The sequence below is a fragment of the Balaenoptera borealis genome, assembly GCF_965194805.1.
Source record: "Balaenoptera borealis genome assembly, chromosome: 3".
Lineage (NCBI taxonomy): Eukaryota > Metazoa > Chordata > Mammalia > Artiodactyla > Balaenopteridae > Balaenoptera > Balaenoptera borealis.
Genome location: NC_138866.1, coordinates 126673673 through 126817851, shown reverse-complemented (window position 1 = coordinate 126817851; position 144179 = coordinate 126673673). Strand labels below are relative to the sequence as shown.

The window sequence follows — 144179 nt, the reverse complement described above, 5'->3', positions numbered from 1 at the left end:
TGTAGTGAAACCCAGACGGCTGCGGCTGGGAAAGAGTAATTCCCCACAACATCTGACATTTTCTCCATCTGTCTTGCCAACCAGAACCTCACTTCTTTACAAATACCCACACACATATTTCACTGTAATTAACTTCATTTAATTAAAGTCATGGAGGGCAAAAAGACCTTTATAAACTGAATGTAAAGTATAGTGCCCCCTCATATAAGGTATTCTGAGAGGAAAATAAATGACTTTCGTAGTATCATTATGAAAAAAGGAAGACATGTTTTAAATGAACTTCTTATGCAGTTAAGTATTTCCTCTGCTTGAAAAGTCATCTATGGCCCCCTCCACTTGAGTTTTACCTGACCAGCTCATGAGCATCACTTCCAGTGGGAATGCTGTCTGGCCTTGAAAGCACAGCCGTGTTCTCCTAGTATTACCTCCAATAGTATCCTAAACTATTCACTCATGCTGTTTATAAATAAGTTTGTATTTCTCTTCCTGGGATGTCAGATACTTAAAGGCAAAAAACTGTATCTGTCATTTTCACCATTTCCTTGATGTCTAATTTAAGGAGTGGCATATGTACGTGCTTGAAAAGTATTTGTTATATGAGTTAAGAAATTCAAAATATTATAAAAGACCTACTCTACCACATAGCAAAAACAAAAGGAAGCATGGCAAATAAAGACCAACCACTCTAAAGTAGAGGAAACATGGACAAGTTGAAATTAATGAAATTTAAAAATACAGAAAAATAGAATAAACAATTTTTTTCGTTAGTTTTGTGAATACACCAAGAAAATGGGCAAATATGTATCAAGTTTTTATTTATTTTATTTTTATTGAGATATAATTGACTTATACCATTGTATTGGTTTTAGCTGTGCAATGTAATGATTTGATATATGGATTACCACAGTAAGTTTAGTGAAGATTCATCACCTCACATTGTTACAATATTTTTTTCTCATGATGAGAACTTTTAAGATCTACTCTCTTTGCAACTTTCAAATATGCAATACAATTCTGTTAACTATAGTCATCATATACACATTACATCTCCAGGACTTATTCATCTTAACTGGAAATTTGTACCTTTTGAAGACCTTTACCCATTTCACCCACCACCCAACCCCTGCCTCCAGCAACCACCAATCAGTTCTCTGTATCTATGAGTTCTGTTTTTTGTTTGTTTGTTTTAGATTCCACTTACAAGTGAGATAATATAGTATCTACCTTTCTATGTCTGATTTATTTCACTTAGCATAATGCCCTCAAATTTTATTTGTGTTGTCGCAAATGGCAGAATTTCCTTTTTTATGGCTAAATAATATTCCATTTTATGTGGAATATCACACACATTTTTTTTAATCCATTCATCTGCCATGGACATTTAAGTTGCTTCCGTGTCTTGGCTGTTGTAAAATTATGCTGCAATGAACGTGGTGTTGTAGATAGCTTTTTGAGATAGCAATTTATTTTCTTTCAGATAAATGCCCAGAAGTGAAATTGCTGGATCACATGGCATTTCCATTTTGAATTTTTGGAGGAACTTCCATGCTGTTTTCATAGTGACTGCATCAATTTGCATTTCCACCAACAGTTGTAGGAGGGTTCCTTTTTCTCCACGTCCCCCCCAATGTTTAATATTTCTTATCTTTTTGATGATAGACGTTCTATTCTTACAGGTGTAAAGTTTTGCTTGTTTGTTTCTAAGGAGAAAGGGCAAATAAATAATTTATTACTAGGTAAATGAGCCACGGACACAAACAGGTTAGTGCTCCAAACGTGACACAAATAACAAGTGAAAAAATGAAAGAAAAAAAAATCCAACCACACATTGTTAAATCAAGATACTTTTTGTATGCTAATCGATCAAAGATGTAATAAAAGCCAACATCCTTTACTAGCAAGGGTGATTAGAAATTGGCATCTGATGCCCTGATAGAACTGTATGAATAGCTACTGTCGACCCGTCAACAACTAGGGGTAGGTATGTTAGGTCATTAGGGGTGCTGACCCAGCCACAGTCCACTGGAGAATAAATTTACTGTCACACTCCATATCCCCGGTTCCCCATTCATGCAGTCAACCAACCACAGATCCTGTGGTAAACATTTATTGATTAAAAAATCTGCCTGTAAGTGGACCCACTCAGTTCAAAACTGTATGTTCGAGTCGACTGTACATGCTTTCCTATTTTATGCACTAATTTGTAGTGTGTATTGAGCACCTAATATGTTGCATTTGCAGTGTTAGGAGTCAGGGATGCAATAGCGAACAGACTAGACATTGTCCTGTGCTCACAGAGCTTTCAGTGCATTGAAAGAAGGAGATGAATAATAAGAATTACACTTCAGCGCAGTGAGTGCCACTCCAGGAGAAGTATGGAGGCTAAAGAGGCTCAAACCAGTGCATCCAACTTGGACTTTCCAAGAGGAGTGACATATAAATATACGTCTATAGGATGAGAAAGAATTAGCAACGTGAAAGTGGTTTGGGAAAGGTAGATTTGTGTGGAGGAACAGTTGTGTGAACAAATACACAAGCATGTGAGACTATAAAGTTTCTGAAAATCTACTAAAAAGAATATGGGAAATAAATTTCAGAATGGGCTAGAGGCTAGAACGTCAGATAAAGAGAAGAAAAATATCGTGCTGAAGATGCATTCAATGCCCTGAAGATGTGAGTAATTTTAATCCTATGACAGCCCAACAGCCTTAGAAGTAACTGTGCTGAAAGAAGCCCTTCTTTTGAATATGTATCTTCCTTTTAGTTTTCTTCTGATTGCTAATCAGGGCTCTAAAACATCCCTCTTTATCACTTAATTTACCCCATTATTCTTTGTTTCACCTACCAAGGGGTTTGGAGCCCTTAAATATATTATGCATTTTTCAATGTCTAAAGGGTTTCATGTGTCCCCTTATTCGCAACCTATATATATTTATAATATTATTTATTAATATATATAATATCATATATACTACCATAATAGTATATATAATATTACATATATATATATATAATATTTTTTGTTGAACTTCAACTATAAGGCTACCTTGTGCTGGGTTCTGTGTACATATTAGTGAATTAGACATAAAGGGCCCCTGGCCTCAAGGAGTTTACTGAGACTCACAGTGCAGATACAGCACAATAAAAAGGTAAACAAACAAATGAACCATTAAATACAAATCACACATTTGGATAAGATAATGAGATAAATGACTTGGTTAGAATGATAAAGAATGGTGGAGGAGATCAGCTGAGATAAGATGCTCAGGAAAGAGTTTTCTGAAACAGTGACATTTCAGCAGATACTGGAAGGATTAGGAGACATCTAGCAAAGAGCAGAGAGAGCAAGCATATGTGAAGGCCCAGAGTTAATTAAGTGGATTTTCTGGTTTCCTTTACTACAAGACACAGCATTACAGATGAGCTGGGCAACAAGCAACACCCAACACTCTTCTGGTTTATCTCTGTAACAGAGGCAGCACAAGCTGAGTATGTGATATCTCAGCCTGTCAGAGATGTTCCAGTTAAGACATAGAAGAAATACCTAAGCTTTTCCTTCCCACATCATTTTACTCCTTCTAAGAACATAGAAGGAATATCAGGAGCTATTGCGCATCCTGTGATGTCAAGAATGAAAAGAGGCAAATCACAGAGATGTTGAGCATGACATCTACAAACCACTGAACAATTATCAATAGCCACCTACTTATCTCTGTATTTCTTTTTTTCCCAGATTTACTGAGATATAATTGACCAGCATTGTGTAAATTTAAGGTGTACAATGTGTTGATTTGATACATTTATAGATTGCAAAATGATCACCACCAAAATGTTAGCTAACCACTCCAGCATATCACATAATTATATTCTTTGTGGTGAGAACATGCTATGCATTAGACCCCCAGAAATTATTCATCTTATAATTGGAAGTCTGTACACTTTGACCAACATCTTCCCATCACCCTTACTTCTACCCCAGCCCCTGGTAACCACCACACTATTCTGTCTCTATGAGTTTGGCTCTTCATTAGATTCTACTTATAAGTCATATCAAACAATATTGGTCTTTCTGTGCCTGACTTATTTCACTTAGCCTAATGCCATCAGGTTTCATCCATGCTGTTGCAAATGACACGCTTCCCTTCCTTATCATGACTGAATAATATTCCATTGTGTATATATGTATGTTTTATTTATTTATTTATCTATTAATGGATAAAGAAGGTATGGTATATTTAATTTTTTAAAGTCGGCTTATTTTTAAGGCAGTGCTGTCATTTGATTAAGAAATCATGCTAATAATGGTAATGCATTCTAGAGGATAAAAAAGGGCAGATAATTAGGAGAGTGTGGGGCAACAGGCCAGAATTTACAGGCAAATTGTATTAAAGAGTAAATAGAAATCACTAAACAGTTTGGGACTTATTTGAAATTATGTTTTTAAAATACTACTCTATTATACAACCAAGATAACTCTACCCCGCAAGAATCTCATTCAGATTTGATGGAGAAATCAAAAGTTTTACAGACAAGCAAAAGCTAAGAGAACTCAGCACCACCAAGCCAGCTCTACAACAAATGCTAAAGGAACTTCTCTAAGTGGGAAACACAAGAGAAGAAAAAGACCTACAAAAACAAACCCAAAACAATTAAGAAAATGGTAATAGTAATATACATATAGATAATTACCTTAAACATGAAAGGATTAAATGCTCCAACCAAAAGACACAGGCTCGCTGAATGGATACAAAAGCAAGACCCATATATATGCTGTCTATGAGAGAACCACTTCAGACCTAGGGACACGTACAGACTGAAAGTGAGGGGATGGAAAAAGATATTCCATGCACATGGAAATCAAAAGAAAGTTGGAGTAGCAATACTCATATCAGATAAAATAGACCTTAAAATAAAGAATGTTACAAGAGACAAGGAAGGACACTACATAATGATCAAGGGATCAATCCAAGAAGAAGATATAACAATTATAAATATATATGCACCCACCATAGGAGCACCTCAATACATAAGGCAACTGCTAACAGCTATAAAAGAGGAAATCGACAGTAACACAATAATAGTGGGGAACTTTAACACCTCACTTACACCAATGGGCAGATCATCCAAACAGAACATTAATAAGGAAACAGAAGCTTTAAATGACACAATAGACCAGATAGATTGAATTGATATTTATAAGACATTCCATCCAAAACAGCAGATTACACTTTCTTCTCAAGTGCTCATGGGACAGTATCCAGGATAGATCACAACTTGGGTCACAAATCAAACCTCAGTAAATTTAAGGAAATTGGAATAATATCAAGCATCTTTTCTGACCACAATGCTATGAGATTAGACATCAATTACAGAGAAAAAAATGTAAAAAACACAAACACATGGAGGCTAAACACTACATTACAATATAACCAAGAGATCACTGAAGAAATCAAAGAGGAAATGAAAAATTACCTAGAGACAAATGACAATGAAAACAGGACAATCCAAAACCTATGATATGCAGCAAAAGCAGTTCAAAGAGGGAAGTTTATAGCAATACAATCCTACCTCAAGAAACAAGAAAAATCTCAAATAAGCAATCTAAGCTTACACCTAAAGGAACTAGAGAAAGAAGAACAAACAAAACCCAAAGTTAGCAGAAGGAAAGAAATCATAAAGATCAGAGCAGAAATAAATGAAATAGAAACAAAGAAAACAATAGCAAAGATCAACAAAACTAAAAGCTGGTTCTTTGAGAAGACACAACAAAATTGATAAACCATTAGCCAGACTCATCAAGAAAAAGAGGGAGAGGACTCAAATCAATAAAATTAGAAATGAAAAAGGAGGAGTTACAACAGACACGGCAGAAATACAAAGCATCCTAAGAGACTACTACAAGCAACTCTATGCAAATAAAATGGAAAACCTGGAAGAAATGGACAAATTCTTAGAAAGGTATAACCTTCCAAGACTGAACCAGGAAGAAATAGAAAATACGAACAAACCAATCAAAAGTAATGAAATTGAAACTGTGATTAACAATCCTCCAACAAACAAAAGTCCAGGACCAGAAAGCTTCACAGGTGAATTCTATCAAACATTTAGAGAAGAGCTAACACCCATCCTTCTCAAACTCTTTCAAAATATTGCAGAGGAAGCAACACTCCCAAACTCATTCTATGAGACCACCATCACCTTGATACCAAAACCAGACAAAGATACTACAAAAAAAGAAAATTACAGACCAATATCACTTATGAACAGAGTTGAAAAAATCCTTAACAAAATACTAGCAAACAGAATCCAACAACACATTAAAAGGATCATACACCATGATCAAGTGGGATTTATCCCAAGGATGCAAGGATTTTTTAATATACACAAATCAACCAAGGTGATACACCATATTAGCAAATTGAAGAATAAAAACCATATGATATTCTCAATAGAGGCAGAAAAAGCTTTTGACAAAATTCAACACCCATTATGATAAAAACTCTGCAGAAAGTGAGCATAGAGGGAACCTACCACAACATAATAAAGGCCATATATGACAAACCACAGCAAACACCATTCTCAATGGTGAAAAACTGAAAACATTTCCTCTAAGATCAGGAACAAGACAAGGATGTCCACTCTCGCCACTATTGTTCAACATAGATTTGGAAGTCCTAGCCACGGCAATCAGGGGAGAAAAAGAAATAAAAGGAATACAAATTGGAAAGGAAGAAGTAAAGCTGTCACTCTTTGCAGATGACATAATACTATACATAGAGAATCCTAAAGATGCCACCAGAAAATGACTAGAGTTAATCAATGAATCTGGTAAACTTGCAGGATACAATATTAATGCACAGAAATCTCTTGTATTCCTATACATCTGAAAGAGAAATTAAGAAAACACTACCATTTACCATTGCGACAAAAAGAATAAAATATTTAGGAATAAACCTATCTAGGGAGACAAAAGACCTGTATGTGGAAAACTATAAGACACTGATGAAAGAAATTAAACATGATACAAACAGATGGAGAGATATGCCATGTTCTTGGGTTGGAAGAATCAATCTTGTGAAAATGCCTCTACTACCCAAAGCAATCTACAGATTCAATGGAATCCCTATCAAATTACCAATGGCAGTTTTTACAGAGCTAGAACAAAAAATCTTAAAATTTGTATGGAGACACAAAAGACTGCGAATAGCCAAAGCAGTCTTGAGGGAGAAAAACGGAGCTGGAGGAATCAGACTCCCTGACTTCAGACTATACTACAAAGCTACAGTAATCAAGATAATATGGTACTGGCACAAAAACAGAAATATAGATCAATGGAACAGGATAGAAAGCCCAGAGATAAACCCATGCACATATGGTCACCTTATCTTTGATAAAGGAGGCAAGAATATAAAGTGGAGAAAAGACAGCCTCTTCAATAAGTGGTGCTGGGAAAACTGGACGGGTACATGTAAAAGTATGAAATTAGAACACTCCCTAACACCATACACAAAAATAAACCCAAAATGGATTTGAGACCTAAATATAAGACCAGACACTATCAAACTCTTAGAGGAAAACATAGGCAGAACACTCTATGACATAAATCACAGCAAGATCCTTTTTGACCCACCTGCTAGAGAAATGGAAATAGAAACAAAAATAAACAAATTGTCCCTAATGGAACTTAAAACCTTTTGCACAGCAAAGGATACCATAAAAAAGATGAAAAGACAATCCTCAGAATGGGAGAAAATATTTGCCAATGATTCAACAGACAAAGGGTTAATCTCCAATATATATAAACAACTCATGCAGCTCAATATTAAGAAAACAAACAACCCAATCCCAAAATGGGCAGAAGACCTAAATAGACATTTCTCTAAAGAAGACATACAATGGCCAAGAGGCACATGAAAAGCTACTCAACCTCACTAATTATTAGAGAAATGCAAATCAAAACTACAATGAGTTATCACCTCACACCAGTTAGAATGGGCATCATCAGAAAATCTACAAACAACAAATGCTGGAGAGGGTGTGGAGAAAAGGGAACCCTCTTGCACTGTTGGTGGGAATGTAAATTGATACAGCCACTCTGGAAAACAGTATGGAGGTTCCTTAAAAAACTAAAACTAGAATTACCATATGACCCAGCAATCCCACTACTGGACATATACCCAGAGAAAACCTTAATTCAAAAAGACACATGCACCCTGATCTTCATTGCAGCACTATTTACAATAGCCAGGTCATGGAAGCAACCTAAATGCCCATCAACAGATGAATGGATAAAGAAGAAGTGTTACATATATACAATGGAATATTACTCGGCCATAAAAAGGAACGAAATTGTGTCATTTGTAGAGACGTGGATGAATCTAGATACTGTCATACAGGGTGAAGTAAGCCAGAAAGAGAAAAACAAATATCGTATATTTACACATATATGTGGAACCTAGAAAAATGGTACAGGTGAACCAGTTTGCAGGACAGAAATAGAGAAACAGATGTAGAGAACAGACGTATGGACATCAATGGGGGAAAGTGGCGGGGGTGGTGGTGGTGGTGGTGGGATGAATTAGGAGATTGAGATTGACATATATACACTAATATGTATAAAATGGATAACTAATACGAACCTGCTGTATAAAAAATAAATAAAATAAAATTCAAAAAAAAGAAAAAAAACACTTTACTTAGAAAATTTGAATCAAATTTATAATAAATAGTATTTGTATTCCTCCCCAAAACAATAAATCAAATACTACTCTATTATATTCAGAATGACTTGAGAGGAGTTAGTGTCAAAAATGGGACTCCATTAGGAAATGAGGATTATGTAGAAGAAGGTGGAGTGTGCTTCGTTTTTGGACATGGGGTTGCAGATATCTTTTCAAGAGTAAATGGGAGTGTGATTTAATGCGTTAAGGAAGAGGGGGGAAAGAACTGGTTTGGGGCAAAAGTCATAAAGAGTTTACATAGTCGGACTCTAGGAAATATCTTAAGAAAAATATACAGTAGACAATTAATAAAGATGCCTCACTTAAGAGAATGAATCATGGCCCTTCATTGGAGCAATGTATTTATCCAGAGAGAAAGTGTAAAGGGTAAAGAGAAGTGTGTGTCCATGATTGTATTCTGGGAAACCAAAACATTTCCATGTCTAATATTGAAGGAAGATCTGGTGAAGTGACTCCAAAGAATAATTAACTGAGAGACAGAAAAATAAACCAAAAGAATATTGGATTATATAAATTAAAATAAAAGAATTCTGAGCTGGAGGAATTGGCCAGTGGTGTCAAATGCTGCTGAGATACCATAAGCGTTTGAATGTGTGTGTGGGGAGGGGGATGTTACATTAGTAAGACCAATGATGATTAGAGATAAGATAATGAGGATTAAGTTCAGAGACATATAATGTGGTATGCATTAGATCAGGTGAGAGACAATGGTGACCTTAAGTAGGGAATGAGTAATGAAGATTAATGGGAAAAAAATGATCAATATTTGGAGATAAAGTTGACAGGAGCTGGTGATTGATTAGATGCTAGGAATAAGGACAGGGAAGAGTCAACGAGCATGGCCAAGTTTCTGTTTGAGTAATACCTACTCTTGGTTTTGGGAGCAAAGAAAAAGCAGGTTTATGTGGAAAGATGCTGAGTTCAGCTTTAGACATGTTGAGTTTGATGTGAATGTGAGATATCTAAGCAGAGACGTCCATTTGACTGGGGAGAAATTCCTAAGAGAAAAAATGAAGATGTAGATTAAGATTCCATGAACCCATGAATGGGAGTGAATGATATTGCTTAGGGAGAATGCATGGGCTTGGAAAGGTAACTTGTGCTATGCCCGAGCAGTTAAGGCAAGGCATCCACAGTTCAGGTCACTCAGACATGAGCAGCAGCTATCCTCATGCTTCTTTACTATTCTACTTCCTAAAGGCAAAGGAGTTTGGGAACCTTGGAAAATGAGGGGAAAGAGATGCAGGATGGAGCATTGCAGAGAACAAATATTGAATGGACAAGCAGAGACAGAACTCTAAAAGAATATAAACAAACAGTGGACAGAGATTAGGAATAAAGCAAAACCTAAAATCTATGGTTTTATAGATGCCAAGGGAAGGAGAGGATGAAAGTAGTGTTAAATTTAGTTGAGCTGTGAAGTACTAAAATAATGTGCACTGAAGTTACTAATAAATAGATCATTTTCCTCTAATTAAGAGTAATTTCAATGGAATAAGTTTTAACAGAAGACAAACTTCAGTGACCTAAGAATTGAGCATGTCAGTGGAGGGGGTGTGGAGAATAGGGGACTCTCATACACTGTTGGTGGGAATGTAAGTTGGCACAACCACTGTGGAAAACAGTATGGAAGTTCCTCAGAAAACTAAAAATAGAATTACCATATGATCCAGCAATCCCACTCCTGGGCATATATCCAGACAAAACTATAATTCAAAAGGATACATGCACCCCCCATGTTCATAGCAGCACTATTTACAATACCCAAGACATGGAAACAACCTAAATGGATAAAGAAGATGTGAGATAGATATATATATATAATTATATGTATATATATAATTATATATAAAAAATAAATTAAATAAAGCCATTTGCAGCAACATGGATGCAACTAGAGGTTATCATACTAAGTGAAGTAAGCAGAAAGAGAAAGACAAATTTCATATGATATCACATATTCGGAATGTAAAATATGACACAAAGGAACCTATCTATGAAACAGAAACAGAATCATGGACATATAGAAACAGACTTGTGGTTGCCAAGGGGGAGGGTTTGGGGGAGGGATGGAGTGAGAGGTGAGGGTTAGCAGATGTAAGCTTTTATATATAGAATGGATGAACAACAAGGTCCTACTGTGTAACACAGAGAACTATATTCAATATCCTATGATAAACCATAATGAAAAAGAATATTTTTAAAAAGAATGTGTATATATATATATGTATGTATATATATATACATACATATATATAACTGAATCACTTTGCTGTATAGCAGAAATTAACACATTGTAAATCAACTATACTTCAATTTTTAAAAATTGATTAAAAAAAAAAGAATTGAGCATGTCAGGGTCAACAACTTGAACATATTCCACTGCCATTGGAAAGAAACCAGTGTTGAGGGTGTGGTGAGATCGAGCCTTAAACAAAGTCAGTTATACATTCTCTATAGGGACAGACAGAAGGGTAAAATGACTGATTAGATGTATGCACGTTTGTGTATGTGACAGGAAGTTGGTGGTTCTCTATTTTCTCAAAGCAGTGGCAAGGGAAGTAAAAATTTAAGACAGAAAGGAAGTGAAAAGAGAGAAAGATAGTCCCGGAAGTGTCCTAGAGGATGGAGAAGACTGAGGTTTTCCAGGAGCGGCTGTCCTGGCTGACTCCGGCAGATATTAGCAAATTTAATGTATCAATATGAAAGAAGAATAATATTCTACTACCAAATTTATTTATTCTAGGAATGCAAAGTTGCTTCAATATTAAAAAATCAATCATCTTAATACACCATATTCATAGTCTTTAGAATAAAAATCACATTTTCATATCAGTTCATGCAGAAAAAGTATTTGACAAAATTCAACTCCCATTCATGATAAAAATTCTTAGCAAACTAGGTATAGAAGAGAAATCATCAACCTGATTAGGACCATAAACAAACAAACAAACAAAAAACCAGGCTACAGTTAACATTACATAACGTTTAATGGTGGAATACTGAATGCTTCCCTTGAAGATTGGGAAGAGTAAGCTCTCTTACCACTCCTTTTCACATTGGGAGTTAACTTCCTGACCAGTTCAATAGGACGAGGAAAGGAAACACATGTTTACATAATGACAATGAAGAAATAAAGCTGCCTCTATTTGCAGGTTACATGATTGACTACCTAGAGAAAAAAAAATACCAAACATAAAAACAAAAAACTTCCAGAACTAATAAGTGAGTTTAGTAAAGTCACAAGATGAAAGGTCAACACACACAACCAATTAGATTTCTGAATATTAGTAATTAACAATTAGAAACTGAAATGTAAAATCCAGTGCATTTATATCAAAGGTAGGTATAAACCTAACAAAACATGTATAGGTTATGTATGTTGAAAAGTATAAAATGATAAAAAAATCAAAGACCTAAATATCAATAAATGGGGAGAAGCATCATGTTTATAAGATCAGAAGACATTACATAGTAATTAGATACAATTCATCTATAGGTTAAACACAATTCCTATCAAAATCCCAGCAGTTTGCCCAGGATTGTCCTGTTTTGAGCACTGATAGTTCCACTTCCTAAGAAGTCCCTACGTGGAATGTAATATATCCCAGGTTTGGGATATGAGTGAAAAAAAATTGGAGAAAAAACTGTAGAGTCATTTGGCAGCCACAAAATAGAGGCTGGATGCATTTTAGTGTCAACTAGATACAGCATGTATTATCTGCTTTTCATCATTCCTGTCACTAATCATTTTCTTTTGTTTTTTTACCTGATCAGTTATATTGGCAACTATGATTTACAGTCCACAGTAATGGACCATCTATTATTGCAACACTTGAAGTGTTGTGATCTAAATATGCTTCTTAGGCATCCTGGAATCATGAGTGTTAGTTCATATTTTACTTTGCCTGTGGATTAATTGTTCTGCTTTATATCCATTTAGTGCTAGTACAGTTTTTATCTTTACGAATATTGTGACCATGTTTTCCAGGAATTCAGATAGCAAAAATGAGAACAATTGCAATACCCGAGCTAGCATGTCCCAGCCTTCACTGAAAAGAAGGTTAAATGACTGTGTTATTTTAATGACATATGAAAGGCACATAGCAAGGGGTTAGAAAAGTAAATGAACAAAACAGCGGATTGCACAATATACAGAAAATAATTTGGGGTTGGATATAGTAGAGAAGGTGATATGATCTACATTAATTTTCTGGGGCTGCTGTAAAAAAGTACTATAGACTGAGTGGCTTAAATATCAGAAATCTATTTTCTTACAGTTCTGGAGGTTAGACATCTGAGATCGAGATGTCAGCAGAGTTGGTTCCTTCTGAGGACTGGGAAAGAAGAATCTGTTCCAGGCTTGTTGATGGCTGTCTTTTCCCTGTGTCTTCACATTGCCTTCCCTTTGTATGGAGACTGAATCTCACAAGTTGGGGCAAACAAACAAATACCCTTAAAAAGATCAAAAACTTCTCTCTTTTTTGTCTCCTAAAAAGACTCCAATGCTCAGCTGAAAAATGCAGCCACTGAATTGGTGTGGGCATACCACACAAACATACTTCATCATTTCATTTCCTTTCCACCATGTCTGTTGTCCTCTGAAACTAACTAAAGTTTGTGAGCTGCAACTAAAATATCTTTTGGACAAAAAAAAGGGGATATTCTGATTAGGAATGTAACAGCCACTTACCTCGTAGAGCTGATTATATCAGGTCTAACCACCATCAAGCTTTCTATAACATATTAAGTTATGTGTCAAATCAAAGCAACAACAACAGAAAAAGCACCCCCAGCCCTTAAGCATTTCGTTTTGAAAAATGGAGCTTGAAATTATCCTTTTGGTTTCTATGAAAATTTTAACTGAATCACAGAAAACATAAAACAGAAGATTATTGATATCTCATCCAAATCCAAACTAGACTTTGCTCATATATCAGCATATTTGGCAGATGGTACAAATGTAAATTTGGCAAATTTCATTCAGTCTATGAACTCCTTGCCAAATAAAATGAAATGAAAAAATCTTACTTGCTAAATGTCCCACACATCTTTTACGTAGCAGTGTTAAAATGGGGCTTCATATGCTTACCTGTGGTTTTGAGGCTTTCATAAAGTTTTTGGTCACTTTTCAGTTTTCTGAAAACGTGGAGAAACAATAATGATAGTGGTAGCTTTATAGAAACGGAAGGAGACAGCCTCCATGGACACATGCCTACAAGATGGCTGTCATTGTTTACACTCATAAAAAGGACTATCAAAATGTTGGCTTGCATTTAAATTATATTTTCAATGTGTGTGGGAAGAAGAATGCCCTGTCTAATTTGGAAATACATTGAGGATGAGAATGAAGATAAGAGAAAAATAAAACAGAAATGTATATGCTTTTTATTCTGCAAACTGTTTCTAGGCCACAAAAAATTCTAGTAAAAGACAAACTGACTCTACCTGAGTTGCCTGATGCTATGTATGGTTGCAACAAAAACTAACAGAGCAAAAAAAGAAAACAAAACAAAAAAACAATTTTGGGGGGCAGCATGGGGAAAAGACTGTTTCAGAACTAAAAAAGAATTATCAGAAAAGGACAACCAAGCTAAACGGGACTTTCACAATTTTTTACAATTTTTTTAACATTGTAACTTATTTGGAATAAAAATTTTATTTCACATGTTAAAATTACCTCTGTGCTTTGAAGCCAACTTCCCTGAGAAAAAGTATTAACTTATGACAACATCCAATGCACTTCAGAGTGTTTATAAATCATGGATATTTCAGATGTTATAAACCTATATGATGAATTTATAGAAGCAAAAATATGGGCGACCATTCAGCCAGTCTGTGTCTTTCGGTTGTAACATTTACAAGACCCATACATATGCTGCCTACAAGAGACCCATGTCAGACTTAGGGACACATGCTGACTGAACATGAGGGAATGGAAAAAGATATTCAATGCAAATGGAAATCAAAAGAAAGCTGGAGTAGCAATACTCATATCAGATAAAATAGACTTTAAAATAAAGACTGTTACAAGAGACAAGGAAGGACACTACATAAAGATCAAGGGATCAATCCAAGAAGAAGATATAACAATTATAAATATTTATGCACCCAACATAGGAACACCTCAATACATAGGCAAATGCTAACAGCTATAAAAGGGGAAATCAACAGTAACACAATAATGCTGGGTACTTTAACACCTCACTTCCACCAGTAGACAGATCATCCAGACAGAAAATAAGTAAGGAAACACAGGCTTTAAATGACACGATAGACCAGGTAGACTTAATTGATTTTTATAGGACATTCCACCTGAAAGTGGCAGAATACACTTTCTTCTCAAGTGCACATGGGACATTCTCCAGGATAGATCATATCTTGGGTCACAGATCAAGCCTTGGTAAATTTTAAAAAATTGAAATCATATCAAACATCTTTTCCAAACACAATGCTATGATATTAGAAATCAATTACAGGAAAAAAACTGTGAAAAACACAAACACATGGAGGGTAGATAATTCACTACTAAATAACCAAGAGATCACTGAGAAAATCGAAAAATATATAGAAACAAATGACAATGAAAACATGATGACCCAAAACCTATGGGATGCAGAAAAGCAGTTCTAAGAGGGAAGTTTATAGCAATTCAATCTCACTTCAAGAAACAAGAAAAGTCTCAAATAAAAAATCTAAACTTACAATTAAAACAACTAGGGAAAGAAGAACAAGAAAACATAAAGTTAGTAGAAGAAAATAAATCATAAAGATCAGAGCATAAATAAATAAAATAGAAACTAAGACAACAATAGCAAAGATCAATAAAACTAAAAGTTGGATCTTTGACAAACTTTTGGCCAGACTCATCAAGAAAAAAAGGGAGAGGACTCAAACCAATAAAATTAAAATATAAAAGGAGAAATTACAACTGACACCACAGAAATACAAAAGAGCATAAGAGACTACTACAAGCAACTGTATGCCAATAAAATGGACAAGCTGGAAGAAATGGACAAATTCTTTAAAAGGTACAAATTTGCAAAACTGAACAAGGAAGAAATAGAAAATATAAGCACACCAATCACAGGTAATAAAATTGAAACTGTAGTTAAAAATCTTCCAAGAAACAAAGTCCAGGACTAGAAGGCTTCCCAGGTGAATTCTATCAAACATTTAGAGAAAAGCTAACACCTATTCTTTTCAAACTCTTCCAAAAAATTGCAGACGAAGGAATACTCCCAAACTCGTTCTACAAAGCCATAATCACCCTGATTCCAAAACCAGACAAAGACATCACAAAAAAAGGAAATTACAGACCAATAACACTGATGAACATAGATGCAAAAATCCTCAACAAAATACTAGCAAACAGAATCCAACAACACATTAAAAGGGTCATATACCATGATCAAGTGGGATTTACCCCAGGGATGCAAGGATTCTTCAATATATGCAATCAATCCATGTGATACACCATATTAACAAATTGAAGAATAAAAACCATATGATATTCTCAATAGAGGCAGAAAAAGCTTTTGACAAAATTCAACACCCATTTATGATAAAAACTCTCCAGAAAGTTGGCATTGAGGGAACCTATCTCAACATAATAAAGGCCATGTATGACAAAGCCACAGCAAACATCATTCTCACTGGTCAAAAACGGAAAGCATTTCCTCTAAGATCAGGAAGAAGACAAGGATATCCACTCTTGCTATTATTATTCAACATAGTTTTGGAAGTCCTAGCCACGGCGATCAGAGAAGAGAAACAAATAAAAGGAATACAAATTGTAAAAAAAGAAGTAAAACTGTCACTGTTTGCCGATGACATAATACTATACATAGAGAATCCTAAAGATGTCACCAGAAAACGATTAGAGCTAATCAGTGAATCTGGTAAAATTGCAGGATACAAAATTAATGCACAGAAATCATTTGCATTCTTATACACTAACAATGAAAGATCAGAAAGAGAAATTAAGGAAACAATCCTATTCACCATTGCAACAAAAGAATAAAATGCCTAGGAATAAACCTACCTAATGAGGTAAAAGACCTGTACTCAGAAAACTATAAGACACTGATGAAAAAAATCAAAAATGACACAAACAGATGGAGAGATATACCATGCTCTTGGATTGGAAGAATCAATATTGTGGAAATGACTACACTACCCAAAGAAATTTACAGATTCAATGCAATCCCTGTCAAACTACAAATGACATTCTAATTCTTCACAGAATTAGAACAAAAAAATTTTACAATTTGTATGGAAACACAAAAGACCCCAAATAATGAAAGAAATCTTGAGAAAGAAAAATGGAGCTGGAGGAATCAGGCTCCCCAAATTCTGACTATACTACAAAGCTACAGTAATCAAGACAGTATGGTACTAGAACAAAAACAGAAATGTAGATCAATGGAACAGGATAGAAAGCCCAGAGATAAATCCATGCACATATGGTCACCTAATGTATGACAAAGGAGACAAGAATATAAAATGGAGAAGAGACAGTCTCTTCAATAACTGGTGCTGGGAAAACTTTACAGCTACATGTAAAAGAATGAAATAAGAACACTTCTTAACACCATACACAAAAATAAACTCAAAATGGATTAAAGACCTAAATGTAAGGCCAGACACTATCAAACTCTTAGAGGAAAACGTAGACAGAACACTCTTTGACATAAATCACAGCAAGATCTTTTTGACCCTCATCCTTGAGTAATGAAAATAAAAACAAAAATAAACAAACAGGACCTAATTAGACGTAAAAGCTTTTGCACAGCAAAAGAAACCATAAACAAGACGAAAAGACAACCCTCAGAATGGGAGAAAATATTTGCAAATGAAGCAACTGACAAAGGATTAATCTCCAAAATATACAAATAGCTCATGCAGCTCAATATTTTAAAAAAACCAATAAGAACCGAATCAAAATATGGGGGGAAGACCTAAAGAAAACTTTCTCCAAAGAAGACATACAGATGGTCAAAAAGCACATGAAAAGATGCTCAACATCAGTAATGATTAGAGAAATGAAAATCAAAACTACAATGAGGTATCACTCCACACTGGTCAGAATGGCCATCATTAAAATATCTACAGAGAGTAAATGCTGGAGAGGGTGTGGAGAAAAGGGAACCCTCTTGAACTGTTGGTGGGAATGTAAATTGATACAGCCACTATGGAGAACAGTATGGAGGTTCCTTAAAAAACTAAAAATAGAACTACCATATGACACAGCAATCCCACTACTGGGCATATATCCAGAGAAAACCATATTTCCAAAAGATACATGTACCCCATGTTCATTGCAGCACTATTTACAGTAGGCAGGACATGGAAGCAAGCTAAATGTCCATCAACAGAGGGATGGATAAAGAAGATGTGGTACATATATACGGTGGAATATTACTCTGCCATATAAAGGAATGAAATTGGGTCATTTGTAGAGACATGGATGGACCAGAGACTGTCATACAGAGTGAAGTAAGTCAGAAAGAGAAAAAACAAACTATCGTATATTAATGCATATATGTGGAATCTAGAAACATGTTATAGATGATCCTATTTGCAAAGCAGAAGTAGAGACACAGACGTAGAGAACAAACTTATGGACACCAAGGGGGGGAAAGAGAGTGTGGGTTGAACTGGGAGATTGGGATTGACATATATACACTATTGATACTATGTATTAAACAAATAACTAATGAGAACCTACTGTATAGCTCAGGGAACTCTACTCAATGCTCTGTGGTGAACTAAATGGGAAGGAAAGCCAAAAAAAGAGGGGATATATCTATATATATCTATATATATCTATATATATCTAGATATATATATAGATATATATATAGATATAGATATAGATATAGATATATATAGATATAAAGCTGATTCACTTTACTGTGCAGTAGAAACTAACACAACATTGTAAAGCAACTATATTCCAATAAAAAATAATTGTAAAAAATGTTGAAGATGAAAGGTACTCTGGTGTGAGATCACCCAGAGACATCACAGCAGAGCACTGGCTTGGCCAGGAAGGCCCAGCTTCCCTCCAGCTGGTGGCCTCTTAAGGGTTCCTGATCTTTGCTGAGCTTCAGTTTCCTCATCTGTGGACTGGGGTTGACCATCCCTGCTGCCCCCCTTAAAGGGTACCTTTAGAGGTCAAGGCAGTGCTGATGAGTATCCACATTTTCCTTTTTAAAGGGTCCACCCAGGAATGTAATTTGGTGTAGCCACTATAGAAAACAATATGGAGTTTCCTCAAAACACTAAAAATAGAGTTACCATACAATTCAACAATCTCACTCCTGGACATATATCCGGACAAAGCTACAGTTCAAAAAGATACATGCAACCCTATGTTCAGAGCAGCACTATTCACAATAGCCAAGACATGGAAACAATGTAAAAGTCCATCAACAGATAAATGGATAAAGAAGATGTGGTGTATATATATATATACACACACACACACATATATATATATATATATGTATACGTATATATACAATGGAACACTACACACCATAAAAAAAGAATGAAATAATGCCACTTGTAGCAACATGGACGAACCTAGAGATTATCAGACTAAGTGAAGTAAGTCAGAAAGAGAAAGACAAACACCATAGCATATTGCTTATATGTGGAATCTAAAATATGACACAAATGAACTTATCTGTGAGGCAGAAACAGACTCACAGATGTAGAGAACACACTTGTGGTTGTCAGCGGGGAAGAGGAGTAGGAGGAATGGATTGGGAGTTCGGGATTGGAAGATGCAAGCTATTTTGTATAGGATGGATAAACAATGGGCTCCTACTGTATAGCATAGGGAACTATATTCAATAACCTGTTATAAACCATAATGGAGAAGAGTATGAAAAAGAATGTATGTGTATGCATGGCTGAGTAGATTTGCTCTGCAGCAGAGATTAACACAGCATTGTAAATCAACTATAATTCAATAAAATACTTTTAAAAACCCCATCAAACTACAATGAGGTATCACACTGGTCAGAATTGACATCATCAAAAAATCTACAAACAATAAATGCTGGAGAGGGTATGCAGAAAAGGGAACCCTCTTACACTGTTGGTGGGAATGTAAATTGATACAGCCACTATGGAGAACAGTATGGAGGTTCCATAAAAATCTAAAAATAGAATTACCATATGACCCAGCAATCCCACTACTGGGGATATACCCTGAGAAAACCAAAGCTCAAAAAGACACATGTACCCCAATGTTCACTGCAGCACTATTCACAATAGCCAGGACATGGAAGCAACCTAAGTGTCCATCAGCAGATGAATGGATAAAGAAGATGCGGTACATACATACAGTGGAATATTAGCCATAAAAAGGAACAAAATTGGTCATTTGTAGTGATGTGGGTGGACCTAGAGTCTGTCATAAAGACTGTCATAAAGACTGAAGTAAGTTAGGAAGGGAAAAACAAATATAATATATTAACACATACGTGTGGAATCTAGAAAAATGGTACAGATGAACCTATTTGCAGGGCAGGAATAGAGACGCAGATGTAGAGAACGGAAGAGTAGACATGGTAGGGGGGGGAAGGGGAGAGTGGGAGGAAATGGGAGATTAGGATTGACATATACACACTACCATGTGTAAAATAGATAGCTAGTAGGAACCTGCCGTATAGCACAGGGAGCTCAGCTCGGTGCTCTGTGATGACCTAGATAGGTGGGATAGGGGGTGGGTGTTGGAGGGAGGTCCAAGAGGGAGGAGATATATGTATACATAAAGCTGATTCACTTCGTTGTACAGCAGAAACTAACACAACATTGTAAAGCAATTATATTCCAATAAAAATAAATAAATAAATAAGATTTTTAAAATGGGTGACACACAGCTAGTCTATCAAAATAAGCCTGTAGATTCAAAGTACATTGTGTTTCAAACATTTGTTTTGAAAGTGGACATTTTGGAAAGCTGGAAATTAATTCCTATAAATCTAAAAATCTACTGTTGCTGATAAGTAAAATCCTAAGTACCCTAGGCTAAGAAGTGTTTGCTGAGAAAATATTTAGTTTCATGTCATCACATTGGACTTACGCAAGGAATCAGTGTAGGTGGAGTGGCTGAGGGCAGAGCTGCAAGTCAAAGGAAACCATATGTTTGTGCTCCTCTTATCACTGCATGAAAAACACGACTTATCACAAAAGCTACAGGCTTTGTAGAGAAATGTTATTGGAAAAGGAAACAGAAGGCGAAAAAATAACCCATGTAGCATGGGACAGAAAGAGTTATGTCATTGTTATTTTAAAATTAAATGTATTAATATCCTATACCCTTTTGAATTTATACTCTCCTAAACTTCTTACATGTATGCATCTTAAGAAAAACTAAACTATAGCCTGCAATATTCAAATATGCAATCAAGAGTTAAAATAAATTGCTGTATCAGAGGGCAGAAACATAAAATCTTGTTATATTTTTTCACAGGTATTACTTATTAGTTCAACAATTAGTTACTACTAACTTCCACTATTAAGTAGTCATATTTTTTATTTTGTTTAAAAAATGTCAGTTAGGTAATATAAAAGTAAATATTACAATTCCAAAATAATACAAAATAATATACAATTTTAATATATATATAAACCCTGATGTTTATGTTATATTAAAGTAATACTGCTTGTGTATAATTATTTATTACATATTATGTTATTATAATTTATTTTGTCTAGTATGATAATTCCCAGGTTGACTCTCTAAAAGTCTGGTCACCTAAGATATAGACAAACTGATTCTAAAACTCATATTGAGAGTGCCTGGGTAGCTCAAGTGGTAGAGCATCAGTTTTAATCTGAGGGCCCACGGTTCAAGTCCCTGTCCAGGTGCCAAAAGAAAAAAATAAAATAAAATAAAATTTATATTGAGAAGTAAAGGGACTAGAATAGCTAAAGCAATTTTGTGAAAGGTGAATAAAATTGGAGGAATTGCTCTACCCAATTTCAAGACTTAGTGTACAATTCTGCCATCAGTGTGGTATTTGACAGAGGGATAGACACATGGATCACTGGAACAGAATAGAGAACTCAGAAATAGACTCACTACCAGTACAGCCAACTGATTTCCCACAAGGTGCAAAAGCAATTCAGTGGAAGAAGGGTTTGTTGCCTTTTCAACAAATAACGCTGGAGCACTTAGGCACCACATGAAAAAACAAACAACAAAACCCCATGAGCCTTAACATAAACCTCACACCTTATACAAAGATTAACTCAAAAAACGAATTAAAGATCTAAATGTAAAACGTAAATCTCTAAAACTTTTAGAAGAAAACATAGGCAGGAAATCTTCATGACCCTTGTTATAGAGGAGGACACTGAAAGCATGATCCACAAAAGAAAGGACTGATAAACTAGAGCTCATAAAGATAAAAAAACTACTTTTCTTTGAAAGACTCTGTTAAAAGAATGAAAACAAAAAGCCACAGACTAGGGAAAATTATTTGTGAACCACATAACCAAAAAAAGATTCGTATCCAGGAAATATAGAGAACTCTCTAAACTCAACATTATGAAAACAATCTGATTAGAAAATCGTCAGAGATAGAAACAGACACTTAACCAAAAGGGATATCTGGATGGCAAATTAGCACATAAGGAGATGGTCAATACCATTAGCCATTAGGGAAATGTAAATTAAAGCCACAATGAGATACCACTGCACACAAATTAGAATGACTGAAGGAAAATATACTGTCAGTATCCAAGGGAAGCTCTGCAAAACCCCGACTTCTCACATGGCTGGTGGAAATGTAAATTTATACAGCCATTCTGCAAAATGTTTTGGCAGTTTCTTATGAAATTAAACACACACTCACCATAAGACCTAATTTTCCCACTCCTGGGTAATTACTCTACAGAAATGACAGCATAGATGCATAAAAAAAATGGTACACTAATGCTTATACTAGCTTGATTTTGCAATAGTGCACAACTGGAAACAATCCACATGTCCTTCAACAGTGAATACATAAATCATGGTATATGCATACAAATAAATACTACTCAACAATAAAAAGGAACTGAATATTGTTATACACACCAACTTGGATGGACCCTAAGGGTGTTATACTAAGTGAAAAAGCCAATCTCAAAAGGTTACATACTGTTTGACTCCAATTTTATAACATTTTAAAAATGACAAAATTATAGTGATGAATAACAGATAAGTGATGACCAGGGTTAGTGGAAAGGTGTGATTATAAAGGGCTAACATGAGAGAATATATTTGTGGTGATAAAAGAGTTCTGCATCCTGATTATGTTGATGGTTACACAAATCCATATCTGTAATAAAATTTCACAGAACTATACATACACACTCTCAAAAAATGAGTGTATTCCTGAACTGATGAAACCCAAATAAGGTTTGTAGTTTATTTAATAGTATTGTACCAATGTTAATTTCTTAGTTTTGATCATTCTACCTTGGTTGTATAAGTTGATATCATTGGGGGAAGATGGATGAAAGGGAACTAGAATTTTCCATATTATTTTTGCAACTTCTATATGAGCCTAAAATTATTTAAAAATGAAGAGTTAAAATAAATGAATGCTAATAGTATTACAGAGACAGAACAGTTTTTAGAACTGCTTAAGAAAAGTGTGGCAACCATCCTTTTGACTACCCAGTGTGCCTCATAATGTGAGAAAACGAAAATCCAACATTTTTACAAAAATCAGATTAGAAGGATAAAAGGATAAAGTATGACATTTCTATAAAGGCTGTACAATTATGAAAGTTCACATGATACGATAACATAGTAATGATGATGTTAACATAATGACTAATATTTACAAAGCACTTAATATACAATTCTTAGAACAAGCTGAGAGTATGTATTTCTTTACCACCATTTTACAGATGAGGAAACTGAGACGCATAGATATTAATTCATATATCCTTGACTACAGAGCTAGTTAATGACCACGATGGGACTTTCACCCAAGGTGGTCTGGTCCTAGAATCTGTAGAGAATATAGAAAAATGTGTAATATATTCTGAAATTCTGAAAAAAATAAAGAACATAATCACAATAGATGAAAATACCTACTCTCAACATTTTGATATATTCTCTTTTTGATATGCCTCCTTTAACTTATTCATTTTTTGATTCATCAATAATTAAAATATTAGCTGAACATGTAAGATGTGTCAATCCTTGTTCTGGGAACATGGGCTACAGAAAAGAAACTAATAACATCCCTGTCTACATGGACCACCTAGTCTAATGGAGGGACAGACAATACAAATGACAAAAGTATAAGAAAATTTCAGGTGATAAGTCCTAAAGTAGAATAAAGTAGTAAGACAGCGGGGAGTTGTCAGGGAAATGAGGGAGTGAGCCACGGGAACTTCTTGGAGAAGTAGTAGAACATTCTGGGCAGAGGGCATGGCACTTGCAAAGGCCTGGGAGCTGGGACTGGATCCAAGGTCTCCAGGGAGGCCCATGTGGATGGAACTGGACAAGGGAGATGGAATGTGGGAGAGATCTGCCAGGATCCTGTCCCACTGTCCAGATTGCACGGCTCATTCAGAAAATCTCTTTACACAGCCACCACTTTACATTTTCATTTCCTTTTATTGCTTGTTTGTTTTGTTTTGTTTTTAATATGAAGATTATTTATTATAAATTCTTCTCAAAAACAGCAGTTTTTAATACCATGAGTTTACCATTATATAATTGGTTTTTAAATATTTTTCCATCCACATAAGCAGAAATTAGGTAGTATTTCCTAATCCAAACAGAAGACGATGTAGAATTGAAATGCTCTGTCCACTCCTTTCCCAACTTTCAATGGGAAGTTCCCTGAGACGTGTGTGGAAGATGTGTCCTCATGGGCACCTCCGCTGGGGCTTCCTCTGAGCCTGGCCTTGAGGGGTTCAGTGGAGCTAGGGTCATTCCTGAGGTCCCATTCTCAGAAGTCCCAGCAGATCAGATAGAACTTCAGCCCTCCCACCAGTTCAAGAAGAAATAGAGGCCTCTCAAGATGCTTCGTAAAGGGTGGGGCTGAACTCTTCTGCCACCTTGTGACTGATTCCATTTCTCCCTTCCCATTAGATGGATGTTTCTCTAGAAACTCCAGGAGTAGAACTTCAATTTTCAGTAGAAGCTCTTGACAGGATCAAAGGACATGGGGACCAGAATCCACAAAGGATTTTTCAACACAGAGCTAAGCCTAAATCAAAGATTATACTTGGTAATGAAATGGACAGTGGACTGTGAAAGAAAAGGCCTTGGAAATCATGTATTTTATGGGTGCCTGAGAAGTAGGAAAAGCAGAGAACCAAGGTTAGATGTGGGAAAGAAGAACGAAGGGATTGAATGTCAGGTACCTCCTGTGAAATTCTCTTCCTTGGAACTCAATTTAATTCTCTATCTTTTCTGTATGACAGATACTCAAGCTCCAATGAATCCAATATCTCCTTTCTCTACATGCTCACCTGATACGGAATCTCCTGCTGTCAGGAGATGTACCTGCCTGTCCATAGGCAACTCCCCCTCCCTTTCCCAATAAGGAGACCCTACCACCTAGCTTCACTCTCCTCAAGCCCACTCTGTCCTCCTAGTGGTGAGGAAATCTAGGCTGTCATTCAAGAGCTCCTTCAATACTTGGCCCTTGTCCTGTTCAAGATGGATGCTTAGATCCAGCCTCTCTCTTTTTTTTTTTTTTTAGTAATTATAAATATGACTTTCCTACCACCACATCCCATCTCCTATGAGATAACAATTCTCCTTCAGCTTACCGTGGTGTATTTTCAAGCTCTCCCTCTCTGCTTCACAGACGCATGCCCCGAATATCCTTAGTACATCCCTGTGTTGGCAGTAATGGCAGTGTTATCACAAACTTCCCATTCTGTGCTGTGTTAAGTGTGTCACAACTTAGGGCACAAATATTAATTCCAGGGCTCATTGCAAAGCATGGTAAAGTTATTCAAAGTGCCATTTTAGACTGAAACAAACATGGAACTTTAATGACTTTTTGTCAAGTCATTGGCACCTTTATTCTTTGATCCTGTCATAATATGAAGATGAATGTACACTTTGGGTGAAATTTTTAATATAAATCATGAAATTTCAAATAAATTTCAGGTTCAAGCAGTGCCGTAATAATAGTGTCTTCAATTCCATCACAAAATGATGAATCTTAAATGCTTTATAGATATTCTTTGGCTAAAAATTTTGAAAAGGACTTCCACTTCTGGGTTGGAAACAAAAAGTTCCACCCTAGTCATGAGAGCAACGTGGATAAATTACAAAACACATCAGCACACTGAAGACACAGAGACACCTGAATGAATTAAATTCCAGAAATGGCAAGGGGTCCTTTGGTGCTTTCATCTCTGCAGGTAATGCAGAAGTAGGAACAACTCCCCAAGGATGGCTGAGAAGAGAAACCAAACTATTAACAAATTATTATTGACTACATATGTCTGATGTGACAAATTCAAATTCTGAGGAGTCTAAAAGCACTCTACATCCACTTGCCAAATCTCCTTCAAGGCTCTGGCTGGCTGCAGGTGAGTATCACACTAATGGCTGAGAGCAGGACAGGGGAGATGAGACAGACTTGTGAACCCTTCCCTTAGTGCAAGATAATGACCAGGAGGAGGACACTGAAATGGAACAGGAGAACTAAGACCCTCCAAGGTGCACAGATCTTTCATGAGTGCAAGGCAGTAGCCTGCAGGAGGCTGTGAGAGGAGAAAGAGAACTGACAGCTCTTACTCCCAAAGTGCACACAAAATCTTCATTGAGTACACTACAGTGGCCTAATAAAGACTGAGGCAGGGAAATAAGGATTAGAAGGACCTCCTGTGGCTTGAAGATGTAGGATCAGAGCTAGAGTGTAAAGAAAACTCCCTAATGAACCAAAAAGTTGTAAGAGAGTCAGAAGAAGAGGGAGACTTGGGTGCGGCCATGGGGAGAGGGAGACGGCAGGGGTGGTGGTCAGAAAGTGAAAGAGAGATTTATTTCCTATATCCTTAAAACAAGCAACTGGGTGTAATACATAGATATTTGAAGTCTCACTGGTCTCAGATTTGAATCTCTGCTAAAAGGAATGTCTTAATCTAACCCTCCAAATATATGAAGTCATTATCGGGGAACTGAATCTAAGTATAGTTGCAAAAAAAATACCCATATTCAATTCAACTGCATATTTAAATATTTAAATCCCACATACTAGTGGTCTGACAGAGGAATGATTATGCTTTCTCTTTTCTTACACAAAGTTGTTTCACATACGATAAAAAATTAAGAAACATGAGAAGAAACAGAAAACTGTGACCCATGGACAAGAAAGGAAACAAACACAAGAGAAGAGACTCAGATAATCTAAATGTTTGAATTGGTAAAGATAGACTTTAAATAACTATGAAAAAACATGTTAAAGTATATAATAAAAAAGGTAGATAGCATACATGAACAAACAAGAAATTAACAAATGAGAGATTTCAGCAAGAAGATAAACTATTTTAAAAAGTGGAAATGTTATAAGAGAAAAATACAATATCAGAACAAGTAATTCATTCAATGGGCTTAATATCAGACTGAATACAGCAGCAGAAGAAAGGGTCAGTGGACATGAAGGTAGACTAATGACAAGTATCCAAACTGAAATAGAGAGAGAGAAAGAGCATTCAAGAACCACAGACCAATGTAAAAATAAATTTAACCTATGTGTAATTGGAATCCCAGAATGACAGGAGAGAGAATAAGACAGAATTATTTAAAAACATAATGGCATTGACATATATATAATACCAAATGTAAAATAGATAGCTAGTGGGAAGCAGCTGCATAGCACAGGGAGATCAGCTCGGTGCTTTGTGACCACCTAGAGGGGTGGGATAGGGAAGGTGGGAGGGAGGCTCAAGAAGGAGGGGATATGGGGATATTTGTATACATATAGATGATTAACTTTGTCATACAGCAGAAACTAACACAACATTGTAAAGCATATTATACTCTAATAAAGATGTAAAAAATAAATAAATAAATAAGGTGAGGAGTAGAAGGAAGCAAAAAAAAAAAAAAAGACATAATGGCTGAGAATTTTCTAAAAATGGTGAAATGTATTAACCTACATATACAGTAAGCTCAGTGAAACCCGAATCAGGATAAACAAAAGAAATCCACACTTATGCCTATTATCATGAAACTGCGGAAAACTAAAGATAAAGAGAAAATCTTAAAAGTACTTAGCTGGCAAGAATATTACTTGCAGGAAAACAATGATAAGAATGCCTTATTGCCAAAAAACAGAGGAATAACATCTTTAAAGTGCTGAAAGGAAAAAGAGAACTGTCTCTCTATAATTCTCTATCCAGCAAAAAAATTTTTCAAGAATGAAGTTGAGAGAGAAGAATATACAATGAAGAAAGGATAGTCTTTTCAATAAATGGTGTCAGGAAAACTGGACAGCTCATGCAAAACAATTAAACAATTAAACTATTTTACACCATACACAAAAATCAACTCAAAAATATTAAAGACTTGAATGTAAGACCTGAAACCATAAAAATACTAGAAGTAAACAGAGAAATAAAGCCCCTTGACATTGATCTTGGCAAGTTTTTTTTTTGGCAGGTGGGTGGATTTGACACCAAAAGCAAAGGCAGCAAAAGCAAAAATAAACAAGTGGAACTACATGAAACTAAAAAGCTTCCGCACAGCTAAGAAAACCATCAACAAAATAAAAAGGATACCTGTGGAATGGGAGAAAATATTTGCAAATTGTATATCTAATAAAGGATTAGCACCCAAAATATATAGAGAATGCATACAACTCAATAGCAAAACAAAAAATCCAATTAAAAATTGGTCAGAGGAACTAAATGGACATTTTTCCAAAGAAGACATACAAATGGCCAACAGGTACATGAAAAGGTGCTCAACATCACTAATCATCAAGGAAATGCAAATCAAAACCACAATGAGATATCACCTCACACCTGTTAGAATGACCATCATTAAAAATACAAGACATAAGAAGTGTTGGCAAAAATGTGGAGGAAAAAAGAACCCTTTATGAACTATTAGTAAGAATGTAAATTGATTCAGCCACTATGGAAAACAGTATGAAGTTTCCTTAAAAAATTAAAAATAGAATTACCATATGATCCAGAAATTCCATTTCTGGGTAAATATTCAAAGAAGAAAAAATCACTATCTGGAAAATATATATGTGCCTCCATGTTCATTGCAGCGTTGTTTACAGTAGACAAGACATGAAACAAACAAAGTATTCATGGACAGATGAATGTATAGAGAAAGCGAGGTGTGTGTGTACGTGTGTGTGTGTGTGTGTGTGTGTGTGTGAATAATGGAATATTATTAAGCCAGGGGAAAAAAAGAAGAAAATCCTGCCATTTGTTGCAACATGGATGGACCTTGAGGGCACTATACTAAATGAGATAGGTTGGACAGAGAAAGACAAATATTGTATGATCTCTCTTATATGTGGACTCTAAAAGAAACCAAGCTCATAGATACAGAAAACAGACTGGTGTTGCCAGAGGTTGGGTAAGAGGTGGACAAAAATAAATAAATAGCCTATACTATATATCTGTGTATATAATTTTAAATATATGAATATTTGTGTGTATTATATTATTATATATTATATTAAATTGTTATATATTAAACTATTATAAACATTATTGTACATATAATGTATATTACAATAGTTTGCAAAGTCCTTTTATGTTGTACATTATGTGTGTATATATATATATATATATATATGCATATATATATATATACACACATAATGTACAACATAAAAGGACTTTGCAAACTATTGTAATATACATTATATGTACAATAATGTTTATAATAGTTTAATATATAACATTTAATATAATATATAATAATATAATACACACAAATATTCATATATTTAAAATTATATACACAGATATATAGTATAGGCAGTCCTCAATTTGCACAGTACTGCCTTGACTGAAACTTGTGTGTATCAGAACAATGTTCCCAGTTTGCACAGAACTTCAGTTACCAGACACCTGTGCAAAGTGAGTACACTTTTCCAGTGTGCACAGGATTCAGTTAATATGGTTTTATGCATAGTAAGAACTGTAATATATATAAAATGTATAATATATGTATTTTTTGACCACCTTCATCCATTTTGCCCATCCCTCACCCCGAACTCTGGCAACCACCAACCTGTTTTCTGTATATATCATATATTATTTTAAAAAGACAATTGGCCATTAAAAGCAATATAAATAGTCACGTGTTGTAGGGTTTGTAGCATATATAGAGGTAAAGTAAATGGCAACAATAACACAGACGGTATGAGGAGTCTAAATGGAATTACATTGTTGAAAAGCTCCTATATTATTCATGAAGTAGGTAGGATATTTGAAGTAAATGGTGATAAATTAAAGATGCATATTGTAATCTGTAGAGCAGCCATAAGAAAAAGAAGGAGGTATAAATTAAAAACCATACAGAAAATAAAATTTAATACTAAAATATTTGATTAATCCTAACTGGGAAACAAAAAAATAGGTGACATACATAGAAAACAAATACCAATACAGTCAACTTATATCCTACTCTATCATTAATTACATTAAATGTTAATTGACTATTTCATGAAAAAGGAAGAAATTAGCAGAAATGATTAATAAATCACCACTTAAGTGTGATTGTTAATTTTATGTGTGAACTTGACTGGGGCACATGGTGGCCAGACTTGGTCAAACATTATTCTGGGTGTTTCTGTGAAGCTGTTTTAGATAAGATTAGCATTTAAATCAGTAGACTGAGTAAAGCATATTATCCTCCATAATGTGGATGGGCCTCACCTAGTCAGTTGAATGACTGAATAGAGCAAAAAGGCTGATCCTCCCCCCAAGTAAAAGTGAATTATTTCTGCCTAATGGCCTTTGAACTGGGACATTGGTTTTTTGCCTCCCTTTGGACTTGAACTGAAACAACAGCTCTGACTGGGTTTCAAGCCTGCTGGCCTTCAGATTGGAATTACACCATTAGCTCTGCTGGTTCTCAGCCCTTCAAACTCATACTGGAATTAAACCATTTGCTCTTCTGGGTCTCCAGCCTGACAACTGACCCTGCAGATCTTGGGACTTGCCAGCCTCCATAATCACATGAGACAATTCTTTATAATAAATCTATAAATTAAATTAAATATAGGAACTTCCCTGGTGGTCCAGTGGTTAAGACTGTTTCTCTGGAGAACCCTGACTAATATACTTAGTATAACTTATTTATCAAAACATACCTTAAATATGATGACCTGGGTTAAAAGTTTAAAAGATGCATATAAATAGGGTTTCCAATTTACTAAGCGTAAAAGCTAATGTGACTCTGTTAATATCAGACAGAGTAGACTTCAAGAGAAGGGGTATTTATAGATCTAAGGGGGACATTTCATAAGGATAAAAGTGCCAGATTATCAAAAATACATAATCACACACAGAATGTGTGTTCCAATAAAAGTTCTTATAATATATTAGATTAAATTCCTTAACTCAGGGGAGAAATAGACAAATCCACACCAAATTTAGAGATTCTAACTTTCTAACACTTTCTTGATTAATTGATAGAGCAGATTTTAAAAAGCCAGTAAAAATACAGAAGATGTGAACAACATAATCTAATTGATCTAAGTGACAATTACATATAGCAAAGAATGGCAGAACACACTTTCTTATCAAGTGTACATAGAATATTTTTCAAAATATACCCTATGTTGGAAACTACATGTGAGTCTTAATACATTTAAAATAACAAATAATATTGGCCGTATTCTTTGATCACAGATAACAGTGGAATTAAATTAATAATTAATATTATGAAAATATGTATAAGATATCCAAATGTTTGGAAATTAAACATCATATTTCCAAATAACCCATAAATCGAACAAAAAATTCAAAGAAAAGTATAAAATATTTTGAAATGAATGATAAAAATTATAATAAAAACATTGTTTCTACAGTAAGGCTGAAAGATAAATTTGTAGATTTAATTACCTATACTACAAAAGAGTAAATATTTAAAATAAATTACCTGAACTTGCATGTTAACAATATAGAAAAAGAATAAATCGAAATTAAAGTAGAAGAATGAACAGAATAGAAATAAGACCTGAAATAAATGAAAGAGAAAACAGACCAACAATGGAGACGATTACACAAGTCAATTGTTTATTTTTTGAAAAGAGTATAAAAATGGGTAACCCCTAGAAATACTACTAAAAGAAGAAAGAAAACAAAAGAGAGAGAGAGAACAAATTGCTATGTCAGGAATAAAAGAGAGACAATACTGCATATTATACAGACATGAAAAGGTTAATAAAGGGATGTTTTGTTAATCTCCAATTAATAAACAGAAATCATTAACTTAAAACTGTTTAACAATTAGCAGATTGTTAACTATTAATAAAGGTAGATTGATAACTCTAAGTTGACAACTTAGATGAAATGGAAAAATCCTTAAAAACAAAAATTACCCAAACTGGCAAATGAGAAAACAGAAAATCTGAACAATGTGATTTCTATTAAAATCAACAATAAAAAGACAACCCAATTGGAGATTGGTTCAAGATGGTGGAGTAGAAGGACGTGTGCTCACTCCCTCTTGAGAAAGCATGGAATCACAACTAACTGCTGAACAATCATCAACAGGAAGACACTGGAACTCACTAAAAATGATACCCCACATCCAAATACAAAGGAGAAGCCACAATGAGATGGTAGGAGGGGTGCAATCACAATAAAATCAAATCCCATAACTGCTGGGTGGGTGACGCACAAACTGGAGAACACTTATACCACAGAAGTCCACCCACTGGAGTGAAGGTTCTGAGCCCCACATCAGGCTACCCAACCTGGGGGTCTGGCAACCGAAGGAGGAATTCCTAGAGAATCAGACTTTGAAGGCTAGTGGGACTTGATGTCAGGACTTCGACAGGACTGGGGGAAACAGAGACTTCACTCTTGGAGGGCACACACAAAATAGTGTGTGCATCGGGAGCCAGGGGAATGAACGGTGACCCCAGAGAAGACTGAACCTTACCTACCTTCTAGTGTTGGAGGGTCTCCTGCAGAGTTGGGAGGTGGCTGTGGCTCACCATGAGGACAAGGACACTGGCAGCAGAAGTTCTGGGATGTACTCCTTGGCGTGAGCCCTCAAAGAGTCTGCCATTAGCCCCACCAAAGAGCCAGGTAGGCTACAGTGTTTGGTCGCCTCAGGCCAAACAACCAACAGGGAGGGAATCAAGCCCCACCCATCAGGAGAAAAGCAGATTAAAGTTTTACTGAGCTCTGCTCACCAAAGCAACATCCAGCTCTACTCACCACCAGTCCTTCCCATCAGGAAACTTGCACAAGCCTCTTAGATAGCCTCATCCACCAGAGGGCAGACAGCAGAAGTTGCAATCCTGCAGCCTGCGGAACAAAAACCACATTCACAGAAAGAGACAAGATGAAAAGGCAGAGGGCTATGTACCAGATGAAGGAACAAGATAAAACCCCAGAAAAATAACTAAATGAAGTGGAGATACGAAAACTTCCAGGAAAAGAATTCAGAATAATGATAGTGAAGATGATCCAGGACCTCGGAAAAAGAATGGAAGTAAAGATCGAGAAGATGCAAGAAATGTTTAACAAAGACCTAGAAGAATTAAAGAACAAACAAACAGAGATGAACAATAAAATAACTGAAATGAAAAATACACTAGAAGGAATCAACAGAATAACTGAGGCAGAAAAACGGATAAGTGACCTGGAAGACAGAATGGTGGAATTCACTGCTGCAGAACAGAATAAAGAAAAAAGAATGAAAAGAAATGAAGACAGCCTAAGACACCTCTGGGACAACATTAAATGCAACCACATTCACATTATAGGGGTCCCAGAAGAAGAAGAGAGAAAGGACCTGAGAAAATATGTCAAGAGATTATAGTCGAAAACTTCCCTAACATGGGAAAGGATAGCCACCGAAGTCCAGGAAGCGCAGAGAGTCCCAGGCAGGATAAACCCAAGGAGAAACATGCTGAGACACATAGTAATCAAACTGACAAAAATTAAAGACAAAGAAAAATTATTGAAAGCAACAAGAGAAAAGCGATAAATAGCATACAAGGTAACTTCCATAAGGTTAACAGCTGACTCCTCAGCAGAAACTCTACAAGCCAGAAAGGAGTGGCATGATATATTTAAATTGATGAAAGGGAAGAACCTACAACCAAGATTACTCTAGCCAGCAAGGATCTCATTCAGATTCAATGGAGGAATCAAAAGTTTTACAGACAAGCAAAAGCTAAGAGAATTTAGCACCACCAAACCAGCTCTACAACGAATGCTAAAGGAACTTCTCTAAATGGGAAACACAAGAGAAGAAAAGGACGTACAAAAACAAGCCCAAATAATTAAGAAAATGGTAATAGGAGCATACATATCGATAATTACCTTAAACATGAATGGATTAAAAGCTCCAACCAAAAGACACAGGCTCGCTGAATGAATACACAAACAAGACCCATATATACGCTGTCTACAAGAGACCCACTTCAGACCTAGGGACACATACAGACCGAAAGCGAGGGGATGGAAAAAGATATTCCATGGAAATGGAAATCAAAAGAAAGCTGGGGTAGCAATACTCATAGCACATAAAGTAGACTTTAAAATAAAGAATGTTAAAAGAGACATGGAAGGACATGGCATAATGATCAAGGGCTCAATCCAAGAAGAAGATATAACAATTATAAATATATATGCACCCAACATAGGAGCACCTCAATACATAAGGCAACTGCTAACAGCTATAAAAGAGGAAATTGACAGTAACACAAAAATAGTGGGGGACTTTACTCCTCACCGACACCAATGGACAGATCATCCAAACAGAAAATTAATAAGGAAACACAAGCTTTAAATGACACAATAGACCAGATAGATTTAATTGATATTTATAGGACATTTCACCCAAAAACAGCAGATTACACTTTCTTCTCAAGTGCACACGGAAGTATCCAAGATAGATCACATCTTGGGTCACAAAACAAGCCTCAGTAAATTTAAGAAAATTGAAATAATATCAAGCATCTTTTCTGACCACAACTCTATGAGATTAGAAATCAATTACAGGGAAGAACACGTAAAAAACACAAACACATCGAGGCTAACAATATGTTACTAAATAACCAAGAGATCACTGAAGAAATCAAAGAGGAAATCAAAAAATACCTAGAGGTAAATGACAATGAAAACACGACGATACAAAACCTATGGGATGCAGCAAAAGCAGTTCAAAGAGGGAAGTTTATAGCAATACAAGCCTATCACAAGAAACAAGGAAAATCTCAAGTAAACAATCTAATCTTACACATAAAGGAACTAGAGAAAGAAGAAGAAACAAAACCCAAAGTTAGTAGAGGGAAAGAAATCATAAATATTAGAGTAGAAATACATGACGTACAGACAAAGAAAACAATAGCAAAGATCAACAAAACTAAAAGCTGGTTCTTTGAGAAGATAAACAAAATAGATAAACCATTAGACAGACTCATCAAAAAAAAAAAAAGGAGAGGACTCAATCAATAAAATTAGAAATGAAAAAGGAAAAGTTACAAGAGACACCACAGAAATACAAAGCATAGTAAGAGATTACTACAAGCAACTCTATGCCAATTAAATAGACAACCTGGAAGAAACGGACAAATTCTTAGAAAGGTATAACCTTCCAAGACTGAACCAGGAAGAAAAAGAAAATACAAACAGACCAATCACAAGTAATGAAATTGAAACTGTGATTAAAAATCTTCCAACAAACAAAGTCAGGGACCAGATGGCTTCCCAGTTGAATTCTATCAAACATTTAGAGAAGAGCTAACACCCGTCCTTCTCAAGCTCTTCCAAAAACTGCAGAGGAAGGAACACTCACAACTTCTTCTATGAGGCCACCATCACCCTGGTACCAAAACCAGACAAAGATACTCCAAAAAAAGAAAATTACAGACCAATATCACTGATGAATAGACATGCAAAAATTCTCAACAAAATACTAGCAAACAGAATCCAACAACAAATTAAAAGGATCATACACCATGATCAAGTCGGATTTACCCCAGGGATGCAAGGATTCCTCAATATACGCAAATCAATCAATGTGATACACCATATTAACAAATTGAAGAATAAAAACCATATGATCATCTCAATAGATGCAGAAAAAGCTTTTGACAAAATTCAACACCCATTTATGATAAAAACTCTCCAGAAAGTGGCCATAGAGGGAACCTACCTCAACATAATAAAGGTCATATATGACAAACCCACAGCAAACATCATTCTCAATGGTAAAAAACTGAAAGCATTTCCTCTAAGATCAGAAACAAGACAAGGATGTCCACTCTCACCACTATTATTCAACATAGTTTTGGAAGTCCTAGCCACGGCAATCAGAGAAGAAAAAGAAATAAAAGGAATACAAATTGGAAAAGAAGAAGTAAAACTGTCACTCTTTGCAGATGACATAATACTATACATAGAGAATCCTAAAGATGCCACCAGAAAACGACTAGAGCTAATCAATGAATCTGGTAAAGTTGCAGGATACAAAATTAATGCACAGAAATCTCTTGCATTCCTATACACTAATGATGAAAATCTGAAAGAGAAATTAAGGAAACACTCCCATTTACCATTGCAACAAAAAGAATAAAATACCTAGGAATGAACCTACCTAGGGAGACAAAAGACCTGTATGTGGAAAACTATAAGACACTGATGAAAGAAATTAAAGATGATACCACACTGATGAAAGAAATTAAAGATGATACCAACAGCTGGAGAGATATACCATGTTCTTGGATTGGAAGGATCAATCTTGTGAAAATGACTATACTGCCCAAAGCAATCTACAAATTCAATGCAACCACTATCAAATTACCAATGGCCGTTTTTACAGAACTAGAACAAAAAAATCTTAAAATTTGTATGGAGACACAAAAGACCCCGAATAATCAAAGCAGACTTGAGGGAAAAAATTTGAGCTGGAGGAATCAGACTCCCTGACTTCAGACTATACTACAAAGCTACAGTAATCAACACAATATGGTACTGGCACATAAACGGAAGTATAGATCAATGGAACAGGATTGAAAGCCCAGAGATAAACCCACACACCTAGGGTCAACTAACCTTTGACAAAGGAGGCAAGGATATACAATGGAGAAAAGAGAGTCTCTTCAATAACTGGTGTTGGGAAAACTGGACAGCTACAAGTAAAAGAATGAAATTAGAACACTTCCTAACACCATACACAAAAATAAACTCAAAATGGATTAAAGACCTAAATGTAAGGCCAGACACTATAAATCTCTTAGAGGAAAACATAGAAAGAACACTCTTTGACATAAATCACAGCAAGATGTTTTTTGACCCACCTCCTAGAGAAATGGAAATAAAAACAAAAATAAACAAATTGGACCTAATGAAACTTAAAAGCTTTTGCACAGCAAAGGAAACTACAAACAAGATGAAAAGACAACCCTCAGAATGGAAGAAAATATTTGCAAACGAATCAACGGACAAAGGATTAATCTCCAAAATATATAAACAACTCCTGCCACTCAATATCAAATAAACAAACAACTGAATCCAAAAATGGACCGAAGACCTAAATAGACATTTCTCCAAAGAAGATATACAGATGGCCAAGAAGCACATGAAAATCTGCTCAACATCACTAATTATTAGAGAAATGCAACTCAAAACTACAATGAGGTATCACCTCACACCAGTTAGAATGGGCATCATCAGAAAATCTACAAACGACAAATGCTGGAGAGGGTGTGGAGAAAAGGGTACCCTCTTGTACTGTTGATGGGAATGTAAATTGATACAGCCACTATGGAGAACAGTAGGGAGGTTCCCTAAAAAACTAAAAATAGAATTACCATATGACCCAGCAATCCCACTACTGGACATATACCCAGAGAAATCCATAATTCAAAAAGACACATGCCCCCCGATCTTCACTGCAGCACTATTTACAATAGCCAGGTCATGGAATCAACATAAATGCCCATTGACAGACAAATGGATAAAGAAGAAGTGGTACATATATACAATGGAATATTACTCAGCCATAAAAATGAATGAAATTGGGTCATTTGTAGAGACGTGGATGGATCTAGAGACTGTCATACAGAATGAAGTAAGTCAGAAAGAGAAAAACAAATATCGTATATTAACACATATATGTGGAACCTAGAAAAATGGTACAAATCAACCAGTTGCAGGGCAGAAATTGAGACAGAGATGTAGAGAACAAATGTATGGACACCAAGGGGGGAAAGTGGTGGGGGGGTTGGTAGTGTGATGAATTGGGAGATTGGGATTGACATATATACACTAATATGTATAAAATGGATAACTACTAAGCACCTGCTATGGAAAAAAATAAAATTCTTAAATTAAAAAAAAAGACAACCCAATTAATAAATGGGAAAGAATGAAATGCACAAAGAAGATATACAAATGGTCTCAAAATACAGCCACTTTGGAAGTCAGTTTTGTCAATTTCTTACAAAATTAAATATACTCTTATCATACGATCCAGCAATTTTGCTCCCTGGTATTCATGCAAATGAGTTGAAAACGTATGTTGGCAAAGAAATCTTCACACAAATGTTTATAACAGCTTTATTCATAAGTGTCCAAACTTTGAAGTTACCAACATGTCCTACAATAGGTGAGTGCTAATAAACTATGGCACTTCCACACAGTAGAATGTTATGCCAAGATGAAAAGAAATGAATCACCTACCCACGGATGTTTATGGCAACTCTATTCATATTCAAAATTTGGAAGCAGCAGAGGTGTCCTTTCATAGGCAAATGGATAAACTGTGGTACATCCAGACAATGGAATATTATTCAGTGCTAAAAATGAAGTAAGCTATCAAGCCATGATAGTGGAGGAATCTTAATTGCATATTAATAGGTGAAAAAAGCCAATCTGAAAAGTTTACATATTGTATGATTCCAAGTATATGACATTCTGGAAAAGGCAAAATTATGGAGATCTTAAAAAGGGGGTTTGGGGGAAGGCAGGGTTTGCCTGGGGGTTTGTCGTGGGTTAGGGGGGAGGTAGGGTGAATAGCAGAGCACAGAGGATTTTTAGGGTAGTGAAATTATTCTGTATGTCATAAAGGTGGATACATGTCATTATACATTTGTCAAAACCCACAGAATGTATAACTCCAAGAGGGAACCTTAATATAAACTACAGACTTTGTATGATAATGATGTGTCTGTAGGTTCATGGATTATAACACATGTACCCTCTGGTGCAGGATGTTGATATTGGGAGAAGTTGTGTATGTGTGTGGGACGGGAAAAGATTATATGAGAATTCTCAATTTTGCTCTCAATTTTTTGGAAGCCTACAACTGCTCAAAAATTATCTATTAATAAACAAACATACAGACAAATAAAAATACGATACAACCGTTTCTCACCCACTAGAAAGCTTAAAATCAAAACGACCAATTACATCAATTTTGGCAACGATGTGGAGCAAATGGAACTCTCATACATTGTTAAGAGGAGTACAAAATTGTACAATCACAATTTCACATCTGCTAGGATGACCAAAATAAAAATGACTGACAATACAAAATCTTGTAAGGCTATCAAGCACCTGGAATTCTCATAAGTTCTGGAAGAGTGTACATAAAACATTCTAACCCAATGTTGGAGAACTGTTGCAGTTCCTTATAAATACACACATATCTACTCTATGAATCAGTCACCCAGTCTGACATTTACACAAGATACATGAACATGTACGTTCAAAAGAAGAATTTTAGAAGAAATTTCAAAGCAGTCTTTTTTTTATACTAGCCCCAAATTGTAAATGTCTCAATTTCAACAGGTAATAGATAAACAAAGTGTGCAGTATATATAGTTGGAGTTCTAGTTGGCATCAGAAAGTAGCAAACTTCTGATACATGCAATATGTTTAAATCTAAAAAAAAAAAAAAGTTGAATCCAGACACAAAAAGAGTATACACTACACTGATCAGATTTATATGAAATTCAAGAACAGGTAAAACTGATATATGGTGAAAGAAATCAGAAAGCAGCTCCCTTTGCACATGAAAAGATGCTCAACATCTCTAATTATTAGAGAAATGCAAAAGAAAACTGCAATGAGATATCACTTCATACCAGTCAGAATAACCATCATCAAAAAGTCTACAAATAACAAATGCTGGAGAGGGTGTGGAGAAAAGGGAACTCTCCTACACTGTCGTTGGGTTGGTGCAGACACTATGGAAAACAGTATGGAGGTTTCTTAAAAAACTAAAAATAGAGTTTCCATTTGATCCAGCAATCCCACTCCTGGGCATATATCTGGAGAAAACTCTAATTCGAAAAGATACATGCACCCCAATGTTTACAGCAGCACTATTTACAATAGCCAGGACATGGAAACAACCTTTGTGCCCATCGACAGATGAACAGATAAAGAAGTTGGGGGGAGTGTATGTGTGTGTGTATATATATATACACACACTCACACACATATATACACATACAGATACACACACAATGGAATATTACTCAGCCATAAAAAAGAATCAAATTTGCAACAACATGGATGGACCTAGAGATTATCATATGAAGTGAAGTAAATCAGACAAAGATAAATATCATATGATATCACTTATATGTGGAATCTAAAAAAATAATACAAATGAATCTATATACAAAACAGAAACAGACTCACAGACATAAAAAACAAACTTACGGCTACCAAAGGGGAGAGGGTGGTAGGGAAAGGATAAATCAGGAGTATGGGGTTAACAGATACAAACTACTCTACATAAAATAGATAAGCAACAAGGATTTACTGTTTAGCACAGGGAACTATATTCAATATCTTATAATAACTGATAATGGAAAATAATATTAAAAAATAGCAGTTGCCTTTGGAGGTGAAGGAATTGACTGGAAAAGGGCACATGGACATTTATTTGGTAAAGAAAATGCTCTTCATCTTGTTTTGACAGATGGTTACTTAGTGACAAAGTTCATTTAACAGAATGCTGTATATCTATACATTTAACTGTATGTTAATTATGTCTTAAATTAAAAAAAAAAAAGTTTTGGCAGCCCTGGTGTAATGGCCAAGGAAGCTCCCTTTTGGCAACAAATAGATTTGGCTTCAATTCCAGAATCTGCTATAGATTGCCAGGTTTTTGACAAGTTAATTACCATCCTGAGCCTCAATTTCTTGATGTGTAAAATGGCGCCAAACATTTGTGGATTTTGTGAGGAATATACAGTGTTTGAAAGCTTTTAGGATGGTATTTGGTCAAATAATAACCATTCAATAAATAGTAGTTACACTATTTTAATGAATCTCTCACAATTCTTCTTTCAAATGCCTTGTACTTCTGACATATCCTGTTTTTGTTTTTCATTTTTCTTTTAGTGCTCTATTTGTTCACTCATGAATCTCCCACACCTTTGGATTTGTTTGTTTTTCTTTTCATTGCTACTGCCTGCATCACACCCCTACTCCCACACTCCAAGCAGAAGTAAGCACTCAGTTATTTGCATCAACTATGACCAATATGAATTTTAAACAATGCAAACAAAAATACTTTATTGCACTAAAAAATAGCATATTCATATCCCTCTGTGTCTATAAGATCCAATGTCAGATTTTTCTCTGTACATAGCAACATGTCAGGCACATACTAAATCCTTAATAAAAGGTATTTCATAAGTAAATAATTTTAGACTTTGTGAAAATCATAACTATTTTACTCACTTATCAATATTTACACCAAGTCTAACAGCTATCGAGGAGTGAAAGATGGGTGCTTCTAGTGCTAATCTTACACTTCCATTCACTAGTTCCTTACTGAACACTCAGAATGATGTGGGGATACATGAGTGAGCAAAACAAGGCTCCAGTCTCTATTATTGCCATGATGCAGACAATAAAGAAATGTACAAATTCTTCATACATCTGGCTCAGTGATTTTCCTACTCTTGTTTGTCTTGCCTCATTTCTCCTTCTCCCAATCTTTTCCATTACTTGTGTTATCCTTTTGTTATATACTTATGCAAATACTGAAAAGTCCTTTCTAATTAGAAGACAGACAGACACCTACATTCCATAGATGTTTTGTATATACATATATATATGTGTGTGTGTGTGTGTGTGTGTGTGTGTGTCTTTTATTTTCTATGCACCTTGGATTTTTAAGCTGTTTCATGGAGAAGGAAGGAAAGGGAATTTGACAACACTTGGATCAGAGGTATGGAGATGGGAGAGCATACGCACAGAAGGGTTGTGGGAGCCTCAGGAAGCTAGAACATTCCACAAGGAGAAGAGGGGTTTTTGGAGACCTATTTAAAGCTTGTAGTTCAAACCCACTAAACTCAGGACATTATTGGGTTTGCTTTTATCAATATTAAAACAGTCAACCTTCACAAAGGGGCTATATGTCACTCGGTTCCTCAGGTGTTACTGACATTGGAAATAGGAAATTTGTGGGTAGCTAGGTCATCAAGTGTCCTGAGTCTGAGAGCACTGATTGTCTAAAACAAGCGGATGTATTTTCCAGGGAAGAATAAACCCAATTCACCCACCATTACTGGACCCAGCAGAACCACTGAATACCCATACCCCAATTTTTCTCAGATAGTTCAATAATGTTAACCAAAGAGTTGCAAAGGTGCTACCTTGACTACCTTCCACTTATAATGACACCTACATTGCCTGCCTCTTCATAACTCCTGATAATTTGCTTTTGGCTCCTGTATCATCCGTGGGCATAAACTGGGCCTCCTTTGACATAATGGATTTGGTGGGAATTGACGTTGTGTGGCAGTGCTATTCATTAAGCTCCAACCTCCGTGAGAACAACTGAGCCCTGCTGGTAACCATTTACTGTGTGGGATGACCCACAGCATGGTGGACCAAAAGTTAAATCTGCCATAATCCTGAAAAACAAATGGTTAGTGGGAGAACTTGATCTCTGATGAATTTATATATTGGAATTAGAGGAGGAAAAAGTGTGCTTTATTGAAGGTAGAAATGTCATAGGCTGAAAAATAAACTGATTTTCCCAAAGCCATCCACAGCCAGCAACTGTTATGTGACAGTGTTGGTAATAGGGGAACATGAGGGTTATGGGTCCAGAGTTGGCGCCCATGATGTCGTTAGTTCTAAACCCCATCAAACTGAGAACTCTTATATGGACTGACTATTATTAACCCACAGGAGGGATCTGAAACCATGAGACATGGCATATCCATTCTGTAGAAGCATCTTTCTGGGGTTATATAGGCATGACACATCATCAGCCACCAGGGAAGAGCTGCTGGCCTCTGAAAAGAAGATGTTCCTGGGGGATAACAACTCATTTCTCATCCCTTCAATTGCCATAAAAACTACTGAAACCTCACTCCCAAATTATTATTTCATTATTTAAGGCAATAGTAAACTTGGGAGTGTGTATATGCCTTCACTGGGATTCATAAATTATCAAATTTGAGGGTACTGCAGGAGGAGTGGGGTGTAGCCTTCATCATTCTCGTCTGCCCCCTTGTGGCACCTTTCATGGTTTTTTCGTCACTCCAGACTCTTGCCCTAGGCTGCAAATAGTCTCTTCTAAACTAAACATCTTTGATATTTAGTATTTTGTATATTTCCAGAAAACTACCCAACTAGAGCTGAGACTGTCATTTCCTTTCATCATGAAGTAGTATAGTGTTACTCAATACATTTTATGTCTTCTGTTTTATCTGTTAATACATTGTTTGCCTAATTTTTAAACTAATTTGGCTGAGTAGATTTCCCCCCAATTCTGTGTGTTACTCTTCATCTGTTTTTCCTGTATATGAACCATGGATCTATCTATTCATTCGCCCATTTTATTACTTTTTAGTGCATTTTTTTGGTTGTCGTTACCATTTCTTTCTTGCTCTGCAACTGATAAAAAAGCAACAGGAAACTTACCTTGTTCTTTCATCCCAGTTATTCCATGGGAATTATCCCCCATACTAAAAATCCTTCCTCTCATGGATGTCTGGAACATCTCAATTTCCAGGATCTCTTTCCTTCTCTATTCTTTGCCATCTTTTTTCTCTGCCTGGGTCTGAAAATGCCTGTATCCTCCAAGAAAGACCTATCATAGGAGTTTCACCCTAAACACTCTTCTTCTGCATCCACAATCCCTGCAACAGCTCTATTTCCATGAAGAGTATCTGGACTCCCAGCTCACTTATCTTCTGAATCCCAAGCCAATATACAGGAGTGTCTGCAGGGTATCTCTCTTTGGCAGGTCCACAGCATTGTAAATCACCGTGTCCTATCCAATACCCATCAATCTCTCTTCCTACCAGCCTCTACTGTGTCCCTAAGAAAATCATCTACACCAGCAATTTCCCACTTTCCCAGGACAGACTTCTCCGTCTCTTTCACACTTACATTAAATTATAATAGCTGCCTACTATCACTCTTGAAATATATATATATGTGTGTGTGTGTGTGTATATATATATATATATATTTCCCTTCCTCCAGCTCTGGTTTTGCTGTATCTGAGCTCAGACCACACCATCTCCCCCTTCATGGATACCTTCCATGTTCCCAGTGGTCTGTTCCCAACTCTATAATGCAGTAGAGTGATTTCTAAAACATAAATCTGTTCCTGTCACTCCCCTGTGAAAACTCATCCATGGGGAGTCTGACGAGGCTGCATTTGGGGACTGGACAGAGTGAGGAGGGATCTTGTGTCAGCCAGGATTTCTGGTAGACGCCCCTATGCACTATCCACTTGTGGTGGTCGGGGGCGGAGAAGGGGCGGGATTGAGCCCCCTTCCCCCCTCCTCCTTACTGCGGAAAGCTGCAGAGCTAAGGGCACTCACTTCCTATTCACCAGTCAGCAGGGAGGAATCCTCTCAGCAGCCACGTAGGCATTCTCTTCTCTCTGGAGGAAAAGGCCCAGCAGCTGTCGGAGGAAAAGGCTCACCAGCTGTCAGAGCAAAAGGACATGTCGCAGCTAAGTAAGAATTTGGGTGATTCGAGTCCCCCGGCGGAGGCCCCTAAGCCTCCGGTCTATAGCCGCCCTACGGTTCTGATGCGGGCTCCGCCCGCCTCCTCTCGGGCTCCGCCAGTCCCCTGGGATCCACCTCCGATTGATTTGCAGGCTTCATTGGCCGCTTGGCAGGCACCTCAGCCTGCTTGGGAGGCCCCGCAGGGCCAGCCGCCTGCCCCAGTGGCTCCCATGGCCCAACCTCCGGCCCTAGGGGGCCCGATGGTCCAGGCTCCCCCTCTGGGAGGCCCGATGGGCAAGCCTCCAACTCCGGGAGTCCTGATGATCCATCCTCCCCCTCCGGGAGCCCCGATGGCCCAGCCTCCAACTCCGGGAGTCCTGATGATGCATCCTTCGGCTCCCGGAGCCCCAATGGCGCATCCTCCCCCTCCTGGGACCCCGATGGCGCATCCTCCCCCTCCGGGGACCCCGATGGCACATCCTCCCCCTCCTGGGACCCCAATGGTGCATCCTCCCCCTCCGGGGACCCCGATGGCGCATCCTCCCCCTCCGGGGACCCCCATGGCGCATCCTCCCCCTCCGGGGACACCGATGGCTCACCCTCCCCCTCCGGGGACACCGATGGCCCATCCTCCCCCTCCGGGGACCCCTATGGCTCAGCCTCCAGCTCCAGGAGTGCTGATTCCCCAGCCTCTGACTCCGGGAGTCCTGATGGTCCAGCCTCCTGCTCCAGGAGCCCCGATAGCCCAGCCTCCACCCACGGCACCCTTGATGGCCCAGCCTCCGCCTCCAGGAACCCCGATGGCCAAGCCTCCAGGTCCTGGAGTCCTGATGATCCATCCTGCAGGCTCAAGAGCTCCGATCACCCAGCCTCCAGCTACAGGAGCCCCGATGGTGCAGCCACCTGCGCCGGCCCCACCTGCGCAGCCTATGGCTTCCTGGGCCCCCCAGGCTCAGCCTCTGATCCTGCAGATCCAGTCACAGGTTATAAGGGCTCCTCCGCAGGTTCCCCAGGGTCCACAGGCCCCGCCAGCGCAGCTGGCCACACCCCCAGGCTGGCAGGCCACCTCGCCGGGATGGCAGGCCCCACCGCAAGGCTGGCCAACCACGCCCCTGGGCTGGCAGACCACACAGGTCACCTGGCCTGCTCCAACGATTGCCTGGCAGGCACCTCTACCTGTGCGCCCGGGGCCACCACCCATCCGACCGGGCCCACCGCCCATCCGCCCTGGCCCCCCGCCAGTGCGCCAGGCCCCACCCCCAATCCGCCAGGCACCTCCACTGATCCGCCAGGCACCGCCACCCATCCGACCTGCCCCGCAGGTCCTGGCCACCCCGCCGCCTCTCTGGCAGGCCCTGCCACCCCCACCACCTCTGCGGCAGGCCCCGCAGGCTCGGCTGCCCACCCCGCAGTTGAGGGCGGCTCCACCAATTCGGGCGGCCCCACAGGTGCCGACGGCCCCTCCAGCACCGCAGATGCCCACCGCACCTCCCGCTGTTCCGCAGGTGCCACCGGCCGTGATGCCAGCCCCTCTGCCAGCCGCACTGTCAGCCCCGCAGGCTGTACACTGCCCACCCATCATCTGGCAGGCCCCGAAAGGCCAAGCTCCGGTGCCACACGAGATGCCAACCTCAATGGAGTTCCAGGAAGTTCAGCAAGCCCAGGCCAGTCTGGCCTGGCAGGCTCCAAAGGCCCCCGGGCAATTCTGGCAGGCCCTGCCCACCCAGGAGGCCCAGAGGCAGGGCCCACCACTGGTTCAACTGGAGCAGCCCTTTCACGGGGCCCCCGCCTCCCAAAAGGCCCTGCAAATCCAGCTACCCACCCAGCAGGCCCAGCCCTCGGGCTCGCAGGCAGAGCTGCCAGCCATGCAACTCCAGCCCTCCTGGCAGGGCCCCCCCTCAGCCTTGCAGGGCCAGCCCAGAGCCCCCTTAACGGGGGCAAATTTTCCCATGGGCTCTGCTAAATCATTGATGACTCCATCAGGAGAATCCAGGGCCTCCTCTATAGACCGAAGGACCTCTTCAAAAGAACGTAGGACCTCTTCAAAGGAACGCAAGGCTCCTTCAAAGGACCGGATGATCTTCGGTGGCACTTTTTGTGCTCCCAGGGCAATGCCAACTGCTGGAGCACACCTACCAACTCCCTGGAAAAACTTGCCTGCCACATCCGAGACCTTTACTGCCACCCCAAGGGTCTTTCCATCTACCTCCCAGTTCCAGCCTGCCTCTTCTAATGCCTTCAAGGGCCCGTCTGCCACCTCAGAGACCCCAAAGTCACTGCCACTTGCTCTGCAGGATCCATTTGCCTGCATTGAGGCCTTGCCTGCAGTCCCATGGGTTCCACAGCCCAATGTGAATGCCTCGAAGGCATCCAAGGCAGGGCCCAGCATCCTGATGGCGACGGCAGCTGCTCCCAAGGCAATGGCCACCACTCAAGAGGCCTCGAAGACCTCCGCTGAGCCTCCGCGTCGTTCGGGCAAGGCTACCCGGAAGAAGAAGCATCTGAATACTGAAGAGGAGGATGGCAGGGGCCAGATGCTGAGCATGTGCACCTGGCAGGCCCCCAGGCCCTGGGAAAGTGTGGACTTCAATGACTGGGAGGTTCAAACCCCTATCCAGGTCCTGTGTGACTGGGAGGGCCTGAGCACCTCCCATGGCCTGAGTGGCTGGGAGGGCCCGAGTACCTCCCGGATCCTGAGTGGCTGGGAAGGACCCAGCACTTCTTGGGCCCTGAGTGCCTGGGAAGGCCCGAGCACCTCAAGGGCCCTGGGTCTCTGGGAAAGCCCAGTTAGCCCTCCGTCCTTGATCATCTCTGAGCTCCCTAATCTTGCTCAGGGATTTGGTGCAACCCAAGATGACCCCAAGCTGGAGACTCAGCCACTGTCTCCCTTGGATGAGAGAGCAAACGCACTGGTGCAGTTCCTCTTGGTCAAGGATCAAGCCAAGGTGCCCATCAAGCGCTCAGAGATGGTGAAATTCATCATCCGTGAATATAAAGATGAGTGCTTAGAAATCATCAGCCGTGCCAGCCACAAGCTGGAGTGTGTCTTTGGTTATCAATTGAAGGAAATTGATCCCCAAAACCACTCTTATATTCTCATCAACAAGGGTCGGAAGGGTGAAGCAGCGTCATCCTATTTAGATAGGCCCAAGTTAGGACTCCTGATGGTGGTTCTGAGCCTCATCTTTATGAAAGGCAATTGTGTCAGGGAGGACCTGATCTTTACTTTTCTGTACAAGTTAGGGCTGGATGTCCGGGAGACACATGGTCTCTTCGGAAATACAAGGAAGCTCATCACCGAAGTGTTTGTAAGGGAGAAGTACCTAGAGTACAGGCAAATCCCTTTTACTGAGCCAGCAGAATATGAGTTCCTCTGGGGCCCCCGAGCATTCCTCGAAACCAGCAAGATGCTTGTCCTGAAGTTTCTGGCCAAGCTCTATAAGAAAGATCCACGGTGCTGGCCATACCAGTACTATGAAGCGCTGGCAGAGTGTGAGTCTGAAGATTTGGATGAGGATGAGCCCGGCCCCGATGATAAAGCGGATGACCCCACCAGCAGCCCCCCTCCCCGCTAATGTGGTTTAGCCGATATCTCATTGTTCCTTTGGGTCCCCGGCCTGAGGCCACTGACAGGGTGGGGTGGGGGGGACGTTTTGTTTCTGGTGTTTATGTTCCAGTTCTCTGTGTGTAAGTTTGAATTTCAATTTGCTTTCATATCTGCCAAAGCTTTGTACATTTTTATGTGGTGTTGATTTCAACTGGCTACTGTTCTATTTGGTATTTTGGCATTTGTATTTTTAAGTGAGATCTGTGATTCTCTGTTTTGTGTTATAATTGTTATGTTTTGCTATCGGAGTTGTGCTGGCTTTGTGAAATGAATTTGAGAAGCTATCCATCTCATTCTGGTACAGATTATGTAGCATCAAAATAGGCTGTTCTTTGAACGTTAAAATGACTCATCAGTAAAAGCTGTCTGCAGAAAAGTAAATATCTATATCTATATCTATATATAAATATAATTTCAGCATAACATGGAAGTGTTTGTCTTTATTCTAATTTTTATTCTAGATAGCGGGAGCCAAGTTTTACCGTACTCTCCAAATACAGCTAAACATCATGACAACTACCAGTGATAGTAGAAACCACGGTGACAAAACTGCTTTTCAAAGACAGTGCTACATGCATTATAATTAGGCAGTGATTGCAATGGGTGGTGAAACGTAAGATTAAAGCAAATGTAAAACTTGTCAAGTCAGCAAGGCTGAATCAAGAGGAGGTTTTTAATCCTCTTGATTCCTCACAATAATCCTTCAAAGTAGGCATTATTCCCATTTTGTAGGTGAGTGTCTAAGGCTCAAGTAGAATAATTAAATGGGACATGTCAGTGCCAAGAGAATAATGTTGTAATTTGGAGCAGAAAATTTTCTTAAGGTTATGTGAGAAGTGAGGACCATCTGCTGCAGTACCACAAGTACCAAGTTCGTTAGCCACAGGGATGAATTGGCCAAAGGGGCATTGGTCAGTCATGTGGTGAGTAGTGGGTGTCCAGCAGCTCAAGAAATGTGGGTTTCATCAACACATTGGCACGGGCATTGAAACACACTCCCTGCAAAACATCCAGGTTTATAACAGGGAAAAGGAAATACCAGGCTTCATTGAACTGGGGATCCTGCAGATTGCAGGCGGTCGGGGGGAAGGAGGGGGACAACACGGAGGTCTAGCTGAAGCTCCTGGGAGGGGGCATCAGTTGTAACATACAGGGGAAATCAGCTGGCAACGTCTGATGTGCTAAATAGCCTTAGTCAGCCCTTGGGTACAGGGCCTGGTGTGGGAGGGGGTGGATGTGGACGGGAGAGTTTCGGAGAAAGATATTCATGCACACCTGACCAGGCTGGTGTGTGCAAAACGACTTTCCTGAAGGTACCACTGTCTTCACGTGGATGGGGACCATCAGCGCTGCTGCCATCTCTACTGTCCTAGAAGGATACAGAACCCCACCCCTAAACCCCCCTTCTCTTGGTGAAGATGAAGTGCCAGAGAGGAGGTAAACGGCAAAAGTGGTATTCGTCTGCCACCTAGTGGCCTGCCACAGTTCTGTCGCTCCTGCAGTGGCTCAGTGCAGCCCCTGCCGCCGTGAAGAAACTCACACCCCAAATACCTGGGTTTAGGCTAGTACTTGCTGCATAACCCTTGCCCATAATTCTGCTTGCATTTGGGCCCAAACGTTCCTTCTTTTCTCTTATGTCATAGGGCAAGGTGAAACCTCCTCTCCATGTCCAATCCAGTTGCATTTAGGAAGCTGAGTTTCTAGAGGAGGAGATGAACTCATAAGATGGAGAGTCCATTCCCCGACTGCCCCCACCCTGGGACCTGCCTGGCTACAGGGGATCTTTGGCAAGTTGTCCAAGTGGCCAGGTGTTCCAGAAATTCTGAAGAAGTTTCTTGTAAGCTCCGTGGTTCAGAGAGTATTGGGCTACTGCCCCAATCAGTCTCTAGTTATTTTGACAACAGCAAATGCCCATTGAAGGCAACAGCACTGTCCCAACTGAGAACTATCCCCCAAAGAGGCTTTGCTGGACCAGAAAAGTGACACATAGGTCTAGTATTTCTTATTTGTTTTTAGTTTATTTATAATTGTTTTTATAGTTTTCTCCAAATCATTCTCTCATGGACTTGAGCAAGTCGCTTTTTGTGGAGCAAAATTTGAAAAGTAGCATCATGTGACTTTGGTGCCATGCTTAAGGTGTGGCTTTACTTCAGGGCAGAAAGGCTCACTTCCCATTGACAATCCTTAATCTCATTTATCCCATCATCGGATATAAAGCAAATACCTAATTTAAGCAATGCCAAGGGCTTAAGACCTGAATAGAGTTAAAATGTAATTAAAGATAAGTTACAATAATAATACAATTGTAACTAAAAACAAACAAAATTGGCCAAATATTCAACTGAAACGTTTAAGAAAGAACAGCTAACATTATGAAATCAAAAGGCAGAAAACAAAAATCCAGGAAAATGGGAAACTACAGGGTAAGAAGCAATGAGAGAAAATTCAAGACCCATTATTTCAAAGTTCTAAAATGTAGATAAATTTAGTATGAAGATTTTTATTGTAAAATGAAGAAAACCTAAAACCTCTATAAACTAAATGGGCAAAAGATATCAGGTGACAAAAAACAAAAGAAATACAAATGGAAAATGACATTGTAAACTGTTTCACCTCACTAATACATGGGGACAATATTACCTATTATAAATATTAGACCAGTATTCCAGCTTTCATTTATTAAATTAGCATAGAATGAAATAAAAGCCCATGGAATATCCAATGCAAATAATGTTATCATGAAACTGGCACCCAGTTTATACAGCTGATGAAACTATAAATTACTACAAATTACCCTGAAATAAATTCAGTCAACTGCATCTCCAAGAGATTTAAAAATATTAACACTATCTTACCTAGAAATTCTTCATATAGGAATATATTGAATGGAAATAATCTGTAGTGGGGGCAAAAGCTTTTTCACAAGGAAAACTGTTTAGGAAAGTGGAGGAGACATTATGATATGTACAGCTGCTCACCACCCCCATACAAACATACTAGCATCAAGCTGGTCCAGTGAGCTTTCTGCTGAAAAGACCAAAGGCTTCCTCAGAAAACCACATACAGTTTTCTCCAGCACAAAATTGTATGCAGCAGAGCAGAGAGATGAAATCTGTGTCAGAAAAATTTGAAAGTGGGTGCTAGCAGGTTCCCATCAAAGCTGTGGAATGATCTCAGCCATTTCAGATTACGCTGTAGACTCCTAAAGAAGAGAAATTTAAAATGTTTCCCGAAGTGATGGAATCCAGTGCACGGTTGTACAGGATGTTAAGTTATAAGCAAGGTAATATCTTAGGATGCTTACCTAGAAATGATGATCTAAATTTTAGAATAATACTGTATTACTATAAATCATTCCTCCCAAGAGCCATAGAGACAAAGGCTGGTTGCCTGTCAAAGCAGTACATAAAGCAACATTGTCAGCAGACAAGAATTAATCACTGTGGCTGTGATGGACAGAGTCCTCTCTCCAGGGTCCCTGTGGCTTCTGCTGGGCACCTAGCACATTAATAATTTACCCTTAGAGTTACAGACACACCCACAATGTGCGGCATCTTCTCAGCTACTGTCATGATACTGGAAAGGACATAGGCACCTAACCAGAGCCTAACATGTGGACACTGCCCCACATTTGATCAGTCATCCAGGCCTGCCAGGTTTGCCACATGGCACGGTGAGTGTTCACCCTCTCTCCATCCCTGCAGCCACTGTTTCTTGCTTGGACTTGGCAGCTGCCTTTGACATGGTGTCTACCTTCAGTATTGCTTCTCACGCAAACTGTTATGTCGGCTGCCCAGAGCATAACGTTTCACCCTGTTTAAAACAGTTGATGGCGCTCAGTTTATCTCAGAGTTAGATGCAGCTCACTTTCCTCACCCTGAGGGTCAAGGAGCATCAGGTTAGATGTGGGTTAGCCTAAATTAGGATTTACGAATTAGACCAGGGGTCCCTCTACTGGGAAGTTAGGGGAACTCCTAGGATTCTGTAGGGAACACCCAGGAGCATCAACAAGAATGGGTCTTAAAGAGAATGTGTGTGTGTGTGTGTGTGTGTGAGAGAGAGAGAGAGAGAGAGAGAGAGAATTACTGGGAATGAACAAAGTTAGCAGAAGTAATGTTACCAAACCAGCAAGAACCAGAAGTACCTGGAGAAAATTCTCCAGTTATTGAAGATTCAAACGTGCGTATGTATGAGATGAAAATGCCACATATTTCATAAAGACAAAGGTGGGCATGGACCTAAACAAGACAACCTGTCTAAAGTCTCCTGTGATTCAGCACAGACTCAGAAGGCAAAAATGGAAGGCCATGATGAGGACAACATGAGGTGGGACTTCTCTGACAAGAGGCTTCAACTGAAGCTTCTGCACAGCCCATCCTTCCTTCATCCCTTGTGAGGGGGACTGGCCACCAGTTAGTGGAAAGCAGTGAATGGTAATTAATCCCATGGGTGCACCACAAATTCCAGTGAGTGGGCACGTTTTTTGGTACCAATAAATGAGTACACTGGTATATCAAAAAAAAAAAAAAAAAAAAGAGAGAGAGAGAGAAAGAGAGAAGCCCTACTGTATAGTACGGGGAACTCTGCTCAATACTCTGTAACAACCTAAATGGGAAAAGAGTTTGAAAAAGAATATATACATGTATATGTATAACTGAATCACTTTGCTGTACACCTGTAACTAACAACATTGTTAATCAATTATATGCCAATATAAAATATTTTTTTAAAAAAATGAAAGAAGCCACTGACATTTAGATCACAAACTTCCTGTTTTCTTTTGTTTCCAACCCAGAAAGTCCTGTGGGCACAAGAAAGACAAGCAGGATAGTAGATCTGGCTTCTATGGAGAGAATCTCTGGGAAAGGAAGCCTAGCAATCCATCTTTAGAGCACAAGCTATAGTGCAAGCAATGTCATTCTTCCAAATTGTTCAAAGGGTCCTATTGTGAATCCCATGGAGAGATTTATAACACTACTAGCCCACTGGTCTGATCCCCTAATCCTTTTAGATTCTGAAAGTTACTCTGGCTCCTTTTTGTTTTAAGAGATGAAGTCTATATGGGGAGCCTCCTTCATTCTCAGTTTTCTCCTATTTTGCTTGGTGGCACTTCAGGAATCCTCCTGGGGTCTCAGAGAGATGCCTTCTCAGTACAAATGACTTCACTCTGCGAACTGCCAATCCATTTCCCAGCAACTGGCTTTCTTTGCCCTCACTTGTTTGGAGTAACTTCAGCTTCAGGTTCTCAGAAGGTTAATAGAGGGATTGAGGTTGTCCAATCAACCAGCAATAACCACAGAAGCATTTCCTATCTGGTAGCCTTCCTGGGGTGTGCTTTCTAGTGACTCAGACTCTTCCCTGAAACAGAGCCAGCTGGGACCACAAAGCTGTGGGATTTGAGTGCTGGTTTTCTTGGCTTCTACAAGACATACTTAAAAACATTTTGTTTTGAAATAATTATTGATTCATAGGAAGTTGCAAAGATTGTACAGGACAGTCTTCTGCATCTTTCATCTAATTTCCCCCGATGTTTACATCTTATATAGCGGTAGTACAATATCAAAGACATTGACACTGGTACTATGTATATGTATAGTTCAATGATATTTTATCACAAAAAACTGTGGACTCTGTAAACGTCACCTCAATCAACATGCAGAACTGTTCCACCACTACAAAGATTTCTCTCATGCTGATCTTTATAGTCATGTGCATCACTTCCCCCACATCCCTAACCCCTGGCAATCATTGCCCTGTTCTTCATCTCTGTAATTTTGTCAGTTTGAGAATGTTATATAAATGGAGTCTACCTTTGAGTGGCAATTTTTCCACTCACTATAAAGCCCTTGTTATCCATCCAAGTTGTTATGTGTGTCAGTACATAGTTCATTCGTTTTCAGTGTTGCAAAAACATTTACCTGTGAAGGACGTTTTGGTTGTTTCCAGCTTTGATCTCCTACAAAGCTGCTATGAACATCCCTGCGCATGGGATGGACATAAATTTTGTATGGACATAAATTTTCATTTTTCTGGGATAAATGCCCCTGGGTGTAATCTCTGGGTGGTATGGTACATGAATGGTTACTTTTTTAAAGAAACTACCAAACTACTTTCCAGAGTGGTTGTAACATTTTACATTCCCACCAGCAGTGTAAGAGAGATCCAGTTATTTCATATCCTCACCAACAGTTGGTGTAGTCAGTAAAAAAAATGTAGCTGTCCTAGTAGGTGTGTCCTAATACCTCACTGTGGTCTTAATTTGTATTTCACTCGTGACTAGAAGAGTTGAACATCTTTCCATGAGCTTTTTTGTCATTTGTATACCCTCTTTGGTGAAATGTCTGTTCATCTCCTTTGCCCCTTTTCTAAATAAATTTTTATTTGTTTTATAATATTGGATTTGGGGTGTTCTTTATGTAATCTAGATTTGAGTTATTTATTATATATGCAATTTGCAAGTGTTTTTTCCCAGTCCGTAGTTTTGTTTTTTATCCTTGTAACAGGGCCTTTCACACAGAAAAAGTTTTAAATTTTGATGAAGTTCAATTTACTGATTTTTTTCTTCTATGTATCATGATTTCATACATAAGTATTTTTTATCAGACTGTAGGTCCTAAAGATTTTCTTCTGTTTTCTTCTATAAGTTTAATAGCTTTATATCTTATATTTAAATCTATGATCCATTTTGAGTTGATTGCATATAAAGTATGACATTTAGGCCGAGATCCTTTTTCTTTTCCATATTCTTTTTCCTTTTTTTTTTTTTTTGTGGCCTATGGATGTCCAGTTGTTCCAGTAACATTTATTGAAAAGACTATGCTTTCAACATCTAATTGCTTTTGCACATTTGTCAAAAAATAGTTTAGCTCTGCTTGTGTGGGCTAGTCCTGTCTCATTGATTTGTGAATCTATCTCTCCAGTGATAACTACACCACCTTGATTACTGTGGCTATATAAGACTTGAAATCAAGTAGAGTGATTCTTCTCACATTATTCTTCTCTTTCAAAATTATTTTTAGCTATTCTAGATTCTTTGACTTTCAATATCAACTTTAAAATAAGATTGTCAATTTAAAAATAAGATTGTCTATAAAAAATTTTGCTGGGATTTTTAAAAGAAATTTAGTTAAACTTATATATGAAGTTGGGGAGAATTGACATTTTTTACTATGTTGAGTCTTCCAATCCATAAACACAGTATATCTCTCCATTTATTTGGATCTTCTTTGATGTCTTTCATCAGCATTTTGTATTTTTCAGTGTACAAGTCCTGGATATGTTTGTTAGATTTATACCTAAGCATCTCATTCTTCACGAGTGATTACAAATTATATTACATTTACATTTCAGCTTCCATGTGTTCAATGCTGGTGTATAGAGATTTGTATGTTGGTCTTGTAGCCTGCAGCTTGCTGAACTCCCATGTTAGTTCTGAGAGTTTGATTCCTTAGGATTTCCTATGTAGTCCATTGCATCATCTGCAAGTAGGGACAATTTTATTTCTTCCTTTCTATCTGTATACCTTTTGTTTCCTTTTACTGTCTTGTGCTGGGCTTCACATAATATATTGGACTGGAGTGGTGAAAGCAGATATCCTTGTCTTGTTTTGATGTTGGGGTAAAAAAGTCTTTCACCATTTAAGTACAATGTCACCTGTAAGTTACCTGATGTGTTTTATCAAGTTGAGGAAGTTCCCTTCTATTCTTATTTTTCTTAGGGATTTTATCATAAATGGGTGTTAAACATTTTGTTGAATGTTTTTTCTGCATTGATTTATTTGATCATGTGATTTTTGCTATTTAACCTATTAACAGGATGGATAACATTAATTTATTTTTGAATATTAAAGCAACCTTGCATTCTTGGAATAAACCCCACTTTTGCTGAATTTTATTTACCAATATTTTGTTAGGATTTTTACATCCATGTTCACGAGGGATGTTGGTCTGTAGTTTTCCATTCTTTTCTTTCTTTTTTTTCTTTCTTTTTTTGGGAGGTATGGGGGAGGGGGTACTCTGTTTGTATGATTTTGGTACCAGGGCATTACCAATTTCATAAAACATTCTTTCCTCTTTAGCTTTTTGGAAGTGATTGTATAAAATTGGTGTTAAATCTTCTTTAAACAGAATTCGCTAATGAAACCATCGATTTTAGAAGAAATTAGTTTCTAATATAGTCTTGCTTCAGGATGGAGGGAATTCTGCTGCACATAAGCATAACATCCAGTGGAGCTTCCAAAGAGAAGATACCAGCCTATACCTTAAGATGATCCAAGAATAGGTGTCATTGTTTCTCCTTTGGGAGAACCCAGGGTCAGCACCATCCCCTACCTCAGAGTCAAGGGCAAAGTCCAGCATGGACTCCAGCCTATGACTGATGCCTGAAATTCCAAGTATGTCAAAGGTTTCCCTATTTCTGCCTTCCAAACGCCAAGCAGGGCACTTGGCCCTGGTCTCTGAGCTCTCGCTCTCTTTTACCCAGTGTGTGGCTCATTTTCACCCTCTTATGAATTTCTACAATTAAAAAGAAGATATTAGCATATTTACCCAGAAGAGTTGAAATTGTTAAGGATAAAATAAGAATTGAAACAGAACCAGAACAAAAAATTTCACAATTTTTATGGAAAAACAAAAGACCCCAAATAGCCAAAGCAATCTTGAGAAAGAAAAACAGAGCTGGAGGAATCAGGCTCCCTGACTTCAGACTATACTACAAAGCTACAGTAATCAAGACAGTGTAGTACTGGTACAAAAAAAAAGAAATACAGATCAATGGAACAGAATAGAAAGCCCAGAGATAAACCCAAGCACATATGGTCACCTTACTTTTGATAAAGGAGGTAAGAATATACAATGGAGGAAAGACAGCCTCTTCAATAAGTGGTGCTGGGAAAACTGGACAGCTACATGTAAAAGAATGAAATTAGAACACTCCCTAACACCATACACAAAAATAAACTCAAAATAGATTAAAGACCTAAATGTAAAGCCAGACACTATAAAACTCTTAGAGGAAAACATAGACAGAACACTCTATGACATAAATCACAGCAAGATCCTTTTTGACCCAGCTCCTAGAGAAATGGAAATAAAAACAAAAATAAACATATTGGACCTAATGAAACTTAAAAGCTTTTGCACAACAAAGGAAACCATAAACAAGACGAAAAGACAACCCTCAAAATGGGAGAAAATATTTGCAAATGAAGCAACTGATAAAGGATTAATCTCCAAAATTTACAAGCAGCTCATGCAGCTCAATATCAAAAAAACAAACAACCCAATCCAAAAATGGGCAGAAGACCTAAACAGACATTTCTCCTAAGATATACAGATTGCCAACAAATACATGAAAGGATGCTCAACATCACTAATCATTAGAGAAATGCAAATCAAAACCACAATGAGGTATCACCTCACACCAGTCAGAATGGCCACCATCAAAAAATCTACAAACAATAAATGCTGGGGAGGGTGTGGAGAAAAGGGAACCCTCTTGCTGTTGGTGGGAATGTAAATTGATACAGCCACTATGGAGAACAGTATGGAGGTTCCTTAAAAAACTCAAATTAGAACTACCCTATGACCCAGCAATCCCACTACTGGGCATATACCCTGAGAAAACCATAATTCAAAAAGCGTCATGTACCACAATGTTCATTGCAGCTCTATTTACAATAGCCAGGACATGGAAGAAGCCTAAGTGTCCATCAAAAGATGAATGGATAAAAATGATGTGGCCCATATATACAATGGAATATTACTCAGCCATAAAAAGAAACAAAATTGAGTTATTTGTAGTGAGGTGGATGGACCTAGAGTCTGTCATACAGAATGAAGGAAGTCAGAAAGAGAAAAACAAATACTGTATGCTAACACATATATATGGAACCTAAAAAAAAAAAAAGGTTCTGAAGAACCTAAGGGAAGGACAGGAATAAAGACGCAGACATAGAGAATGGACTTGAGGACATGGGGAGGGGGAAGGGTAAGCTGGGACAAAGTTAGAGAGTGGCTTGGACATATATACACCACCAAATGTAAAATAGATAGCTAGTGGGAAGTGGCCACATAGCACAGGGAGATCAGCTCTGTGCTTTGTGACCACCTAGAGGGTGGGATGGGGGGGTGAGAGGGAGACGCAAGAGGGAGGAGATATGGGGATATATGTATATATATATAGTTGATTCACTTTGTTATAAAGCAGAAACTAACACACCATTGTAAAGTAATTATGCTCCATTAAAGATGTTAAAAAAAATAAGAATTGAAAATATACTCAAATATAGTGGTGGTAAAGGCAGTGAGTTCTATAGTCTGGGACTTAGGTACTATCATTACACTTGTTACAATACATTTTTGAGGTTTCTCTACAATAAGTAGGCTGATAGCATACATTTGCAACTTCATGCCATCATCCTGTTACCCAGCTGCAGGCTTAGGCAGAAGTGTTCAGCAGAGGAATATCAACATTTCAGTTAATTTATTTCTATATTAACCAGTAAGTTTACAGAGATAGCCAAAGGCAATAGTGGTTAAAGAAAGCTTATATTCAGATGAGATGCCAGTCAAGATTCTTTTGTTTCTGCTTCATGGGTTGACCACTTACCCTTAGATAAGGGGAACATCTACTATTAGGGTGCACATAGTTCTGGACAAAGCAACAAAAGAGTGAAGACACAGATAAAAGTCCCCATTATCATGGCGCTTACATTATAGCGAAGAAAGGTGAGTCACAGACAAATGGGGAAATGTCAGTAGTGACAATACTGTGTTGAAACTAAAACAAGATGAATTATAGGGAGATAAAGGGGCTGTGTAGATAGTGTGATCAGAAAAGGACTCTGAGAAATTCATTTTTAGGTTGATATTTTAAAGGCAGAATGTAGCCAGACCACATAAAAGTCTGGGACAATAACATTCTAAGCAGAGGAATTGCCTAGTGCCAAGGTCATAAGGAAGAGGCATTCATGGACTAGGTACAGAACAAATTTAAGTGTGTCTGGAGCAGACTGAGTGGTCAAGGTTGGTGTGAGTGCTTGCCCTTTTTTTTTGGAGATGGACACCCATAAATGAGCAGGGTAACTTGAGAACATTGATTTGCCTTGCTGTTCCATTAGTTGATTAGGGGTTGGTACACAATATGCTTGTTTACGGATTGCACACAGGATCCCTTAAGAAGTCCATCTGTGGAAATGAGTGGGCTGAGGACAAATGAATCAGGTTTATGCAGCTGGCCAGGGCTACTGGGGCCAGCTGGCCTTAGGATCACATTTGTCACTTCTTCCATGACTTCAAAAAGATGGGTGTAACCTCACTTGTCTCTAATTTGATGCATACTTCCTAGTCGTTTGGGGGCATTGTAAAAAGGATATACCTAAAGGAATTCCCTGGTGGTCCAGTGGTTAGGACTCTGCACTCTCACTGCTTAGGCCCGGGTTTGATCCCTGGTGGGGGAACTAAGATCCCACATGCTGCACGGCCAAAAAAAAAAAAAAAGAGAGAGAGAGAGAGTGAGAGAGAGACATCAACGGGTATGCCTGAGAAATTTTTAAAAAAATAATAAAACACCTAAAAAATGACCCCCCAAAAAATAGATATACCTAAGGGAAGGTTTACTTGAAGTCTTTGAGAGGAGGCATTATTCAAAAATTAATAGTAGTTTCAGAGAAAGCTACCTCAGTTTGAGGAAAGTGCTAGCTGTGTTCAAATAATTCTAGAAAAATAGATGAGCCATCTCCTTTTAAGGCTGTCTGAGTTTCATCTATGTGGCTTAGGTACCAAAATGAATCCAGGTCTGTGTTGTAGAATTCCCTGAAGAGTTTATATGGTATTCATGGAGAGGCAGACAGTGCTAGTCATTTCCTTGTCCAGGGAAGCATGTAGGGAGCTTGGTACTGATCGAAATGAATTCCTATGCTCTTGGCAACCAGGAGCCACCAGAGACTTAGATGGCCTTCCTCGGGGCATGCTGTGTGCTGATGTCTAGAAAGATAAAGCTAGTCAGAGTTCCAGTCCAACATCACTGGTCATTCTGAACCCTGGGTTAACACCTCTGGGGCCCCACAGCCATGTTAAAGTCTACACTTTGTTTATGATTCCTGACCTCTGGAGGGTGGGGGAAAGAAATACATTTTAAAGGGAACCCAGAGTCTGCAGGAATGAAAGGGAAGCAGGTTGCACTGAGGGAGAGAATCACATAATAAAGTCACTAATTCCTGATTGTTTCAGGAGACAATGAGATGAAATGCACTGTCTGAAATCAAGGTCTTATGAAAGCACACGAAAGGCTTCCTACCAATTCATACAAGTTTCAATTGTTTTTAATGCATCCCCATCAAGGTAATAAAAAAATCAACTTTTTGTTTCAGCTCTGACATGTAAAGCTCTTTCTGTACTTAAATGAAGAAAAATCTCGACAAACAGACAATCAATGAGTTTTCTGGACACATCAGGGAACTGAGGCTGCAAAGCAATACAAGCACCCCAAAATGTAGAGAGAAGGAAACTCCAGTGAGTTGCAAGATGTGAAGTTCTGGGGCAGAAGCTCTGGAAGCCAGAGGCTGGAGGAAAGCCTTCACAGAGAGCAGTGCTGAAACCTCATCCCATCTGGCGGAAGGACGTCTACCCACTCCAGCCTCACTCCAGTCTTCCTGTGTCATCTAAGGCATAAGAAAACTGAAGCCAACAGGTGAGAGAGCTCCAGGGAAATAGGCTGGGGTTATCAAAGTCAAGAAAGATGGTAGGAGATGGGAAAAACTCTAGGGAGGGACAGAGACATCTGTAAAGACCCCCACGACAGAAGCACACTGTACCCCCGAAAGACTGAGACTTAATCAGAAGCTTAAAGAACTCCCCCTGCCCCATGCTCCACCTCCTCACTAGCAAACCTCCAACAAGAGCAGTGGATTAGTGCAAGAGTTGCAAATTGCAGAATCTCTCTGAAGATCAGTACAAAGGGCCCTGAAATTCAGCACCCATTCATGACAAATAATCTTGAAAAACTAGAAATAGAAGTGATCTTCCTTAACTTAATAAAATTTTTATATGAAAAATATGCTGCTAACATCATACTTAATGGTTAGAGACTCAATGCTTTTCCTCTAAGATCAGGACAGCATGGCAGTGGTGACAGTATAGACACACAGATCAATGAAATAAAAGGGAAAACCCAGAATAGACTGTCACAAATATAGTCAACTACTTTTTGACAAAGATGCAAAGGCAAGTCAATGGAGAAAGAATATTCTTTTCAAAAAATGATGGTGGAAATATTGTAAGTCCATATGTAAAAAGTAAATTTTGATGCTGATCCTGCATCTTGCACGAAAAGTAACTCAAAAAGTATCATAGAACTAAATATAAAATGTAAAACAATATAACTTTTAGAATAAAACAGAGAAGAAAGCTTTCATACCTTTGGATTTGTTGATGGGTTCTTAGATACAACAAAAAAGTATAATCCACGAGATTAAAAATTGATGAATTGGACTTTATTAAAGATAAAATATTTTTCTCTGCCAAAGTCACTGTTGAAGGAAAGAAAAGACAAGTCCCAGCCTTGGAGAATATATTTGTACATCGCATATCTAATAAAGAAATTGTATCCAGAACATACAAAGAACTCTCAAAAGACAATAAAGAAAAATGAATAGCCCAATGAATAAATTGGCAAAAGAACATCTCACAAAAAATTTTCAACACACTTGTAGATAGTCAGCAGCAAGCCTTAGTTTTACACTTTTTTTCTTCATTGCACCCTTTACTATCTATAGAGTTTCCAAAGAGGAGTGTCCAGGAGCTATGCTAGAAGAGGGCAATGAGGTCTAGACAACTTTCTAGCTGACTAGCCAGAGTGAGGTTACATGTTTTTAACACATGCACATGACTATTCTTCATCCTAAAGTGAATACTTTCCTACCTCAGGAAGATCTCATTTAATTCCAGTTTTGTAGCATCCTATAACACAGCATCTTAGGCTGTGAACAAGTTTATTTTTAGAATGTTTTTGAGGATTATTTTCCATTCTCAGTAAACAACAGCAAACGTGTTTCATACTGCAGAGTGTTCTGTGAGATCTGGGTCTGTCCAAGTACAGACTTCCTTCTGTCTGTGATCCATGGTCTGCAAAATAGATCCCACTAGGGCCATCTGGTGTCCACTGGGTAAACCAGCAGCTTTTTGTATTTTCTGTTTCTCCGGAGAACTTTAGCTTTACTAAAGCTCTACTAAGAAGTCTAAAAATTCTAAAACGAGGGCTTGCTACAGACTATCTGTAAGCTTCCTGAACATTTATCAGAATTCAGTAGCCATATGTTTTGTTAATGTATTAATCGCTCCATATATTTTACATATAGTTATTACATAAATGTATAATCCATATATGATGATTTCCCTGGACTCGGTTCATTAAATGACTCCATGCAATATATTCACTCTCCCCTTTCTACTACGATTGCCTTATGTTAAGTCCCTAATATCTCTTGCCTGGAACATTTCTCCTATGTAGTGTCTCTGCTTCCCCTCTTAAGCCATTTTCCAGAGTAGCCCAAATTATCTTTTAGAAACATATATATCATAATAGGGTCATGTCTTTTCCCTGCTTAAAGTCTTCCAGTGATGTTCCACCACAATTGTCGTGGACTGTAGACTCTTCACAATCACCCACAGAGCCCTACATGATCTGGTCTCCACCTACCCCGTCAACTTCATCCCCTACCCCTCTCCTCTTCCTTCACTAGAAACCAGATGGACTAGTTTCTTTCTGTTTCTTAAACACAGCCTCCCAGACTTTGGCTTTTGTGTGTTGTTCCCTCTACCTGGAATGATTGGTTCCCAGGTATTTAAATGGTTGCTTTTCTCTAAAACCATGGGGTGGTTTCAGATCAAATACCAGGTCCTCAGAGATGTATCCTCTCTCTGATTACTTCTGGGTTACTCAGATAAATTACCACTAAGCCGCAACGACAAAGAAACCCCCAAATCTCAGACGTTTGGTTATATTATATCGTGTCATGTTACATTATGGTATGTTAGATGAGATGTCATGTCTTGTCATATTATATGATATCACATTATTCTTGATTATGCAAATGTAAGTGTGGGTTAAAGAGAGTGGAGATTGAGAAGCTCTGCTCCATGTAATTATTCAGGGACTGAGGCACCTGCTCACTTACGATTCTGCTTGGCACCTGGTTATTAGAATCTATGCCATTCACCTGTCAGAGGAAGTATGAGAGCGTGGAGGATTCTGTCAGAGGGTTTTATGGACCAGATATAGTAGTGGAGTGCTTTATTTCTTCCTACATCCCATCAGTTGGAATTCAACCACATGGTGTCAACTAACTATGACTGTGGACTGGAATGTAGGCCAGTTGTGAGTCCCCGGGGAAAATAAGATTGGATGAAGATACAACATTTTCTCTGCCAAGGTGGCCATTTTGTTCATCGAATATTCACTTCACTGTCTCCTTACATGTTGAGCAAATTCCTTTCCTAAGGGAGACAACCCAAAATTCATCTACGTATTGAAGGCAGTTCAAAGTTCAGGATTCCTGAATGATACTGAAGTCCTGATGTGGTTTTTCATGGTCAAGGACTTGGATATGTTATTTTTTTTCAACATCAAATGTCAATCAGAGAAAGGGAAAGGCTGGCCGTAATGAAAATCCTCATTTGGAAAAGCAAAGGAGACGCACAATTACCAGGGACCCGTAGGAATTATGGGATCCAACTGACACTGGTGATGCCTGTGATGCAAGTGAGAAGTAATATTCTAGAAGGACATAGTTGTGGGATGAAATCCTAGTTCCTACCTTTTTGGATAAAAGGGGTAAAAATGGAAGGTCTGAAATAATTACTACATTTCTTTACATTTAAATGCTGAGCAGAGAAAGGAGTTGTGGCTTGATTCCATGTTGAATTCTTTGTCTGAGTGTTTCACATGTGTTTCATACCCCACTCTCCCATTTGTACCTGGAAGGCCAGACCACTTGTAGGCATGAGGCACTTACTTTGAAGGAGCAACCAAAACTCTGACTCCAAAGAATGAAACTCAAAAACTGAAAAGAATGTAAAAAGACATATGCAACGGCATGTCTAATTTTTCAGTTCTTGATAGTTCAAAGAGGACTTAAGGTATAGAAAAAGTACGTGAATGGAAGATAGATAGAAATGGGTAATATGTGATCTTGAGCGGTGAGGTGAGGGTTGAAGTTGATGGTTCAATAAAAAGGAATGTTCATTTAGAACAGGAATCCTTTTATAGCAGCGGTCCCCAATCTTTATGGCACCAGGGACTGGCTTCATGGAAGACAATTTTTCCACAGACCAGGGTGGGGCAGGGAGGGAATGGTTTCTGGATGATGCAAGTGCAGTACATTTATTGTGCACTTTATTTCTATTATTATTACATTGTAATATATAATGAAATAATTATACAACTCATGATCATGCAGAATCAGTGGGAGCCCTGAGCTTGTTTTCACTTGCCACTCACTGATAGGGTTTTGATATGAGTCTGCAAGCAATTAATTTATTATGGTCTCTGTGCAGTCAAACCTCTCTGCTAATTATAATCTGTATTTGCAGCCACTCCCCAGAGCTAGCGTCACTGCCTCAGCTCCACCTCAGATCATCAGACATTAGATTCTCATAAGGAGCGCACAACATAGATCCCTTGCATGCACAGTTCACAGTAGGGTTCACTCTCCTATGAGAATCTAATGCCGCCGCTTATCTGACAGGAGGTGGAGCTCAGGCGGTAATGCAAGTGATGAGGAGTGGCTGTAAATACAGAGGAAGCTTCACTTGCTCACCCACCACTCACCTCTTGCTGTGTGACCTGGTTCCTAACAGGCCACAGATCAGTACCAATCCATGGTCCGGGGATTGGGGACCCCTGTTTTACAGCATGGGTCCCAACTCAATGCTGAATCTTTCCCGTTTCTCCTGGGACCCTCTCTAGGGAGAGGTCAGCCCTTTAGCCATTGAGTATCTAGTCTGAGATAATGCTTCTAGCTACTTCTTTGTTTGTGTCCAAAGATTCTAGAAACTTTTAATTCTAGGAGAGAGGGTAGGTTGTTTGGACATACTGGGGAATGCAGAGCAATGAAAAAGCCTAAACACCCAATCACGATCAGCTCAGAAAGATCCACATAGAAATTACTCTCTGATTTAGAAAAGGACCTTTGCTCTGTAGGATACCCCATAGTTGTCGGTGATCTATGATGATTGCTTGTCTTCCTTACCAGGCTGCAAGCTCTACGATGGCAAGAGTAGTGTCTCCTTTTCTCACTATCGATTTCTCAGCTCTTGTCACAGTGCCTGACTTATAGTAAATTTTCAGTAAATATGAGTTGAATAAATGAATAAATTTCCTGTAGCCATCGTTGTTAAACTGAATGAGAGTCAGGCAGTGAAGCCTGTATGTTCTCTGTGTATGTACACATTGCAGCTCAGAGTCAAATGCCTATGGCACATATTTGAGCTCCTTGTACCTTGTTTAGAAAGAATTGGCTGTGTTGAATGTTGTCTGCCTAGAATCTTTAGGGTTGACCATATGGGAACCACTGTGTCTAACAACGAACTCAATTTCACTATCTAGAAGAAATCCTTGGGTTGGAGGATGGTTGTTTGTCCTTGGAAAGAAAAACCTAAGACGTGTATCACTACTGAGCTCTGGGGGAACAAACTGTATAGCCTAGACTTATGTGCTGTGACCACCTTTTTGTATTGGTAGCAATTATTAGATGGAGGGATGGTTTTTGAGTAGAGAGACCACCTAAGACATGTATAGTTTAGGGTATAAATTGAACAAAACAGACACAAACCATGTTTTCTGGAGCTCCCAGACTAGTGGAGGACTATAAGTTCAATAATAGCAAAAGTACAGTGGATTATGCATCACAAGTCAGGAATGTTTACCCAATTTAAGGAGATTAGGGAAGGCCATCAGCAGAAGTGTCACAAAAACTGAAACTTGAAGGCTGAGTAAATGGTAAAACACTCAGGGATCAGATGTTCCAGACAGAGAGAAAGCATGAATGAAAGCCTGGGAAAGGGATCATGGTGCATTTGAGAAACAGAAGGGGAGGGAGAAGATGATATATTCTGGAGAAGGTATTCTGCATTCGAAGAACTGACAGCAGATCACTGTTGTTAAAACTTCAAATGTATGTGTGTGTATGTGAAGGAGCTGGGAATGGAGAATGTTGAATCTGGAAACATAAGAAGAAGGAATACAATGAAAGATCTTGTACATTATAATAATAGGTTTGGCCTTTAATAGTAATAGGAGACCTCTGAAGGCACTTAATCAGGAGAATGGTGTAATCAGATTTACTTTTTGAGAGAGATGAAATGACATCTGTCTTACCATACTCCCTGGTTCCCCCACCTCCTAGAGCTCCTTTTATCTGGCTGAAAATCCTGGGGCTTAAAGATAACTGATTTGGGCAAGTCATGAATCACTGTCAACATTGTAGGGAGGCTTTAAAAGTAACCAAGGGCTCAGAAGGTGTGAATGCACCTTTTGCATAATAAGACCATTACACTAAGCCGGGTTGGCTTTGATGCTTTTGTGTAGACTCAGATTCTCATGGAGAAAACCATCTCTGCCTCAGAAAAGAGACCCTTTTCTCTAACACCCCTGGAATGAGAGTACATCTTCCCCTTCCCCTACGGAACCATTAGGCAGTGGGAAAAAAAAAACAAACCAAAAAAAAAAAAAAAAACTTAACCATTCTCCCCTCCACCAACTACTGACTCAATATAAACTGAGCTGAAGCAAAAGTGACTAAGAGGCAGTGGGCATCTGAAGTGGCGTGAAAAGGATCTTGGTGGCCAGGATACCATTATGTGAAAAGGAGAGGAAGTGGCAGAGGAGGAGAGGGCAGACCCTTGGATGGGGCAGAGTTTCAAGGGAGATGACTGTGGCAAAGGACATAGAGAAAACAGGAGTTAAGATATGATAGAACCTTCTTCACATGAGACCTCCTTTCAGGTCTGGGACATGAGACATTGCCCAGGAGATTGATGAGTCAAGGCACAACCAGATTCAAAAGTCTCTGTCCCAGACTCAAAATTCCAGATCAGCTTAAGGTATTGGCAGAACTCTGAAGGAAAGAAAAGTTTGAACATTCTTTGTGAATTAGCAGCTATTTGGTTTGAAGAAGGAAGGTGAAAAACCACCTGCGTCCCTAATTGGGAGGACAGATCCCTCTCCGAGGCTGTCACGTGGTACTAGACTGCACCCAACTATGCCCTTCTAGACAGTAAGAAGTATCAACTGGTTAATTTCCCAACTGGAAAATTGTAAGGCTACCCTCAGCCCCTCTATCCACAGAGTGAAATTTGTGACATACACCGAGGGGAAGAACAGAGAGTCTTTCCTCTAAGGTTAGAAAAATCATCCTGACTAGGGTGAAGAGAATGGATTGAGTGGAAATAATTAAGGAGACAGGGGAGCCAGATGGAAGCTAGTCCAATAATCCAGTAAAGAGTAAAAGCTCGCTAAGGTAAGATAGTGGCAGTGAGTTGGAGAGAAGCAATAGATTTGGGGATTAAGAGGAGCCATCCCTTGCCAACTACCTTGCACTCAAAGACAAGAGAGATATGGAAAGCTATCGAGTTAAATAGGGCTCTAAATTTTCTGGCTTGAGTGACTGGATGAATACAGGTGTGCTTATTTGGGAAAAGGAACACAGAAAGGTAGCTACTGACGTGGGTATTCAGTTTCTGATATTTGTATCACATATCTAGAAAATAATGTCACACAGGCAGATGCATTCATTTGTTTGTTGGTTTGTTTATTGCTTTGTTCTGGAAAGCATTTGGGGTGATCTAGAAGGCATTCATATATTCGATTGTGGGTTTAGTTCCATATGTGATTGGAGATAAAAATATGGGAGTCAGCATAGAGACAGTGGTTGAAACCCTGGATGGAATTGAGATGGTGATTGATTATACAAAATGAGTAGAGAGTCAGGGATGGGAAGTTCAGAAAGCGGATATGGAATATGCAAGCAGTGGAAGAAGTGTCCACAACAGAAAAATAATGATTCAAAAGATTGACAGAGGCACTAGGAAAATGTGATGTTAAATGAACCAAGAGAGGAGAGAGAATCAGGCACCGCTCACAGATTTAGATGGTGATAGAAAGTCATTCATTGGGTTTAGCAGTAATAAGGTAATAGGAAGGGAAACTCTGATAACAATGGTTTAAGAATAAGAAAAAATGAATAAGTAGAAGGAGTGAGGTTCTAGAAATGAACTCTAAATGGAAATAATGGTAGAAGAAAATATCTGGAATTAGATGGAGGGCAAGGGGAAGTAAATCTGTGTGTGTGTGTGTGTGTGTGTGTGTGTGTGTGTGTGTGCACACATAAATAAATAAATGTAAAGAGATCATATAACAGAATCTTGTCTTGACACTCCTCAGTGACATCATAGCATTAGCAATTTCACTTAAAATCTCTTATTTGCAGCATTGTCATAAATAAAATTAATATGATAATAGTTAGCTTACTATGTTGATCTTAATAGTTTTAGCCTAGATTTTTCAAATCATGCAGCCTCCTGGATTCTTCCAGACCTGTTAAAATTAAGGATTACCTGCCATTTCTGGGTCAGACTTTGTAAAGATTCTTTTAAATCACTGAAAAAAATTTTCAGGAAAACAAGGGTTAGACTCCACACAAAAGTACTTTATTCTCCTTGATTCTCTTCAAAGTGAAGCACTAAGCAACTCATTCATTGAACTCTTTATTCAATAAAAATTTATTAATTTTCTACTGTGTTCTGGGACCCCTGAAGTCCATGAACCCTTTCTTCTAACCAGCTTGTTGATTATTTAGTTATAAATAATCCTGTATAAATTTCCTGAAAGTTATTTATTGAGCCATGAGATCTCTTTCAGTTCTCTTATTTGTTCTGTCTCTATATTATACTTATATTTATATTTAAGCCTCAGTCTGTCTCTTGTAAAGGCTTCATTTCACTAGGAGACACCCATTATGAGGATTATCCTTATTCTTCATTTTTATGGGCTTGTTTTGCACCTCGATTACCTTACACCCTGTTTTGTGTTGGTCTCATTCTATAGTGATGCTATCATCTAGGAATGACTGGGGTGCTCACCTGGGTCCATTCTGCTTATAGCAGCCCTCACAGGCATCTCCCCTTCCTGAGCCAATGTGGCTGGACCAGTGCCTGTGGTTCTTATGATTGCAAGGTGTATCTCAGCAACAACTATCAGGGGACTTGGAAAAAACAAGATTTATTACTCACAGATCCTGGAGGTTACACAGCACATCTGTGGCCACCCAGCAAGGCCACAGATAGAGAGTGCAGCCTGGGGCTCTGCATTTATTGTGGTCAAGGGTGGGGTGCCTAGGGTTTTGTGGGTTCACTATTGGTGAATGTAAAACATAAGAGCAGGAATTGAAGCATGGGAAGGGAAAAACAGGATCATCAAGCAGTCAGTTATGTAGGTCAACCAGAGCTTTCCAAAAAGGGGAACTTCATGAGTGGGGTGGCCTGGCTCTTTATCTGGTTGTGTAGCTGGCAATAAATTTATTCAAGATGAATGTCTTTGAAATGGATGCCTTGACAATCAAAATCTTAATGTCAGGCACTTATATTACAATCCAAAAATCTAATTGTCAGGCAGATATACCACAATCCACCCTGTGATGCCCAGGCATCAGAGTCAATGGTGAGGACATTACCAGCCCAGGTAGCAGATATGTTAACAGTTGAGGGCAGGGCACATTATAACTAAGAGAGTACACATCTAATTAGGGTTATAGTAACAAATCTCAAAATAATTACACAGGTGATGGTCTGAAATCTAGTTCATAGCCATTGCCCCAAACTTGAAGGGTGCAGCCATCAAAATATATCAGTGATCTTAGGGCCCTGGGAACCTGTTCAAAGATTTGGGTAATATTGTAGAATATTTTAATAGCTGGAACCATCTGGTATAAAATTTGAACCTGTCCCGAGTCGTTGAGGTATAGGCAGTAAGTGGTCCTGGGGAGGGCACCAGCCCCTCCTTCCTTGGCCAGGGGATTGTCTAAGACCATTTGGACAAGAGATTGTCTAAAACCCTTGCACAAGGCACAGGGTTTCATCAAGTCATTGTACATGTTAGGATAAGATGGCTGATAATTTCTTATTGACCTCAATGACCTGATTGCGGTGGGGGGGGGGGCCCTTGCATCAGTGCCAATCCGATCAACCCTAGTAGGACTGCAATGTCCAGGACTAAGGGAATGAAAATGGCTCTTTTGGGTTGGTGGTAGTCAGCCAGAGTAGGATACAGCGAGGTTTGTGAACGAGCAATAAACCTCCAGTGGCAGGCCAAGGAGACAATGGTGCATTGTTTTTTGTGGCCCGGGGAGGAGGATCAGAGGGCTTGGGGAGAGAATGGTGCACGAGGTGAGAGCTTGCAAAGTGGGCCCACAATGCAATCTGAAGGCAGAAATTCCCAGTGTAAAGTGTTCATTGAAGTTTCCAGTCTGAAACTTGGGAAATCACACCATTCATTGGTTATCCTGGCTACGTGAGTCCTGGTGGAGTGGTTAAACGTCTGTGGTCCAAGAGCTGCTTGTGCCTAGGCATAGAACCATCAAAGTGGCCTGCAAGGCTGCTCCCACATGGCTCTGTGAGGAGCAGTTGGGGTAGGAAATGGGGGGCGGGGAGGAGCATCTAATGGAAGGGAAGCCATGGCAAAGATGTTAGTTAGAGTTGGCTGAAGTGGAAAGATCAACAGAGCAAGCACTTAAGGTGGAGTGCAGGCAACTGGGGGCCAGGTGACAGACTTGTAATTTCTGATTCCCACTGAGTGGGTAGCCTTCTTAGTTAGTGGGGTAAAAATGTGGGTGGTATTTGTGAAGCACCTGACATGTAGTGTGGGGAAAGCATGGGGGAAATGTGGTGGAAGATATCCTAATAGATATCAGGGGTAACCATGGTGGGGGCTTGCTGTGGCCAGCAGGGATTGGGAATTTCCAAGTAAGCACACAGCACACAGACACAGAAGGTCAAGTTGATCAGGTACAAATGGGCAGTGTTTGCAGGCCGGGGAGCTATCTGGTTCAGAATGCACAATTTGGCCTGACTCGGTGGGGGAATAGAATACAGTGCTGCCCTGTGGTCAGCAGGGGAAATACTCATAGTCTGACAGGACTCTTGGTACAGAGTAGGGTCAGCAGGCAAACAATGGGCAAATTCAGCAAAATAATATTTCACTGAATCCCACAATTCCATCAGGGCAGTACATTTAGTCCCTCGTTCCCAGAAAGTCTTAGTCCCCACTGTGGAGATTCACTGAGTTCACTATAAACTGGGCAGGGAGTGAGGTCTGTGGCATGGTGCTGTGTCCCTGAGGAGTCATCTCTGCTAGAGGAGGTGTAGGCTCCTCCAATGGTGAACTTGGGCTGGATGAGGTGCTCTGGAGTGGTGGCCGGTGAGGGTGTGGGTGACCCTCTCATGGGCTATGAACTTGGAGTCACGGTCATGGGCTGGGAGTAGTGTAGCCTGATATAGCTTGGAGGCTTCCCTGAGGACTGAGCTAACATATCTGGGCCTGCTGCTAGTGCAACACATTCTTAAGAGATTCCCTGGAGACATCAAGGTCACAATTAGAACAGGAATGGGTAGCTACCCTTTTATTCCCTGACGAACTCATCCACAGTACGTAGATTGTGGACACATTTATATCCCTGCTAAGGAGGATCTTATGGATGCTATTTAGGCATTCCTGGGACTGGCCTGTGAGGGCAATTGGCAAATCATGGGACCACAGTTATCTCATAACCAGGTAGGTTTTTTGTATGGGTACTTAAAGGTCCAGCTAGCTTGAAGCAGTATTTGATGTACAGAAATCAGGAGGAAGGGCAAGTGTCATTTAGACATCATTTCCAGAAGGCCAATCTCTGCAAAGGACTCAATCCCTTCACTGCCCAGACTTGGTGGCATGCTGGCCTGAGCCCTTCCAATGGGGCTGTCCAACATTCCCTGCTATTACATCCTGTAACCAGATGGATTTTACGTATGATCATCATAGGTCCGGTTAGCTTGTAACAATATTTGATATACAGAAATAGGGAGAAGATCATCATTTAGACATCACTTCCAGAGGGCCCATTGTCTGTAAAGGAATTCAATCTCTTTGCCAGGAGACCTGGTGGCCTGCTGGCCTCAGCCCTTCCAACAGAACTCTCCAACACTCTCCACTTTTCCACCCTGTGGTGCAATTGCAGGCTGGAGCAGGACTGGTCCAGCATTGTATCTGTGTGATGGTTAGCTCTGAGGGGTCTACCAGTAGCTGTGTCTCCCAGGCAATAAGAATAGCCATAGTCATACAGAGCACTGGCATTTCATGAGCAATTGTCAGGTTGCTTCTGGCTGAACTATTTGTGTATTGATTAACGGCTCAGTGTAATTGCTCTTCATGAGAAAGTCATGGGTTACCTCTTCAGGCGTGAAGTACAGCCATGACTTGTAACTTTCATCTCCAAATATGGCTTGCACCTACCACGCAGAGAGTTTCTTTCCCTCTTTCAGACACCCAAACTTGTGCCCCTGGTTGGTCCTGTAGCAATGATTTCCACTCTCTTAAATTACTAGGGAATTAAGTTTAAATTAGCCACCCTTTGTATCTTCTATATTTGGGAAGAGCAGCCAGTATGGAGAGGCTCTTTCTGAAGGGTCCTCACCATTGTCAGGGTTTCCAAAGAAACAATTTTGCACCAACTTGGTGGACTTTGGGACAGGATGGCATTCAGTGAGGAGGAGGTCAATTGGACGATCTGCCCTTGATCAGGTCACCAGAGTGAAGCAGATGGCGAGATGACTGCAAAATTATCGAAAGAGGGAAGTGGAGTCAGAGGAAAAAATGAAAAGGATATCGTCTTGGAGGGCAAAAGCTTGAGGCTTGCCAGAGAGGAGCAAAAGTGGCATTTGGCCGGGGGGGGATGGATAATAATTGATATGTTGGATATAAAGGCCCAGGGGTGAGAGTTAAGTAATATGAGGGCCCGTGACGAGAATTCAACCCATTTCAAGGACCACATGCCTGGACGTAATTTAAGGAGTGTCTCTTTAAGGAGGCCCTTAAGATGCTCAGTGAGGCCAGCTGCCTGGGGGCAGTAGCCTAGATGGACTTTCCAAAATTGCTATGTTGGAGAGCTCACTGTTGAGTCTCCCAAGAGGTAAAGTGGGTACCTAGGTCAGAGTTAATGTCTGGCGATCCAAAAGGAACAAGAATAAATTTGGTAAGGAAGGAGATTACTTTTTTTGAAGAGGAATGCCAGGTGTGGGTCACCAAGAGCACTCCCACATCAGTGATTGTGACAGCATATGTAGAAGCCCCAGTAGAAGGACAGTGACCAGGGAAATCACATCTTGACAGATGAGGCTGGGCCTTGGATCTTGTGAGGGACGATTGCCCAGGTGTAATGGTGTAGGTGGTGTGTGAGGCTGTGCACATTTGCCCTTCCAACTTCCTCGTAGGGACCCTCAGCATCAATATGATGCCAAAAATGACACTTTCCCAATTGTAAGGCATTTAAATCCTGACAGCAGAGGTTATGTGCAATTGCAGAGCTGTTTAAATATCCCACCAGGAGCTGTGTAAATGTGTATCGAACCCTGTCAAAAGTGAAAGCAAAGTAGGCCTGGAATTTCCCCGTGATGGGAACAGAACAGAACATGTTAGCTAGGTCAGGGTCACTCCTTGCACCAGTGTTATGTCCTCAATCAATTCTGCAGTATCAGGAATTGGAGTCTTAATCAGGGGAACTGGAGTATTGAAGTTTCGATAGTCAATGGCCAGGTGCCATACATTAGCGGTTGGCTTAGGTTTTAGCCAAAAGGGGCTATTGAAAGGGAAGATTGTGGCTTAATGTCCCCAGTATCAAGCACATTGATAATGACAGGGTGTAGACCTTCAGTGCCTTATTTAAGTCGGTACTGGGAGCGTTTGCCACCTTGGTTGAAGAGGAAGAGTCACTGGTATCTACCAGGAAGGCTAAGAACTTGTTCCATGTGGCATGGGGCCATGTTAACGCATCCATGCCTGTTATGGGGAAAGAATAAGCCCAGAGGCCATCAGGAGAGGAAGCAGTTTGAGGTAAATGTCTCATTGGTTACATCCAAATGGGTCTGTACACCTTTGATTGTTTTACTGGCACACCCTTTTGTGGGCTCCCCTTTTGTGAATTCAGAGGCACTGTCTGGAATGACAGTGACTTGGGCCCCAGTGTCTAATAGGTCCTAAAAGACTGTACTTTAAGTGGAAGACAACTTTCCATTATTATTTTTAATTAAGTTAAAATTCATGAAAATTGAAGTGTCCAGACTTTTAAGACCATATAAATGTAATTACGTTTGGCAAATGTATAAATCTGTGCAGTGATGTGGTGGTGAACTAGCTTTCTGAACAATCACTGATGTGCTGTTTGTCAATGTCTATGGTGTAAATACTCTCACCACGTCCAGTTTCGAGCCACCAATGTCATATTGCTGAGTATGAAGTTGGGAGGGGATGTGCACTTGGCTCTTTTTAGCTATTAGTCCAACTCCAGCATGTGATTGGACGTGTGCAGCCAACGCCCACACGAGATACAGAACATTTCCATCAGTTAAGCATGTTACCTTATGGCGCCTTCGAGATAATCTCTATCTCCATAGATCACCAAGGTTCTGATTTCCATCACAATAATTTAGGTTTTCCTTTTCTTTAACTTTTTAATAAATAAATTCATACGGTATGTTCTCTTAACTATCCGGGTGTTTTTGTCCAAAATATTACTTTGTCATCTCTTAATTTTGCTGTTTTCTTAAATAGTTATGTGCCCCCAAAACCATACTTAGGTTTTTTTCTGTTTTTTAGAAAATGAAAAGTAATTTTATAAGATTTTCATTATCACAGTTTTAACACTTATGCTCTTAGTTGAAATACATTACATAATAATCCCCTATCATTAAAATTTGGTGGGGGGCCTGGGTTAATATGCCTCCTGTCTAAATCGTTATTCATGTGGGAATAATAAACTCCACAGATCTTGCCTCAAAAACATTGGTGGAGTCCAGATCCTTGAGCGCAAACATCATGCTCATCTTTGGTCTACAGACACTCATGAGTTCCTCATTTATACTGTATCTAGATTCCATTTGATTCCCTTCATCCAGATTTCATATAAACAACACTGAAAATGAGGTGCTGTTATTCCCATTTTCTCTCAGATGAGTAAACTGAGCTGTAGGACACTTCAGTAACTTGCCCAGGTTACTAAGACACAGAGATGGTGTTAGCTTCCAGTCCTCCACGTATCCTGTCCCCAAATAACTTCCCTTTCTCTAAGCATAGTCTACTGTTTCTTCTGCCTCTTATGTAACAGTCTGGATAAATGGTACCATTATATAAAATATATACGTAAAAATATCTATCTATCTATCTGGAGAGATGGGTGGGAGAGAGAGAGAGAGTTAGTAAAAGAAAATGGACAACTCCAGTGATGAGGAATGTAGCTTAGGAGAAAATTTGCAAACTGCCCAGGCCCAGCCTCAATGCCTCTTCTTTAGATCTGCCCCAACTGCCCTAGCCTGCTACTCTGCCTTTATTTTTGTAGCATCTGCTTTCATTATTACAGAATCTCAGAGAACATGATATCTGGCCAGATTCTCTCATTGTTTGGCTCTTTGGCTGACTGAAGCCCTAAAAAGTAAACTCTATTAAGTGTCTCTCACAGACATAGAAAACAAACTTATGGTTACCAAAGAGGATAGTGGGGGCAGGGTGGAGATAAATTAGGAGTTTGGGATTAACATATACACACTACTATATATAAAATAAACAACTAGGACCTACTGTATAGCACAGGGAACCACACTCAATATCTTATAATAACTTATAATGGAAAAGAATATGAAAAAGAATATATAACTGAATCACTTTGCTGTATACCTGAAACTGACACAACATTGTAAATCAACTACACTTCAATTAAAAACAATTTTGTCGATATAACAACAACAAAAATGAATGAGTGTCTCAAAGGAAGGGTCATGGTAAGATCTCATTGTATGCCCATCACCAGGTATTGCAGCACAGGTGGGACAGTTAAGACCTTCTGGCTCCTTCAACAGATATCTGGAAATCTTCCAACTACGGGGAGTTTAACTGGCCAAGGGCCCCAATGGCTGTGCTCTGAAATCCATGATTGTGTTTATGTCAGAGCCATGCTTCCCATGGACTGCTCCCAGCTAGTGACTGAATGTGACAAGGTCTATTTCTGAGAGATAGGGGACTCCAGTGATGGCCAGCTGTGGCTTGAGGACTCCTGGATGGCCTTGCTGAGACTCCACTAGACTACACGGCAGGCCAAGATGCTTCCATCCTACCTTCCTCCTCTCTCTCTGTCACCTGCATTGGTCTGAAGTATCTCCCCGCCTTCCTGGACCTCTCCCCAGCTTCTCGCATGGGATCTTACCCAAATAACATCCGTGCACACTTAATTCTGTTTTGGTGCCTGCTTCTCAGAGGACCCAGACTACCACCCCTTGTTAACCATTTGGGTGGTATCTTTTTGGAAGGGTTGACGTTGGAAGAAATAAGGAAAGCCACAATTAAGGAGTCTGAACCGTTGCACCAGGAAGCAAAGGAGCATAGCAAAGAGAACACAAAATCTGAGGAACTGGGCAGAGTCCTGGCAGCGGAACAACTAATCCCTTGTTCAGAGGCAGATGAGATGGAAAGATAAGATCTGGAGTGTCTTTTATTCCCAGCAGTTCAGTGATACTTGTCCTTACCTTTGTGGCTTGCCCATCTACAGTGAACGTATATGTGCTTTTCCCCAAGCAGCTTTTTTGTAGGAGACACCCCCACCCGCACACTGGTACACTCACTCCAGATCAAATGGTAGGCAGAATGGGAGGGGCCAGTCAACTCAAGTGTTTTGGAATCAGACAAACCAGGTTCAAATCCTGGCTCCACAACTTTCTGGATGTGGTCCTGAGGTGGGCAAATTACTTAACTTCCCCGTCATTAGCATTATATTCTGTAGATATCAGGAAGAGTACTAGTACACTGGGTGTTATGAAAATTAGATCATGCTTATAGACTCCGTTTGCACTTTGTCTACTACATGGTAAAAACTTATTCGTGGTATATATTTTTATAAGAAAAACAGGTCATGCAAAGGCTTCTGGGTCAAGGCTTCTGGCCAGGCATCTTCCTTTTTTATCTGCTATCCACACCACGAGAAATGAATTTTTTTATTTTATGACTGTAGGATCCTAAATGTGACAATTAAGTCCATAGTGTTCATTGTTATTTAAATCTCATTTATCCTTATTTCTTTTTAAATAAGTGACTGATTAGGATGTGTTAAAAATATCTACTAAGCTTGTGGATTCCTGTATTTCCCCTATTGGTTCTTTTGTCTTTGTATTTTCTGAGGCTATGTAATCACATGAACACAAATTTAATTTGCTTTTAACTTCCCGAAGCATTGAAATTTTCTCACCTTTTCTACTAACACCTTTGACTTAAAATTAACTTTGATATAAATCTAGGAAATCTTTCCTTTGCATTACTTGTGTTTAATTTCCAATATTACAGTTTACTTTCTATTTTTCTTGCTTGTTCTATGCCAATTTTCTCTTCTTTCTTAGCTTTTTATAAATTTATTATTTGTATTCTCCTTTTTCCACCTTTTAGCTACTATTTCAGTAATTTTTTTAAAAAACATCTCATTGAGAGAGAATCAGGAGAATACAGAATATTGAGTATAAAGACCTGTGCATGAGTCACAGACTGAATTATCACATGGCAATAGTAGACAGTACCAAGCCTTATTAGTGAATGTGTGTCTACATCTGTGGGATCCTTGAGAGTCAGCTCTGTTGCCATAGTGACTAGTGACAATAGTCAATGCTGGGTCCTTACAATGAGAGTGTGCTGTATTTGGCTGAAACTGTTTAAACAATTTTTCTCGTGAAGTCTAATCAATCATATCTTTGCATCTTTTCTCCACACAACCCACACTCATAAAGGAACCAAATGTACTAACCACTGACATTCAATTTTCAGGTCTACATTTATTTTATTTTACATACATACCTATATATGTATACATTTTCTCCTGTGTGCATATTTACTTATTATATATATTTTACACACATGTATGTATATGTATGTATATCTATAGATACATTTTTTAAAAAAAAACTTATATTCTTTCACAAACAAATGATTTCTCAGGAGACTTTTATGTACATATAAGCAAAGACACAAAATATAACTATATATATATATATATATATATATATATATAAGCAAAGACACTATATATACTTATTGCTGCCTTTACATACAAATGATATAATTTCATAAACTTCTGCACATTTAATTCCTGCTTACCACTAAACATTTACAGGTCTGCCCATGGAAATTTCCTTCTGCTTTTTTGTTTGTTCACTTTTTAAATGTGACTTCATAATATTCCACTGTTTGTCTCTGCTATTTTTTAACCAGTTGCCTACTGTTGGATATTTTAGGCATTTCCAATCTTATACTGTTATAACAAAGGCTGCAATTAACATCCTGGTATTTGAAATATTCCATACATGTAGAATATACATGTAAGTCACATTTAAATAAATAGAATGACTGGTCAAGAAGTATGTATATGTAAATTTATGATTTGATAGTATCAAGTTTTCCTCTATGGAAAGTGTACCAATTACACCCCTACAAGAAATATATGAAGGTAACTATTTCCCCAACTGTCACCAGAGTGTGCTTTCAAATGTCTGGGTATTTGATAAATTGAAAGGAGAAAACTGAAACTCCATGAAGTTCTAATAAACATTATTATTGGTGATGTTTGACAACTTTTTCTATCTTTAAATCTATTTGCAGTTTGTTTTCTGTGCAAGGTCTCATCATACTTTTATTAATTTCTTCATTATATTGTCTTTTGTTTTATTGGATCACTTTATAATGTATGGAAATAAGCATCTGCCCTGTTTTATGATTTCCTTCTGGTCTAGCTCATGTGAAATTTGTTAGGCTCATTTCAAGGTGGTCATATTTGTGAGGCAGTGCAGTGGTGAGAGGATGGGCCTGCGAATCACTTCACCATGGGCATATCTCTTAACCTCCCTACAAGGGGATAACACTATGACTAATCTTAGGATGGCTGGAAGGATTAAATGAGATAATGTATCTTAGAAACGAAACTGGAACATAGTAAGCTCTGCACAGTTGCTAAAGTTATTGTCAAAATTTCCTTTAAGACTTCTGTCAGTCATGTCATAGAAAGGCATTTTTGACTCTAGGACTTTAAAAGAAAAAAAAATCCTATGTCGTTTCTGTATATTTTTGGTTTCATATTTACATTTGAAACTTTGATGTAAGTAGAATTTACACTGTATGTAAAGTATGATATTTGGAGCCCATGCATTAGTTTTCAAGGTGACTCCAGAGCTTAATCCAACAATTTTTATTTAATAATTCAAGTTATTTTTGTTTTAATATTTTTTCATAAATTCAGTTCCTATATGTGTCTGTCCATTTCTCGACCTTTTTTATATACATCTTTGATTTCACAATTAAAGTGTCAATACCTCACTTTTCACACAGCTGGCATATGATACTATGTTTTAGGATCTGGTAGGGTTCAATGGTTACTTATATTTCAATTCTAAAATATTCAAGTTGTACTGGTTTTTTTTTTTCCTTCATATGAACTTTCACAGACTTACCTACGTATGTATGCATGTATGTGCTTATTTATTTAAGCTATATATTATCTATTTTTACTTGTCTTAGTCTGTTTGGGCCTGTTGAAATTGAGGAGGTGGTCCTGATTTCTGAATAGGCTTTGGGGTCATCTTCCCCTGTCTTGAAGAACAGAGCATGTTCAGAGCCAAACAGCTCTTATGGTCCTGCCTGTCAAATCCAGGAAGTCTGACAGCCTTCATTCTGTCTCATCTCTGCCCCCTTAGGTTCAAACTGGCATTGTTCCTACTGGGGTGGCAGGTTAGGCCGGCGGTTCACACCTACACTAATCTCATCAACTGGTTGGTTTGCCACACCCCAAGTTTGCTCTTCTGAAGGCGCTTCCTTGTTTTTTGTAATATGAACAGGCTGAGACTTTCCAAAATCTGTATATTGTTTCCCTTTTCCCTATCAATGCTGTCTTCATTTGTCTCCGCTCATATTTTACTATAAACAGTCAGGAGGAACCAAGCTACTCCTTCAACACTTTGGTAACAAATATCTTTGGCTAAATGTCCATTTCACTGCTCACAAGTTTTATTTGCCACTTTATAACAAGGGCTACATTTTCTGTTGTCCAATAACATATTCCTTATTTCTGCCTGAGATCTCATCAGAATGGCTATTACCATCCTTATTTCTACCAATATTCTGTATATGATTTTTTATGTGTATTCCCTGTGTATCTCTGCCTTCCTTTCTGAGCCCTCACCAGTTACTTTTAAAAGCCTCCACAGCAATATCAATTTTTCTAGCAGGCACCTCAAGACTCTTCCAACCTCTACCTATTACCAGTTCCAAAACCACTTCCACATTTTTAGGTATTTGTTACAGAAGCACCCACCTCTCACTACCTCCCCATTTCTGTCTTTCTCAGTAGAGGCTACTATAGCAGAATACCACGGACTGGGTGGCTTAAACAACAAGCCTTTATTTCTCACAGTTCTGGAGGTTGAAGTCGAGGTACCAGCATGGTTGGGTTCTTGGTGAGGCTCTTTTCCTGGTTTGCAGACGGCCACGTTCTAGCTGTATCTTCATGTTGTGGTGAGAGAGTAACCATCTCTCTTATGTCTCTTCTTATTAAGGCACTAATCCCATTCTCGAGGGCTTCACCCTCATGACCAAATTACCTCCAAATACCACCACATTGGGGATTAGGGGTTCAACATATGAATGGGGGGGCACAAACATTCAGTCCAAAGGAGTAATTTATTAGGATTTTGTCAAGTACATAAATGAACTTAAAGAACTGACACATTAATATGTTGATTTTTCCTATCAAATTCCATGATATACATTTTCACTTCAAGTATTCTTTAAGAATAATTGCTTATCTTGTTAAAGTGTTTCCTTTTGTAGATTTTTCAGATTTATTGTTACTTATTTCTATACACTTTAATGTATTGTTTCCATAAAAAAATGTGTCCATTAAATTTTCAATATCTTTATATGTGAAACACATTAATTTTTGTTAGCATCTTACTGAATTTTTCCAGATAGTTTTGGATTTTCAACACAAAATATTATATTATCTCAGAGAGATAAATTTACATCCTTCTTTGAAAGTTTCGTATGCCTCATTTGTTTTATTTTGCATGCAATTGCATTGGTTATCAAAATAACACTAACTGGCAGTGCAGGGGTGGGGTCTACTTGTTTTTGCCTGATCACAGGAGATAATTCTATGATCACATTCCTTTGCCTAATTAAAAGAATAAAAATGCTGAAATACTTTTTTTATTCTGGTTTTTACTAATTTTAAATTTTGCATCTTTTTCACAATAAATCATATTTCATATTATGAAATGATTTTCATAAATAAACCATATTTCAATAAATCACTTAATCATTTGTGTGTAAATGTGCATGTGTACTACACAGTACCATGAAATAATAATTTTGTATAAATTATGCATCATACAATGGAATATCACACAGCCATAAACAGGAAGGAAATCCTGCCATTTGCAACAACATGGATGATCCCTGAGGCATTATGCTATGTGAAATAAATTAGACAGAGAAAGACAAATGCTATATGATCTCATTCATAGGTGGAATCTAAAAAAAAAAAACCAAACTCATAGAAACAGGGAGGAGATTGGTGGCTGCCAGGATAGGGGAGTGGAAGGTGGGGGAAATGGATGATGGTGGTCAAAGAGTACAAATTTCCAGTTATAAGATAAATAGGTTCCAGGGATGTAATGTACAGCATGGTGACTATAGTTAATACTACTGTACTGTATATTTTAAAGTGACTAAAACAGTTGATTTTAAAAGTTCTCACCACACACACACAAAATTGTAACTATGTGAGGTGATGGACATTAACTAAACTTATCGTGGCAATCATTTTGCAATATATACATATATCAAATCATACATTTTACAACTTAAACTTACACAATTTTATGTCAATTATATCTCAGTAAAGCTGAAAAAAATAACAAAACAAAATAAAACCACATAAGTTGTCCTACTTTCCATTTTCCATTTGGTAATAATTTCCAAATTGTGTAAAATAGCACTGAAATTATTTGTTCTTTAAAGGTTTTATGAAAATCCCTGTTTTTAGGGAAAACTGCATTCTGTGACATAATTTATTCATGTTAAATGGTAGGTTATATTTTGTGAAGCTACTGTTTAATTAATTACATGTGCCTAGAAAATTATCAATTTCTTTCAAGTTTTGCAATTAATTGGCATCTGATTGAGTAATGTTCTTTCTTATGTTTCTTTAATAGAATCTCTCTTTGTGGTGAACCCCTATTAGGTGAATGTGTGTGCAACTGTGTATGGGCACTTTGTTTCTCTTTTTTCCTCGTTTTCTTAAGTTGGATAATGGTTTATCTATTTTATAATTTAAAAAATATCAAATCAGTCTTAATATTTAAATTTTCTCTATTATTTATTGTTTTCATTTCCTTTGCTTTCTTTAGTTATGTGCTTTTGTGACTGTGCATTTAAAAAATTATAGATGTATACTATATACATGTACACATATACATATATAGTTAACATACCTCATACACCTGTATTGTACATAAAATTATATTCATCATGAATTTAGTGTTTTTTTCAGATATACGAAGATGCTCAAATCATTATTTCTTTCGATGTATTAAGATAAAAGTATTTTATCATGTTCTACCATCCTGTTACCTGGAATATAACCTACTCTTTCCTGATGTACCCTTCTACCGTGCTACTTTTTTGTTAATTTTTCATTTGAGATTTTTTGGCATCAATATTCACAAATGAGATTGGGCTCTAGTTATCTTTGTATTGTACTGTATTGGAAACATTCTGATACCAATGTTAGGTGTCATTCATATGTTTCATAAGTGTCCCCTTTCTTCTCTTCTCTGGAATGGTTTATATAGCATTGCAATCTATTTAAAGCTTTTAGTAAATTTCTGGGACAAATGTCTTCTGCTCTTCTCTTTTTTGGGCACTCAGGGGCATAAGTACATTCCTGATAACTTTCTTTAATTTTTCATTAGCAATTGGTTTAGTTTGATTTACTTTGTCTTTTAGATTGTTGCTTGGAAAATTACGTTGAAAATTTTAAATTCCTATCACATTTCCAAGTGCACTTGCCTCAGTGTAACAAGGGTTTATCTCCCATTTCTTTGGTGTCTTCTTTTCTCTGATTACTTCCTACTCATTGTTTCCTATTTTGTTTAATTGCATTTCTACCTTTATTTGTGATTACATTAGTGGTTTATCTGTATATCAATTTTTTTTATAAAAGCAGCTTTTACATCTGCATTTTATGATCCACTAATTTTTGCTTTAATCTTTCTTAATTCTTTCTGCTTACCAGTGTGTGTGTGTGTGTGTGTGTGTGTGTGTGTGTGTGTGTGTGTGTGTCTGAATGTTGTAGTTTCTTTAAAATTTACAGATTTGGATGTCTATTTAATTAGTCTTTCTAGATACTGTATATTAGTATTTAAGATTAGTTTTACTCTGAGCACAGATTCAGCACTATCCTACAGATTATGGTATATATAAATTTTCATTACCTTATTCTATCCTTCTAGAAGATTTTGAATTCACTCTTTCATCAAATTATTTTTGAGAGAGATATTTAAAAGAATTTTCATGTGGTAGTGGTTTATTTTCTTGTATTGACATCAGAAAATGTTGCCTGTACTACTAATTTCTCAATTTGACAGTTTCACTGTGATCTAATACATAGTCAATTATTTTTTGTTAGTGATCAACACTGGAAAATGTGCTATGCTATATTTTTTTAATGGGAAAATTCTGACATGTATTAATTTATTTCTTTGCACTAGTGTTGGGTTATTTTCCAAACATTCCTTTTTCCATCCCCACCCAAACTTCATTCTACACTTAGGTTGTAGTTTAGCATCTGCTGTGGAAACAGAAACCACACCCCCGTGATGTTCACAAAAGTGAAAAATGGAACACCATATAGGCATCAATTATGAACTGGAAATCTTTCCCTTTAAGTCACTGATATTCAGTAAATGGATTTAGTGACGGAGTCCTAGGTAAATTTTTAGCATGTTTGTAAGTCTTTACATCCACCAAATTTAGGTACATGAAGAATAAGAAAATCAGATTTGCTTCACCCAGGCATTCTTTGTGTGGTTAGAATGACACTCTATACGGCACGAGCCCCAGGGGCTGAATCCATGTGTCTCCTGGAGGAGGGGCAGCATACATTCTGAATCACTCACAGAGCAAAACTTTGTATGGCAAGGGCTCCTTTGTTCCTGACTGCAGCAGGGGTGGCTCAGCTGTCCTTATGGGCAGGCCCTTCGGACACTTCACCCAGCTTGGGATGTGCTGACATCCCTGTTATTCGATCTCTTTCTGAATAAGCTGATGAGGGAAAAGGGAATCCCATTTTTTAAAAATATCATCTTACTTCTTATTTTCCTCATGTAGGCATCTGTCACAAATAATATGATTTTTTTTCTTGTTTGCTATATTTTCAGGAATTGAATAGCACATTTTTAGTTTTAGCTGAATGACTTTTGCTAAAAAATTTACTTGGTCTTTTTGAAATTATGAACATAAAGGTAATGTTCCTACTACCTAAGAAAATAATCATGAAATAATAACGTTACCTTAACACAAGTTCCAAAGTTTCCCAAAGAGAAAAACTTGGTGGAGTTTTAATTCTTGTGCAAGCTTTTCTCAGGTTTACAAACACACATAAATACCACTTTTATACATGCTGTTTTAAAAATACCACCTATGTTTCAAGCTTTGTCCAGGTTACATTTGATCCTCACAACACCCCTGTAAAATAGGTGGTGTTATACCCATTTCTCATATAAAGAAACTGAGGTATAGGAAACTTAAATAACTTGCTCCTGACTGCAGGGCTGGTAAGAAGCAGAGTCGGGATTCTAGTCATCCTTTGTCTGTCTCCCAAACCATTTTATCTTCTATACACCCTTGTCACACGCTATCTCCTGATCTTTATTATGATTGTTTGGTTCAAGATACTATTTGAATAGAAATGTGATATTTCACAACATTAGGTAGTGCATATTAGGACAAACTTTTCAAAGCTTTCTGTGCTTGGTTTAAAATGCCCTCCTTGACAGCATCGCCACCACTCAGAGCTCATGTTTTGAGCCTCTGGTGTCAGTGTGGTCTTTGAGAGTGCCCCATCTGGTCCTATTCTTTGGTTGTTTGGTTATCTAAGCCCCCTTTCCCCTGCATGACTAGGGCAGCCTGGGGGTAGAAATATGTTTGGATTTCATTTGGAATCACTCACCCTACATGCCAGCAATAGCCAGGCATCCAGGGCCTTTTGACTGATGAATTATTTGGATAACAAGAATCTAGAGGGGAAGGACCCCAGTGAAACAGGCTGACACTTACCCACAGAATCAGGAATCATGTAAGAAGGGAGAGGCAGTGTACAAATATGGGCAGCTGAGGCACATTCTGAGCAGTGGACTAAGAAATACTGAGTCTGGCAGCCCACAGATAAAGCGCCAGGGCTCCCACATTCTGTAGCTCATTTATGCCCATCTCTGTCCCACCCGGCTAAACCTCCATGTAAAGACTGCACATGTGTTTCCAGTAGCTATATTTAGTGGGTCCACCTGCTCTCAGTTATACATGTGGGGCAAGGGGCAGCATGGTGCCTGTGCTCTGGAAATATACTACCTGAGGTCCATTCGCTGTTCCACTAATTCATGCCTATGGGTCAGGGCTATATGGGCAAGTCATTTAACCCCTCTATCTTATTTATCTCATCATGACGGTGCTAAAAATTATAGCAAGTACCTCATAAGGTGGTTCTGAGAATTAAATCAGTGCTTTGAAGAGTATAAACTCTGTAAATGCACCCTGTCTTTGTTGCACAGTCAGGGAAGTCTGTATCTCCTGTGACTTAGGCCCCCAGGATACTTTCAGCTATCTTGGCCAGGAGGAGAGTTTTCTGCAGTTGATATACAGCATTTTATACAGGTCAATTAGGTAAACTATTAAAATTGTGCTATTCAACTCACATTCTTTCTTTCTTTGCTTGTTCAGTTACTGAGAAGAGGTATTCAAATTGTCTACCAAGATTCTGTAGTTTTCTTATCAATTATTTATTTGTATATCTAATCTTATGGTACCAAACATAAAATTGGAATAGTTTTATCTTCCTGGTAAATTATAATTTCATGTTTATATATCATCTTTATTTATCTCCAGCCATGTATTTATCCTTAATGTGAACTCTATCTGTGCTCAAAAGTCACAGCACCTCCGATTAATTTTTCATCCTTTACTTATAATGTTTCTGTATTCTTCTATTGTAGGTGTGTATTTTAAACAGCATATAGTTTCATTTTAATTTTAATCAAGTCTGCTAATCTTTGAGTTTTAGTTTTTAAACCAATTCCATTTAATATAATTACGGTATATTTGTGTTATAAACTTTCCAAATTACTATTGTATTTAGCTTTTGTCACTTTCTGTATTTCATTTATTATCTTTCCATTCTTGCATTCTGACTGATTTCAAAATGTTTACTGTTCTTTACCTTTTAAAATCTTGCCACTTTTATGTTGAAAACTTTTGTCAAAAGCCCCTTCTTTGGAATGTCTAGAGATGACACAAAATATTGAACACAAAGAACTGTGTATGTGAGTCCAGGACTGTGCTGTTATAAAGATCAATGAGATGGTGGCTGAACTGCACGGGAATTCACATTTCTGTACTGATAACAGCAATGAGCTATTAATGCCATCACAGGAATTACCAATGTCGTATTTTGTAAATATTTGCCACATTTGGAAAGAGCCACTCAAATAGCTGTTTTCATTAGATGCTAATCACTGAAGCTGTGAAAGGGACAGAACGATTATTCATGTACCTCACACTCACACAACACCAAATCCTATCAGCCTTTGACCTTCAGCTTCCAGCTCTGTATTTATTTTATTAAATAAACATTATATTATGGCATACACCTCTAAATATATTTTTAAATACATAACTTTCATACACATTAATATGCATATGTATGTATATATAGAATTCTTAAATATATACTTCCAAATATAAATAATTTCACATCAAGCTAAACAGGATAAAAACATGTAAACATATGCACCTGGTTCTGGTCAAGTAAAGCACACAACCACAAGGTAACCACAAGTTAAAGAGTGCACTTTAAGGGGAACAGGGGAAGGAACAGACGTGTAAACAACAGAGATGCTGAAGCTGCACCACAAAGCCCCACGAGGGTCCATTTCTTAAGACTGAAGTAGCAAAAAGCTCCTTGTTCAGTTAAGACTTCTCCTTTCACCCTGTCACATTTATTCTTGAGGGGCTTCAAAATGAGTGTGGAAATTCTGTAAACACTAGACTAGAACTGAGTCAATCCTGTTGAAAACAGAGATGACAAAATAAACCATAAACTGACAGTCATATTAATTTCTCCAAACAGTAACTTTAAGGACGTTTTGTTACTTTTTAACACAGTGAAACACCATAATCCTGGGGAGCAAGAAATGGGAATGGGCAAGAAAACAGTGATGGATGCTCTATACAAATGGTTTCCGCAGCCCCTGTAAGTGACAGATGTGTCTATAAACAAAACACAGGCAAGAGCAGATGACAGAGCTTCAGCACACCAGACAACATGCCACAGCATAATGCCACAGATTCAAATTGAAATATTCTTCCAGCTCACAATGAAGCAAGTCCCATCGGGCCTCCGTGAAGGGGAGCTCACTAGCTCCCAGTGAAAGAAAACACTTACACAACAGATTGGCCAGCCAAAGCATGACAAGCTCTTTTTTACTGCTTTTAAAGGGCATGTTGCCCTCTCCCACCTGCAGAGGCTCGAAAAGTTGACCGCGGCAAGTACTGGACGCCTCAGCACCCTGCCTCTGAGGCTCCTCTCCCTGGCCCTCAGGGAACGCATGTCTGTAAAAACAGTTCTCTCCAAATGGGCAGACCCTGCCTCGAGCAAAATACCTGCAGGTCTTGTGGCTCATTGCCTCCAAGTACTGCTGAATAAGTTTCTGCTTCTCTTCCTCCTCCTCCACCCAGAATTCACTGGGAATGACAAAGGTGGAGATGACCCTGCACTGCGGGCAGGACTTGACGACCCTGCTCCCAAACTGTCTGGCACTCCTCCACCTGCGGATACACTTAAGACAGTAGGTGTGGTTGCAGCTGGAGAGAATGCCAAAGCGGCAATCATTCAAGTTGGCTTTCTCATAGACAACCTCCATGCAGATGCCACACACTTTGTCCGCACTGCGCTGCACAGCAAACGAGAGCTCCATATTCTTCTCGTGTGCTTCAATGCAGGCCTTTACATGGTCTGCCCTCTGGGCACCGTCCACAGGGTGCAAGACCTGCAGCCCACACATATCACATATATCTCCGTGGAGATAGATACAACTCTGCCCACGAAAGCACTGCCCCACGATAGCATCGCGGCAAAGCTGCTTCCCCATGCCCAAGGCAATCTGCTCCCTCTCAGTCACCGAGCTCTGCAGAGGAGCCTCGGAGACAGAAGGGGCCATGCGGCCCCGATAGGGTTGCCCGGGAACAAACTCAACAGCACCCTCCCAGCCTTCTGCACCTGCTCCTCCGGCAGCTTCAAGGCCTGCATTGTCTGTCTTAGCTTCAAAGAAACCCCTTTCAGCAGCCGAGCCAATCAGAGGCAAGGAGCGTGAGGACGCAGCAGGGGGGGCTTCCGCCACTTCCTGAGGCAGGGGCTCCATGTGCGCAGCCGTGCTGGGGCCGCTGTCTGCAGAGGCCTGGGGCAACAAGCCGTGGCCTTCGCTGGCCACCTGCCGGCCCGAGAGGTCGTGGGAGTATCGGCAGTTCTCCCCCTCCTTGCACAGCCCATGCAGATAATACCTGCAGACGACTTGCTTTGTCCAGCTGCCGCTGCTCCGGCCTTGCAGCCATCTGGGCGTAGCCCCTCCCCATGAGGCCTGGGCGGGCCTCAGACGTGACGGGCGGAAGGGGGCCGGGCCTGGAGCCGAAGACCACCGGGAGGCTGGGCGCACCGGGACGCTGGGCCGGGGGGCGCCCTCCCCCGCTGCCTCGGCACCCCCAGAGGCCCCAGCTGCCTCGTAGGGTTCTGTGGGAGCTGCAGGCTCTTCCATGGCAGCTTCTTCTCCCCGAAATGGTGCCGGAACTTCCCTGGTGTCTCTTCCTTTCGGGCTTGAGGCCCGGAGGCCAGGAGCCAGCTCGTGGGCTCCTCCCTAGAAGATGTGCATCTTTTTTCCCTCTCCCCCGCTCCCTGCTTCCTGTGCCTGTGTTCCTACTTCCTTCTCTAGGCAGGCGCGGCGGACACTTCCTGTGGGGGCAACGTCAGTCCTCCACCGGGTCGGTGCACAGTTGGTCCGGCGGGAATGGTGACCGGCTTCCTCCTGTGTTCGCAGCCGGCAGCGCTGCCCGCCCTCCGCTCCGGCGCTGCCCCTGCTCTGCTGCGCTCGGCCCCTCGCCATCCCGCGGCTCTTCTGACCGAAGGAATCACAGCCCTTTGAGGTTTTTAATGCAATCTGTTCCAGTGTTCCTTCACACGCATTGATTTCGTTGCTTTTTCATACGTGTCTATTGAAAGCATCATAATCCTCGTGTATTTTTATTGCTCCCGTGTAAAGTTCGTCTTATTTCTGAACCATCTCACATATGAATTTTATAAATGCTTTGTCTGTTCACTCCGTTTTGTCTGTGGGTCTTATTTTTTAAATTATTTTTATTTCTGGGTTTCTTGACTGTCACTGCTGGAAGCCTTATTTATTTAGTTGTGTTGACAAGACCTGATTTCTTCTGCTCTTTGTTTTCTGGAAATTCTTACGAGCTTAGGTTGGAAAGGCTTTTCGCCAGTGAGCCATGAGCAGGTTTCTGATCTGAGGCCACTTTAGCGCTTTTCAGCTGTCTTAGCTTATTGTGGATTGCAAGGCTCCCTTCCCACTGTGCAGAAGCTGCAGACTTCATTGGTCCTGATGCTGGCCTAATAAGCCACTGTCCCCTTTGTGTCCCCTTTGGCTTTTATTTTCTCTTGCTGGTTAACTCACAGTGGCTCTTTGTTTCCCTTTCTTTCTTTCACCCAGTTTTGTACGGTATTGTGCTGGGCCAGCCTTTCATAATATATTCTCTACCCTTCTGCCCATGAGTGGTGCTTTTTAATTTCTACGCCTGAGCTGTCATTTTGCAGATATATTTTAATAGATTAGTAAAAAAAAAATTATTTTCCTAAATATAAAGAGTACTTATGGATGTATACTGAATTTTATCATGTAGTTTTCTGCATTTCTTAAGAGCTGATCACGTTATTTTCTCTTTATTGTGTTATTGCGGTTATTTTCACTGACAGATTTTTCAAATGTTTAACTTACCATTTTTTTTCCAAGAATAAAGCTTTCTGGTATGATTTATTATCATTTTATATATTATTGGATTTTGTTTGCTTAAACAGGTTTCTTAGAGGGAATTTTATGGTCCAAATTTATATTTTAAAATGGAAGAAAGTATGAATATAGCAGAGAAATTACATTGAAGTAAATAATGGAGATAAGAAATTAAAGAAAAACAAACATTAAGTAGGGGGAATTAATCAAAATCCTTTGAAAGGATTATTGAACCTGATAAATTTCTCGTGAAATTTATCAAGAAAAAATGAAGAAGGCTCAAATAACCAAGATGAGAAAATTAAAAAGTGGTATCACTACATTAATAACAGATATTAAAAATCATGTGTGTATATCAGATACAAGGTTAGGCCATTAAATTTGAAAATTTGTGAAATGGTCATATTTCTAGAAACATATTTATTAATAAAAATGACAGGACCAGAAATAAAGAACATAAGTATTGATCTGTTAGATAAATTAAATCTGTAATTAAAAATAATTCCATAAATGAAAGCTTTTAAGGTTTTCCATCTGAAATAAATAGAAAGGCAAAAAGGTCTATATGTGTTATTGCAAGTCCTAACCAGTACAATAAGGCAAACGAAGAAATAAAAGATGTTAGAATCACAAAGGAATTATTAACGGAAGACAGCAGAAAATTAAGAATAATTTACTGATAAACTATTAGACTTAAACACATTTAGCAAGGACAATGAATGGTAGTGCAATACACAGAATCATTTGTATTTATATTTATATGTATATATACATGTATACAATCAATGATACATAGACATTTAGAATTCCTAACATTTATAACATTAAAAGTTAACTACCCTGGGAATTGAAATAAAGTTCTAAAAAATTAAAATCGTTTTATTTCTGAAAACCTAAAGAAATTGAGGTTTATTCTGATCATGCAGTAGAAGGCTCAGTATTTTCAGAAGGTAAACTTTTCCTCATTTGATAAATCATGCGAGAATGTTGCTGTTTTCCACTGCGAATCTAGGAAATCTTGGTGATTTTATATTTTCCTCCTTTATATTGAGTTTTGTATTTAGGATGCCAACTCTTTCAAAGTTTGGCTCACTTGCATTCTTTTTTCTCCTCTAAATTCATTGGTTAATGAATATTCCTTTGACAGCCCCCCAAACTTTTACAGAAAAAGGCTTGAAACAGATATTGGGCTTATATACCAGGCTCTCCACAAATTCACTAACATAAAAATCCTGAATATAAATCTATTATTTGTTTAATGGTAGTATGTTCTCAGCACCATGTCTAAATTAATTTGATCGACTTTTATAGACCAGCACCACCAGATAGGATGTTCCATGATGATTTTTTATGTGTTGTCCTGCACAGTAGTCATTAGCTCACGTGGCTCTTGAGCGCTTGAAATGTGGCTGAGTAGTAGCTACTGTCGGACAGCAAAATTCCAGATAGTATCTGACAATCCTTCTCCTCAAACATGAAGAAATGGAGAAAAATAATATTTTCTAACCTACCCAGCTATGCAGCTGGCGTGGGACAGTGTTTGCTTTCAGATCCCCAATCATGTTTGTGTCCTGCCATCTCACAGTGAACCACATCTCGTTTTACAATGACATATTCCATGTTCACTATTAGAAACTAAAATTGTACCCCATGATTTTAAGTATCATCTGAGATTGAATAACTGAAAATATTAGGCAATGCGTCCTGAGAGAAATAATCAAATATTTTCCATCCCAGTCAAATCTCTATCCTCAGAGAATTTTCTCTGACCATCATACTTCAAAATCTTATCCTGATTTTTTTTTTAAATGTGAGCACTGATGTTGCTTTCACACAGTCTCTAAGAATACACATCTGATCCTGTCTCCTGTTACTTGGCTCAGCTGAGCCCTCTTTTCCCAAAAAACCACTGAGGGCCTCCAGGTCTGGGACCCAGCTGAGACCAATTTGTGTACACAGTGGTGTGCAGGGCAGCAGGAGATCTCCTGGATGGTCAACATTGGGGTGTCCAAGTGGAAAAAAGGGAAGTAGTGTTCCACCTGAGCAGGCTGGGCTGAGCACCTGGTAACCAGGGAAGAGATGACAAGGGGGAGGTGGTTGACAGAGTTGAGACACAATCCAGGCAGTGTAACAAAAGCCTGACAGGCAGGAGACTAGTTCTGAGGTGGACTATGGCCATGGGTGGAAAAGAACCGGAGACCCCCACAGTCTTTTATTCTAAACATCTCAGGCCTGCTGGGCCCCACCCCACGTGGCTCATGTGTCCGTATTTAAAGGACACACATTTGTCTCCAAGCAGTTTCCTCCAGCACACACACCTACTTCAGGTCTGACATTTAGGCATTACTGTGGGGTGGGGGGAGGGGGAATTAAAAGCAATTATCTAGAATAAGGCATCAGGGGTTCAAATCCGGGATGCACTGCTCTCTGAAGAATTCATCTTGGGCAAATTAATCACTCTTTTATCTCATCTGGCAAACAACAAGAGCCACCACCAATAATAAGAGCGATCAGCTCACAGGTTTGTTGCAATAAATGAAATAATTATTATAAAATTATTGGAACAGTGCCTGTTACAAGGACAATCTTTGAGATAAAATTCTTTTGTATTTTAGAATCACTGACTAGAGTGACCGTGTCAATCTCCATTTTCTGCTGTCTGGATACAGCAGTAATATGTCTATAGGATCCCTGCAAGTTCCTGGCACATAAGAGGTAGGGAATAAGTACTTATTTTCTTATACTGATGGACAAACTGATTTTTATTTTGAAATTTACAGAGGCAGTTTTCTCCAACTCTAGCTCAGAAGTCCAAACTCACCAAATTCCATAAATTAATTATGTGCAGTTTTTTGTATATCAATTATACCTCAAGAAAGCTGTAAATAACAAGTTGGGCTTTAAAACCAGGCACAATTAAATATATTATCACAAAGAGAAGTTCAGTTTTAGGTACCTTTGTGCAGCACTTTTTGTTCCCACATCACTTGTAATTGCATGGGTGTCTGCATGGGACAGGAGTTCTCTAGGCTCATCCTAGGAGAGGGTAGGCTGTTTTGAAGAATCTAGTCACCATGAGTGAACAACTTGATAAAAAGAAAGTTACTCAAAGATGTCTTTCTAATTCCATATTTTAATATGGATATAAAAAGGTATAAATTATTTTAAAGCCATTCAAATATAGTATAACAAAAACTTCTCTGATTATGAAAATTACACTGAGCTATCTATATTGTAATCAAACACAGAAAATTTCAAGAAATATTCTGAAAGCTTTTCTATAAGTGCCAAGAATTCAGCTATGTGTATACTGTAGTGTGGTTAGCAGAATTTATTCATATTCATTCATTTTACAGACCTAAAACATACTTAAATTTTAATTTCTAGCCATAACCCAGATTAAATAGTTTTTATAAGGCTGATAACTCCATGCAGAACCATGATAGAAACTGGATAAATATGAAAAGTAAATGTTTGAAAGACTTAGAAAATAGCTAATATGGTGAGAGTTCAAGGGGCATTAAATAAACTAAATCACCTATGAGTTATAGAAGAAATCACAAAGAAAATGAAAAATATTTCAAATGAATGACAATGAAAATATGACTTATGAAAACACTTAGGATGCACCTACAGCCATGCATAGAGGCACAATGTATAGCCTTAAATATATTCATAAGGAAGGAAGAAGCTTTGCTTCCAGGTGGTAGGAAAAGAAAGATGAACAGAGATGGGAGGAGAATGTCACGTGATGACGCTGGAGTCCTACTGCCTCCTCCCCTTTAGAAGAGGACATAGATGCTATGCCCACTGTACACTCAGACCTGAATGCTGTGGCCACAGGGAAAAAAGGACAGAATTAATCTGAATATTCCTTCCTTGAAGAAGGAGTGATTTTTATATTTTAAGACATAAAAATACTCATATAGTTTGCCATGTTCTTTGCCCTGTTCCTTTCCTCCTCCAAAACGTTTAGGCAATTATTAAAGAGAATTGTGAGCAATCACGCCCGACTGACCGGACAAATGTTGGTTTCCCACAAGGAACGTTATAAAGTGCATTAATATTTCTGGCCGCTAGAGGGCGGGGATGTAATTGATTGAATAAGCCAAGGGGGGTAAAAACCCAGCAAGGTGATAGATTGTGATATGCTATTAATACTGTTGATCTAATTGATGTGTATAAAAACACTACATTCACCAAATCTAGTCCGTGAAAATTGCACACCAGACACTTTTTACAATTTACATATTGGGCCTAAAAGGTGTCTAATAATTTCAAAGGATTGAAATAATTCAGAGTATATTCTCCGACCCCAGACTGAAATTGAGCCAGAAATCAATTTTAAAAAAAATTAGAAAAATAATTTATAGGCCGGGATATTAATAAGTATATTTCTAAATCACCCACAGGTCAACGAAAAAAATCACAAAAGCAATCAGAAAATATTATGATTTGATTAATAATGAGATTGCTTATATAAAAGTCTGTGTGCTGGGTGGAAAGCAATGCTTGGAGAAAATTTTATAGCTTGAAATGAATATATTAGAAAGTGAGAAAGTCATATTATTTCTGATACAATCACTAAATTCGGGTAATTACAAATGTACATTACATTACAAAATTGACAACAAATTTAACCAAAAGAATATATGTGGAAGGAAATAACAAAAACAAGAACAGAAATTAATAAAAGAAAGCAAACATATAACAAGTAGAATAGCCAGAGGCTCGTTCTTTAATAGGATTAATAATTCAGATAAACCTCTAGTATGTTTCACTGAAAAAATAAAATGGAGATTTCTCAACTAACCAATATCAAGAATGAAAAACAGTGATCTCCCCATTGTTCATATACATTTTAAGGAGATCATAAGAATGTACCATGAACAGCATTAGGCCATTCAATATAAAAATGTAGTTGAAATGTTTAACTTCCTAGAAAATACAAATTATCATAAATAACATGGAAGTAAATGGGAAATATAAATAGCCTTCTAGCTTTTAAAAGAAATTAATTATAATTAAAAACCTTCTTTAAAAGAAAACTCCAGGCCCAGATAGATTCACAATAAATTCTATTAAGTATGTAAGAAGGATCATTACAGACACATGGTGCTCATAAACGATGATGCAAATTTCAGGAAAATTGAAAAATGAAGTCCAATGATCTATAAAAGGATAATATATAACAAAACAAAAAAGGGTTAGTTCTCATGATGTAAGGTAATGTCAATATTTGAAAATCAATTGAAAAACAACAAACTTATGCATGTAGAAAACAGATTAGTGGTTGCCAGAGGCAGGGATGGGGCTGGGTGAAATGGGTGAAAGTGGCCAAAAGGTACAAACTTCCAGTTCTAAAATAAATAAGTCCTGGGGATGTAATGTACAGCGTGGTGACTATAGCTAATAATACTGTATTGTGTATTGAAAGTCACTTAGAGGGTAGATCTTAAAAGTTCTCATCACGAGAAAAAACATTGTAACTGTGTGGTGATGGATGTTGTAACTAGACTCATAGTGGTGATCATTTCACAACATATACAAATGTCAAATCATTTGATTGTACACCTGTAACTAATATAATGGTTTAAGTCGTGCATATATCAATAAAAATAAATAAAATGAAAGAACTGATTTATACACACACACACAGCACACACACACACAAGGGTGTTTCTCAGAACACTAATTGCAAGCTGCATTTAAAAGTGTTTTATGAGTGAAATACATTTATACCCATTCTGTTAAGCACATAGAGAAGTTTTTAAGAACACTTGTAATAAAGATGTTTCTGAGATGCTGCTTGCAAGCTGCATTGAGAACAGTGTTATATCAATGAATGGAAGTTACAACCATTCTGAAATTCATTCAGAAAAGTGTTTGAGAATACTTGTAGTTAAGACATTTCTAATATGCCACTTGTGAACTGTGTTGAGAACAGCGCCATACCAGTGAGTGGAAGTTATATCCATCTGTAATGCATGCAAAGAAGTGTTTAAGAGCACTTGAAATAAAGATGTTTCTAGGAACGATGAAAACAAACAAAATCAATCAGTGTAAATAACAACATTAAAATATTAAAGGAGAAAAATAAAATAATAAACTCTCAAAAACACAGATTTTTATGTTTAAACAATATGCATTTGTGATAAAGCTCTTGGGACACTAGGAATAGAAAAGAATTTCCCTGACTGATTAAAGAGATCCTCTTTAAGAACTCTAGATAAAAGTCATATTGATTTATATAAATGTTAAAATGTACAAAGATTTCCCTCTGACACCAAGAATGAGGCCACAATGCCACCAACCAACATTTATATTTAAATTTTTACTTAAGGTCTTAGCTACTATAATAAGGCAAGTAAAGAAATACAATGTATTATAATTGGAAATGAGTTGTTAACAGGAGGACAGTTGAAAATCCAGAAGAATCTACAGTTGAACTATTTGAAGTAATAAATTTAGCAAAGCCATTGAGAAGAAATCAGTATATAAAAACCAATAGTCTATTTACATTTCTATAATGAACAGTTAGAAATGAAATTTAAGAACTCACAGAACTAAAGATGCATGGGGACATTTTTAATATTTTAGGAATAAATCTAAAGATATGTACATAGAAATCTATAAACTATCATTGAGAGAAATTTAGGAAGTCCTAAATAAATTGAGAATTATTCCGTGATAAAGGAGTAGAAGATGTAGTATTTTAAGGAGGTTAATATATGGAAATTTGATCTATGGATTAATTAGACGCTCAATCAAAATGAGTCTGTGTGTATAACTTGAAAGGGTCAGAGTAAATGCATATGCAAATGCTAATAACCAAATCTAACTAGGCAACCTTGAAGGAGAAAAAAAAGAAGAATTACTTTTACCAGACATCAAAATGCATTTCAAGGCTAACTGTAATTAAAACAGTGGATATTGGTACAATCATAGAGAGAAAACTGAATAAAACAGAGAGTTCAGAAATAGACCCCCACACAAGGACGTTTAATTCTTAACAAGTGTGGAACTTCAGAGTATTGAAGACAGTTTTTTCTAAATAACTTTAAAAAAAAGAAACTTCATCCTTATCTCGTAATATGCATACAATGTTATCTCAAGAGAAATATAGATATGAACCTGAAATATAAAACAATAAAGATTTTAGGAGAAAACTAACATTATCCCAAGAAATAAAAACAAGAGTCTTGATTTCTGGTTTTAAACACGAACATGAGATTCTCATATGCAGGGTTGAACTACTGTAGTATTATTAATATATCCTCACATACTACGTAGAGATGAGTTATTATTTTTCTACTGTATTATTCTGCTTGGGCTACTGTAACAAAATACTGCAGATTTTGCTTAAATAGCAGACATTAAGTCTCACAGTTCTGGAAGCTGGGAAGTCCAAGATCAAGATGCTGATTGCTTTGGTTTCTGGTGAAACCCTCATCCTGGCTTGCAGACAGCTGTTTTGGTGCTGTCTTCACATGGCAAAGAGAGAGACAGTGAGCTGTCTGGTGTCTTCTCTTAATGGACATTAATCCTATTGGATCAGGACCCACCCTATGACTTCATTTAACCTTAATTACCCCCTTACAGATCCTATCTTCAAATATAGTTACATTGCATCTATACTCATTAAAGATATTATCCTGTAATTTTCTAATTTTGGGTAGTATCTTTGTCTGGTTTTGGTATCAGGGTGATGGTGGCTTCATAGAGTGACTTTGGGAATATTCCCTCCTCTTCAATCTTTTGGAGTAGTTTGAGAAGGATAGATATAAGCTCTTTTTGTATGTTTTGTAGAAATCCCCAGTCAAGCCATAGGGTTCTGGACTTTTGTTTGCAGGGAGGTTGTTCTTGTTGTTTCTTCCTGCAGTGTTTGCATAGCTGTTAGATACATTTATTTTCAATATGCATCTTTTGATATATGACTTTGTAGTATTTCTTTAGACATGAGTAATGCATGACACTAAATAGATAATAAACTATAGTATAGTTGGTATCTGTGTTTCACTCCAGTTTACCTGGTATAGTCTATACATAGTCAGAGTTCAGTAAACATTTATTTTTAACATAGATGCAAGGAGAGCATCAATCAAAAGTCAATCAGAGAACAGAGAAACATGCTAAATCACCCTTTGTGAGAATAATAACCACTGGGAATTGGAATATCAGCTTTACATCTAAGCAGGTTTGGGCTGTAAAGAAGCACTTTCTTATATATGAGACACTCAAGGGTACTCTCATTGAGAGATTATGTGTGGGAAAATCTGCCTTCCTGCAAAGGTCTCAAATGAGGAAATCTGTTTCTTTACCTGCTTATTGAAAATAATAATAGAATTCTCTGAGAATTTATAATCATTGGACTGTTTATTCTTGCTGATTTTGCTGGTTTATTTTCTTGGAAGAAAAAAATCCCAGCCCCCAAAATTACTGTGATTAAAGGTTGGTATTGTCCTTTGGTGCCTGGAAGATACACATAAAAATTTGTTCCAGATTCATTGTCCTTTATCCATTTCCCTCAGAATTACCAGAGGTTTAATTTAGCCAAATATGAGCCAGCACTCAGGTCATCAGAAACATAGAGATAAGGCAGATCTTCTGTAATGACTTTAATAAAGTTTTTTTATTGAATTTTTTATTGGGGTATAGTTGCTTTACAATGATGTGTTAATTTCTACTGTACAGAGAAGTGGAGCTCCCTGTGCTACACAGCAGGATCTTATTAGTTATCCACTTTATACATATTAGTGTATATATGTCTATTCCAATCTCCCCATTCATCACACACACCCCCACCACTTTCCCCCCTTGGTGTCCATACATTTGTTCTCTACATCTGTGTCTCTATTTCTGCCTTGCAAACTGGTTAGTCTGTACCATTTTTCTAGATTCCACATATATGCATTAATATACGATATTTGTTTTTCTCTTTCTGACATACTTCAATCTGTATGACAGTCTCTAGGTCCATCCATGTCTCTACAAATGACCCAATTTCGTTCCTTTTTATGGCTGAGTAATATTCCATTGTATATATGTGCCACATCTTCTTTATCCATTTGTCTGTTGATGGGCATTTAGGTTGCTTCCATGACCTGGCTATTGTAAATAGTGCTGCAAAGAACATTGGTGTGCATGTGTCTTTTTTTTTCTAAAGAAAAAGTTTATTCTCTCTTCCTCTCTGCATGTGTCTTTTTGAATTATGGTTTGCTCTGGGTATATGCCCAGTAGTGGGATTGCTGGGTCATATGGTAGTTCTATTTTTAGTTTTTTCATATTTTTAGTTTTTTCAGGACCCATACTGTTCTCCATAGTGGCTGTACAATTTACGTTCCCACCAACAGTGCAAGCTGGTTCCCTTTTCTCCACACCCTCCAGAATTTATTGTTTGTAGAATTTCTGATGATGCCCATTCTAACCAGTGTGAGGTGATAACTCATGGTAGTTTTGATTAGCATTTTGCTAATAATTAGTGATGTTGAGCATCTTTTCATCTGCCTTTTGGCCATCTGTATGACTTCTTTGGAGAAATGTCTAGTTAGGTCTTCTGCCCATTTTTGGATTGGGCTGTTTTTGTTTTTGATATTGAGATGTATGAGCTGTTTATATATTTTGGAGATTAATCCTTTGTCAGTTACTTTGTTTGCAAATATTTTTGCCCATTCTGAGTGTTGTCTTTTCATCTTGTTTATAGTTTCCTTCCTTTGCTGTGAGAAAGCTTTTAAGTTTCATTAAGTCCCATTTGTTTATTTTTGCTTTTATTTTCATTACTCTAGGAAGTGGGTCAAAAAGGATCTTGCTGTGATTTATGTCAAAGAGTGTTTTGCCTATGTTTTCTTCTAAGAGTTTTATACTGTCCGGTCTTGAATTTAGGTGTTTAATCCATTTTGAGATTATTTTTGTGTATGGTGTTAGGGAGTGCTCTAATTTCATTCCTTTAAATATAGCTGTCCAGTTTTACCAGCACCACTTATTGAAGAGGCTGTCTTTTCTCCATTGTATATCCTTGTCTCCTCTGTCATAGATTAGTTGACCATATGTACGTGGGTTTATCTCTGGGTGTTCTATCCTGTTCCACTGATCTATATTTCTGGTTTTTTTTTTTTTTTTTTTTTTTTTTGCCAGTACCATATTGTCTTGATTACTGTAGCTTTGTAGTATAGTGTGAAGTCAGGTAGCCTGATTCCTCCAGCTCCATTTTTCTTTCTCAAGATTGCTTTGGGTGTTCAGGGTCTTTTCTGTTTCCATACAAATTGTAAATTTTTTTTGTTCTAATTCTGTGAAAAATGCCATTGGTAATTTGATAGGCATTACATTGAATCTGTAGATTGCTTTGGGTAGTATAGTCATTTTCACAATATTGATTCTTCCAATCCAAGAACAAGGTATATCTTTCCATCTGTTTGTGTCATCTTTGATTTCTTTCATCAGTGTCTTATAGTTTTCTGTATACAGGTCTTTTGCCTCCTTAGGAACGTTTATTCCTATGTATTTTATTCTTTTTGTTGCAATGGTAAATCAGAGTGTTTCCTTAATTTTTCTTTCTGATTTTTTGTTGTTAGTGTATAAGGATGCAAGAGATTTCTGTGCATTAATTTTGTATCCTGCTACTTTACCAAATTCATTGATTAGCTCTAGCAGTTTTCTGGTGGCATCTTTAGGATTCTCTATGTATAGTATCATGTCATCTGCAAACAATGACAGTTTTACTTCTTTTCCAATTTGTATTCCTTTTATTTGTTTCTCTTCTCTAACTTCCGTGGCTAGGACTTTCAAAACTATGTTGAAAAATAGTGGCACGAAAAGACATCCTTGTCTTCTTCCTGATCTTAGTTAGAGGAAATGCTTTCAGTTTTGACCACTGAGAATGACGTTTGATGTATGTTTGTCATACATGGCCTTTATTATGTTGGGGTAGGTTCCCTCAATGCCCACTGTCTGGAGAGTTTTTATCATAAATTGGTCTTGAATTTTGCCAAAAGCTTTTTCTGGATCTACTGAGAATATCATATGGTTTTTATTCTTCAATTTGTTAACATGGTGTATCACATTGATTGATTTGCATTTAATGAAGAAGACTTGCATTGCTGGGATAAATCCCACTTGATCATGGTGTATGATCCTTTTAATGTGCTGTTGAATTCTGTTTGCTAGTATATTGTTGAGGCTTTTTGCATCCATATTTATCAGTGATATTGGTCTGTAATTTTCTTTTTTTGTAGTATCTTTGTCTGGTTTTGGTATCAGGGTGATGGTGGCCTCATAGAATGAGTTTGGGAGTGTTCCTTCCTCTGCAATTTTTTGGAAGAGTTTGAGAAGGATGGGTGTTAGCTTGTTAGCTCTTCTCTAAATGTTTGACAGAATTCACCTGTGAAGCCATCTGGTCCTGGACTTTTGTTTGTTGGAAGATTTTTAATCACAGTTTCAATTTCATTACTTGTGATTGGTCTGTTCATATTTTCTATTTCCTCCTAGTTCCGTCTTGGAAGGTTATATCTTTCTAAGAATTTGTGCATTTCTTCCAGTTTGTCCATCTTATTAGCATATAGTTGCTTGTAGTAGTCTCTTATGATGCTTTGTATTTCTGTGGTATCCATTATAATTTCTCCTTTTTCACTTCTAATTGTATTGATTTGATTCTTCTCCCTCTTTTTCTGGATGAATCTGGCTAAAGGTTTATCAATTTTGTTTATCTTCTCAAAGAACTAGCTTTTATTTTTATTGATCTTTGCTATTGTTTTCTTTATTTCTGCTCTGATCTTTATAATATTTTTCCTAACTTTGGGTTCTGTTTTGTTTGTTTTTTGGTTCTTCTTTCTCTGGTTCCTTTTGTTGTAAGGTTAGATTGTTTATTTGAAATTTTTCTTGTTTCTTGAGGTAGGATTTTATTTCTATAAACTTCCCTCTTAGAACTGCTTTTGCTGCATCCCATGGGTTTTGGGTCATCGTGCTTTCATTGTCATTTGTCTCTAGGTATTTTTTGATTTCCTCTTTGAATTCTTCACGGATCTCTTGGTTATTTAGTAGCATGTTATTTAGCCTCCATGTGTTTTTGATGTTTTTTTCCTGTAATTTATTTCCAATCTCATAGTGTTCTGGTCAGAAAAGATGCTTGATACGACTTCAATTTCTTAAATTTACTGAGGCTTGATTTTTGACCCAAGATGTGATCTATCCTGGAGAATGTTCCATGTGCGCTTGAGAAGAAAGTGTAATCTGCTGTTTTTGGATGGAATGTTCTATAAATATCAATTAAATCTATCTGGTCTATTGTGTCATTTAAAGCTTGTGTCTTCTTAATAATTTTCTGCCTGTATGATCTGTCCATTGGTGTCAGTGAGGTGTTAAAGTCCCCCATTATTGTTGTGTTACTGTTGATTTCCCCTTTTATAGCTGTTAGCATTTGCCTTATGTATTGAGATGCTCCTACATTGGATGCATATATATCTATAATTGTTATATCTTTTACTTGGACTGATCCCTTGATCATTATGTAGTGTCCTTCCTTGTCTCTTGTAACATTCTTTATTTTAAAGTCTATTTTACCTGATATGAGTATTGCTACTTGAGTTTTCTTTTGATTTCCATTTGCATGGAATATCTTTTTCCATCCCCTCACTTTCAGTCTGTATGTGTCTCTAGGTCTGAAGTGGGTCTCTTGCAGACAGCATATATACAGGTCTTGTTTTTGTATCCATTCAGCCAGCCTGTGTCTTTTGGTTGGAGCATATAATCCATTGCCATTTAAGGTAATTATCGGTATGTATGTTACTATTACCATTTTCTTAATTGTTTTGGGTGTGATTTTGTAGGTCCTTTTCTTCTCTTGTGTTTCACACTTAAAGAAGTTCCTTTAGCAATTGTTGTAGAGATGGTTTGGTGGTGTTGAATTCTCTTAGCTTTTGCTTGTCTGTAAAACTTTTGTCTTCCCCATTGAATCTGAATGAGATCCTTGCTGGTAGAGTATTCATGGTTGTAGATTCTTCCCTTTCACCACTTTAAATATATGGTACCACTCCCTTCTGGCTTGCAGATTTTCTGCTGTGAAATCAGCTGTTCACTTTATGGGAGTTCCCTTGTATGCTATTTCTCATTTTTCCCTTGTTGCTTTTAATAATTTTTCTTTGTCTTTAATTTTTTTCAATTTGGTTACTATGTGTATTGGCATGTTCTTCCTTGGGTTTATCCTGCCTAAGACTCTCTGTGCTTCCTGGACGTGGATGGCTATTTCATTTCCCATGTTAGGAAAGTTTTTGACTATAATCTCTTCAAATATTTTCTCTGGTCCTTTCTCTCTCTCTCCTCCTTCTGGGACCCCTATAATGCGAATGTTGGTGCATTTAATGTTGTACCAGAGGTCTCTTAGGCTGTCTTCTTTATTTTTTTCATTTTTTTTCTTTACTCTGTTCTGTGGCAGTGATTTCCACCATTCTGTCTTCCTGGTCACTTATCCGTTCTTCTGCCTCAGTTATTCTGCTATTGATTCCGTCTAGTGTATTTTTCATTTCAGTTATTGTATTGTTCATCTCTGTTTGTTTCTTCTTTAATTCTTGTACTTCTTTGTTAAACATTTCTTACATCTTCTCGATCCTTGCCTCCATTTTTTAAACTATCTTTATTGGAGTATAATTGTTTTACAATGTTGTGTTAGTTTCTGCTGTCTCACAAAGTCAATCAGCTATATGTATAAATATATCCCCATATGCCCTCTCTCTTGTGCCTCCCTTCCACACTTGCTATCCCACCCCTCTAGGTGCTCACAAAGCACTGAGCTGATCTACCTGTGCTATGCAGCTGCTTCCCACTAGCTGTCTATTTTACATTTGCTAGTGTATATATGTCAATTCTACTCTCTCACTTCATCCCAGCTTACCTTCCCCCTCCCCGTGTCCTCAAGACCATTTTCTACATCTGCATCTTTATTACTGTCCCGCCCCTAGGTTCTTCAGAACCTTTTTTTTTTTTTAGATTCCATATATATGTGCTAGCATATGGTATTTGTTTTTCTCTCTCTGACTTCACTCTGTATGACAGACTCTAGGTCCATCCACCTCACTACAAATAACTCAATTTTGTTTCATTTTCTGGCTGAGTAATATTCCATTGTATATGTGCCACATCTTCTTTATCCATTCATCTCAATGGAAAATTAGGTTGCTTCCATATCCTGGCTTTGTAAATAGTGCTGCAATGAACATTGGGGTACATGTGTCTTTTTGAATTATGGTTTTCACAGGGTATATGCCCAGTAGTGGGATTGCTGGGCCATATGGTAGTTCTATTTTTACTATTTTAAGGAACCATCATACTCTTCTTCATAGTGGCTATATCAATTCACGTTCCCACCAACAGTGCAAGAGGATTCCCTTTGCTCCACACCCTCTCCAGCATTTATTGTTTGTAGATTTTTTCATGATGGCCATTCTGATTGGTGTGAGGTGATACCTCATTGTGGTTTTGATTTGCATTTCTCTAATGATTAGTGATGTTAAACATCCTTTCATGTTTTTGTTGGCAGTCTGTATATCTTCTTTGAAGAAATGTCTATTTAGGTTTTCCACCCATTTTTGGACTGGGTTGTTTGTTTTTTTTTTATATTGAGCTGCATGAGCTGCTTGTATATTTTGGATATTAATCCTTTGTCAGTTGCTTAAATTGCGAATATTTTATCTCATTCTAAGGGCTGTCTTTTCATCTTGTTTGTGGTTTCATTTGCTGTGCAAAACGTTTTAAGTTTCATTAGGTCCCATTTGTTTATTTTTGTTTTTATTCCCATTTCTCTAAGAGGTGGGTCAAAAAAGATCTTGCTGTGATTTATGTCAGAGTGTTTTGCGTATGTTTTCCTCTAAGAGTTTTATAGTGTCTGGCCTTACATTTATGTCTTTAATCCATTTTGAGTTTATTTTTGTGTATGGTGTTAACAAGTGTTCTAATTTCATTCTTTTACATGTAGCTGTAGAGTTTTCCCAGCATCAATTATTGAAGAGGCTGTCTTTTCTCCATTGTGTATTCTTGCCTCCTTTATCAAAGATAAGGTGAACATATGTGCATGGGTTTATCTCTGGGCTTCCTATCCTGTTCCATTGATCTATATTTCTGTTTTTGTGCCAGTACTATATTGTCTTGATTACTGTAGCTTTGCAGTATAGTCTGAAGTCTGAGAACTTGATTCCTCCAGTTCCGTTTTTCTTTCTCAGGATTGTGTTGGCTATTCGGGGTCTTTTGTGTTTCCATACAAATTGTGAAAGTTTTTGTTTTAGTTGTGTGAAAAATGCCATTGGTAGTTTGATAGGGATTGCCCTGAATCTGTAGATTGCTTTGGGTAGTATCGTCATTTTCACAATGTTGATTCTTCCAATCCAAGAACATGGTATATCTCTCCATCTGTTTGTATAGTCTTTGATTTCTTTCATCCGTGTCTTATAGCTTTCTGCATAGAGGTCTTTTGTCTCCTTAGGTAGGTTTATTCCTAGTTATTTCATTCTTTTTGTTGCAATGGTAAATGGGAGAGTTTCCTTAATTTCTCTTTTAGATATTTTGTCATTAGTGTATAGGAATGCAAGAGATTTCTGTGCATAAATTTTGTATCCTGCTACTTTACCAAATTCATTGATTAGATCTAGTAGTTTTCTCGTAGCATCTTTAGGATTCTCTATGTACAGTATTATGTCATATGCAAACAGTGACAGTTTTACTTCTTATTTTCTGATTTGGATTTCTTTTCTCCCCTGATTGCCATGGCTAGGACTTCCAAATCTATGTTGAATAATAGTTTTGAAGAGTGGGCAACCTTGTCTTGTTCCTGATTGCAAAGTGATGCTTTCAGTTTGTTAGCATTGAGAACGATGTTGCCTGTGGGTTTGTCATAATTGGCCTTTATTATGTTGAGGTAGTTTCCCCCTATGCCTACTTTCTGGAGAGTTTTTCTCATAAATGGGTGTTGAATTTTGTCAAAAGCTTTTTCTGCATCTGTTGAGATTATTGTATGGTTTTCATCCTTCAATTTGTTAATTTGGATTACCACACATATTGATTTGCATATATTGAAGAATCCTTGCATTCCTAGGATAAACCCTACTTGATGATTGTGTGTGATCCTTTTAATGTGCTGTTGGATTCTGTTTGATAGTATTTTGTTGAGTATTTTTGCATCTATGTTCATCAGTGATATTGGCCTGTAGTTTTCTTTCTTTGTGATATCCTTGTCTGATTTTGGTATCAGGGTGATGATTGCCTCGCAGAATGAGTTTGGGAGTGTTCCTTCCTCTTCTATACTTTGGAAGAGTTTGAGAAGGATAGGTGTTAGCTCTTCTCTAAATGTTTCATAGAATTCGCCTGTGAAGCCATCTGGTCCTGGGCTTTTGTTTTTTGGAAGATTTTTATACACAGTTTCAATTTCAGTGCTTGTTATTGGTCTGTTCATATTTTCTATTTCTTCCTGGTTCAGTTTGGAAGGTTGTACTTTTGTAAGGATTTGTCCATTTCTTCCAGTTTGTCCATTTTATTAGCATATAGTTGCTTGTAGTAGTCTCTTATGATCCTTTGTATTTCTGGGGTTTCCATTGTAAGTTCTCCTTTTCATTTCTAATTCTGTTGATTTGAGTCTTCTCCCTTTTTTTCTTGGTGAGTCTGGCTAATGGTTTATCAATTTTGTTTATCTTCTCAAAGAACCAGCTTTTACTTGTATTGATTTTTGCTTTTGTTTACTTCATTTCTTTTTTATTTATTTCTGATCTGATCTTTATGATTTCTTTCCTGCTGCTAACTTTGGGGTTTTTTTGTCCTTCTTTCTCTAATTGCTTTAGGTGTAAGGTTTGTTTGTTTATATGAAATTTTTCTTGTTTCTTGACATAGGATTTTATTGCTATAAACTTCCCTCTTAAGACTGCTTTTGCTGCATCCCATAGGTTTTGGGTCATCCTGTTTTCACCGTTATTTGTTTCTAGGTATTTTTTTATTTCCTCTTTGATTTCTTCAGTGATCTCTCGGTTATTTACTAGCATAGTGTTTAGCCTCCATGTTTTTTTAATATTTTTTACAGTTTATTTCCTGTAATTGATATCTTTTTTCATAGCATTGTGGTCGGAAATGATACTTGAAATGATTTCAATTTTCTTAAATTTACTAAGTCTTGATTTGTGACCCAAGATATGATGTATCCTGGAGAACGTTCCATGAGCACTTGAGAAGAAAATGTATTCTGTTGTTTTTGGATGGAATATCCTATAAATATCAGTTAAGCCCGTCTGATCTAATGTGTCATTTAAAGCTTGTGTTTCCTTGTTTATTTTCATTTTGGTTGATCTGTCCATTGGTGAAAGTGGATTGTTAAAGTCCCCTACTATGATTGTGTTACTGTCAATTTCCCCTTTTATGGCTGTTAGCATTTGCCTTATGTATTGTGGTGCTCCTATATTGGGTGCATAAACATTTACAGTTGTTATATCTTCTTTTTGGATTGATCCCTTGATCATTATGTAGTGTCCATCTTTGTCTTTTGTAATAGTCTTTATTTTAAAGTGTATTTTGTCTGATATGAGAATTGATACTCCAGCTTTCTTTTGATTTCCATTTGCATGGAATATCTTTTTCCATCCCTCACTTTCAGTCTGTATGTGTCTCTAGGTCTGAAGTGCGTCTCTTGTAGACAGCATATATACGAGTCTTGTTTTTGTATCCATTCAACCAGTCTGTGTCTTTTGGTTGGAGCATTTAATCCATTTACATGTAAGGTAATTATCGATATGTTTGTTCCTATTACCATTTTCTTAAGTGTTTGGGTTTCTTATTGTAGGTCTTTTCCTTCTCTTGTGTTTCCTCCCCAGAGAAGTTCCTTAGCTGGTTTGGTGGTGCTGAATTCTCTTAGCTTTTCTTGTCTGTAAAGGTTTTAATTTCTCCATCGAATCTGAATGAGATCCTTGCAAAGTAGCGTAATCTTGGTTTTAGGTTTTTCCCTTTCATCACTTTAAATATGTCTTGACACTCCCTTCTGGCTTGCAGAGCTTATGCTGAAAGATCAGCTGTTAAACTTATGGGAATTCCCTTGTATGTTTTTTGTTGCTTTTCCCTTGCTGCTTTTAATATTTTTTCTTTTATTTAATTTTTGATAGTTTGATTAATATGTGTCTTGGCGTGTTTCTCCTCAGATTTATCCTGTATGGGACTCGCTGCACTTCCTGGACTTGATTGACCATTTCCTTTCCCATATTAGGGATGTTTTCAACGTTAATCTCTTTAAATATTTTATCAGACCCTTTCTGTTTCTCTTCTTCTTCTGGGACCCCTATAATTTGAATGTTGGTGCATTTAATGTTGTCACAGTGGTCGCTGAGACTGTCCTCAATTCTTTTCATTCTTTTTTCTTTATTCTGCTCTGTGGCAGTTATTTCCACTCTTTTATCTTCCAGGTCGCTTATCTGTTCTTCTGCCTCAGTTAGTAGGCTATTGATTACTTCAAGAGTATTTTTAATTTCATTTATTATGTTGTTCATCACTGTTTGTTTGGTCTTTAGTTCTTCTATGTCCTTTTTAAACATTTCTTGTATTTTCACCATTCTATTTCCAAGATTTTGGATCATCTTTAGTATCATTACTCTGAATTCTTTTTCAGACTGACTGCCTATTTCCTCTTCATTTGTTTGGTCTGGTGGGTTTTTACCTTGCTCCTTCATCTGCTGCATATTTCTCTGTCTTCTCATTTTGTTTAACTTACTGTGTTTGTGGTCTCTTTTTCACAGGCTGCAGGTTCGTAGTTTCCGTTAATTTTGGTGTCTGCCCCCAGTGGCTGAGATTGTTTCAGTGGCTTGTGTAGGCTTCCTGGTGGAGGGGACTGGTGCCTGTGTTCTGGTGGGTGGGTCTGGATCTTGTCCTTCTAGTGGGCAGGGCCGTGTCCAGTGATGTATTTTGGAGTGTCTATCAACTTTGTATGACTTTAGGCAATTTCCTGCTAATGGGCAGGGTTGTGTTAATATCTTGCTAGTTGTTTGGCATGGGGATGCCAGCACTGGAGCTTGCTGGCTGTTGAGTGGAGCTGGGTCTTCGTGTTGAGTCGGAGATATCTGAGGGAGCTCTTGCTGATTGATATTTCATGGGGTTGGGAGGTCTCTCGTGGTCCAATGTCCTGTACTCAGCTCTCCCACCTTGGAGGCTGAAGTCCCTCACTTGGCTGGATCACCAAGACACTGCCAGCCACTTAGCTTGGAAGAAAAGGAAGAATAAAATAAAATAGAACAACGAATCAATAGAAACCCAGACCCAAATGTTAAAAGCAAAACTAAACAGAAAAAATGACACAAAAACATACACACACACACTCATAAAAATAGAAAAAACAAACAAACAACACATACAACAGACCGTACCATAGGACAAATGGTAAAAGCAAACTTAAACTGACAAAATCACAAAAGAAATATACACATACACACTCACCAAAAGAGAAAAAAAGGAAAATAAATTTAGAAATAATAATAAAATTTTAAAAATAAAAATAAATAAAAAATAAAAAAAGAAGAGAGCAACCAAAGCAATAAACAAATCCACCAATGATAACAAGCACTAAAAACTAAACTAAGATAAACCAAAACCAAAACCAAAACCAAATCAGAGCCAGAAAGCAAACCCCAAGTCTACAGTTGACCCTAAAGTCCGCCGCCTCGATTTTGGGAACATTCATTTTCTATTCTATTACACAGATGCTCTGTTTATTAAGTTGATTGTGGGGATTTTATCTGCTGCTCTTGAGGCTGCACGGAGAAATTTCCCTTTCTCTTCTTTGTTCGCATAGCTCCTGGGGTTCAGCTTTGGTTTTGGCCCTGCCTCTGCATGTAGGCCACCCTCAGGCCTCTGTTCCCCACCCAGACAGGAGGGGGTTAAAGCAACAGCTGATTAGGTCTCTCTTTCTCACTCAGGCCGGGGAGAGGGAGGGGTATGGTAATCATAATTGGCATATAGGGCAAGCCTGTTGTGGCAGAGGCCAGCATGACATTACAACAGCCTGAGGCATGCTGTGTGTTCTCCCTGGGAAGTTGTCCCTGGATCATGGGACCCTGGCAGTGGCATGCTGCACGTGGGGGGCGGGTGGGTGTTGGTAGTGACCTGTGCTTGCACACAGGATTCTTGGTGTCAGTAGCACAGCATTAGCGGTTCATGCCCGTCTCTGGGGTCTGAGCTGATATCCTTGGCTTGTACCCATCTCTGGAGCTCCCTTAGCTGGTGCTCTGCCTTCTGTGGGCACATGGAGTGGGAATCACCTCTCCTCGTGCACCCCAAAACATTGGTCTCTTGCCTCTCTGGCAGGTCCAGACTTTTTCCTGGACTCCCTCCTGGCTAGCTGTGGTGCACTAGCCCCCTTCAGGCTGTCTTCACACAGCCAACCCCAGTCCTCTCCCTGGGGTCTCACCTCTGAAGCCCAAGCCTCAGCTCCCAGCCTCCACCTGCCTCAGTGAGTGAGCAGACAAGCCTTTCAGGTTGGTGAGTGCTGGTCAGCACCTATCCTCTGTGTGGGAATCTCCCCGCTTTGCCCTCTGCACCCCTGTTGCTGTGCTCTCCTCCATGGCTCCAAAGCTTCCCCCCCACCCCCACCAGTGAAGGGACTCCCTAATGAGTGAAAACTTTTCATCCTTCACAGCTCCCTCCCAGAGGTGCAGGCCCCATCCCTATTCCTTTGTCTCTTTTTTCTTTTGCCCTACCCAAGTACATGGGGAGTTTCTTGCCTTTTGGGAAGTCTGAGGTCTTCTATCAGCATTCAGTAGGTGTTCTGTAGGAGTTGTTCCACATGTAGATGTATTTTTGATGTATACGTGGGGAGGACGGTGATCTCCACATCTTACTCCTTTGTCATCTTGAAGGTCTCTATGCCTCCATTCTTTTCCAAGTTCCTGGATCATCTTCACTATCATTATTCTGAATTCTTTTTCTGGAAGATTGCCTATCTCCACTTCATTTAATTGTTTTTCTGGGGTTTTATCTTGTTCCTTCATCTGGGACATAGTCCTCTGCCTTTTCATTTTGTCTCTCTTTTTGTGACTGTGGTTTTCATTCTGCAGGCTGCAGGATTGTAATTCTTCTTGCTTTCTGCCATCTGCCCTGTGGTCATTGTTGTTTTTAATTACAGATTTTATTTCACTTCTAATGATAAGTCTTCAAATTACCAGTTTTCTCTTGACTCAACTGTGGCAGGCTGTAAGTTTCTAGAAACTTGTCCATTTCTTCTAAGTTGCCCAATTTGTTGGCATATAACTGTTCTTAGTATTCTCTTACAATTTTTTGCATTTCTGTGGTATCAGTTGTTACTTCTCCTCTTTCTCTCTTATTTTGTTTATTTGGGTCCTCTCTATTTTCTTCTTGGTGAGCCTGGCTAGAGGTCTGTCAATTTTGTTTATCTTTTCAAAAAACTAGCTCTTGGTTTCATTGATCTTTTCTATTGTTTTTTAAATCTCTATTTATTTCCTCTGTGACCTTTATTATTTCCTTCTGCTGACTTTGGATTTTATTTGTTCTTTTTCTATTTCTTTAAGATAGTAGTTTAGGTTGTTTATTTGAGATTTTTCTTGTTTCTTGAGGAAGGCCTGTATCGCAATGAACTTCCCTCTTAGAACTGCATCACATAGATTTGCAAGGTTGTGTTTTCATTGTCATTTGTCTTGAGGTATTTTCCAATTTCCTCTTTGATTTCATCATTTATCCACTTATTTTTAGTAGTATGTTTTTTCATCTCCATGTGTTCGTATTTTATCCAAGTTTTCTTTTTGTGGTTAATTTCTAGTTTCATACCATTGTGGCCAAAAAAGACACTTGAAATAATTTCTATCCTCTTAAATTTGTTGAAGCTTGTTTTGTGACCTAGTATGTGGTCAGTCCTAGAGAATGTTGCATGTGTGCTTGAAAAGAATGTGTATTCTGTTTTTTTGTTTTTTGTTTTTTCTGAAGTAGTGTCCTATAGATATCAATTAAGTCCAACTGTCAATTGTGTCATTTAGGATCTCTGTTGTCTTATTGATTTTCTGTGTGGAAGATCTGTCCAATATCAGTGGGATGTTAAAATCTACAATTGTTGTATTCCTGTCAATTTCTCTGTTTATGTCTGTTAGTATTTGTTTTATATATTGGGTGCATGTATGTTAACAAGTGTAATATCCCCTTTTATTCATCCCTCACTCATTATATAATGTCCTTCATTGTCTTTCTTTATGCACTTTATTTTAAAGTCTATGTTGTCTGATGTGAGTATTGCTTCCCCTGCTTTCTTGTCGTTTCATTTGCATGAAATATCTTTTTCCATCCCCTCACTGTCAATTTGTTTGTGCCTTTCACCCCGAAGTGAGTTCTTGTAGGCAGTGCATTGGTTTTTATCCCATCCGCCACTCTGTGTCTTATAACAGCATTTAGTTCATTGACATTTAAAGTAATTGATAAGTAGGTACTTATTACCATTTTAAACCTTGTTTTCCAGTTGATTTTGTACTTCTTTGTTCATTTTTCCCTCTTGTCATTTGATGGTTTTCTGTTGTATTATGATTGAGTTCCTTTTTTGTTTGTTTGTTTTTTGTGAATCTACTGTATATTTTTGATTTGTGGTTACCCTTGTTTTCAAGTATGTTAACCCAGAACTATATATACTTGCTTTAGACTGATAGTCATATAAGTTCAAACACATTCTAAGAGATTTTTTAGTCCCCTCTCACACATTTTTTTTCACTTTTGATGTCCTATTTTACATCTTCATGTTTATCCTTTTGCTGTTAATTGCAGTTATAATCACTTTTACAAAATTTCTTTGATCTTTTTTAACTTATGCACTGTCTTTTTAAGTGTTCTTCAATCCTGTTATATATTTGTCTTTTCTATTGTGAAATTTCCTTTCCTATAGGTTCTTGCTTCTTTTCTGTTTAGAGAAGACCTTTCAGTATTTCCTTTAGTTTAGGTTTAGTATTTCTGTACTCTTTGTTTGTGCTTGTCCGAGAAATTCTTTATCTGTTTTTCTATTTTAAATGACAAACTTGCTGGGTAGAGTATCCTAGGTTGCAGGTTTTTCCCTTTCAGGACTTTGAATATATCATGCCACTTCTTTCTGTTCTGCAAAATACCTGCATAAAAATCAGCTTTATGAGGGTTCCCTTGTAACTGACTCTTTGTTTTTCCCTTGCTGCCTTTAGAATCCTCTCTTTATCTTTAACTTCTGCCATTTTAATTATGATGTCTTGGTATGGGTCTGTTTGGGTTCATATAGTTTGGGACCCTCTGTGCTTCCTGTACCTGAATATCTGTTTTTTTCTTTAGGTTTAGGAAAATTTTCAGCCATAATTTCTTTTTTTTTTTTTTTTTGGTAATACATTTATTTATTTATTTATTTATTTATTTATTTATTTATTTATTTATTTATGGCTGTGTTGGGTTTTCATTGCTGTGCACAGGCTTTCTCTCTGGTTGTGGTGAGTGGGGACTACTCTTCGTTGCAGTGCACAGACTTCTCATTGCGGTGGCTTCTCTTGTTGTGGAGCTTGGGCTCTAGGTGCACAGGCTTCAGTAGTTGTGGCACGCAGGCTTAGTAGTTGTGGCTTATAGGCTCTAGAGCACAGGCTCAGTAGTTGTGACACATGGGCTTAGTTGCTCCATGGCATGTGGGACCTTCCTGGACCAGGGCTTGAACCCGTGTCCCCTGCACTGGCAGGCAGATTCTTAACTACTGCGCCACCAAGGAAGTCCCACGTAATTTCTTTAAATACATTTTTATCTCCTTCTTTCTCTCTTCTTCTGGAACACCTATTGTATGTAGGTTGGCATGCTTTATATTACCCCATAGATCTCTTATGTAGCTTTCATTTTTAAAAAAATTTTCTTTCTGTCTGCTGTTCTGATAGGGTGACTTCCATTATTCTATCTTCCAGATCACTTATTCATTCTTTTGCATTCTTTGGTCTGCTATTCATTGCTTCTAGGTTGGTTTTGTATCTTGGTAATTAAGTTGTCTAATTTTGATTGGTTCCGTTTTATAGTTTCTAGTTCCTTGTTACAAGGATCTGTATTTCTGTTGATAATCTTTTTCATTCCTTTAACATTTTTATTACTTCCTTTTTCAACTTAGTGTCTAGTAGACTGGTGAGGTCTATTTCATTATTTGTCCTTTCAGAGGATTTCTCTTGCTCTTTTAATTGGGAGCCCTTCCTTTTCTTTTTCATTTTACTTAACTTTTCCTGCCTCTATGAATTTAGGAGAAACAGTTATCTACTGTGGTCTTGAAGAGGTGTTTTTATGTGGGAGCATCCCTGTGCAGACTGTGTGCATCCAGTATTTTTGGTGTGAGAGCTGGTTTTGGTATGGATGCCAGCCACATCTTTTCTCAGTGTTCTGTCCATTATCTCCTTGATAGGGGGTTAGTGTTGTGCTTCCCGGAGCCTGCACTGGATATTGAGCAGGGCCTCCTCTTTGCTCCATGGCTGTCACAGCCCTGTTGGAGGGAGTTTCTGTTTCCCAGTTGTTAGAGTATATGCCCTGAGGGTCAGGTTTGATAAGGCTCCATTACCCTTAAGTGTGTGTTCTGTCCCCAAGGAGGTGATTGCTGAAGCAAGTGAGGACCAAGTGGTCAAGGGGACCTATGTGCCACCTGTTCAGGCATCCATGGTTCTGCCTAGAAAAAGGCCAAGATCACGTCCCTTTCTCTGTTGTGTTTGTCGCAGACCTGGTGCTAGGCTGGTGCTTGGGGCTGTGGTACTATGGCTGCAGAAATTGAGGTGGCTGTGCTGCTACAGCCTGGGACCTGGGCTGCCTATGTGGCAGGACTTTCCCAGGACCTGTCCACCCTAGGTCTAGCTTCAAGCTGTGGTGTGGGTTGTGTGGAATGGGAGAGCTCCCACTGGGAAATGAACCACTGCATACTCCTCCCCAGGGGCTGTCTTCCTAAGGCATGCATTTCTGTGGTGCCACCTGGTGTGCACGCCAAAAAAGTCCACCCCTGCTGGACCCACTCCCATAATGCACATACTGACAGTAGGCTCTAAGTTTCAGCCCAGACCACACCCAAGGCCCTCTGGGCTGTCTCTGTGGAGCTAGATCAAGTCTTCTCCAGGGCCTATCTGCTCAAGATTCAGCTCCTAGCTGCTGTTCATACTAGCAGCCCCACTGGGTGTGGGTTTGGGGCTGGGAAGTGTGGTGAGGTGGCAGCTATCAGCATAGGTCTCCTTCCACCCTGATTGCTAGCAAGCCTGCACATGTGCCCTCCTTGACAGCAGAGTCCAGACCCCTCCAGCCCCTCTATCTGTCCCAGTGGATCTCCCAGCAGGCAAGTGGGCTCCTCAGGGTGAAGACCTGCACCTGTGGAACTTCTCTGCTTCACAGATCCCTCCCAGGGGCACTGGACCCATTCTGATGCTTTTTTTCCCCATCCTACCTGGTTACGTGGGGATCTTTCTTGTACCTTTGTTTGTATAAGAGACCTTCTGCCAGTTTCCCATTGGTTTTCTGTGAGAGTTGTTCCATAGGTAGATGAATGTTGATGTGTTTGTGGGGGGAGGTGAGTTCCATATCCTCCTAGTCTGCCACCTGGGTCTTCTCCAAGATATGATAAGATTTATATCTTAAAGGACAATAAATAAAAATGTAAGTTTTCTCCTGGGAATTTTGGAGTATATTTGTCTATTATAAGTCTTAGGATAATTATTAGTAAAATAGTTTTGAAGCACAGGGCAACTTTGCTCCAATATCCTGATCTTTTATACTATCTACAAGCAATTTTGAGAGGAATAGGTGAGGTCTTAGGATGATAAAGATAGGTGGGCCTTGACTTGTTTCTAGAGTTGTACTTGTGGTTTTGTAGGAATTTGCAAGACAGAGACTTGTTCCTTTAAGCCCTTAAATATTGTACTCCAGCTGATTTATTTCCTGATTATTTGTAAGAGGACCTGGGGAATTGCTGAGAAGAAAGAGCAATTTTTAAAAAAGAGAATTTATGTTGGATTTTGCTTTAAGACTAATTTCTATTCTTTCATCTTCATAAGGAGTTCCTTAAGGCTGGTCATTATAATTGTTTTCTTTTCAATTTGATCCTCCCATAGGTACCAGTATGACAGCTGCTTATGATGAGAGCTCTCAATTTTTTTCCCTTTTAAATACAGCCAATTTTAAGTATCTATTGTCTGGCCATTGATAAGTAGGATCTTATATTAATTTAAAAAGGTGACTCAAACCAATAAGCATTTTTTGGTTTAACCAAAGGTGTAAGAGGCATCTCACAAGTGAGTATATATCCCTCATAAGATCAAGAAATTTTACTCCCAGATATAGTCTAAGAAGGTAAAAGCTCTTCCTTGCTACTGGCAGTAGAATGGTGTAGTGAAAATGGTGTCTCCAGTGTCCCACAAAAATGTGGGGCACCTCCTGCTGTAAATATGCTAATCAATGCACTGGGCAGATGCTACTGGAATGGAATTTTTCGAGCACTAACAAGCAACAAAGGTTGATATGAAAAAGGTCCCTTGTGGACTGGGACCCCTTAGGACAAACTCCCCTGGGAGCTGGCACAGCCAGACAAAGAGAGTGCTGCTTGTGACTTCGTGTCTCAGAATCTGTCTATTCAACTGGCCACCAGATGCACCTTCCAGATGTCAGAGACCACAGAGAATATTCTCACTGGACACAAGACCAAGCTCTTGGGACGTAGAAAAATATGGAAGACAAAGACCTCATCCCGTTTTACACAGAGGACCCACAGCTGAGTTTGACTGAAGAAACACTGGTCTGGTGAGAACGGTTAACTCACCAGCCTGTGAGGCTGGCTCAGAGAGCAGGTTGATAGGGACTCTGCCTGCATTCTACCCTATTTCTTCCTCCTTGTGACAAACAACACAATAGACAGGCCAACACACACATACACACACACACGCAACAGTGACCATCTCTGAGAAGAATCCCCAAGTGTTGCTAAGTCCAAGGAATTTAGTTCCACAAGTATTTTCTCCTGCTAATCTAAAATGAGTGAGAGAGAGAGGAAAAAGGTACTCTCACCACTTGCCTTTGCAAAAGACCTTGGGGTCAGAGATCAGGAGGCTGACATGTAGGAAATCTTACCTTCTGCTGGCCTTTGTAACATGTCCCAGGATCTCTCAGCTGCAGCAGCCTCAGAGTGGGAAGCAGGTCCAGCCAGCCCCCTGGCTGACTCACCAACCACTGGGGAGGGGGGAAATTTTCCCCTCTTTCCCACTTGAGTTCTTGTGGCTGGACTAATCAAATTGACACAAGACAGATTAACAGGAGAAAAAGAAAAAAATTTAAATTCATGCACATTGATGTCCCATAGGAATGGAAACCTAAGAAATGGCCAAAGCAGGCAGCTTTTATACTTTTTAGACAAAAAAAAACCCAATAAATTTGTTAGGAATTGACAGGACAAAGAAACTTAGGTTTAGGGTGCTCAATTAGTAAGATATCTAAACAAAGTTTGGGCTTGGAGTAGTAAATTAAAGAAGTAACAAGGTTTGTTTATATAGGCCTCTTGTCCTGAATTCCTCATCTCTGGCTCTAAGGGTGTCTGTCCTTTCACCTCCATATGCAAGGAGAGCACCTTTCACATGATAGATTTATTTCCTGATTTCAGGGTGACATAAAGGAGGGTCAGTGTCCCTCTTTCATTGGCTGTTTCTTAAGTAACTTTAATTCAAAATAATCAATATGGCATTGAGGCATATATTGGGGTGGCCTACGCTGGGCCCCATCAGCCTGAAGTGATGTCATTTGAGTAGTTGATCTGTTCGGTGGTGGGAGAGGTCAGAGCAGGGAAGGATAGGATAGGCTGGCTGGTGGTAAATCTGAGTATATGTGATAGTGCCTGGCTCAGGATGGAATTACAATATGGGATCTACTGCTAGTTAGGTAGATCTCCATGATCTTCATCAGATCACTAGGATGCACCTTGAAAGAACCACATGATGTCCATGTCCAAGCTTTGTGAGGACTCCAGCCAAAATGCATGTAGATCTGGGCACATTAATAGGCTAATTGTAGGCAGCTTTACACTCAGGGATCACCCCATTAGACCTATAGTAAGATCATTAAAGCACAAGTCTGCCAGCCAGATGCATCTGATTTGGCTGCATTGGGAGGGCCATTCTGCTTGGGATATAATTTCAGGCACGGTATAAAAAAGGAGTGACCGGCTTAAGTGTCACTTCCATTGGCACCATTTAATGTAGGGGGAGGTGAGCTCTAGATCAGAATTCATGCCTATCGACACGTTGAGCAAAGCTTTTGTAACAAGACCAGCACCTGGCACTCAGCCATTCTGCAGTACAGTACTGAACATGGCTGATTTCTTTTCCTGCTGGGGCAGGGTTAGACTTGTGGAGTCTATTAGCAATCCTATTATCCACGTTACACACATAAAGATCAATAGCCACATCAATGGAGAATATTTGCATTTGAGGTTGCAGGGCTTCATTTAAGGTGAGCAATCTGGATACTGACCAAGGCAGAGTGTCCTTGCTTTGGAGCACGTGGTCTTTACTTCTCCATCTCAGGTTGGGTAAGATCCAGGCTTTTCTCTGCAGATTTTGGCTGCTAGATCCTAGGGTTCTTTTAAAAGGTTATGCATTTTCAGGTCTTTGGTAATACCAGCTAGTTGTCTCATTTCTGTGATGGTAAGTAGTAGGTCACAGAAATATTAAATACTCTCAACAGTTGGTCCCTTTTTATTCCTCCTGATGTATAAAATCTTTAAAAATATTTTGAATCCCAAGATGCATGAAATTTCAATTTTCAGTTTCAAATCCCCCACTGATTTGACCTTATGGGTTATTACTGGAAGGATGGATGTCCTCAGGAGCTGGATTCATAGGTATCTGCTTTCCTCTCCAGGGTGTCACAATCAGCCTCACAGGGATAGGGTTGGCCCTCATGCCCTCATGTATGATGGTGGCAGGATCACTGGGACTGGGCCCTACACTCTGAGAGCATGGAAACAATTCTTTGGCATACTAGTTCACCAGGGCACTGAGCTATGTCCAGCCTGCCTCTATGGACATTTTATAGTTAGTGAGGAGCTTGCTAAATTCCTGGGTGTTTTAGGCAGGGAAGGCACTAGGTGTTCAGGCTGTTTTTGTAGGACCATTATACCTTTTGCCACCATGTGTTGCCGTGGCCCACAATATCCCACAGGGTTGGGGGAGGAGATGCAACAGCAGCAATGTTTGTAGCAACAGAGGGACCAGAGGCCTTGGTTGTAGCTGCCTTCCTGAGGCTCCATGCTTTCCTGAGTCAGGGTGCCCCAATTGTACTCGCTAGTACTGGAGTCCTGAAAATACAGAAGAAGGAGAGTCTCCTTTTTCTAAGGGAGTCTCCTCCTTTATCTGGTAGTGCACGCTTGGGCAGGGGTTGTCACCTGTATGTCCCAGCCTTTTTTATTTATTTATTTATTTATTTATGACTGTGTTGGGTCTTCTTTTCTGTGCAAGGGCCCTCTCTAGTTGCGGCAAGTGGGGACCACTCTTCATCACAGTGCGCAGGCCTCTCATTATCGCGGCCTCTCTTGTTGCAGAGCACAGGCTCCGGACGCGCAGGCTCAGTAATTGTGGCTCACGGGCCCAGTTGCTCCGTGGCATGTGGGATCTTCCCAGACCAGGGCTCGAACCCGTGTCCCCTGCATTGGCAGGCAGACTCTCAACCACTGCGCCACCAGGGAAGCCCTGTCCCAGCCTTTAACTAATGAAAATCTTAGCCAGTTTTCCTAACAGTTATACCTGAAGTCTAACACCCTCTGGGGGAATTCACCATCTGTGGGGCACTGATGAGTAGAAGACATGTCCACAGAAACTCAAATCAGCTCTGATGATCATTGCTCTGAGGTTTGTGAAAACTCTGGTTGTCCCCTTCAGAGTTAGCACTATAGGATAGGAAGCATCTTTGTAGGTGGTACACTGCAGCACAAATGCCAGCAAGTGGTGGGCCTCCCCCAGGGAGAATTACCCACGAGAGCTAAGGGGCAACTCCACATTCCTGCTCATGATGCCTGTTGTTATGACTTTGTTAAATTAACATTTGTTAAGTGGGGCACAGGGTGCCAGATGGCTGGTGAGTTGCAGTTCAACAACAGACCACAAGAGAAATTGAAATAGTGAAGTAATTACTCAGAGGCTCTGGAGGAAAGACACAGTACACCTGGAGGACCCACTGGGGACATCAAGGTGAATACAGAGAGAGAGAGACAGGACCTGGAGCACATGCCTTTATTACGGTCATGGGTGTAGTGCTTTGGGGTTCCTGGGCCAAGGCTGGATTGGTCAATTCAAGCCAGACGAGCAGGGTCTGGTTTCTTTGGGGTCTTATCTAAGGGGAACGAAAAGGGAAGGCCCTGGGAGGCCACAGGAGTTGTTGATCAGAAGGGCTGTTGGGGGAGTCATATTAGGAACTTATTCACTTGTGACTCTGTGGGCTGCTGTCTAGGGCATGTGCTTGCATGAGGGGCTGATGTCAGCTAAGGTCCCTGCAGGTCAGTTTGCCAAACAAAATGGATTTAAGGCAGCAATACTGTGAAGTGTGTTGACCTAAGACGAATAGACTGCAAATATTTCTCCAGCAAAGATGGGATTATTCAGGATCAGCAGAGAATTGCAATTTGAGATCTGCAACCTTGGGGAGACACCTGCAAGCTCCTGCATAGCAAGGGAAGTAGAACTACTTTATGAGGGGAAAAGGATGTAGGGAGGAACTGTTGTAAACAAAGAGGCCATGGCTTCTTATTGGCTGGGTCCTCGCCAGGAAGGAAGAGGATCTTTCTTCCTCCTGTAGGGCTCTGCTACTGTTGGAGGGTGTGAGAGCGCCCCCTGCTGGTCTCCTGGCTCTATTTAATGCAGGTGTCTGTTTATTAAGTTTTTACAAGCTAAACTCTTAACAAGGACAAAACAGTAATAATCACAGCTGTAAAAATATAATATTTATTCTGGACAACATTAAGTTTGCCTAAGTGTAGTGACAAATGCAATTTCAAAAGTGTATTAAACCTTTAAAAATTTATCCTCCTGAAAACTCTGCTTCCCGTTGTACAATACCTATGTCTTCTCAACCTCTCAACTATTTTTGGGGGGGGGGGGTGAAGGAAACAGGTGAAAAATTGGTAGAAGGCTATGATACTTAACTGTAGTTGCTATAGGTCTGAAATACCTTAAAAGAGAAATATTATTTAATTTTGGACTAAAGGTAGATGTTTATACTCCAACATACTCTAGCCAAATTCTGTGGTTCAAGCTATGTGTCTATAAAACACTACGTTTTTTTTGGTATTTGGCTTTTGACAGCTTTTAATCCAACTTCTCCTTCTTCTATTTCTGTCTCACAACTGGGAAAGATGGTAAGAAAGCCTAGGTGCTCCTTACTTTGGAGCAGGTGGGAAGTTCAATCCATGCATGGGAATCCTCATCTCAGCCCCACCCTAACCATCATACAAACCCCAAGCCAGTCTCCTTCTCTTTTTCTTCAAGCTGTGTTGGATCTGCCTGGGAGCTGCTCTGCCCTCCCCAGAAAGCCTCCATATTGTGAGTAATAAACATGTTTGTACCCTCTTTGAATGTGTGTGTCATTATCAGTCTGGACATCCAAACAAAATTTTGAGTGAAAGTTCCTCCTCTATCTTCAAGTTGGCTACAAGAGAATGTTGCTCTCATATCATTTTTTTAAATGCTGTCGAATAAATTTTGAGGTCCTGGCTGGAGTCTGGTAGTTCCCCTTCCTGAAAAGCTTATTATGTCCACACATCAATCACTTCCCTTGGAATCTCACACTCAAAGCACTATGCAGCAGCTAAAATTGCCCCAGGGTCAGGTATCAGACAACTAGGGACACTCTTATGCCTTTATGTCTGATAACTTATTTAAATTAACCAATCCACAGGGAGCCCACAACACCTAGCTAAGGACAGCCCACTTGCCATGTACAAGCTGCCCCCTAGAGCTTCAACTTTCTGTTACCCTGTCCCAGGTGCAACCTCTCATTTACCCCTGCCTGGCAGCCTTCTCTTGTTTGGGACTGCAAGTTATTAAAAAGTTCTGTCTTTTATCTGTCCTAGTGTCATTGTGTTGTGTCCCACCATTAAAATAATCTTTAAAACTTATCAAACAATTGGTATTACAGACAGCATGTCTAGGCCATTATGGCTGATATATGGGCAGCTTTGTAGGAGGATGTGCTCTTAGATTATGATGGGTTCCAGACCACTGAAAAAATGGCTTGGGACAAAACTTCCACTTGTTGGTGAGCTTTAGCCTTGATGCTCTGTCTGCTGGTAGTAGCTGCATCTCTCCTTTCCCAAATTTTCTGGGTGTCAGAATATTCAAAGTGAACACTGCTGATTGGCTAAACTCTGGGGGCCATATGCAGCTCAGGTAGGGGCTCACCTTAGGGCAATCTGAGTGACAGGCCACTTAACCGCACTTTCTAGGTCTGGGCATTCTGGTTGTTTCCGAACCAAACTTGGGTCAGCTTACCAGTGCACAGCAATGCCAATCTACTGACATCAGGTTGTGGTGAAGGAAAGTGCAGGGTTTATTGCAGGAGCCAAGGAAGGAGTGTGGGTGGCTCATGCTCAAAAGACCCAAACTCCCTGATGAGTTTCAGGGGAGGGTTTTTAAAGATAGAGTGAGGGAGAGAGCTGCAGGGTCTGTGATCAGCTCATGCACAATTATCTGACTGTCTGATGGTGAGGTAAAAGTGTGGTGTTACAGGGGTTAACATCATCAATCCTCAGGCTCCAGCTGTTCTGGGGGCTACATGCTCATGGTCACGATGCAGTTATCTTCTTCCTTCTGGTGCAGGTTTTAGTATCTGCAAAACAGCTAAGGACTGTGCATCAGACACTGTTATCCATGTTCTTCAGGGAGGAACTAAAGTTTCTGTGACTCTGATATGTGGGTCATCTATTGTTTAAATTGTTACCAGTTCTCCTGACCCAACTGCTATCTTTTGTTACTACATGTTCACATTCATTAAATCTTGAGCCAGGTTTTTATGACTCAAGGGAGGCCTGGAAGACTAAAGCTTTTCTACAAACAAGAGGCAGGTGGGGGCAGTCCACACCCAGAAGGCCTCATAAGGTTGTGCTGAGTTATATGATATATTTCTAGTTGCAGCCTGTGTTTGGCAGAGGTTTATCCCAAGGGCCTATCACCTCTTGGGTGTCAGTACTTCTGTAATATTATTTTGGGTAGAACTTTAGTTTATCCATGTATTCTAGGCAACCCCTGTGGAGAAAGGTGTTGGCTGGACCTGACCACCATATAGAAGTGGCACCTGGGTCTCCTTGCCAATGTTATGCAGCTGGAGGTGTTACCGACCAGGGTTCTTGGGCTTCTTAATCAATAGAAACTTATCAGAGGCCAGACAAGAAATTCAGGCAAGGGTTTACTGGGGCCCCTGCTGCAGCAGGGAGGAGAGAGAACAAACAACAGATTTTCTTGCTTGCTTGCTCCCTGATGGGGGTGAGCTGGCTCCTTATATGGAGTGAGGGTAGGGGTGTGACCAGGGGTCGTGCCGGAGGAGTGGCTCAGGAGGTTTGCCCACCCCTTAGGTGGTGTTGTGTGCAGGTCGGCATGTGCAGTACCCTGCTGTTGCTCCCGACCCCCTGCTTTTTCTCCATGCTCTTCAAAAGTGGCAATTGGGTTTTTTGGTCTCTTTTTATCTTTTGTCTAGAATTTGCCCTAACTGCACATGCATGCAGTAATTTTTAATCCCATATGGTTTCCTTTTATTTTGTTGCTTGAGGAGAGGTGTATCCAGGTGCAAGCATTGCAACACTGCAGCAAAGGGTCCCAGGTCACAGCCTGTCTCATTCCCCCCTGAGAGACTAGATGCCCTATTCTTAAGGGGTAAGGGGCCGAAGCTCTCTTCTTCTGAAACGTCTTCCTGCTGGACAGGGACTTCAGACCGTAGCTTACCCTAGAGGTGTAGAAGTTCCTTTCCGACTGTTCCAAGGACCTATAGGGACCTGGACCACTTTCTGCTGGAATGGGCTGAATTCCTTGAGTCATCATAAGCCTTACTTCAAACTGTTGGAGCCTAAAGACACAAACTTAATCAAAAGGTTAAACAACAAGGGCAGGGACTTCTTTGGTGGTGCAGTGGTTAAGAATCCGCCTGCCAATGCAGGGGACATGGGCTCGAGCCCTGGTCTGGGAAGACCCCACATGCCGTGGAGCAACTAAGCCCATGCTCCACAACTACTGAGCCTGCATTCTAGAGCCTGCGAGCCACAACTACTGAGCCCACACACCACAACTACTGAAGCCCAGGGGCCTAGAGCCCATGCTTTGCAACAAGAGAAGCCACCACAATGACAAGTATGCGCACTGCAACGAAGAGTAGCCACTGCTCACCGCAACTAGAGAAAGCCCACGTGCAGCAGCAAAGATCCAACACAGCCAAAAAATAAATAAAATTTTAAAAAAACATGTAAACAAACAAGGGCTACAAATGAGAAGAACAGTAGCCACTAAAGGGCCTGGAAAGGGAAGGAACAAGGTTTAACTTTGGGCTTCCTTAACTGTTGACCAGACAAGGGAGACGACATCGCCCCTGCCAAAATTATGAAGCCACTCTGCCTGGGTGTATGTTTCCTTAATATTAATTTTACATGTCCTATTGCATTGATCCAAGTGCAGCAGGAAGTATTAGTTGTCGCACAAACTCTACCTTGTTCTGCCGGAAGGTAATCAACAGCCAGACAGTTGTCAAGAACCACATCAGCCAAGGAAACAAGAGAGGTCCCAAGTCCCATTAAGGCTTCAAATAGGAGCCAACCCACTACATCATTTTACTTATCTGTTGATGGTGCCTGTCTTTTGAATAGCTATCTCAGATCTTCCACTGGCTCACAGGTGTATTGTTCTTCTGTTGTGACCTGTGGGGCTTCTGGAGGTAAAAGCTTTAGTGTGGACAAATGTACCCAACTAGATATCCCTTGAGTTTGACAGCAGTGGGGGTGGTTAAAATTACTTTATAGGGGACCTTCCATTATGGCAATAGTTGGTCTTCGGGGATCCAACTTTCCAGGTTTTAAGAACTTGGTCCCTGGGGTTTATTTGTGAAGGGACTGCTCCTTCCTCTATTTTTAGTGGGACCTGGCAGTATTTTGTGGGCATAGTCCTGATTGCCTTCTGAACTTGTCCTAGATTAATAATATATCTCAGGGCCTGGTTCACCTCCATCCAGTACAATGTAGTAGTAAGAAAAGGCCTCCCATATCATTTCAAATGGGCTAAGTCTCAGACCACTCCTGGGGGCTACACAGACCCTGAGGAGTGCAAGTTGGTCCAGGGTTCATGAGTTTTTTGGCAGAGCTTTGCTAAGCTTTTCTCTAAAGTATGGTTCATTTTCTCCACCTTCCCTGAAGACTGGGGGTGTCAAGAGGTGTGTAGCTTGTAATCTATCCCTAGGGCTGTTGTGAGCCGCTGTGTGATTTTGGCTATAAAGGGCCCATTATTGCTCTGGAGGGACTTTGGTAGTCCAAACTGAATAATTATTTCTTTAAAAAGGGACTTACAGACTTCCATAGCCTTTTTAGATAAAGGTGTGGAAGGCTTCAACTCATCCTATGAAAGTATCGACAAACACCGGAAGATATTTATATTCCTGATCATGGGGGCATTTGTGTGAAATCTAACTGCCAGTCTTCCCCTGGGTATGTCCCTTGGCATTGAATTGCCCTGAGTAACGAAGGAGGGATTGGATGGGTCTGTGGGTTATTACAGCCATACAAATCACAGGCAAGTGTTACTTGTTTTTACTGTTCTTTTAAGCCCCTTCCCTGAAAAAGCCTTTTGCATCAAGTCCCATAGTACATCCCTCCCATAGTGGGTGGCATCATGTAAACTCTTAGTGAGTTTCCACTGTCAAGCAACTAGGATTAGAACTTTATCCTCCTTTTTATACACCCTGTGCTTCCCTTCTCATACCCCATTTTTTTTTTTTTGCATTTTCTTATTCTTGTGGGGAATACTGGGGAAGGCTAGGGAGTTCAGGGGGGCCAATCACTAGAGTCATAACTTGTTCATGTCCCTGCAATCATGCTACCTGTTTTGCAATTTGATCAGCTTTGCTGTTCCCTTGGCTCAAAAAAGATCCATCCCTCTGATGGCTTCTACAGCGTATTACTGCTACCTGGGTTGAAAGCTGCACTGCTTCTAAAAGAGCAAGAATCAAATCTTTATGTTTTATGGGGGAATTTCTAGTGGTTAACATTCCTCTTTCTTTCCAAATGGCAGCATGAGCCTGTAGCACGTGGAACCCATATTTAGTTAGGGTCAGTAAAAATATTTAATTTCTTATCCTTCCCTAATTACAAAGCTCTCATTAATGCAATTAATTCAGCTTTCTGGGCTGACGTCTGGGGTGGCAGGGGCTTGACTTCTATAACTTCACGTAGACTAGCTATGGCATACCCTGCCTATCAGGTTCCCATTTCTATCAATACAAAAGTGCTCCCATCAGTAAACCATTCGACCTCAGGGCTGTCAGAAGGCTCATCTAGAAGATCAGACCTGCTGGAGCAAGTTTGTTCTATGGTCTCTATACACTGACGCAATAAGTCTCCACTCTCGACCACTGGAAGCAGAGTTGCCGGGTTCAGGGTTTGGCACACCTTTAAGGTAATGTTGAGGTGTCCATTAGGAGGGCCTGATATCTTGTTAACCTTGCTCCAGTCAACCAGTGATGTCCTTTGACTTCCAGCACAGATTGTACCTGATGAGGGGTTAACATCTAAGTGTTGTCCCAGGGTGAGCTTGGAAGCCTCACTAACCAACAGGGCTGTGGCTGCTACTGCCCACAGGCAGCTTGGCCATCCCAGGGCCAATGAGTCAGAAGACAGTGGAGTAGAAGGACACAGAGTTTGCATCTTCTCACAACTAGGGCACCTACCAGGCATTGGGGGGGGCCTCGGACACCTAAAGGGATGGGAGGAACTCCAGCGTGACTGGGTAGGACGTGGAAGGGAAGAAGGGGGGGGGGAGAAAAGGTTGAGGTGTGATGGGACCAGGCACCCCTGCGGGGCAGCAGGGGAAGGAGAGGTGTTCCCACATGTGGAGGGGCCCAACCACGATGTGGGGATCGGTGGGAATGGGGAGAGACCTTCGGGGGATCGGGAGATTGGAGGGGAACAAGGCTAGCATCTCCCCAACCGGCTTGGGCCTTGGCAAACCTGCTGGGGTCCTGGGCCTGAACCTCAGCCCTCTGGGACCCCCGCCAGCCATGAGCCTGGGCGCTGCCCACCCCCACAACCCCCCAACACCACCAGGGCCTTTTATGACCTTTTTCTTTCTAATTTTATTTTATTTTTTATTCTTTTTAAATTTTATTTTATTCTTTTATTCTTTGTTATTGTTCTGCTCCTTTTTGTTAGTTGTTTGGAAAAGTAAGCCTCTGGTCTCTGATCCGGTCCCAACTTTTGGGTCAGGATTCTTAGTGCTGTCCCTGATGTCTCACGAACGTATACAGTAAAGGGCTTCTCCAAATTTGGAAGCCCCAGTGCTGGCACTCTATTCAACTCCGTCTTTAGAGTCTCAAAGGCCTGACGGTGGTCCTTATTCCATTGAAGGGGTTCCCTTTCTCCTCCCTTTAGAGCCTCATATAGGGGTTTTTCTATAAGGCCATAAGTTGGAATCCAGATACAACAGAACCCAACCATCTCAAGGAAGCCTTGGAGTTGTCTCTTTGTGGTTGGAGATGGTAATGCACAAATTGCTGTTTTTGGATCTATGGCCATGGCTTGTGCCCCTGGGCTCAAAACAAATCCGAAATATTGAACCTGTTGCTGTGAGATCTGAGCCTTGGTTGGAGAGATTTTATATCCCCTTTTTGCCAGAAAATTTAGGACTCTAACAGTATTTTGATCTGAATCTTGTTTGGTCTCACTACTTATCAATAAGTCATCAACATATTGTAACAGAGTTCCCTTCTCAAGGCTCAGTTCCCTCAGTTCTTTTGCTAACATGTTTCCAAAAAGATGGAAGCTGTCCTGAAAACCCTGAGGAAGCACTGTCCAGGTATACTGGGTAGCCTACAGGGTGTCAGTGTCCATCCAATTCAAAGGCAAAAAGGTATTGAAAGTCTGGATGTAGGGGAATACAGAAAAAATGCATCTGTGAGGTCCAAAACAGAGAAATGCTGAGCGCTCCCTGGCACTTCGGTGAGGCAACCTTATTCACTGCTCATAAGTCTTGCACAAACCAACACTCTCTGTTAGGCTTCTGAATGGGGAGGATTGAGTGTTGCATGGGGATTGGCAGGGCCTAATGAGTCCGTGTTTTAGGAATTTGCTGAGCAGTGGTTGGATTTCCCTCAGGTCCTCCGGCTTTAAAGGATATTTTCTCTTCCAGGTGTATTTTTCCCCAGGGCTTAACCTTATTTTTATCAGGGGAACACATTTTACTTTCCCTGGCACCAAAGTATTCCAAACTGCAGGATCTACTTGTTCTCTAATTTCTTGGGGGAGGTCGTGGGGAATATTTTGATGCCCAACAGGTGGGTCATCTGGGACTCATAATAGATGGCATTCTCTGTTTGGATTCTTTACCTCCTTGGACTTCATTCTGTCCTAAGAATAGACTAGATCCTAACTCATTTAGCAAATCTCTCCCAAGGAGAGGGACAGGACATTCTGACATATATAAAAAGGAGTAATAATAATGGACCCGACTCTGCAGGCAAGGAGAGACATAAATCGCCTTACTTTTGGCTGTCCATCAACACCCATCACAGTAGAGTCATGGAAAGAGGGCCAGCCGGCCAAGTCAGAACAGAGCAGGCAGCTCCACTGTCTTAAAGAAATTCAATTCTCCTACCTGCCACGTCGAGGGTGACACAAGGCTCTGCGGGAGTAATGAGGATGGATTGAGTGGGATCGGAGCAGGGCAGGCGCTCGGGGCCAATCATTCGGTGTGTGGGAATCTTGCATCTGAGAGATTCACAGCGAACTGGGGCCGGTCAGTGTTGCCCCTCGGGCATCCCACGGGAGGGCGCTCAGTACATTCCCCCATCCAGTGCCCCCCTTTACGACAAAAAGCACACTGGTTCAGGCCCAGGCAGCTTCTTGGCGGTCTGTCCAGCCTTCTCAGCACTCCAGGGTCCCCTCGAGGTGGTGGGTGGATCAGAGCAGCCTAAAGCTGAATTTTCTTTATTAGCCTCTTACCGTTATTGGCCTCCTCCATTAAGTCTCGGTTGTTATAGACCTTGAAGGCCTCCTTTACCAAGGTTTACAATGGGGTTTGGGGCCCAGCCTCAAGCTTTTGTAATTTTCTCTGGCATCAGGAGCAGCCTGGGTGACAAAATGCATGGCCAAGAATGTCCTTCCTTCTGAGGACTCAGGGTCTGTATTGGTGTACTTCCTGAATGCCTCTTCCACCAGGCTCAGGAAGACTGCTGGGTTTTCATCTTTTTTCCTGTGTAACCTCTCAGACCTTATCATAATTTACAGCCTTCACCTTACACCTTTTCATTCCTTCTGATAGAAATGTAATACAATGTCTCATCCTAACCTGGCCTACACAATATTTTTCTTCTCTTTTCTTTTTTTTTAAATAAAATTTATTTAATTTACTAAGCATATACTGAAATATTGGGCTGGCCAAAAAGTTCGTTTGAGTTTTTTTCACACCATCTTAGGGTTTGGTAATAATAAAATTGCAAGAGTGCTTTTGGAACCCCTAAACCTCTCCGGAGTTGCTTTTAGTCTTTTTTTGTTTGTTTTTTCACACACACACACACACACACACACACACACTGTATTTTATTTTTACAAGAGATAAATAAACTGACACCAAGCATTGTATATGGATGACCACAACAAAAGCAACAATAATTGCATTTACCAAACACGAACCACACTCATATTACGTCATATTATTGACATTCAGTCCAGTAATCCTCCACTGTAACAGCTCCTTTACTTGGCAGTGAAAATTGATTTGTATATTCTTTGCCTCTGAGTCCTTGTGGGATTTTTTTTTTAATTCAAACAAAGTCACAAAAGTTATAATCATCCTCATCAGTTCACTCAGTCCATGTAATTAATTATTTTTTTCATCTTGATCTTTTGTTAGCACTTTTATGAGTTCATCAGTTTTTCATTAGAGTTCTGAAAATGCTTATTCATTCAGTTCAGCAGTACAGTCATTTGCCAGAAACCTGTACTTGTCAGAGTCTTTTCCATGAATTCCTTGAAGATGAAACCTTTTTATAGGAACATATATGCAAAAGCATCAGAGTACACACAGAACTGTCTGTAAATGACAAAAGACTTAAAAATGACCACGGTTAAAGATTTGATGAAAGTTCCTAATAATGCAATTGACAAGGAAATTTAGTTATTTCTGAGATACACATTTTAAAGTAATAACTAGAATTATGACTTATAACATTATACCAGAACATAGAAGATTTTTACAAATTTCACATAATGTCTGAAACATTTATATTAACATATTTCCATACAAATAACCCATTGAAAGTTTAGTATTAGTTGTTTTGTTTGTATGTTTTTTTATACTGCAAGTTCTTATTAGTCATCAATTTTATACACATGAGTGTATACATGTCAAGCCCAATCGCCCAATTCAGCACACCACCATGCCCAACCCACCGCAATTTTCCCCCCTTGGTGTCCATACGTTTGTTCTCTGCATCTGTGTCTCAACTTCTGCCCTGCAAACCGGCTCATCTGTACCATTTTTCTAGGTTCCACATACATGCGTTAATATACGATATTTGTTTTTCTCTTTCTGACTTACTTCACTCTGTATGACAGTCTCTAGATCCATCCACATCTAAACAAATGACTCAATTTCATTCCTTTTAATGGCTGAGTAATATTCCATTGTATATATGTACCACCTCTTCTTTATCCATTCGTCTGTCGATGGGCATTCAGGTTGCTTCCATGACCTGGCTATTGTAAATAGTGCTGCAGTGAACATTGGGGTGCATGTGTCTTTTTGAATTATGGTTTTCTCTGGGTATACGCCCAGTAATGGGATTGCTGGATCATATGCTAATTCTATTTTTAGTTTTTTAAGGAACCTCCATACTGTTCCCCATAGTGGCTGTATGAATTTACATTCTCACCAACAGTGCAAGAGGGTTCCCTTTTCTCCACACGCTCTCCGGCATTTGCTGTTTGTAGATTTTCTGATGATGCCCATTCTAACTGGTGTGAGGTGATACCTCATTGTAGTTTTGATTTGCATTTCTCTAATAATTAGTGATGTTGAACATCTTTTCATGTGCTTCTTGGCCATCTGTATGTCTTCTTTGGAGAAATGTCTATTTAGGTCTTCTGCCCATTTTTGGATTGGGTTGTGTGTTTCTTTAATATTGAGCTGAATGAGCTGCTTATATATTTTGGAGATTAATCCTTTGTCCATTGATTCATTTGAAAATATTTTCTCCCATTCTGAGGTTTGACTTTTCGTCTTGTTTATGGTTTCCTTTGTTGTGCATAAGCTTTTAATTTTCATTAGTTCCCATTTGTTTATTTTTGTTTTTATTTCCATTACTCTAGGTGGAGGATCAAGAAAGATCTTGCTGTGATTTATGTCAAAGAGTGTTCTTCCTATGCTTTCCTCTAAGAGTTTTATAGTGTCCGGACTTACATTCAGGTCTCAAATCCATTTTGAGTTTATTTTTGTGTATGGTGTCAGGGAGTGTTCTAATTTCATTCTTTTACATGTAGCTGTCCAGTTTTCCCAGCACCACTTATTGAAGAGACTGTGTTTTCTCCATTGTATATCCTTGCCTCCTTTGTCATAGATTAGTTGACCATAGGTGCGTGGGTTTGTCTCTGGGCTTTCTATCTTGTTCCATTGATCTATGTTTCTGTTTTTATGCCAGTACCATATTGTCTTGATTACTGTAGCTTTGTACTATAATCTGAAGTCAGGGAGTCTGATTGCTCCAGCTCCGTTTTTTTCCCTCAAGACTGCTTTGGCTATTCGGGGTCTTTTGTGTCTCCATACAAATTTTAAGATGATTTGCTCTAGTTCCGTAAAAAATGCCATTGATAATTTGATAGGGATTGCATTGAATCTGTAGATTACTTTGGGTAGTAGAGTCATTTTCACAATATTGATTCTTCCAATCCAAAAACATGGTATATCTCTCCACCTGTTGGTATCATCTTTAATTTCTTTCATCAGTGTCTTATAGTATTCTGCATACAGGTATTTTGTCTCCTTAGGTAGGTTTATTCCTAGGTATTTTATTCTTTTTGTTGCAATGGGAGTGTTTCCATAATTTCTCTTTCAGATTTTTCATCATTAGTGTATCGGAATGCAAGAGATTTCTGTGCATTAATTATATCCTGCAACTTTACCAAATTCATTAATTAGCTCTAGTAGTTTTCTGATGGCATCTTTAGGATTCTCTATGTATAATATCATGTCATCTGCAAACAGTGACAGTTTTACTTCTTTTCCAATTTGTATTCCTTTTATTTCTTTTTCTTCTCTGATTGCCGTGGCTAGAACTTCCAAAACTGTGTTGAATAATAGTGGTGAGAGTGGACATCCTTGTCTTGTACCTGATCTTACGGGAAATGCTTTCCATTTTTCACCATTGAGAATGATGTTTGCTGTGGGTTTGTCATGTATGGCCTTTATTATGTTGAGGTAGGTTCCCTCTATGCCCACTTTCTGGAGAGCTTTTATCATAAATGGGTGTTGAATTTTATCAAAAGCTTTTCCTGCATCTATTGAGATGATCATATGGTTTTTATTCTTCAATTTGTTTATATGGTGTATCATATTGATTGATTTGCATATATTGAAAAATCCTTGCATCCCTGGGATAAATCCCACTTGATCGTGGTGTATGATTATTTTAATGTGTTGTTGGATTCTGTTTGTTAGTATTTTGATGAGAATTTTTGCATCTATATTCATCAGCGATATTGGTCTGTAATTTCTTTTTTTGTAGTATCTTTGTCTGGTTTTGGTATCAGGGTGATGGTGGCCTCATAGAATGAGTTTGGGAGTGTTCCTTCCTCTGCAAATTTTTGGAAGAGTTTGAGAAGGATGGGTGTTAGCTCTTCTCTAAATGTTTGATAGAATTCACCTGTGAAGCCATCTGGTCCTGGACTTTTGTTTGTTGCAAGATTTTTAATCACAGTTTCAAGTTCATTACTTGGGATTGGTCTGTTCATATTTTCTATTTCTTCCTGGTTCAGTCTTGGAAAGTTATACCTTTCTAAGAATTTGTCCATTTCTTCCAGGTTGTCCATTTTATTGGCATAGAGTTGCTTGTAGTAGTCTCTTAGCATGCTTTGTATTTCTGTGGTGTCTGTTGTAACTTCTCCTTTTTCATTTCTAATTTTATTGATTTGAGTCCTCTCCCTCTTTTTCTTGATGAGTCTAATGGCTTGGTGGCTAATGGCTTATAAATTTTGTTTATCTTCTCTAAGAACCAGCTTTCAGTTTTATTGATCTTTGCTATTGTTTTCTTTGTTTCTATTTCATTTATTTCTGCTCTGATCTTTATGATTTCTTTCCTTCTGTTAACTTTGGGTTTTGTTTGTTCTTCTTTCTCTAGTTCCTTTAGGTGTAAAGTTAGATTGTTTACTTGAGATTTTTCTTGTTTCTTTAGGTAAGCTTGTATAGCTATAAACTTCCCTCTTAGAACTGCTTTTGCTGCATTCCATAGGTTTTGGATCATCGTATTTTCATTGTCATTTGTCTCTAGGTATTTTTTGATTTCCTCTTTGATTTCTTCAGTGATCTCTTGGTTATTTAGTAACGTATTGTTTAGCCTTCATGTGTTTGTGTTTTTTACGGGTTTTTCCCTGTAATTCATTTCTAATCTGATAGCGTTGTGGTCAGAAAAGATGCTTGAGGGCTTCCCTGATGGCCCAATGGTTGAGAGTCTGCCTGCCAATGCAGGGGACACGGGTTCGAGCCCTGGTCTGGGAAGATCCCACATGCCGCGGGGCAACTGGGCCCATGAGCCACAATTACTTAGCCTGCGTGTCTGGAGCCTGTGCTCTGCAACAAGAGAGGCCGCGATAGTGAGAGACCCATGCACCGCGATGAAGAGTGGTCCCCGCTTGCCACAACTAGAGAAAGCCCTCACACAGAAATGAAGACCCAACACAGCCATAAATAAATAAATAAAAAGAACGTGAATTTCTTAAAAAAAAAAAAAAAGAAAAGATGCTTGATATGATTTCAATTTTCTTAAATTTACTGAGGCTTGATTTGTGACCCAGGATGTGATGTATCCTGGAGAATGTTCCGTGTGCACTTGAGAAGAAAGTGTAATCTGCTGTTTTTGCATGGAATGTCCTATAAATATCAGTTAAATCTATCTGGTCTATTGTGTCATTTAAAGCTTCTGTTTCCTTATTTATTTTCATTTTCGATGATCTGTCCATTGGTGTAACTGAGGTGTTAAAGTCCCCCAATATTATTGTGTTACTATCAATTTCCTCTTATATAGCTGTTAGCAGTTGCCTTATGTATTGAGGTGCTCCTATGGTGGGTGCATATATATTTATAATTGTTATATCTTCTTCTTGGATTGATCCCTTGATCATTATGTAGTGTCCTTCCTTGTCTCTTGTAACATTCTTTATTTTAAAGTCTATTTTATCTGATATGAGTATAGCTACTCCAGCTTTCTTTAGATTTCCATTTGCATGGAATATCTTTTTCCATCCTCTCACTTTCAGTCTGTATGTGTCCCTAGGTCTGAAGTGGGTCTCTTGTAGACAGCATATATATGGGTCTTGTCTTTATATCCATTCAGCAAACCTGTGTCTTTTGGTTGGAGCATTTAATCCACTCACATTTAAGGTAATTATCGATATGTATGTTCCTATGACCATTTTCTTAATTGTTTGGGTTTGTTTTTGTAGGTCGTTTTCTTCTCTTGTGTTTCCCACTTAGAGAAGTTCCTTTAGCATTTGTTGTAGAGCTGGTTTGGTGGTGCTGAATTCTCTTAGCTTTTGCTTGTCTGGAAAGCTTTTGATTTCTCCATCAAATCTGAATGAGATCCTTGCCAGGTAGAGTAATTTTGGTTGTAGGTTCTTCCCTTTCATCACTTTAATTATATCCTGCCACTCCCTTCTGGCTTGTAGAGTTTCTGCTGAGAAATCTGCTGTTAACCTTATGGGAGTTCCCTTGTATGTTATTTGTTGTTTTTCCCTTGCTGCTTTCAATAATTTTTCTTTGTCTTTAATTTTTGCCAATTTGATTACTATGCATCTCGGTGTGTTTCTCCTTGGGTTTATCCTATATGGGACTCACTGCATTTCCTGGACTTGGGTGGCTATTTCCTGTCCCATGTTAGGGAAGTTTTCAACTATAATCTCTTCAAATATTTTCTCGGGTCCTTTCTCTCTCTTCTCCTTCTGGGACCCCTATAATGCAAATGTTGTTGCATTTAATGCTGTCCCAGAGGTCTCTTAGGCTGTCTTCATTTCTTTTCATTCTTTTTTCTTTAGTCTGTTCCACAGCAGTGAATCCCACCATTCTGTCTTCCAGGTCACTTATCCCTTCTTCTGCCTCAGTTATTCTGCTATTGATTCCTTCTAGTGTAGTTTTCATTTCAGTTATTGTATTGTTCCTCTCTGTTTGTTTGTTCTTTAATTCTTGTAGGTCTTTGTTAAACATTTCTTGCATCTTCTCGATCTTTGCCTCCATTCTTATTCCGAGATCCTGGATCATCTTCACTATCATTATTCTGAATTCCTTTTTTGGAAGGTTGCCTATCTCCACTTCTTTTAGTTGTTTTTCTGGGGTTTTATCTTATTCCTTCATCTGGTATATAGCCCTCTGCCTTTTCATCTTGTCTGTCTTTCTGTGAATGTCTACACAATCGTAATGAAGCTTGACTCCTCTTTTTTTTTAAATTATTTATTTATTTATTTATTTTTGACTGTGTTGGGTCTTCGTTTTTGTGCGAGGACTTTCTCTAGTTGTGGCAAGTGGGGGCCACTCTTCATCACGGTGTGCAGGCCTCTCATTATCGCTGCCTCTCTTGTTGTGGAACACAGGCTCCAGATGTGCAGGCTCAGTAATTGTGCCTCACAGGCCTAGTTGCTCCCCAGCATGTGGGATCTTCCCAGAGCAGGGTTCGAACCCATGTCCCCTGCATTGGCAGGCAGATTCTCAACCACTGCACCACCAGGGAAGCCCCCTGGCCTACACAATCTTCATAGTCCCAGTGTGGATCATGTTCTGGGATTACATCTCCTCCCACCTGATAAATTTGGTGGTGTGGATTGGTGGCCAGTAGGCCATCTGTGTGTTCTCTTGCCTTTCTCAGTATATGTTCCTTTTCATCCAGGGTGCAACAGTGGGCCTGAATAACCATGATGGCCTACCAGGTGAGAATGTCAACCCCAACCTGATAAATTCATCTCTAAACTTATCAGCATTTAGGGAGAACCTGCCAAACCTCTCCTCACAGATTAACTCAGTTAGTTTAGGATTTCTCTTTGGGATGTTCCAGGGGCCCCTTGAAGCACCCCAAAGTTAATTGGAAGTTAGGAGAATTTCAATTAGAATTTGATATTTGGGAAGTCTGTCAAAAAGTTTAAAAAGTTTTAAAATACCCAGTCAGATAAGATCATAGTTTGCTGTAAAACAATATTTATTCCTTGCGATAAGGTGGGAAAAAAATCAAAAGTAAATATAGATCACTTAAAGGCACAGGAACTCACATGATCTGTTATCAAAAACAGCATTTCAGGACAACTTTGTTCTCTTATGAGAGAGAGAAACCAAATCCAGTCTTGCATCAGCCTACTCTTAATAAAATCCATTTACCTAACTAAATGTAATCCAACCTTAGAAAATCCTGACCACATACAAAATTATTTTCTCAGTGTTCCTCTTCCACAAGCCTTCTGCAACTTTCTGTAGCCATACTTTGTCTTTTATTCTTTCCTCATTCAGAAATAGCCAGCTCTAGGACAAAATCACACTTTTCCCTTTCAACAAAATATATTTCCATTCCTCATACCTTCTTTTCTGAAAACACACATCCTACTTTCCTTAAGCAACCATGAACTGTCTTTTACAGTAGCATTCTGTAGATTGGTAGAGAACGTCTTAAGGCAGCATCAAACAGCTTTAGTTTCTCTCTCACAAGAAGGCAAGAGTAGGTAAAGTTAGAGCTGTTTAGCAGTTAATGTTCCAATATTTTATCTTATTTGAAATGGCCTGGATATTTAATTAATTCCTACCATTTAACTTAACTTAGTTTCAGGTTTACCAAAATTTAGAGAGACTGTTTTAGATGGAAGTTTCCAAAACATAATTATTCCTATAGAGTTTACCAGAAAGTTCTTATCCCAGTTACATTTACTTAAAAATTTAATCATATCAGGTTATTTTCCCTGTTGACAGATTTTATAACAGAAACAATATGCACTTATTGACTTCTAGTAACCCTAGATACAGTGAAAGTATTGTACTTAATGTTGATGACTCTAAAGACAAGTCTGTATTAATTAAACCCACAGGTTTAAACCAGACAAACCAATTTGTACAGAACCAGAGATCTCATAGTTTTCCTGCTTGAATTTAAAATGGCCCTTTTATTCCTCAGTCTGGGGGACTACAGATGAATCAGGTAGTTCCTGAGAGCCCTGGCAGAATAGTGCATTGCAAGACCAATGGAAGGAAGGAAAAATGCAAGCTCCTGTCTTTTCTTTTTGTTCTTTAAAATCCCACTAAGTAACCCAAGGCTGGAGTCTCAGACAATGTGGGCTGGGTTTGTATTTCAAGGCTCAAGTGCTCCACCATGCCCACAATGTCAGTAGAGACTTGCAGGAGCAGTTGAAAAGACAAAACTACATCAGGAACAAAGATACAAATCACAAAACTTAAAGACACAAACAAGAAGTTTTCAGGATAAAGGGGACGGGAATGCAGGTATAAGGATCAAGGGAGAGGTAAAGGGAGGGGAGAGAGAAAAGACTGAAAAAGAGAGAGAGACAGAAAGAGGGAGATTTCTGTTTCAACCCACCTCCTGCATGTGTCTATTCAGGCACCAACCTGTGTGCTTCCAAAAAGGGCCAGTGAGGGGCTTCCCTGGTGGTGCAGTGGTTGAGGGTCTGCCTGCCAATGCAGTGGACACGGGTTCGAGCCCTGGTCTGGGAGGATCCCACATGCCACGGAGCGACTAGGCCCATGAGCCACAATTATTGAGCCTGCGCGTCTGGAGCCTGTGCTCCACAACGGGAGAGGACGCGATGGTGAGAGGCCCACGCACCGCGATGAAGAGTGGCCCCCGCTTGCCGCAACTAGAGAGGGCCCTCACACGGAAACGAAGACCCAACACAGCCATAAATAAATAAATAAATAAACCCAAAGTTTAAAAAAAAAAAAAAGAGCCTTTCTTTTTTTTTAAAAAAAAAAAAGGACCAGTGAAGGAGGGAGCACCCTATCCACTGCCCACTGGGTGATCAAGCCTGGAAAGCAGCCAGTTGTATGTCGTCTGTGGGTCCCCAACCCACAGGTGTGACTCTCACCCATACATACACTAGTATATAGAAATCTGCTGCTTCAGCCCATTCCCAATGGGAGTTCTCTTGGCGGCAGAAAAATAAAGGTGAGAATATTGGGATGATCAGACTTCCAGCCACTACACGATATGAGGTTTCAACCTCTATCACTCTCAAACATTTCCATTCAGGGAGAAACCCCTGGACCAAGGTGTGTGCTGTGAGGCAAGCCTCTCCCACCTCTGCTTGTCACCCGTCAAGGTGAGCCATTGTCAGTCAAAAGGGAGCAGGTCTCACAAGCTGAGAGAAATGATGCTGTAGCTGCCTGACATCCACTGTCTTAGAAGGATAGGACAGAAGTAAGAGAGGACAGAGAGAAGAGAGGACAGAGAGAGAAGTAGAGAGATTTCAGGAAAGGGAAAGGAACAAAGGGGAAAGGGAAAGTGGTGAGGGAAAAGGGACAAGGGGAGGGGGAAAGCATTGCCTGAATGAGGGTACTGAGACTCCCAGGGGCCAGGAAAGCAGACTTACCAAACTTGCTGATGCTGAAACAAGAGGTTCGGGCGGCCGCTTGTCACGCACTGGGAAGCGGCATTCAGTGGTCCTGGAGGTGCCCATATCCTCTCCTGGGAAGGGGACAATAGTCCCTTCGTGGTGTCACCACAAAGTATGTTACCAATCAGTGTTCTTGACCTCCTTAACAAATAGAAATTGATCAGAGGCCAGACAAGAAATTCAGGCAGGTCTTTATTGGGACTTCTGCTGCAGCAGGGGGAAGCGAGAACAAACAACATGTTTCCTTGCTTGCTCACTCCCTGAGGGTGGTGAGCTGGGTCCTTCTAAGGAGTGAGGGTAGGGGTGTGTCCAGGGGTCGGGCCAGAGGGGTGGCTTAGGTGGTGTGCCCACCCCTTAGGTGGTGGTGTGTGCAGGGGGTCATGTGCAGTACCCTGCTTTTGCTCCCAACCCTCTGCTTTTGCTCCAGGCTCTTCAAAAGTGGCAATTGGGTTTTTTGGTCTCTTTGTATCTTTTGTCTAGAATTTGCCCTAACTGCACATGCATGCAGTTGTTTTTAGTCCCATATAGTTTCCTTGTATTTTGTTGCTTGAGGAGAAGTGTGTCCAGGTGAAAGCATTGCAGGACTGTTACCAAGTCCAAGCTCGCTCTGCTCGCTGCATGACAGGCCAATAAATCAGAGATGAGGTATTGAGGCAAGGAATACGACTTTATTTGGAAAGTGGGCAGACTGAGAAGATGGCGGACTAGTGTCTCCAAAAACCATCTTATCAGGATCCGGTTGCCAGTTTCTTTTATAGAATCAGAGAGGTAAGTAAAGTAAAAAAGGCAAAATAGATATACAGGGGCAGTGAGGAAGTAAAGTTAAAAGGGCCATCAGTCTTGCAAAACATCTCCTTGGAATGACCCGCCTTGATGAGAGGATGTGTTAATTTCAGCCATTTACAGGTGGGCAGGGTCAGATTGTCTCCCTGTGAGCTAAACAGAGGCACTTTAGTTCAGCATTCAGGCAGAGGGACTGGGTTCCCTGAGTCAGGGCATTATGCATAATTACAATAACAAAAACAACAAAAAGGAAAGGTTAAAGTCAAAGAAACAGATCCAACATGGAGTCCGATTTACTTCTTCCCTGTTACGATTCCCCACTGTCAATGTCCATTCCACAATCTTGTGGAAAAAGGAGTGACAACTGTTCTAAATGCTCCATTAGATGGATCTTTCTGGGAGCATCCGCCATCAGTGCCAGTGTTCCAAATGTTGAGATTTGTCTTTTGTTCCTCTTTGGAACTATCTACTTTACACCTGTTGACTTAAAAAAAATTCACACCCTGAAAGTTGAGAGTTACCAGGAATTTTGAGGGTTTCAAGCCCATGAGGCTACATCTGAAGTTAAGGAAATTAGCGTTTTTCTATGTATGGGAAGATGTAAGGCTCTGCGCTTACTGAAATCATTCCTTTGATATGCACCACAGCTATCTGGGGTCTGTATCCTGTATTTTCATATCCTGAGTGTCCTCAGGGCTCATCATAAGGAGTGGCTGTAGTCTGATGGCTGCTAGATGGCAGGTATTCTCCTTCCTGAGTTTCCTCAGGGTTCACTGGCTCACTTTGGAGGGCTGCAATCGCTGGTGACTGATCCTCTCCTCTTGGTCAGGAATTTGACTAATATTTGGGAGACATTTCGTGATCAAATTTTGTCCCACAGTACTGGGAGGCTCATCCCAGGTCAGGTGAAAATTCTTGATATGCCACTCCAGGTGCTAATTTTAGGATCAGACCCTACTGATAATTAAAGATTCTTTAGATCCTCTGTCTAATTATGATCCAGGAGACATTTTCCCTTATTGCTTCTTCCCATACCTAGAATCACACTATTACAATTATTTTATGTTATAAATGTGATCTATTTCCTTAAGATGTTTAGCCATAGAAGTTTTGTTGGAGGCCTGGCTACACACTGGGTACTGTAAGAGACAACAACCTTATAAAATAGATGGGATATAAGTAATGCAGCTAGTAACATTGACAAAGACATAATGCAGCAGGGAGACATAAAGAGCAAACAATTTGGAAACAAAGAACAAATTAAAACAATGATTAGCATAATATCAAGTCCACAGGAGAGCCAACTAGAGACGCCAAATTCTGTCAGGATGACGTAGAGAGAAAAAGATAAATGTTTCATCTTTGTTCACAAAGACATACTTTATCAAATTGTTGTAGGTCATAGCATAAGAGAAAAGTTTTTTTCTGAAAAACAAAGGTTAGAGCTAGTATATTTCACAAAGTCGTAAAGGTATAAACCACATTCATCAGTTCTTTCAGTCCCATGTAATTAATTCCTATTGATCTGGATGAAGTAATCAGGTTTTCCATTAGTTTTGTCATTTGTCACCTAGTCCAGTGACATTATCTAAAGGCTATCAGAAACTTATATTTGTTAAAAACTTCCTTTTATGAGTCTTCCTGAAAATCTTGATTTTGTAAATGCATCAGGACAAAACTTAAAATAGCATGGTTAAATATTTGAGTACAATGTAATTAGCAGGAAACGTGGATATTTCTGTGACATATAACATTTTAGAATGACTAGAATTATGACTGATAATATATCAGGATGTTAGTGATTCCATATAACTTTTGCAATATCTATATTAATGACATTTATCAATGCACTATAACCTAAGGTTCATCTCCAGTCACCTGAAAATATTTTTTTTTAATTTTTTTTAACAGGTTTATTGGAGTATAATTGCTTTACAATGGTGTGTTAGTTTCTGCTTTGTAACAAAGTGAATCAGTTATACATATACATATGTTCCCATATCTCTTCCCTCTTGCATCTCCCTCCCTCCAACCCTCCCTATCCCACCCCTCTAAGTGGTCACAAAGCACAGAGCTGATCTCCCTGTTCTATGCGGTTGCTTCCCACTAGCTATTTATTTTACATTTGGCAGTGTATATATGTCCATGCCACACTCTCACTTTGTCACATCTTACCTCTCTCCCTCCCCATATCCTCAAGTCCATTCTCTAGTAGGTCTGTGTCTTTATTCCTGTCTTGCCACTAAGTTCTTCATGACCTTTTTATTCCCCTTAGATTCCATATATATGTGTTAGCATACTGTATTTGTTTTTCTCTTTCTGACTTACTTCACTCTGTATGACAGACTCTAACTCCATCCACCTCACTAGAAATAACTCCATTTCATTTCTTTTTATGACTGAGTAATATTCCATTGTATATATGTGCCACATCTTCTTTATCCATTCATCCAATGATGGACATTTAGGTTGCTTCCATGTCCTGGCTATTGTAAATGGAGCTGCAATAAACATTTCGGTACATGACTCTTTTGGAATTATGGTTTTCTGAGGGTATATGCCCAGTAGTGGGATTGCTGGGTCGTATGGTAGTTCTATTTTTAGATTTTAAGGAACCTCCATACTGTTCTCCATAGTGGCTGTATCCATTTACATTCCCACCAACACTGCAAGAGGGTTCCCTTTTCTCCACACCCTCTTCAGCATTTATTGTTTCTAGATTTTTTGATGATGGCCATTCTGACCGGTGTGAGATGATATCTCACTGTAGATTTGATTTGCATTTCTCTAATGATTAATGATGTTGAGCATTCTTTCATGTGTTTGTTGGCAATCTGTAAATCTTCTTTGGAGAAATGTCTATTTAGGTCTTCTGCCCATTTTTGGATTGGGTTATCTGTTTTTTTGTTATTGAGGTGCATGAGCTGCTTGTAAATCTTAGAGATTAATCCTTTGTCAGTTGCTTCAATTGGAAATATTTTCTCCCATTCTGAGGGTTGTCTTTTGGTCTTGTTTACGGTTTCCCTTGCTGTGCAAAAGCTTTTAAGTTTAATTAGGTCCCATTTGTTTATTTTTCTTTTTATTTCCTTTTCTCTAGGAGCTGGGTCAAAAAGGATCTTGCTGTGATTTATATCATACAGTGTTCTGCCTATGTTTTCCTCTAAGAGTTTGATAGTGTCTGGCCTTACCTTTAGGTCTTTAATCAATTTT

At 39.1% G+C, this 144179-nt stretch overlaps 2 protein-coding genes across 5 annotated transcripts; one reads left to right on the top strand and one right to left on the bottom strand.

The window, feature by feature from the left end:
• Positions 1–44408: 44408 nt before the first annotated feature.
• On the top strand, positions 44409–57251 carry MAGEL2 (MAGE family member L2). 4 transcript variants are annotated; one of them, XM_082383629.1, is made up of 2 exons: positions 44409–44899; positions 45683–57251. In XM_082383629.1, the coding sequence occupies exons 1-2, from the start codon at positions 44887–44889 to the stop codon at positions 48463–48465; spliced, it is 2796 nt and encodes a 931-aa protein (XP_082239755.1). In that variant the 5' UTR covers positions 44409–44886; the 3' UTR covers positions 48466–57251. The 4 variants fall into 4 exon arrangements, with proteins under 4 accessions (XP_082239755.1, XP_082239754.1, XP_082239753.1 ...); XM_082383628.1 differs by having other exon boundaries at positions 45623–57251; XM_082383627.1 differs by having other exon boundaries at positions 44409–45873; positions 46396–57251.
• A 1-nt stretch (position 57252) lies between these two features.
• Positions 57253–98198, bottom strand: MKRN3 (makorin ring finger protein 3). The gene has a single exon (XM_082383639.1). The coding sequence runs from the start codon at positions 89900–89902 to the stop codon at positions 88400–88402; it is 1503 nt and encodes a 500-aa protein (XP_082239765.1). The 5' UTR covers positions 89903–98198; the 3' UTR covers positions 57253–88399.
• Between the last annotated feature and the right edge of the window lie 45981 nt (positions 98199–144179).

Bases quoted from the DNA above. Each gene is read 5' to 3' on its own strand.
- MAGEL2 (XM_082383626.1), top strand. From the start codon at position 44,887: ATGTCGCAGCTAAGTAAGAATTTGGGTGATTCGAGTCCCCCGGCGGAG.
- MKRN3 (XM_082383639.1), bottom strand. From the start codon at position 89,902: ATGGAAGAGCCTGCAGCTCCCACAGAACCCTACGAGGCAGCTGGGGCC.